Source organism: Caretta caretta, chromosome 2 (genome assembly GCF_965140235.1).
Source record: "Caretta caretta isolate rCarCar2 chromosome 2, rCarCar1.hap1, whole genome shotgun sequence".
Classification (NCBI taxonomy): Eukaryota; Metazoa; Chordata; order Testudines; family Cheloniidae; genus Caretta; species Caretta caretta.
Window position 1 is genome coordinate 42,253,778 of NC_134207.1, and position 144,179 is coordinate 42,397,956.

At 42.7% G+C, this 144,179-nt stretch overlaps 3 protein-coding genes and 1 pseudogene across 6 annotated transcripts; 3 read left to right on the forward strand and 1 right to left on the reverse strand.

Annotated features, from left to right (window-relative positions):
- Positions 1-983: 983 nt before the first annotated feature.
- Positions 984-52,144, reverse strand: PTDSS1 (phosphatidylserine synthase 1). Of its 2 annotated transcripts, none has more exons than XM_048841285.2 (13): positions 51,728-52,144; positions 46,410-46,501; positions 41,931-41,975; positions 32,193-32,317; positions 28,728-28,886; positions 24,581-24,732; positions 22,724-22,865; positions 20,576-20,688; positions 18,378-18,443; positions 4,285-4,384; positions 3,765-3,833; positions 3,132-3,201; positions 984-1,590 (listed from the first exon to the last, which is right to left on the reverse strand). In XM_048841285.2, exons 1-13 carry the CDS (start codon positions 51,904-51,906, stop codon positions 1,481-1,483), a joined length of 1,422 nt encoding a protein of 473 aa, XP_048697242.1. In that variant the 5' UTR covers positions 51,907-52,144; the 3' UTR covers positions 984-1,480. The 2 variants fall into 2 exon arrangements, with proteins under 2 accessions (XP_048697242.1, XP_048697243.1); XM_048841286.2 differs by having other exon boundaries at positions 51,823-52,133.
- A 67-nt stretch (positions 52,145-52,211) lies between these two features.
- Positions 52,212-91,903, forward strand: MTERF3 (mitochondrial transcription termination factor 3). Of its 2 annotated transcripts, none has more exons than XM_048841288.2 (8): positions 52,212-52,311; positions 56,649-57,003; positions 59,904-60,056; positions 61,479-61,668; positions 70,763-70,910; positions 72,186-72,257; positions 82,093-82,254; positions 91,652-91,903. In XM_048841288.2, the coding sequence occupies exons 2-8, from the start codon at positions 56,673-56,675 to the stop codon at positions 91,844-91,846; spliced, it is 1,251 nt and encodes a 416-aa protein (XP_048697245.1). In that variant the 5' UTR covers positions 52,212-52,311; positions 56,649-56,672; the 3' UTR covers positions 91,847-91,903. The 2 variants fall into 2 exon arrangements, with proteins under 2 accessions (XP_048697245.1, XP_048697246.1); XM_048841289.2 differs by having other exon boundaries at positions 52,221-52,311; positions 56,652-57,003.
- A 6,351-nt stretch (positions 91,904-98,254) lies between these two features.
- Positions 98,255-112,007, forward strand: UQCRB (ubiquinol-cytochrome c reductase binding protein). 2 transcript variants are annotated; one of them, XM_048841297.2, is made up of 5 exons: positions 98,341-98,401; positions 98,928-99,029; positions 104,529-104,600; positions 104,809-104,975; positions 111,773-112,007. In XM_048841297.2, exons 4-5 carry the CDS (start codon positions 104,814-104,816, stop codon positions 111,848-111,850), a joined length of 240 nt encoding a protein of 79 aa, XP_048697254.1. In that variant the 5' UTR covers positions 98,341-98,401; positions 98,928-99,029; positions 104,529-104,600; positions 104,809-104,813; the 3' UTR covers positions 111,851-112,007. The 2 variants fall into 2 exon arrangements, with proteins under 2 accessions (XP_048697253.1, XP_048697254.1); XM_048841296.2 differs by lacking the exon at positions 98,928-99,029 and having other exon boundaries at positions 98,255-98,401.
- Positions 112,008-114,465: 2,458 nt separating this feature from the next.
- Positions 114,466-120,873, forward strand: LOC125632692 (elongation factor 1-beta pseudogene; annotated as a pseudogene).
- Positions 120,874-144,179: the final 23,306 nt, after the last annotated feature.

Below are 144,179 nucleotides of genomic sequence, written 5' to 3' on the forward strand. Positions count from 1 at the left end.
TTTACAGCATTTTACTTTACTAGTACATAACGTGTGGCAAATCATAGTAACATTTCTCAGAAATTAAATCTTAGTTATTACAAGGACTAGTGACTCATGGATGTTATTTATTTGTCTTAACCTGTCTGCTTTGCTGAGCTCTCTAGGGTTATAGGCTCCACAACCCAGTTGGCACCAAAAAAAAAAAAAAACAAATCAAAAATCTGATAACTTAGTTCAGGAACTAACTGATTTCGCAGGTTTACTTAAAGAACAATCGTTATGCTAGCTGCAGTTTGAGGGAATCACCCACTTTGAGACCATAATTAGTATGGATGTTTCAAATATGTGGTTTATTTGCTGTTTGCTAGCATGTTAGGAAATAGGAAAACACTGTATAAACACAATAATATTGTGTGACCCCTTCTACTCTCAGCAACACGAGTCTTTACGAATGATTGTAAACTTACAAAAAAGTGAGCTGCAGTACTTTGTGAAGAAGCTGCCCATCATCAGACTGGGCAGTACCAAAAGCCCTCAAGCTGCCTTTAACATGAATCTTATTTAAAACTTGAGGCAAAGCAAGGGACAAGTATTTTACAAAGTATGACGCAACTGAAAGAGTAATGGCTACTAGTACCGTACACAACACTACGTGCAGCTAATGGCAGCAAATACATAGCAGTAAATGTGGGGGAGGTGTGTGTAAACTGAACAATACAACATCTGCCCCTGGGGTCAACAGGTACAGCCCTCACTACTGTGTAACAGGTTTCATATATGCATTGGTATTAGGCTTTAACAAATGGGATACGGAACAGAATCAGAAACAAGGAAACATTTGAAATTAACTCTGCAATCTTTCTAAGAAACCTGGACACATACCCCAGTTGGTAAAATCCTGCCACCGAGTGGAGATTTTTTAAATAAAAATGAGCAATTGGATAGAAATATGGAATTTTTTGAAAATACTTAAAATAAAAAGAACCATTAGTATGGAAAAGTTTAGTTGTCTGATTTTAATCAAAGATTGTGTATGTTTCAAAACAAAGAAACTAATCAAAACAAAGACACAAAAACAACCAATCAATCCCCTGGCATTCCCCCCCCCCCAAACATCTGGTTATCATCCATTAACCTTTGGGTTAATGTTCTCAACTAACAAAGATATTAAAAATGCAAATCGGGATACCTGAACATACACCTTTACATACCTGCCAAGAGCAAACTATTTTTCCTTTCAACATACTACTACTTGTTTCTGAATGCCAAGTGCTGAAGAAATTAGATTTAAGTCAGTGAATGGCACGTGGCAACAGGTAATGATCTGCAATACACTGATGGCTACATCTTAAAAGGTACTAGGACCCTTCGGTTGCTGCAAACATTTCCCCCCATCTTCCACCTGTTTCTTATTAACCTTCTAATAGGTAATTCAGAACCAGGTCCAGTTTTCCTTCTCATGTCTAGGCACACTCTGGAACATCTTTAGAGACTGATCTTATTTCTTGCCAATTCCATTGGTTACTTTTGTTTTGGAATGACGATTTCTTCTTCTAGATGAATGGCTCTCAATGTTGCCTGAATGTTTTGGTGGACTATCTTCAGTACCTACAAAGAAATCAAAATTAATTTAAGATTTGGAGCTGACTGTTGAAAGCAATTCTTTACTGTTTTAGTTTTTAAGGTTTCCTAGATATGTAACGTTTAAACTAATTATTTCAGGCTGAAACTATTTGTTTGATACTAGCACTCCATCTAGTGGCCAAATTAAAACATTTATTCTGTCAGCGTCTGCAAGGCAACTTAAAAAATTTAACAAATTAAAATGTGATGCAGAAGTGTCCCTCATTTACACTGATGTCACTCATTTTAATTTGCCATCTCCCTCATACTGTTGATAATTTTTTACATTAGAAATTAAGAACCATGAACCTGAGGTTGAAGAGAATTATGGAACGAATTCTCACATCACCAAGTTTCCTGCATGAATAATTGTTTAGTATCTCTCATTTTGGATCTTTGTCACACACATTGGGCCTGTGCAGGTGGAGAGGTCTGATGATGATTAATATACACTGGCATTAACCTCATGCACACTTTAGCAGAAAATTTGCTATTGAGCAGATAACTCTGATGAAGTCAGGGGATACGGTCAAAGTTTTTAGACCAACAATTAGAGTTTTTTCTTTTTCTATGCTTGAAAAATCTATTTTAATGTATGTATTTTTTTGAAGAAATCAATACGCTTCTTTAAATAACAAACCAAAAAGAAATCAATACAGGCAACTTAGGAAATCTGTGTATGCAACTGAAGAAAAACACATTTAAGTGCTTCAAGTGTCAGGATTCCAGGAAGTTGAAATGAAAAGAAAATATTGTTTTAATGTTGTAAATACACCTGGAGTGTAACCTCTAAATGGTAGTTTCCAGATGCTAATTTTGCCCTTTTTCCACAGGAAAGTCCTCACTAAAGTGTAAGAAGGAGAAAACAGGCTGCCTACTTGACTTTCATTGCAATAAAAAGTGGCTGACTAAATGTCCGTGTGGACCCTGCTGAACTGCATTAAGTTCTTTAACTAACGAATATACTTTGATCTAGTTCTCTTTGAAACAAAACGCACATCAGTAGGGTCCACACAGACAGCTAGTCTGTGGCAGGCTAGTGCAGGTAGACTGGCACCCCAACTTGCCATGAACTAAATGTTCATGTAGTCAAGCCCTTAGTAAATGTCAGTAGGAACATAAGCTCCTGGGCACATACCTGCCTGCTCACTAATAAGCAGGCATAAAAGCACATTTCACATTGTTCACTTGAAGCCATACAGGGGATGTTCAGTGAGAAAACCTGCCCAACGAGGTTGTGAAATTCTCTAATCTCAAACATTCGCTGTCAGGAAGGAATGGAACAGCAACAGGTGGAGGAGCCATTTGTTCCATTAAAAATTGAATCACATTCTAACGAAAGGAAAGAAAATCAGTGGGGAAAAATAAAAGTGGCTTTGCAGCCTATTTCTATATGCACTTGAATTGCGAGGGTCAGAAAGTAAATCAAAGAACCTATACTGCAGGTTTCTCAAGCTACATTTATTAGGACTGAGCTGTATTCCCAGTGATATGACACTGAAAATGTGCATGCAAAGCAGCAGTACCTTTAGTGAATTTAGAATGAAGCCATGAGGCATCTGGGCTGTATGGACTGTCCTCGCTTTCCGACAAGGTCTGTAAAGACAAGGAGGACACACGTCATGGGGAGGCTGAGTCAATCTCTACTTCTCCTCTCCACTACATTTTCGGTTAGGACTTGTAGCATTAAAGCTGCAGCAAGAATTCTGACGAAAATGCTAATGGAAGTAAAGGCCTTTCCCCATCTTGTTATCAAGCACAAATAGCTGATACAACAATGGGACCGTAAAATGGCAATAAAGCAACAGCTCCAAGGTGGTCTGTCCTTTAACAAAGCTTTTCTCAATATTTTTCATATTCTTCTGATCTTTTCACGTAGACAGTGGAGACATTAGTTATTTATTATTCCAGTCTTTGATAAAGTTCCAGCCCTATTTTGTATAGCTAGGATTACAGTGCTCCTTGGAGACAACACCACACTTCGGGCTCACTCCAAAGCCAACTGACTTCAATGGAAGTGTTTCCAACTCACTTCAAAGGACTCTGGATCACAACCTTGATTCCTGTGTCAGAATTCTCTTTACAAGAACTTATAACAATATGGCTTTGTTGCAGTTTAATTTTGGCTTAAAATAAAAACTGAGTCCCCACCAAAGTACCTTTTCTCGGTGGCCATAGTACTCCGCATACCAAACCATTCCATATAAACACAGGAAAGTCGTAACAGCCTACAAGAGGGTGGAAAAAACAACATAAAAATGTTTATAGAATCATAGAATATCAGGGTTGGAAGGGACCTCAGGAGTTGGAAGGGACCCCCCTGCTCAAAGCAAGACCAGAACTTTACAGAACTTTGGGCCAAGATCTCTACTGGTTTAATTGCATTGAGTCAATGCAATTACTCCATTTGAGAGAGTTTGGCCCTTTGTTTCTGAGAATATTAGTAAATTCAATTTGTTTATTAAAGAAAGAGTATTTACAAATTCATAGTAGCATCAATAATTTTCAAAGTATTAGGGCTTATATCTGCAACTCTTACTGGGTTAAGAAGTCCTTACTTACTGAATTCAGCAGGAGTTCTTGTATATGTACACACTACCCAGGTACATAAGGTTTGCAGGATCGAGGCCTCAAGGCATTGCTGGGCACGGTGTTTCATGAACGAGAAGTCTCACTTACCACACAAAGAAGCCAAAACACAACATACAATATTTGTGTTTTGGAGAAGAGCTCTTGACCAAACTTTATGCACACAAAAGCTTCAAGGAAACCAATGACTCTGTGGGCAGAGAAAGAAAAAGGGTGAGGTTATAAACACTGGTGAGGTAAAGAGTCTGGACTCTGTCCACGCTAAATAAGCAGTAGCTTTAGCCAGATTTCTGATGAGCACGCCATTCTTTTGCAGCAGCGTTAGTGTAGAGAACATGGAGAATTCTGGGCTGACAGCCCTCAGAGCTGAAATTCTCTGCTTATCCATGGTATGGGCACAAAGGGTTCAATGACAGTGAAAGCTTCCCCACACTCTCTGCTAATACGCCTCCATCTTTACCTGCAGGGATAATATGATCATTCCATTTCTATGTCCACTCAACCCACAGGTTCTCTGTTGAGAGAGTCAACTGTACTGTTGACACTTGTCTACTCCATGCTGGACTGACACCACCAACTCATTTCATGCAGGCCAAACAGCCATTAGATGGTAGATAGTAGCTACTTTACCATCCTAGAATCGTTTCAGCTGGGGAGCCAGAGGTGAAAAGCCATTCCAAATCCCCTGAGCCACCATTCACTCTGGGTGAATCCCCAGGCTGCTGGCTCCAGTAGTTAGGTTTGATAGACATGTGAAGGTTCTCCCTCAAATTCTCCACCCAGCGGTAAGATTGGAAGAGTAGAAGGAGGGTAGCAAGAAGAAAGGGTAGACCTGCCTATTATCAGAGAGCCAGTTCCCTCTCCTAGCTAATATGCATTGGGACATGAGTAGTGGCCACACAAAGCTGAGACTATGCCTTCCTGGCAGAAGGAGGGATTCCAGAATTTTGGCCCCAAGTACACACATGAAAGACATTAAAAATGAAGGTCCCAATCCTCAGTAAATCAGTGCAGTTCCACTGCCATCAAGAGAACTGTACTCATTTACACCACATGATCTGGTCCTGTAAGTTTGAAAACACAGAGAAACAACCTTAATTTTATAAACTTGAAGAGATTAGCGCTTACATTTATGGTACAACTGACATATCTGACAACATCCCAGGAAACAAAGCTTCCACACTTGCTAAGTAGCAGGTGACACAATATCACTGACATACATGACTAATTCATGGATCAGGCCATAGGCGAGAGAAGATAGGGCAGCTCAGATAGCAGCAAGCAAAGTAAATTTGCAGACAGAAAACACAGCTTCCAAAAGGCTAGGTTTTTCTGGTTTGCTCTTTACAGGAAGATACCATGTAGGTCAATATGAAAATTGTAGAACAACAATGCAACATTTAATTTTGCACCTTGGAGTGCAATTATTCTTTCGATGACTCCTATAAAAATTTGCATATATAATCTGCAGCTGCTTACACATGTAAAATATTGTTTGATCCAAGTGATACTGAACATTGTACATTCATAAACACAAATCCAATTTAGGCACAGCAATAAACCCAAATACTTTACTATAAGACAAAGGGTCAAGTACTGACTGCATTAGTCATTATTAAACATCCTTTTAAAAGGCTGCAGAAAGAAGGGCTTTTTCAGATGCCATTCTTATACCAAAAAATATTCTTCACAAAGGCTGTCAATTTAAAATAGGTCACCAGTTATCAAAAACATCTATTTTAGTCAGTTTATAATTAAATCTTCAAAAGCTCATGGGAACTTGGTGAGAAACTACCATAAGGGGTATATACAATCTATAGCTCATGAGGCAGCTGGATAGGCACTGGTAGCTTAGAATTTCTTATTAATTTGTTGAAACTGAGGTTCTCTAAGAACAATAAAAATAAGTTTTCTCCTCAGAAGTGTGTCCAGAAAGAACTATGAAAAATTAAATGAGACTGATTGGCTTACAATAAAAGTATGCTCACTAAGGACTGGAAAGACTACAAAGAGACGTTATCAGAATATCTGTGAGGGTGTTGGTGGGGGGTGAGGGGAGATTTTGTATGATGTCACAACAGTAAGAGTGTGTGCATGAGGGGAGGAGGGAGGGAGGACAGTTAACAGATGCCTAAGCAAACTACTGGTTTACTGGTCTTCCTAAAGAAACCAACAGAGATGAGAAGGAGTCTAATGGAGTCTCAGGTTCTCATACAGTGGAGATTTCTAAAGCAGAGGATATGAAAAAAGAAGGACTTTCAGTTCTGGTCATCTACCTCAATCTCCATTTGTTGCAGCTGTTTGCTCAGCAGAAAAAGCACATCTATCCCCTCCTCAAACCTCCTTGAAGAGGATATCAAACACCCCGCTTAATGCAAATCTTTCTGGAATCATGACCTTGAATCACCCTCACTCATCTAAAACTGATACTTTAGAAAAGAGGGTAGATGATGTTGAAGATTTCACAAGAGACTGGATGCAAGACCAGAGTGAAGTTTGAAGTCCGTTAGTGGAGTCCTTATCAATTCATTGTTAAATAGAACTCTACGAAGAATAATTGTGAGAACATCAGAGCTACCAGAAAAAGTTGAAGGACTTATAGATTCATAGATACTAAGGTCAGAAGGGACTATTATGATCATCTAGTCTGACCTCCTGCACAACGCAGGCCACAGAATTTCACCCACCCACTCCTGTGAAAAACCTCTCACCTATGTCTGAGCTATTGAAGTCCTCAAATCGTGGTTTAAAGACTTCAAGGAGCAGAGAATCCTCCAGCAAGTGACTCGTGCCCCATGCTACAGAGGAAGGCGAAAAACCTCCAGGGCCTCTTCCAATCTGCCCTGGAGGAAAATTCTTTCCCGACCCCAAATATGGCGATCAGCTAAACCTTGAGCATATGGGCAAGACTCACGAGCCAGATACTACAGAAAATTCTTTCCTGGGTAACTCAGATCCCACCCCATCTAACATTCCATCACAGGCCATTAGGCATTGTCATAAATATAAAGGGAAGGGTAAACCCCTTTGAAATCCCTCCTGGCCAGGGGAAAGCTCCTCTCACCTGTAAAGGGTTAAGAAGCTAAAGGTAACCTCGCTGGCACCTGACCAAAATGACCAATGAGGAGACAAGATACTTTCAAAAGCTGGGAGGAGGGAGACAAACAAAGGGTTTGTGTCTGTCTGTGTGCTGCTCTTGCCAGAGACAGAACAGGAATGGAGTCTTAGAACTTTTAGTAAGTAATCTAGCTAGGTATGTGTTAGATTATGATTTCTTTAAATGGCTGAGAAAAGAATTGTGCTGAATAGAATAACTATTTCTGTCTGTATATCTTTTTTGTAACTTAAGGTTTTGCCTAGAGGGGTTCTCTATGTTTTGAATCTAATTACCCTGTAAGATATCTACCATCCTGATTTTACAGGGGGGATTTCTTTATTTCTATTTACTTCTATTTTTTATTAAAAGTCTTCTTGTAAAAACTGAATGCTTTTTCATTGTTCTCAGATCCAAGGGTTTGGGTCTGTGGTCACCTATGCAAATTGGTGAGGCTTTTTATCCAACATTTCCCAGGAAAGGGGGGGTGCAAGTGTTGGGAGGATTGTTCATTGTTCTTAATATCCAAGGGTCTGGGTCTGTAGTCACCTAGGCAAATTGGTGAGGCTTTTTACCAAACCTTGTCCAGGAAGTGGGGTGCAAGGTTTTGGGAAGTATTTTGGGGGGACAGACGCGTCCAAACAGCTCTTCCCCAGTAACCAGTAATTGTTTGGTGGTGGTAGCGGCCATTCCAAGGATAACGGGTGTAATATTTTGTACCTTGGGGAAGTTTTGACCTAAGCTGGTAAAGATAAGCTTAGGAGGTTTTTCATGCAGGTCCCCACATCTGTACCCTAGAGTTCAGAGTGGGGGAGGAACCTTGACAGGCATATTTACCATGAATATTTAAAGATCAATTAATTACCAAAATCATGTTATCCCATCATACCATCTCCTCCATAAACTTATCGAGTTTAATCTTAAAGCCAGATAGATCTTTTGCCCACACTGCTTCCCTTGGAAGGCTATTCCAAAACTTCACTCTTCTGATGGTTAGAAACCCTTCGTCTAATTTCAAGTCTAATCTTCCTGGTGGCCAGTTTATATCCACTTGGTGCACATGCTCTCACATTCCATAGTGATAGGCATCTTCAGATACTTTTTAGCATTAGAAAGCATTGGGTCAGAAGTTTGAAATGCTATTCTGTGTTCTAAAGTTTTTCAGAACGCATTTTAAATGATGTCTGGGCCCCTCCATCTGACTCATCCCATCTTTCTAAAACTTGTATTAAGCACAAATTGGAAGGCAACAAATAAGAAAAGGAGCATGAAGGTAATCTGGAGTCATAAAGACACCTTAAAATTATGACAAAATATACAATATTTGTGATCTTGCAAAGTCTATTCAGATGCACAGAAGTAAATCTTTGACTTGTCAATCAGGATATTTTCTCTTCAGGCAGAAGGGCATAGTTCTTTTTCTTGTCAAAACTTTCTGTAGTTGATCAGGGAGAGAAACGCACATTTTTGATTTTTATGACAAACAGCCACTTTTAAGCAATTCAATTGAGAAAAATAATTTGACTGGGCTAAGTAGGGTGATGAATGTGATAAAAAACTATACAGAACAAAAATAGAACTTCTGAAGAATCCCTTTCAGATTCTGTTCTTCCTGAACTTCATTCAGGTTTTGTTTAAATATGTTATCTGCATTATCCCCCTTATTTTAGTGAAACTTCTATATTCTTTCAAATGATCATTTACATTTTTTTCCTATTTTAAGGATGATTTTTTTCTGACTGCTCAAGGAAGTTTTTTTTTTTGTTTTTTTTTTTAATTTGTGATGAAACTTTTTCAAGGAGAGATGAGGCTGTTAAATTCAGCTAGTGGTAAAGTTTCTGCTCCTCCTAATTCTGAATGTTCAATTTATAAGCACAAAAGCACAAACTTATGTCCCTTTTTGGCAATAATTTTTTTTAATGATTTGATATTATCTGACTACAGTCTAAACACTTCCATAGTAATCTATTTATTAGACAGCTCTCTTCTTACCAGGGAAACTTCTATTTAAATTTTCTTTAAAATGCATTTTCTTGCTGATTGTCAGTCACCCTATGATCTTTTTACAAATCAGATATCAATGACTGAGACTATTAAATCCCCTTCCATGCACAGAGCTTCTTTATACATTTTGATTTATAGAACACACCTAACCTGACGCTCCAGATGTACACACAATGCAATCTTTAAAAACCCTATATAAAACAAAAATCAAGTTTAACCTACTGAATCTACTCATCCTTACTCAGCCCTGAAAAAAATACTACAATAAAGAAACAGGGTTTGCAACATGCTGTGAAGGTCAAAACCTGTGTCAGACCAAAAGAGTCTGCGGAATTTCCACTGTGAACTTCATCTTCCCAGCCCCCAAAATAATTATTTCCAGAGCTTGTCATCTTGAGTGTGTCATCACAACCTCTGGGTTAAAAACTAAGAGGAGAGGATCTTTCCGAGATACACAGAATACAAACAGTAAAGAGAGTGTTATAGATCAATGCCAACACCCTGACTTGCATGAAACGGAAGCCAGTAGAGTCTCTGCAGTGCAGGTGTAATGTGTTTCCTGCGGGAAGTACTGGTAAGTAGGTGGGGAGCTGCATTCAATACCAGCTGAAATTACCCAACTTGTCTTCATAATTCTGTCAAGGCAACATTACCCTCTTGTAATTTCATAATCTGCCCTAAAAAGGTAACGAAAGAACTAGACTTTCCATGCTGAGCTAGATAACACAACTGTACAGAAGTATGTTAACACGGGTTTTGAGGCAATAATGAACAGTCTAGCAAACTATGAACTGTAGGGTGCGTTTTTGGATTCATGTACAAAGGTGCATGTTTCTAATCTATTATTGACATTAATGAGGGTTCCTGTGCTTAAATCTCCATAGATGGACATTAAAATACAGCCCTGACTGTGAATACGCGAAGGATACCTTACACTTGTTGAAGGACCCCAGACTGTAACAGGTTTCAGAGTAGCAGCCGTTAGTCAGTCTATATTCGCAAAAAGGAAAGGAGGACTTCTGGCACCTTAGAAACTAACAAATTTATTTGAGCATAAGCTTATGCTGTAGCTCACGAAAGCTTATGCTCAAATAAATTTGTTAGTCTCTAAGATGCCAGAAGTCCTCCTTTTCTTTTTGCGAACTGTAACAGACAGTGTGTCCACTCTTCTCCCAAGAAAGAGCAATGAAAGGAATCCACCAATACCACTTGTCAGTTGGTGAGAAGGGCCGCTACTGAGCATGTTTGGTTTTCTCTCTCTGACAGGGGAATGTCTGCACTGATCCCATGAAGCTTCAAATCTCCAACAGTCCATGGAGATTGAGAGGTTTTACATCAACAATGTAAACAGACCTTTACTTAACTGAAATGATACAGGTTTCAGAGGAACAGCCGTGTTAGTCTGTATTCGCAAAAAGAAAAGGAGTACTTGTGGCACCTTAGAGACTAACCAATACGAAAGCTCATGCTCAAATAAATTGGTTAGTCTCTAAGGTGCCACAAATACTCCTTTTCTTTTTGAAATGATACAGTAAAACTACATAGAGAAAGGATAGCAAAAAGGATACTGTACTTCTTACATTTTTCATCTTTTGTCAGGAGTACATAAAAACACTAGACATTTTCCTATAAGAAGCATGCAGAAGCTGTTCTAGCAGTGGTTGAAAATAAATTTTAAAGGCAACTGCCCTTCAAAATAAATTTAAAGAAAAATCAAATGATCACAGAGAACAAAAAACAGACCCCCGTCTGCATCAGGTAAATCAATTTTGTGGACAAAAGAAACGATTAGACATTTAAGAAGGACCAGGTGTTAAATTGTGGCTCTCTTGAAGTCACTGGCAAACTCTCCTCCACTTCAGTGGGACCAGAATTTCACCCTGGTCTCTACTTAAAAGCAATTATTCAAGTCCTTACTGGTCCAAATACTTTGATTCTTTTAAAAAAAAATTTGCTCTAAGGGACTATATCCTGCTAAATTCTTCCACTTCTCTAAATGATATAGTGATGCCAAGCAAACTAGTGTTCACATTCAATCTCCAAGAGGCACAACATTACCAAAACAGTAAGGAGTTTCTTGGCACATTTCCCTTTGGTCTGAAATGTACAAGTATACTGATGATCCATTAGTGTGTGCATATTCATGCCACTTCTTGATCCATTCTTTAAGAAAAGAAACCTAATCCATTTTGTGAAAGATTAAACAGCTTTCTCTGCCCAGAATAAAGTCAGTCCATCTTAAAAGAATCAATGACATATAGCTAAAAGCTGCCTTTTATCTTCCTATATTGTTTGGCCACATTTGTTCACATATAGGACCCACTCAAGAAAAAGAAAACTGGAATTTGTACATTTAGCATCAAGAAGCTCTATCCCTCAAACCTGCAGCCAAAACCTCAGAACCTAAATTAAAGCCTGCACTACTCTTAAGCACCCTTAAGAGGATATATGAATATAATAAAAAGGTTCCTTCATTGAACACATAATAGCTCTTCAGTGAAGACTTTTGCTTAATGTTCTCACCAACTTTGTGTGGGTATTTCAGGTGCTAGAAATTCATTGCTTAAAAGGGATGTCCATTTGTTCAGATTCTTGTTTAACATTTTTATTTTACTAGTGCTTGTTATATAAAATATCCACATGCAGTTCAAAGTCTGAACCACCCCCTATGACCTAGCTATATTAGGATTTTATATAATTTACAGGATTGCCAACCACAAGCATACCAATTTTTGTATATAAATGAGATTAAAAGAAACCAAACAGCTTTTAGGTTTTTTATTTACTTTCTTATGATTGAGCCTTTAGGGTTCACATTTTCCAGCTTTGTTCCACATTTGTGAGGGTTATAAACTTCCTTTTAAATTAAAACTAAGATTCTTACTTAGTCAGATGATTCTAGGAGCTGGGGCTATCAGAGAAACACCAAATACCATATGACTTCTGATAAAATCACAAGAGTTGGCAGCAATATTAAATGTATATATTTGTGGTACCTAAGCACTGTACAAAATTAAAGAACATAAAAGCCTAGAACAAAATGGTGTTTTAGTAAGCAAAAGTACCCAAGTTCAAACGACTGACATGTGAGTGTGTGACTTATTCAGCTCTCTAGAACAATGGCTCTTGACCAGAGGTCTGGAGCCCCCCTGGGGGGGCCAGGAGACGTTTCAGAGGATCCACCAAAATAAACCAGAGAGGGGCCAGCATTAGACTTGCGGGGTGCCCAGGGCAGAAAGCCAAAGCCTGAGCCCCACCACCCTGGGCTGAAGCCGAAGCCTGACCAACTTAGCTTTCCGGGGCCCCGGGCAACTGCCCTGTGTGCTACCCCCTAACACTGGTGGCTTTTAATCTACTGGATATACAGAAAAATAGTTGTGGCACAGGTGGGCCGTGGATTTTTTATAGCATGTTAGGAAGGCCTCAGAAAGAAAAAGGTTGGGGACCTCTGCTCTAGAACATCTTAAATTGCAGTGAGAAAAATGCCATATACTGTATTTTGATTTTCTTTTATCATCTCTTCCAATGTTTTTTACTGTGCTAAACAATATAGTGCTCAGATAAATAGGAAGTGACACTCATTTGGGGCATCTTCTGATGTTTCAGAGTTTAATTAACCGCAATTAAAAAAATTAATCACGATTAATCACACTGTTAAACAATAGAATACCAATTGAAATTTATTAAATATTTTTGGATGTTTTTCTACATTTTCAAATATTTTGATTTCTATTACAACACAGAATACAAAGTGTAAAGTGCTCACTTTATATTATTATTTTTATTACAAATACTTGCATTGTAAAAATGATTAACGAAAGAAATAGTATTTTTCAATTCACCCCAGACAAGTACCGTAGTGCAACCTTTTTATCATGAAAGCGTACCTTACAAACGTAGATTTTTTGTGTTACATAACAGCACTCAAAAACAAAACAATGTAAAACTTTAGAGCCTACAAGCCCACTCAGTCCTACTTCTTGTTCAGCCAATTGCTAAGACAAACAAGTTTTTTTACATTTATGGGAGATACTGCTGACTGCTTCCTATTTACATCGCCTGAAAGTGAGAACAGGCGTTCGCACGGCACTTTTGTAGCCAGCATTGCAAGGTATTTATGTGCCAGATATACTAAACATTCATATGCCCCTTCATGATTCAATCACCATTCCAGAGGACATGCTTCCATGCTGATGATGCTCGTTAAAAAAATAATGCATTAATTAAATTTGTGACTGAGCTCCTTGGGGGAGAACTGTATGCGCCTCCTGTTCTGTTTTACCTGCATTCTGCCATATATTTCATGTTATAGCAGTCTTGGATGATGACCCAGCACAAGGTCATGTTAAGAACACTTTCACAGCAGATTTGACAAAACGCAAAGAAGGTACCAATGTGAGATTTCTAAGGACAGATACAGCACTCGACCCAAGGTTTAAGAATCTGAAGTGCCTTCCAAAATCTGAGAGGGACGAGGTGTGGAGAATGCTTTCAGGGGTCTTAAAAGTGCAACACTCCAATGTGGAAACTACAGAACCTGAGCCACCAAAAAAGAAAATCAACCTTCTGCTAGTGGCATCTGACTCAGATGATTAAATGAATATGCGTTGGTCTGCTCTGCTTTGGATCGTTATCGAGCAGAACCTGTCATCAGCATGGACACATGTATTCTGGAATGGTGGTTGAAGCATGAAGGGACATATGAATCTTTAGCGCATCTGGCACGTAAATATCTTGCGATGCCGGCTACAACAGTGCCATGCGAACGCCTGTTCTCACTTTCAGGTGACATTGTAAACAAGATGTGGGCAGCGTTATCTCCTGCAAATTGTAAGCAAAATTTTTTGTCTAAGCGATTGGCTGAAGTGGGACTAAGTGGACTTCTAAGTTCTAAAGTTTTACACTGTTATTTTGAATGAATTTTTTCTTTACATAATTCTAAATTTGTAAGTTCAACTTTCATTATAAAGTACTTGTATTAGGTGAATTGAAATATACGATTTCTTTTGTTTTTTACAGTGTAAATATTTGTAATAAAAATAAATATAAGGTGAGCACTGTATTCTGTGTTGCAATTGAAATCAATATATTTAAAAATGTAGAAAACATCCAAAATATTTAAATAAATGATATTCTATTATTGTTTAACAGTGTGATTAATCGCAATTAGTTTTTTTAATCGCTTGACAGCCCTAAAAAATATCATTAATCTTGCTAACTGCCAACTCCATAAATGACTTGGCTATACAGCACATCAGTCCGTATGCCATTCCAAAAGCAGAATCTGAATGTTCACTGGTTGTTATAATAGAATCTCTAGAGATTCAGCAAATGGGCGCGAAATGGACGTCCCTTAAAACCTCAGTGCTAACTCATTCACCTAGGTTGGTTGTATTTGCCAAAAGCAAGAAGCAGGAGTAAAAGCATACCTCAGCATGGATCAGCCCTGATGGGACAATATCTACATAAGCAAGCCTTACTGACATAAACAGCACTGATGTCTGTAACTTCAAGAGGACAGAATGTTCCTTTCAAAAAAAGCACAGCTGTCTTAAGACAGATTTGTTCCCGTCACCTTTTATAATGTTTCTGTGAGAAAACAGCAAGTCCTTAAAGGCTTTCTGCAGACTGTAATCCTCTCCTAGCTTTAGAGGACAGGTTTCTATGATTTTTGCCAGCTGTGCTGCTACACTGTCAGGGCCAGACTCCTGCAATATGGATCTTACCCAGGCAGTTACAGACATTTTGCTTTCCAGAACTGTCCATTTTAAAATGATCCTTTCCATATTTCAAAAAGAAAAAAAGAAAGGAAAGGAAAAAAAAAAGAAAGAAAAAAAAAAGCAGAATAAGACTCTAAAGAGAGATGACTTTTTAAAAATGTGTTTTTTCTGCTTAACGTCTTTCATTGCTATCACTTGCATTACTTTTAACATGTTAAACTTCACTATTGTAGAAAAGAATATTTGGGATAACCGCATTGTTTAAAAGAACCTGTGTATACAAGTGAGGGAACAGTAAATCAAAAAATAAGGAAATTTTAGTACTAAAAGTGTTGCCCTACACTACTCCCAGATTGATGGGAATCAAACAGTTACCTTCCTGAATAGTAACTGTTGTTCTGCAAAACGTGGGTGCAGACATATATTTCACTTGGCGTGCATGTGCCCACGGCACTGAAATGGAAGAATTTTGCTTTACATTGCCCGTTGGGGAGATGCTTGTGCCCCCGGCCCCATAGCCCCTCCCATAGCTATTTAAAGGCAGCGCTGCCTCGACCCCTCTCTGTCGTACTGAATGTCAATAGTTGAGACTTCAGTGCAGAAGGGACAGAAGTTGGGTTGTGGAATACACATCTGCACCCACATCTGGAAGAACAACAATTGCAGTACAGGTAGGTGACTTTTTTTCTCTTCAACTGGTTGAAAAGGTGTATTCTACTCAGATGACTCTTAAGCAGTAAACGACGGAGGTGGGGCTCGGAATCTACTTAAATAATGACAGCAGAAATGCTCTTCCAAAGTTTGGTTCTGATCTAGATGCCCCACTTAAGACAAGAACTTAGGGTGTGGCCTCATGGACACCTGGTTTTTGAAGAACTGAGTATAGGGAGAGTCCACCATTAAGGCCTACAAGCTCACTAAATCTCACAGAAGATATGACGATAAAAAAAAAAGCTGTTTTTTGGCAAAGAAGAGACAGAGAGCAAGTGGCTAGGAGCTCAAATAGAGGACCCTAATGGCAGTGTGCTGAGATTGCACCAGGTGGACCCTCAATGAGCTGACTGGATACAGTTAACTTAGGCTTGAATAGAGACTGGGAATGGATGTGTCATTACACAAAGTAAAACTATTTCCCCAGGTTTATTCCCCCCCACTGCTCCTCGGACGTTCCTGTTAACTGCTGGAAATGGCCCACCTTGATTATCACTACAAAAGGTTCTCCCCCACCCCCCGCTCTCCTGCTGGTAATAGCTCATCTTAAGTGATCACTCTCCTTACAGTGTGTATGATAACACCCATTTTTTCATGTTCTGTGTGTATATAAATCTCCTCACTGTATTTTCCACTGAACGCATCCGATGAAGTGAGTGGTAGCTTACGAAAGCTTATGCTCAAATAAATTGGTTAGTCTCTAAGGTGCCACTAGTACTCCTTTTCTTTTTGCGAATACAAACTAACACAGCTGCTACTCTGAAACCAGTCATTGTGATTCCAGCCACAGGAAGGAGGAACAGATAGAATTTGGATGGTATAACCCAATTGCACAGTGCTTAGGACCCACTTGTCTGAGGTTATTGAATCCCAAGCCCTGTGGAAGTGGGACAGCATGTCCCCAAATGGAGGGGAAATAGCCTTGACTGGTGACTAGTTTGTTGCCCTTGAAGGTAGGGTCAAATTGGCTGCTTGCCATTAGTTGATGGACTATGGGCTGGCCGACTGAAGATGGAAAAAAGAGGGCCTTCTCCTGTGCAACTTGTGTCTCCTCTTGGAGAAGTCCTGTTGTGTTGCAGAATAAGCAGTCTGCCTGAAATACTGCTGGGAGTATCAGTGGAATTGTTGTTGTTGCTGATCCCCATAATGATGTCTTAACTGTTGAGGTATAAACCCCAAAGGATCATAATTTGGCCCTGGAGTCCTTAAAAGAATGTAATGTCTCATCAGTCTTTTCAGAAAACAAAGACATAGCCAAGTCTGTAGCCAAGAAGCTCTCCTCATTGTTACAGTTGAAGCCATAATCCTAGATGAGGTGTCCGCCATATCGACTGCTGATTGCAGTGATGTCTTAGACACTAGTGGGCTCTCTGCCAGAAAAGCCTTAAACTCTTCCACAGCATCCTCAGGCAACTCATCAATAAATCTGGACATTCTGTCCCAATTCACAAAGTCGTATTTAGATAAAAGCACCTGCTGATTAGCAATGTGCATATGTAAGGAAGACATAGAATAAATTTCTCCCCCATTTAATCCAATCTTTTGGCCTCTTTTAGACATTCACTTACATCTGCCCTGTCACATTCTCTCATTAGTGGCAGTCACTGTAAACGAATTAGGAAGTGGATGCAAGTAGAAACACTCAAATCCTTGCACAGGGCCTGCACTAATGTGACCCTTGGTGTTGAAAACAGGATCAGTTCTGTTCTATTTAAGCATCTGTTGAAGCACTTTACTAGAGAGTTCCCTTGTGATCCAAAAGAAGGCTTCCTGCAGTGTCAAAGAACCTTTTTACTGGATAGTGCTATAATCTGGCGGGGGGAGCCCACTAGTTCAGATTGGAAGTTCTTGTTAGCAAAAAGGTCTGTTCCATCTCTAATTTCTATGATATGAAGAGGACTTTGTTGTTTAACATTTTATTAAGCCACCGTTCCAGAAGCCAAGTAACTAATAAATGAAGACTAATACAAATTAGCTTGATGGATTTTTATATTGATCTAAAAATAAAATCTGCTAAATGCCATCTATCTGCGGACAATGGTGAAATAATTTACAAAGTGCGCTTAATAAAAATTTGTATAGTGCCCAGCACTATGAGATCCTGATCCATGACCTGGGCTCCTAGGTGCTACTACAATGAAAAGTTATTATTTATTAAGAGCCTAAAATTCAGCTCTCATAAAGCCAATAATCACTGAAAACAGAAGGAACTGTGCCCTCATATCTGAAGGCAGAATTTAGCCCTACTTAATTATGCTTCACAATATCCCTGCTAGGCAGGCACTTTGCACAGTTTAAATGGATGCATCAGAGGTTAAGCTATTTGCTAAAGCCACCAAATGCACCACCAACTAAGTGGGGAACAGAATGCAGATGCCCTGACTAACATTTCTTTCTTTAACCAGCAGCACCTATAAACTCTCCCTTCCCTTCTCTATCCTTTCCACCCCACAAATCTAAGATATTCTTCCCCTGTAGGCTTCTCCCCAGGAACCTTTTCTGTGCCTGTCTTTTAGATTGGAAGCAATTTGGGGCAAGGACTGGCTTCACAGCATACCTGGCACCGCACTGAGCACACTGCCAACACTTAAAAAAAAACAAGAACAGAACACAGCCTCACGTTTGTAAAATTTCCAACAGTCGAGAACACTTACCCAAACACCCAGCACTGAGTTCCTACCCTTTTGCACTGTGTGTCTGTGAGGTAGGCGTAATATTGCCTGGAAACAGAAACAACAAATGAAAATTCTTTAACAAAGCACAAAGCTTCTGAAATACATTTACACTTTTAAAAAATGATGAACATTAATATTCCCTGTATCAAAAGTGGAGCACTTAGGGCTTGTATAATGCGTTACACTAAAACATGATGAAAGCCTACTGGATAGCTTCAGTTTTAGTAGGACTAATTATCAGATGGGGAAAAAACTCAACCAGAGGCGAACAAGTCTTGGAAGAGCAAATTTGATTTAAAAAATGATCTATGCTCTAAACTTGGAAGTTATTTTTCATTTTAAGTTATTCTAGTTCCTGAGTGCGCATGTACGTCTTGGGAGGTACAGTGTGTCAGTAGAGGGTTAGTCTTGGGGAAAAACATAGTCTAAGGAAACCAAGGATCCGTTTAAAAATTAGATTCATCATTTTAAAATACGCCTCTTTCCGGTTTTGACATTACTCTGAAAGGCTCCCATTCTGACACTGCGTCTCCATGGGAATGGAACACAGTTTACAGGACTATCCTGACAGCCCTGGTGACTGTTATCCTCCATTCACAGAACACACACAGCACAGGGAGCAGCACAATGCAAGGTTTTTCATAATCTGCCAACCTGTATCAGCACTGACCTGGAGAGATCACTGCTAGGGGTGGGGGATAATTCAGTTTCAAGCCAGGCAGTTCATTGGTTTTCTACAGAGACTGCCAATAAAGGATACCACTTGTGACAGTGATTGTATTTTGAGGGTAGCAGATAACAGCTAATTAATGTGAATGGAAGGTAGAGCAATATTTGTGATATGATTATTAGGAAAAATGCCATTTGCCAGCACAATGGGACACACAATATCAGCACTGTCTTCTTTTTATCCTTTCACAAATACAGAGGCAATTAAATTCAAAAGTCTTATGCTGCTGTAACATCAGGGTTAAGAATTTAAACAGAGGAAGTATAATGGGGAAGAATGGTCCAGTGGTTCGGGGTGTTAAGCTGCAACTCTGGAGACCTAGATTCAATTCCCTGCTTTGCCATAGACTTCCTGTGTAACTTTGGGCAAGTCACTTATAGTATGCTCCAGTCCGAGCAGGAACGTCTACACTGCTGTTTTTAACCCACTAGCACGAGCCCTGCAAGACCAAGTCAGTTGACCCGGGCTCTGAGACTCGCTGCCATGGGCTTTTTTTTTTTTTTTTTGGGCAGTGTAGACATACCCTTTGTTTCTCTGTGCTTCTGTTCCCCATCAGTAAAAGGAGGATAATAGCACTTCCCTACTCACAAGAGTGTTATGAGGATAAATACACTAAAGACCGTTAGGCGCTCAGATACTATGGTAATGGGGTCCATATAAGTACCTAAGAAAGACAGAACACACAATATTGAAAAGTTACGGTTCCTACACAAATAATTTGCACATACATATTAAAATATATATTTACCAGAACCCCACCCCAAAACAACCTCAAATACAATATATGCTTCAATAGCTGTAATCTTCACTTTTCAATTTGGATGTAAACAGAAGCTGGTACAAGACATTTTGGTTGCTACACAAAATTACTTCATGAAATAATTTTGTAAGGTGACTATGGATTGATTAGTTCTCAAGTCCCAGTCATGGTTCATATTTTGTAGCTTCACTAATTATTCAAAACAAGGAACTACCACCTTTCCTTATAAATACATTGTGGTATATTCCATACTCAAGCACAAATAGGTAGCTAGAGACAGGGATCATGGAAAGACGCACAGGTGTAAATTCCCTAACGTGCATGCTATAATGATCATATGGCTCTTGTCAACAAAAGAATCTAATATGAAATTATGGATGGCTGCATATGGAGTTAATCCACCCAACACAGGCAACTGCTGCGCAATCAGAAGAGAGAATGATGGATTCTTTTCAAATGCAGATTTTCACACAAGTCTCACCATTAGTAGCATACACCCAGACTGCTGAATTTTATCCTTAGTCTTATACCTAATACTGCAAAAATAAGGATAATTTTGCCCTTTTTGGAGACTTAAATGCATTATTTCTTTTCACATACTGTACTTATTTATAAAGCCTGCACACCTTTTCTTGTGTTCCTAAGGGTCACAACTACTGTACAATTAGAAAAAATAAAATAAGTTACCTTACAGTGGGTGCTGTGATAATTCCAATGAAGAGAATTCTACCCCAGCTTAAAGGGTGACTTGCTTGGAACACAAAGATATGTTTCAAAAAGAATGTGTTCAACTCAGTCAGCTGGAAATAAAAAAGTCAGTTAATAAGGTTCTGTTTTACAGGACTGACCCATGCACATGTAACCCCTTCTCAGAGACTGATACATAAAATGTTAGAATTAATACAATAATTAAAATACACAAGAGGGAATGATTTATGGTTTATTGCAGCTCAGTAACTAGCTCTGCTGGTTGGATTAAGAATTAAAAGCTCTTAAAATATCATCTTCAGAACAGGCAAAGTTGTATACCAAGTCAACAAAACAAAAAAATAAAATTAAAAAAACCCACCACCACAAAAAAGAAAAAACCCAGTGCTGAACTACTTCGTATACTTCAGATAACCCATCAAGGTTTCAGTTAATAGTTTATAGAGTTCCATTTTGGAATAACAGCATAATTCTTGAAGCAGGGCTAGGATGCAAATTTAGAAAGAAGTGTTCAAGTCTGTAAAATTCAGAGCTCACTGGACTCTTCACAAACCAAATCCAGCTTTTTTCTTTCTAAAAGAGATGCCCATTTATACCTGTTTAGTTTAAAAAGTTGTTTTTTTAAATTAAATCCCTTAAAAAGATCTAAAGTTAGTATAAATTATGGGCAAGTGGCTGAAATATGCACAAACATGTTCATAATTTAGTACCAGCATATTTATGCTCTCACCCCAACAAAACCAGAAATTATCAAACTAGTCCATCACTTTAAAAAAAAAATAGCTAAAATGGAATATGAAAATGTGGAATTGGAGGTGGTAACTCCAAACAGCTGTAATAAACCACCTGTTCCCTTGAAACAGGTACTCCTGTTTAATTTTATTGAAGTTTTTAACCCCTTAAGAATTCTCACAGTAGAAAATGAAGTGAGGATGTGACTACTCAGTATGATCATTTGTTATTTTAGGTAGCGTGTCCTACACTGTATTGTACTGAAGTATTTTTGGAATAAGAATTGTAGGAACGGCGCCCCAGTGGGCCTCATCTCAAAACAAGATACATCTCTCACAAAGGAAGTCTGTTCCAATCAGCAAAATTGTAAGTTAAGTAAATTGCATGCTATCTTGGGGGTGAATTTTCTAAGATGCTAGAATGATTATATTCAAACATCCCTGTGGACATTGTAGAAATTATTCTTTCCCCATTAAAATTAGGCTCTCTTCTACTCCCTCCACCCTTTACATTCAATGCATTAGTTCCTTTCTCTTTTTGCATTAAAGTAAAAGCCTTTGGTGGCAGCAATATAACTGGGGCCAGACACCAATGACTGTAAAGGGTTTGTAGTCCCTTGGTAATGCAGTGCTCTCTTGCTGTATCTCCTGATCAAGAATGGTTTACATTAAACCAGTAGCTCCTGAGCTTTTAGGGCAAACGGACCAGTTTAACAGAGTTGTATGAGGTAGTGCCTGCCGACTCAGACTGCACAACTGAATGAGAGGCAGGTAGCAGTAGCCCAGAAGTGCCCAGGAAACAGGATCACCACTAAAGGCTATGTCATTAAGGGCTATTATGGGCTTCACTTAAGCAAAACTTGTATTAAATGTTGTCTGACTGAACACAGATTAAGGGCAATGGGATTAAAGTCCTAAAAAACAGAACACATCCCTGGGTACCATCACAAATGCTGTAAGGTATTTCAGCAAGTGCCAAATTTTAAGCACATGAGTAATTCCATTAAAGTCATATGCACTTAAAGTTAGGCACATGTTGAAGAACCTGGGTGCACTGGTGACTGAATTCTGAATATCATATTGGTACATGCACCATCAGCTGGGAAAAACCTACCCATCTATTTCTTCAGTTTTCATAACTATCCATTGCATACAGTAATCCCACAGCCAGTACATCAATCTGCAGCCATTTGTTTCTTTCACAGATATTGTAATTTCACTTGCAACTGTAGTCCAGATGCGTTGGATAGTGTCCAGAATAGTTTGTGGTATCAGTTCATTTAACTGTACATTTCAATGATGGACTAAGATAAGAATATAATATCTTCTAAACAAACTCAGCCAGTAAGTAAACTGAGCTGATACTAGTTTTGATTTCACAAAAGTTATTTCTTACCTGCCAGATGATCATGAAAAGGTATATTCCAGCCACTCTTTGAAATGAAGACTTGGGGTCAAACCAGCGAACATAGGTCCAGCTAGCTGGAGTGAACTGCAATACAGCTCTTTTGATTTTCCCTGTGGTGGTATGAATGTCCCTGAAAGAAAAGAATGGCTGCAGTAAAGACAAGGAAAAGATAAGGCGAGGGGGAGAGGGAGGGAGAAGACAAGTGATACTGCATTTTAGTATTTCTATTACAAATCATGATGCAGTGCTCTTTCCCATAAATCTATACTTAAGTACAATGTGTTGCATGTTACAGCAAAGGTTGCATTAAGAGGCAGAATTTATTGAGTGTTTCAGTGAAGAGGCAAACAGCTATTATGAGAAATAGCATTCTTATAGCAGAGCTATATACAGACTTCAGTCAGTAGTAAAAAAGCAAAAACTAGAAAACATTGAAGTCAAACTCCCAGTACTATCTAAAGTACAGTTATTCAGTTTGGGTTTCAAAGCATTTTTTTCTTTCCCTGAAGGAAAAAGGACCAAGAAGAATGGTGCTCTGCAAATCTGCCACAGATTCCTGAAGAGAGGTTCCCTCATTATCTCCCTATTTTACAGCTTCACTGTCCTCACCAACGAGGTCTAGATGGTGATTCCCTTCTATAGATCATCAACACCACTCTTATTCCACAGGTCTGAGTGTGTTGCTATTGCAGGATTCCCAGCCCATGCTAAGCTTGGTATTGGACCCAACTTGGGTGTCCCACATCGCCATGTACAGCACTGGATGTAAGCCATAAGCTTACCCCTGCTTCATATATTTTTTCCCCCACGTCCCACATTGGGGGAAAAGAAGGGAGGAAGGGAAGTCTCTATCAGATGGGCTGCATTTTGTTTTTGTTAACATCTTTGTTACTTGAATGGTTAACAAAACAAATGAAAGGAAAGCTTTTGGTGAAACCTTCCAACTCTCCTCTCCTCCAGCTGAGGGTTGGGAAAGCGACAAATTAGATTTCAGCCTGTTGCAATGTCACTATCCCACCCTGTGCTCCTTCAGGGGAAACAGGGAAATCTAAATCTTTGATTTAGGCTGGATTCTGCCACTCTTATTCACGCTGCCTACTATCTCATACTGCAAGTGCTCCCACTGATATTAATAAAAAGAAAAGGAGTACTTGTGGCACCTTAGAGACTAACCAATTTATTTTAATATATAAATATATAATATATATATTAATGCTCAAATAAATGTTAGTTTCTAAGGTGCCACAAGTACTCCTTTTCTTTTTGCAAATACAGACTAACACGGCTGCTACTCTGAAACACTGATATTAATGGAACCACCTGTGGAGTAAGGTACTACACAACATAGGTTTATCATAATGTGATCTTATGTATGTTAGGTACTGATAGTATTATTGCTGGGTCACTACACTAGAGCATAACAGCCTGATCCCAAACCTACTATTAAAAGGACGAGTCAAACAGTTCAGATGTATGTGTGTATTTAGTTCCTTTTTCTTCAAATAATGCTTTGCTGCCATAAATTAAGAGATTAAAAATGCAAATATTTCCTTCTACCATTTTGTACTCTATTTGGCCTCAACTTTCACCTTTAAGACTAAGCAAAAAATTCTTAAAAATTCAATTATAATCAGGTACACAATTCACACAAAAGGATTGACACAAGATGGTGCCTCAATGTTATTAATCTCATATATAGCACTGTAAATATACACTGATAATACTCCATTTCTATAGCACATGCATTTTACATACATAAAGACATTTAACTAGGAGCTAATAATTCAAAATTTTACACTGCAATATTTTAAACATGAAACTTATTGGCTTTTACTTTAGACCTACTTGAAACTTGCCCAGTGATAGGTCCTCATCTCCAAGAAACGACAAACTATCATGCCCAACCAGATGCCACCCCCGTTACATAGCAGGATGTCCAAAATGACTTGATCCCACCAGCATTCAGCAAAATTAGGCAGAAGATGCATGAAGAACAGCTACAGAATACAGCAAAAAAATTCTGGATGAGGAACAACACAGAATTCTTTCAAAGATTTTCAACTTTTTTTTTTTTAAAGCAACTGTTGAACAAACAAAAAGTGTCATATTTTATGAGCCTGCTTAAAAGTCTATTGAAGTCAATGGGAATCTTTCCACTGATTCTAGTGGACTTTGGATCAGGGTCCTAAGAAGGCTTCAGACGTTTCCCTCCTCTCACCTTTTCCCTCTGGTGCTGTACTATCTATAGGAATCAAATGCAGAGTTTTGAGCCCCACAGACATAAAATGTTATAACACAGAACCCTTGCAGAACAACTGCATTTCTTTCAGAGAAAGGAAGGTGATTTTGTGCTTGTCTAAAATCAAAAGGCTACATTTTAAAGAGAATCTTCTTTGTTATTTAGTGTTAAACTGTCTGTTCTCATGAGCATCAATACTGAAGCATGTTGGAATGCAAGATTTTTAAGACTTCTAATTGAACACATTTCAGGAACTTAAGTCTTTTTTGTTAATGACGTTTTGGGGAATTTCCTGCTTGTAAAAGGTTATAGGGCTGGTAACCCGTATGATGCAGTTTTTCTGTTCATAGATAGATACAGCATAGACAGCGGCAGTGCAAGCTTTGCCATGCTGACCTACCAAACTGTCTCATTCTTGACCTGGAGGGACCTAGGAGCGAGAGGGTATTTCACTCTCTGTGTGCTTTCAATGCCTTGCATTTCTGCTAACTACCGATTGAGATAGTGCTGTGATGGTGCTATTAAAAAAGACGACCACGGGTCGGTCTACCCTGCTGCTTAAGTTGATGCAACTTACATCACTCAGGGGTGTGAAAACGACAACTCCCTGAGCGATGTAAGTTACACTGACTAAAGGCATTGTCCACATCATGCTATACTGGTGGGACAGCAGCTCCTGCTGACATTACTTCTGCCTCTTGCGGAGGTAGAGTAATTATGCCGACGGGAGAGCACTCTCCTGTCGGCATAGTTTGTCTTCACGAGACATGCTACGGCAGCGCAGCTACATCAGTGCAGTTGTGCTGATGTGGTGCAGTAGTGTAGACATGTCCCTGGACCAACTACTCATTTCACATAGGGCAGAACAGACAGTAATGACTTTCAGTCCTCAATAGCTAGATTCAAACTAGCAATACAGGGGTAAAAGAGCTGATACAATCTCCCAGTATTTCCAGTTTCCTACAAACTTCCTTTGGAGAGCGTAACAGCATTCATTTCTAAAGGTCACTGTCTTGCTCCTGTATGACTCAGGTTCATGTCATGAGCAGCGTATGGATTCAGTCCAGCAAGAATATATACCCTCTGCCCCTCAAGAAGAAGTAACTTTATAATCTTCATTCATAGAGTGAGTGAGGCAGAATGGTGGGACTGAGACATTTTAAGTAAAACAGAAACCTGATTCATTCAGGGCTAGAAACGGATTGCTCATCTTAAGTGAAAACAAGTTTTGATCTCTATTACAGATTATCTCCCCAAACCCCAAAGGCTTGAAATTGGATAACATTTAGCAATTCATCAGAAAAGGGGATACGTTCATGTTGAACAGTCCCTGTGGTACGTTCAAAGAGGTGCCAAGCAAAACAGATATTCCTCATGGTGTTCTAGATTTTCTTTCATTAAACGCCAACAAAAGTGAATGGAATTGGCTTGCGTAGTCTCTTGCGTGCTACCAGAATTTCACATTAAAACATCTTTTCATTGCCAGAAGCATGCAGAAAAAATGTTATGTCAGATCTGTGAGGGAGGGGAAAGGAGTGCCTCATGCACAGAGCAAGAAAGGATGCTGGTCACTGTAAAACGAGATACAGTGATCTATCCTGACAGTGATACCTTTCCTCCAGGGTAACTGCAGAAACAGAACTGTTTAAACATCTTTATTTTCCCTGCACTAAAGGTGTGGGCCAGTTTTAACATGACAAGGAAGAACTTTAAATTATTCTCCAGAATCAAAGATGTACATGACTTATACTCTCACAGTGGTTTCAAATCAATCATCTTACTTCATAAAGTTTTTGGATAAATCTGGTGTGAAATGGGCATTATATCCATTTCTCATATTATGTTTTAACTCTCTTACAGTATTTAATGATCACATATACTGCACTATTTTTGCCCAAAGACACTACAGATTATAGCTGAGGAGGCTGAGTTTAAACAGAGTAACGCTATTTGCATAATACCAATTTGTAGTGTGGTGGTGCTGAGCACAGAGCATCAAAGGTATGTTTGAATTCCAACTTTAAGAAGATAGTATTCAGCATGTGTGAGTGTCCAGTGTCAGTATGGGGATTTAGCCAGCTGACAGCTAGCAATGTTAACAGGAGATGCACAACAACTAAACCCCTATGCAACTCCCCTGATAACGACTGTAGGTTTCTAATGACTCTTCTGAAATAGTTAAAGGACTAAAAATCCATTTGAGTGGCAGCATCCTATGTATATGGTAAACTTTCCCCTAAACACATTGTCTGTTCCAATACTCTGTCCTTCACTAGCAGGGAATACCAATCGTATGGGGTCAAGTTGTGGGTGGTGGCTTTGTGATGATCCATAGGGGATGATACGAGTCACTTTAATTTGTGAGCTGAGTCAGGATTTCAACCTGAGTCAGGATTTCAACCTGTTCTCCAAAGGCGACGGCTAGTGCCTTAGCTCACTGTGCCACCTAGTGCCTTCATGAATTGGAATTCTCTTTTAATTTTAAACAATACTGTTGTAAGGGGGCCTGGAAGAGACAGAATCCATGAATACCTAAGAATAACAGTACACATTAGTAGGAGGAGATGTTAGGGACAATATTTTCAAACTGAGTGGGACTCATATTAGGTTCCTAAATCCGTATTTAGTTTCTAAAACATAAGTCAGTTGATTTTCAGAAGGCCCAAGCACCATCAAACTCCAATGAAGTCAGTGAGATCTGCTGCTTTAAAAATTAGGCCTACTAAGTTGGGTGCCCTAAAAATGGATTTAAGAACTTAAATTTAGGCATCAAAGTCTCAAAATTTTGTCCAAAGTCGTTTTGGCTTGTAAGAACTAGAGCCTTCCTGGTCTGAATTGCTTAATAACTGAAAGCAAGTTTCAGAGAGTCTCTCTCATTGCCAGTTCTAGAACATCAGCTTCCCCAAAACTGGCATCCTCCATACCCTGATCATTCAGGTGTTACAAAACAGAATTCAATTTTGCAGAAATGTGGCCTCAGGAGTTTAGGGAGGAACATTCTACTGATTAAAATTATAGGTTAGATAAGATAAAAGTTAGATAAAATTGAGTTATTTAGGATAACGAGTATTCAACCTAATTATCACAACACATCTAACAACAAGAGGCTAGTGCACAGCCTGCTGTCCCTATTGGCCAATTCAACATAGATGTCAGCAATTTTCAAGCACAAAGAGGGCTTGAGAATGAGAGACAGCTGCAGAAGTGAGCTAATGTGTGCATGCGCCCACATCTAGAGAGAACTGCTTTAACGTGATAGCACAGAAATCAGTCAGTAACCCTTGAAGTTATACGACAGTGTTTTAAGATAACAGTTCAAAACACTACTACTGTAGGCTGGGGTCACATTATGTAGGATACTGTTACATATGGGGGAAAAGTAGGGCTGAGCACTGCAGGACTAGTCTAACCAAAGGCTTTGTCTACACTGGGGAATAGCTCCCACTTGGCAATGGGTGCCCAGCAATTCATGCCGATCCCTTAGCGTGGACAGGGGCAAGCTAGGGTTTGCACTGATTGAATTTGTCATAGTTTAGTACTAACTATTCTCACTTTCTAATTTTTTTTTAGTGTAACCTATTTGGTCTTAACATTTCTTCCTGAAATGATTATAGCATATGTTTTTTATAATTTACTTTGTACATATACTGGTATTTAGCTAGTGCTGAAGTAAAATTGCCAGTCCTCTTTCCTGTATGCTATGAGTAATATATAGTACCATCAGCCTGCTCATGATTTAACATGTCAACCTACCTCAGTGAGCTCCCAGGTGATGCTAATAGTCCAACATAGCCCATAGCTGCGGATCAGCAAGGCCTTCATTGCCCAGCCCCAGAAATGCCCAAAAGCAAATATGTCAAAATGGCTGAGGATTCTCTCCCAGGTGATTACATGGCAGTTCACAGCATATTCCTGTTAACAAAACAACAACAGATCCTCAGCTAGGATTTACATCTGGAAGCACCAGAACAGGAGGACATTTTTAACTCAGTGTAAACTGAAAGGCTGAAACTAAAGATATTCTGGATTTTGAAATCCATGTTACTATTCCCACCAACATTAGAAATGCCCTCTTCCGCCTCCTCCTAGCCCTGGCAATTAGGTTAGAAAAAGGGTCACTGGGAAACTGAATGGTAAACATTTGAAAACAGAAAGAATTTTTCTCCTTCTGCTGTCCATCTCTATCATTTTTGACTTGTTTAAGCAGATGCTGATTGTTATCATTGCTGGTAATTATGGGGCAAATTCTGTCCTCAGTGCATAGCCTCAAGTATGTACACTGTAGGCTGGTTTTTATACACGGTGTGGACTGGGGGCAGAATGTCCCGCTTCGGCCTCAGAGCTATAAGAATGGATTCTCTGTACCCTCCTCCCTGCCTGGATAGAACTGCACCAATACTGCTGCGATCAGGACCTCGGATGCCTGTCTCATATGGAGACAGGACTTAACACTATGTACAAGTTTATATTTTGCCACCTCCTTTTTAAAAAAAAATTAACCAAACAGCTGGAAGCAAAAATCATGCTGCACTCTTCTATGAGCCATAAATCTGAGATGAGGTAGAACAGGGACAGATAGAAGAAATCGAAAGAAATAGCTATGTGGAATAATGTTGCTCCCCATCCCTCAGTGCTCTTCCTCAATTTTTAGCCAATAAAGCTGCAGGAAACAAGAATAGGATAAGACTGATGTCATCATGGTACAAAATGAATCTGAAAGGGATAGTGATAGTCTTTGCAGCCTTTGGGGTGAATGCTGCACGTGTGACTGAAGGATAGAAGCAACAGTTAGGAGAAAGAAATATGGAAAATACACATATAAAACCTCAGGCAAGCAGGTCATGGGAAAAAAAAAGTTATACACAAGTGATCATGGTTCTCTTGCTTTAACACTGTCTTTGAAGGTCTGGTTTTCAAAAAACTCAACAGTGGTACATCCTCAGTACAATGCCTGAAGCAGTTCCACAGACAAGTTGCAGATCCAACTTCCACTGACTTCAATGGAGCCAGAATTTCACCCCAGCCCTCCCAGCACAGGGATTGTAAGCGCTGCTCACTGCAAGTGACCTCACATGGGCACCGGGTATAATAGGCTAGGGGAGGCTAACCCTCTGCCAACCCCGGCTGTTGCATGACCACACTCCGCCCCAATGCCCTACACTCGCTCCCCCTCCTCTCTGAAGCTGGTGGGGGTTCAGCTCCAGCCAGCGGACGGAGGGATCAGGCTGGGGCTCAGGGACTCTTCTGGCTGCAGGGGCGGGGCGGGGGAGGTGCTCAGGGCTCCAACAGGTGAGGTCTTATGTGTAGGGCCATACCAAATTCACAGTCCACTCTGGTCAATTTCACAGCTAGAGGAGTTAAAAATTGGTCAATTTCAGGTGTTTACATCTGAAATTTAATGGTGTTGTAAACATAGGGGTCCTGACCCAAAATGGGATCGGGGCAGGGGAGGGGGAGTGTGTGTTGCAAAGTTGTTGTAGGGGAGTCTGCAGATTGCCACCCTCACTTCTGTGCTCCCTTCAGAGCTGGGGGCTCCAGTGGATGTGGGGTGGGATGGGGCGGAAGCCCTGAGCCACAGTGGCTGGGGGTGGGGTGCGGGAGGCGTGGAAGCAGGGGAGATCAGATTTCACAGTCGGTGACATATTTTTCACAGCTATGAAATTGGTAAGACCCTACTTATCTTGAAGGAAGGGGGCAAGCCTCCCCAAAAGGGGGGGGGGTTCATGCGCCAACCATGCTTATAGATAAGCCCCACCCTAACAGGGTGGCTGAAAGGGGGGTTATTGCCCTATCTCCTCCTCCTGCAGGCTAGTGGAGTTGATTGGGCACAGAGAGACGTGAAAGCATCATCCACTGTAAGGGTGGCAAAGCTGCAGTTGCAGTCACGGGCCCAGGGAGATCCCTCCAGAGGAGTTAGGCTTCTTTCAAAGGCTCCTATTGCAATGCAGTCCCCTCTGCACCCTGTCCAGTGCAGACTACACTTTAAAAGCCACAATCTGGCCCTACACTTTAAAAACCATTACACCATGATTAAAAAAAATTCTGTTCCTAGCAAGTCTCCTAGCTGTAAGGTTTACATTTACTACTACTGGAGAAACCAGTGTAAAATACCAAAGATAGGATAGCATGAGAAAGCTCAGGCCAAGAGGATGCTTTTTGTGGGGTGGGGGGCAAAATGTAAAAGTCATCTTATTGACAGGCACAGCATTTTGAGCACCAGAAGGCTCTCATTTTGCCACCAATGTGTTCTTTAATTTTTGACCAAAGATGGGCATACATCCCACAGCATGCCCTAGACTCTTCCCAGTTCTGGCCAAGAAGACCTGCGCAGTATGAACTTTATGGGTTTTGGGGAGAAGGCCAAGGAGGGAGAATACAGTTGCTTTATGCTTTGTTACTTCTTTTCCTGCATACACATATGCAGAAAACAAGGTCCAAATTCAAGCCATAAAGCTATAAAGTTAAAGTAAGTTCATCTCCCAATTTGTATAATAACCCACATGCATATGCAATTTTTTAACTATGTACTCTGTTTTATTTCTTGAACAAAAACAAAGTGTATTTTTGTCTGAAGGAGATTGTAAGTTCCTAAATAGGGCAGGGTGCTGCAAGTTGTATGTCGTAGACACAATGATAATACTCAAATAAAAAGCGTAAGACTTGCAGCAAGATTCCCCAGAAAGAAGTCTAATTGCACCTGGTGCTGCAACTGCAGCTCCGACACCCTAGCAGTGGGGTGCCGCTTTCACTTTCCTTTGTGTCAAAAGGCGACAGGGCCATAACTCTGGATTTAGTTTATCCACAGATAAGTCATCTATTATAGCTATTTGTAAGTGATATGAGAGAAATTAAGTTTGTGCAAAAGCACAAAAGGAACAAAGTTCCATTGCTTAGTACTGTCAGGAAAAACCCCATATTCACCATTAAATTTGGTCTGATAGCAATTGTAGATCTCCTATTCTGACTTGACTCCAAGCTGCTCAGGTACGATCCAGATACTACAATGATGGATATCTTCAGATATCTAGCATCGCTTCCATGATTAATATAACCCAATACCTCAACACAAATATTTCTAATACGTCCAGTAGATCAGTTTTTACTAACTTGAATCAGAAAGAATAAAAAAAAACATTTTTATTGGTTAATTGAAATGTAGAGATCTGACAGTTAATATAAAATAGCTGTAACTTGCACAAGGATGCTAAGTATACATACCATGATGTCTGCTTCCCTGGTGGCATAACGAAGATTAGGATCTAGCCAATACATCACTGCTTTGACCTGCTCCAAGTTAAGGAAGAGCACAAACACCAGAAACAGGAAATAGAGAACGCTGAGACCTGTCGGAGGTAGAATCATATTAACATGGAATGTTTATTGAGGAAATTCCACGGGCCAAATAGTCAAAAGTTGGTTTCAAAGTGGTGCCCCAAAGCCTGCTTACAGTGGTTAACTGCACACAGAAATGCCAATTTGTACAAATGCAGGTTTTGTTCAGACAATAGCTGCATACAAACATTTGCAAACACACACCACGTGGCAATCTTTGAAAAAAAACCCAGCCTTTAATACCATTTACCTATCGCATATTCGATTACATAGCCATGACTGAAAAAACAGAACCAAAACAAGTCACATCCAAAGAGCAATTTAAACACAGAATTTAAGCAGGAGCACAGGCGAAGCTCTTAAAAAAAGAGACATTGGGATTCAGGGACTGGGCTTTTCCTGTCCCACTTTCATGCTCTCCTGGCCTCACTAACATAGCTATCTAAACCAATACTTACATGTTAAGGGACAGACACACCTGCTTTGAGCTGCTCTGGAAATGCAAATTTAGCTGCAATTCTAGCTTTCCTGGTTAATGCACTATAGCTGCTTTGATGTGCAGAGATTGTCATTAGAAGTTTAATTCTAAAAAAAGGCAAACTACGGAAATTCAAAAACTCAAAACTACATTAAGATGGTGTTAAGACTGAGCATACATATCAGTAATTTAAGGGTGTTAGGGTTACTTCCCCACTCTGAACTTTAGGGTACAGATATGGGGACCCGCATGAAAGACCCCCTAAGCTTATTTTTACCAGCTTAGGTTAAAAACTTTTCCAAGGTACAAACTTTGCCTTGTCGTTGAACGATATGCTGCCACCACCAAGCGTTTTAAACAAAGAACAGGGAAAGAGACCACTTGGAGACATCTTCCCCCAAAATATTCCCCCAAGCCCTACACATCCCCTTTTCTGGGGAGGCTTGAGAAGAATATCCTAACCAATTTGTTACAAAATTATTAAAGACCCAAACCCCTGGATTTTGGAACAATGGAAAAATTAGTCAGGTTTTTAAAAGAAAGATTTATTAAAAAAAAAAAGAAAGGTAAAAATCATCTTTGTAAAATCAGGATGGAAAATACTTTACAGGGTATTTAGATTTAAAACACAAAGGATCCCCCTCTGGGCAAAATCTTAAAGTTACAGAAAACAGGAATAAACCTCCCTCTTAACTCAGGGAAAATTCACATAAAACAAAAGATAAACTAATCCGCCTTGCCTGGCTTACCTATACTGGTTGCAATATTGGAGACTTGGATTAGGATGGGTTGGAGAAGATGGATTTCTGTCTGGCCTCTCTCAGTCCCAAGAGAAATTAACCACATAATCAAAGAGCACAAACATAACCCTTCTCCCCCTCCCCCAAGATTTGAAAGTATCTTGTGTCCTTTGGGTCAGGTGCCAGCCAGGTTAGCTGAGCTTCTTAACCCTTTACAGGTAACAGGATGTTGCTTCTGGCCAGGAGGGATTTTATAGCACTGTATACAAAAGGTGGTTACCCTTTCCTTTATATTTATGACCAAGGGTAAAAAAAACATTATAGGGATGTTTTAATGCTTGATTTTGGGCATAATTACAATTCCAGGAAATTCAATTTACCGTATATACTTGTTCATAAGCCAAATATTTTTGGTAAAAAAGTGACGCATCAAAGAACGGGGTCAGCTTATAAACAGGTCTACACCAAAATCTGATGATTTTAAACTGTATGGAATCATTGAATTGAATATCTAATACACTGTCGTTTTGTTTACCTGGCACATCTGTAGGCATGGAGCCCCCTAGCTCCCAGTGGCTACGGTTTGCATTTCCCAGACAATGGGAGCGGCGGGAAGTGGCGCCACTGAGGGGCTCCGTGCCTGTGAACGCTCCAGATAAACAAAACGTCCAGGCCCGCTAGCAGCTTTCCCTAACGGGCCAGGAGCCAAAGTTTGCCAACCCCTGAAATATAAGGTCAGCTTATGAAAGGGTCATACAGTTTTTGCTATTTTTACCTAACCATCTTGGGGGTCGGTTTATGAACGAAAGGGCTAATGAACGAGTATATACAGTAAGTTACACTTAAGAGAAATCTAAACGTGTCAACGCAAGAAATGCACAGTTTAGACGCTCAAACAACCTTAGTTCTGTCCTCTAGCAATACCATGAGGGGGAAAAATATGGAAAAAAACCCATATTTGTCTTTAAAATCAGTTTAATTAGGACAAACACTAATGAGTCTTAATAATAATGAGGTTACTGCATGATGTCACTATATATTAAGAGCCAAATCCTGTCCAGAGGTATGCAGACACAATATGAGGACGAGAGGACTGTGCAGAGGGCTTCCCTCCCTCAGGGGATCTGTACAACATCAAGGCAGGATGGATACCTAGCTAGCTACTAGACAAGGTGTGGCCTGCTGATTAGGAGTTGTGGTGAAATATATGCTTCCCAACTGTGCGTGAGACTATTTTGGAGTTGCAGTTAGGTGCACCCCTCAGAGCCATCCTGCTCTGCATCTACTGAATGGCTGTGGCTGACTAGTCATGCCAAGGGAAGCAGAATCACACTAGAGCAGGATTTTGCCCTAATTACGCAGGCACACTCTCTCTCCAATAGTACAACAGAAGTTCTGGGAGCGTCAACCTTGAGAGCATCCTTTTAATTTACAGTTATTGTCACCCAAGACTGTACAGCAGAAGCCAGGTTATTCAAGCGTCTCAAGCTGAATTCTCAAAGTTGTTACAGCTAATCAGCAGTGACCCTTTAATGTCAACAGATGAGTCATTAGCTATTTTAAGAGGCTAGATATTTTTAGCTACATAAAAAATCCCAACAGAGGCATCTTCAATATCTTTTTGAACAGATCTGTTCTTCATATCAGACTCAATTCTATAAAAATATTTTCAAAATCTGCTTTATGCTCCATGAACCTCCAAGTATTTTGAGGGGAATTTTGCATGTTTTTGCCATGTATTTAAGATAGTTTTAAGAAATAGAATTTCACTGAGTAATTCCTGCAGTGGAGGGAATTTTTCTGCCCTGCTGTATAAGTGAACACTATGCTGAGCAATTTATGTACCCTGGTTAAAAGTTTTGCAATTAGACACCACATTTAGATACCAAACTGATGGTCAAAAATGCCTAGATAGATAAATTATGCTGGCACACGTGGTTTAATGGGACCCAAGTTGCTCCCCAATAATGTAAGTGTGAAACATGAGTGACTGTAGCATGGGTTCAACTGCACTCCCAGAAATGATAAAACCCAGGAAGCAAACATAGGCAAACATACCCATCTCCTAGTCTAGTGCACAGGGGAGGCCTGCTGGGTTTGAGAACAAGACTGCCCTGCATCTACCTCACAGTGGCATGTCTTGTCCCATGGGTTGGGCCCGACTGCCTGCTACAGGCATTGCAGCTGGTGCCCAGGGTTGCAGCATCACTCACTTCTGTCCTGACTGCAGATGCTGCAACACCCATGCACCATGTCACAACGCCACTCGATTGAATTGGTCCAGCAGCCTCTCTGTCACGATGGAGGGGCAGCCAGGCCAACCCCAAGTGATGCTGTGACCCATGCACAGGTTGCAATGACTCGAACAGAGAGCGGGGCCCAGCCCCATGGGACAGGAGCCACCACTGCTGGTGAGCCCAGGGCAGGCTTGCTCTCTAGCCACTTCCCAGCACCCCCCAGGACGGGATTAGGGTTGCCAGGGTGGTCAGTGCTCCTTTGGCAGTTCAGTATAGTGCACCCACTGAATCGGGAGGCTACCACCACCCCTGATGTGAAAACAGCAGGAAATTCGTAGCCCACCACAACGGATTGTGAACTTCACATTCTACATACATAAATGTGACATATTAATTAATGGAAATCACAGTTTTAAATATTATGATGAGGCAGCAGTTCACTTCCAACATCGTATTATCCGGTTGTCTCATTTTTGTAATCTTGTAACTAAATTGGCAACTTTCAAAATACATGTAACACTTTTGCTACATGTATTACAAAGAGGATTCCCTGTTCTGATTTTTTGTGTTTATTTCTCAGCAAATTAAGATACTTTTTAGGAGTAAAATGTTTAATAAAACCACAACATTTGAAAACTGCTTTTCTTGAAACATGAAAACATTTCTCTCTCTCTAAGCCCCCATGCTTCCAGAATGAAGGTGCAGTGCCTGGGAGACATCTTAAATGCATCAGCCCCAACAGCAAACGATTCACAAATCTGCAAAGATTTTCAATTTGGGGCTCCTTTCAGTGTATATTTCATAAAAACCTATTCTCAATTTTTCTTCTTCGCTGGAGTTGATCATTTTAAGCACAACTTGAAGCTCTAATTGTAAGACATTTTGGAATACCACAGGTTATCCCTCTAGCTGTAGAAGCAGAGCAGCATCCCTCCACAGACAAGTTAGAGTACAGGAGCAGTGTCTAATTAAAATACTTATCAATAAATTAATGAAAAAAATATATACAAAACAGCTTATACCAGGAATAAAACAATTACAGAGATGGCAATTTTCTTAGGGAGGTTATTTAATAGCTTGAAAATGTAATCTAACTGGATCTCCCAGGCTCCTGGCTCCACAGCAGGGAGCACGGGAGTCCCCGAGAGCCTCCATTGGTTTCAGGCTCCCAGATCCATGACAGGGAGATCTATGAAAAGAGGCAGGGAAGTTTTGGAGTGAGTTGAGAGAAGCAATGTAAAAGGCTTCTAGGTTCAGCACATGTGATATCAAGATGGCCATCAATGGGACAGTGGTGGTGACTTGCAATGGATGTACCATGTTTTCTTTCCTGCTTGAAATCCCTTCTGTCTTAAAGATTCTTGCATTGGAGAAGCAAGTAGAGACATTACTGAGAGTCAGAAAAGCTGAGGAGATCCTAGAGAGCCAGGTTCAGGAAACACTGGTACCCCAGGTTCAAAGAAGAATGGAGCTGGCCACAAAGGAATCAGAGAGAGAGGAAGCCAGAGAGGAAGACTGGCAATTTGTAACCACCATAGGCAAGAGGTCACAGTGGCATTCTACACGGCTGGAGAAAGATGAGGATGGGCAGGCTGTGGCCACCAAAGAGAAGAGGACTGGGAAGGATTCCATACAGCTAGAAATTTCAAATCAATACCAGGTCCTAAATGTGGAAACTTTGGAAGACACCTCTCAAGATCCAGCAGGTCCAAGGGAAGGGAGACATGTAAGGGAATCACATGTGGATAGCAGCTTGGCCTAACATGTAAGAAAATCAAGCTTGCCCGTGAAGAGTTCTCCAATCATTCAAGGAAGACAGACTATCCTTGTTGGAGATTTAATCCTCAGAAGAATTGAAAGAACATTCTGCAAGGGACAAGCAGACAACAGGATGGTGTGCTGCCTTCCCAGAGCCAAGACAAGAGACGTCACTAAGACTGAATAGGTTTCTGAAGTTGACAAGCAAGGAGACATTGGTGATGGTTCACATCGGCACTAATGGAACTGCACTGAAGGATATTTTGCAGATATTAGATGACTTCAGGGAAGTCAGAAATGTGCTGAAGAAGAATGTCCAAGCAATCTTCTCTGAGATTCTTCTTGTTCCACGAGCTACATAATCCTGTGGCACTTCAATTTGAGTGATATATGTGGGAGATCTCATGCTGCCAATACGAAAACATCTTGGAATTTCTAAACATTATGGATGACAATTTTCTATAAAAAAATTGTTGCGGCCAACATGGGGGAATTCTCTATTAAACCTTGTCCTAACAGATAACGGGAAACTGACTACAGAAGTAGAAAATAACAGTAGCTTAGGTACGAGTGATCATGACTTGATCACATTTATAATGTTCAAACAGAATAAAGTCCAGACCAGTAATAATGGTGCTTTAATAGGGCCAGTTTCACAAAGCTAAAAACAATTATGAGCCAAATCAGCTGGGAGGAAGAATTTAATCAGAAAAGAGTGAATCATAATTGGGATTCATTTAAGAACACCTTAATAGATGCCCAAAAAGCTGTTGACCCACAGTTGAGGAATAAGGCCGTACTGGTAAAAAAAAATGACCTGGTTTAGAGGGGAAGTGTAGGCAGCTATAAACATATAATAAATGGAAGAAGGGGAAGCTGATAGTAATGAATATAAATCAGAAGTTAGGAACTGTAGAAACTTGATAAGGGAAGCAAAGGGGCACAAGGAGAAATATATGGCCAGTACACTTAAGGACAATAATGATTTTTTTAAATATATCAGGAATAAAAATAATCTTGACAATAATATTCATTCACTACTAGATGGAAATGGTAGACTTATCAATAGTAATGCAAAAAGGCAGAAGTGTTCAATAAATATTTCTGTTGTGTATTTGGGGAAAACAGATGATACAGTCTCATCATATGGTGATAACACTCTTTCCATTCCACTAGTACCTCTAGAGCAGGGGTCGGCAACCTTTCAGAAGTCGTGTGGCGAGTCTTCATTTATTCACTTTAATTTAAGGTTTTGCGTGCCAGTACATTTTAACTTTTTTAGAAGGTTTCTCTCTATAAGTTTATATATAATATAACTAAACTATTGTTGTATGTAAACAAGGTTTTCAAAATGTTTAAGAAGCTTCATTTAAAATTAAATTAAAATGCTGATCTTACACCGCCAGCCCGCTCAGCCCGCTGCCAGCCTGGGGTTCCGTTCACCTAGGCCGGCAGCAGGCTGAGCGGGGCCTGTGGCCGGGACCCCGGCTGGCAAGGAGCTGGCAGCCAGAACCCCAGACCAGCAGTGGGCTGAGCGGGGCCAGCGGCCAGGACCCCAGACCAGCAGTGGGCTGAGCAGCTCAGCCTGCTGCCGGTCTGGGGTTCCATCCGCTGGCTCCTGCCAGCCAGGGTCCTGGCTGCCGGCCCTGCTCAGTCCGCTGCCGGTCTGGGGTCCCGGCCCTGTCCACATAGAGTAGGTACGTACTTTCTCCCTGGTTCTGGCCCATTCTCTTCCTCTCTCTGCACTGAGATGAGTGTGGGAGTGAACTGAGAACAGGGCTGGGGATGAAGGAGCAGGCTGGGGGTTGGGATGCAGGGTCTGGCCAGGAGCTAGAATGAGGGAGGGGGCTCAGGGTTTGAGCAGGAGGTTTGGGTGTGGAGAGCTTACCTGGGCAGCTCCCATTTGGTATGAGGGGTGCAGGTGGGAATGTGGGTGTGTGTTTGCAGGAGCTCCTGTTTGGTGCTCAGGGTGAGGGTGGGGATGTGGATGGGGGGGGGGTGCAAGAGTCACTGCATCGGGTGTTGGGGGGGCTGGGTATGTGTGGGGGGTGCAGGAGTCAGGGCAGGGGGTTGGGGGTGTGAGAGGAGGGTGGAGGAGTCAGGGCAGGGGGGTCTAGGTATGTGTGGGGGGTGCTGGAGTCAGGGCTAGGGTTGTGGGGGCTGCAGGGGTGAGGGCAGAGGGCTGGTGGGAGTGGGGAGGGTTCAGGGTCAGGGCAGAGGGCTGGAGGGGCATGAGGGGGGTGCAGGGGTCAGGGCAGAGGGCTGGGGGTGTGGGCTGGGGTCGTGCGGGGGCTCCCAGCCCCCTGTCCTGAGCAGCTCATGGCAGGGGGCTGGAGGGGATATGCTGATTCCACCCCCTTCCCCAAGGTCCCCGGAGCAGAGAGCGCTCTGCGGCTCCACTTTTTCCTCTCCCCCTCCGTAGCAAGGGCCGTCAGCTAATCGGCCGCAGGGAGGGAGAGAAGGAGGGGCAGGAACCCTGCACGCTAGGGGAAGAGGCGGGGGGAGGGGGAAGCTTGCCTGCCCTGCAAGGAGAGAGTGGCGGGCAGAGAAGAGTGGGCCGGGCCGGGCAGGATTTTTAATTGCATGCTGCTGTCCCCGGCAGACAGCAGCGTGCCATTAAAAATTGGCTTGCATGCAGTCTTTGGCACGCATACCATAGGTTGCTGACCCCTGCTCTAGAGGATGTTAAAAAGAAGCAACAAAAGTTAGACATTTTAAAATCAACAGGTTCAGATAACTGGCATCCAAGAGTCTTAAAAGAGCTGCTGAGTTGTTCGCTGAACCATTAATGTTGATTTTCAATAAGTCTTGAAGCATGGGAGAAGTTACAAAAGACTGGAAGAAAGCTACGGTTGTGCCAATTTTTTAAAAGGGTAAACGGGATGACCCATGTAATTATAGGCCTGTCAGCCTGACTTCAATCCCTTTCAAGATAATGGAGCAGCTGATATGGGACTCGATTAATAAAGAATTAAAGGAGGATAATATAATTAATGTTTATGGAAAACAGATCCTATCAAACAAACTTGGTATTTTTTTTTTAATGAGATTACAAGTTTGGTTGATAAAGGTAATAGTGTTGACATAATATACTTAGACTTCTCTAAGGCGTTTGATTTGGTACCACGCAACATTTTGATTAAGAAACTAGAAAGATATAATTAACATGGCACACATTACATGGATTAAAAACCTGCTAACTGATAGATCTCAGAGCATAACTGTAAACACGGAACTGTCATTGAGCAGGTCTGTTTCCAGCATGGTGTTGCAGGGACTGGTTCTTCACCCTAAGGTATTTATCACTTTTATAAATCACTGGAAGAAAACTTAAAATCATCACTGACAAAGGTGGCAGATGACACAAAAATAGGGGAAGTGATAAACAATGAAGAGGACAGGTCACTGATTCAGAGTGATCTGGATTGCTTGATAAACTGGGCGCAAGCAAACAATATGCATTTTAATACAGCCAAATGTAATTGTGTAAATTCGGAACAAAGAACGTAGGCCATACTTACAGAATGGGGGACTCTATCTAGAAAAGCAGTGACTAAAGAAAAGATTTGAGGGTGAAAGTAGACAATGAACTGAACATAAGCTCCCAGTGTGATGCTGTGGCCAAGACAACTAATGTGATCCTGGGATGCATAAAAAGAATAACCTTAAATCGGAGCAGAGAGGTTATTTTACCTCTGTATTTGGCATTGGTGCAACCACTGCTGGAATACTGTGTCCAGTTCTGGTGCCCAAAATTCCAGAAGGATGTTGATCAATTGGAGAGGATTCAGAGAAGAGCCATGAGTATTAGTAAAGAATTAGAAAACATGCCTTATAATGAGAGACTCAAGGAGCTCAATCTATTTAGCTTATGGCTAAGGGATAACTCGATTACAGTGTGTACATACCTATGTGGGGAACAAATATTTAATAATGGGCCCTTCAGTCTAGCAAAGAAAGGCATAACATGATCCAGCATCTGGAAGTTGAAGTTAGACAAATTCAGACTGGAAACAAGGGGTAAATTTCTAACAGTGAGGGTAATTAACCATTGCAACAATTTACCCAGGGTCATGGTGGATTCGCCATCACTGACAACTTGGATATTGGATGTTTTTCTAAAAGATATGTTCTAGGAATTATCCTGGGAAAATTCTATAGCTTGTGTTATACAGGAATCTCAGACTAGATGATCACAATGGTCCCTTCAGGACTTAGAATATATGAACCCTGGATTGGCAGGGCTCTCCGGGAGCTGCGGATCATGCAAGCATTGGATCTACGGGCCCAAGCATGTGATTTGGTGCAAGTTAATTGAACCCAATTCACTTTCTTGAAAAAATCTCAGGTTCAACCAACCAGCATTTTCTGATGAAACTAAATAAGATAAACATAAACATTTAAAACTTACCAAAAACCATCCGCCATATCGCTGGATGTGGGCGAGTAAAAGGCCCTGTGGAGAGAAATATTTGCTAGATGACAGTGAATTGATTACAAAGATTAAAACTACAGCATATTATTTCTAAGACTTGGTTCAGGGGGATATCAGCAAAAGTTAACAAGCAAAGATCGGTTTTTCTTCAAGCTTTACAATATACTTGAAAGTTTGGCTTAGAGCCTTAAATAAAACAAGTTCATTAGTAATTGATTCTAGGATTTGATCATTACTTGGACATGGAAGAAATACGCAATTACTTTTCATTTGCATTCTTTCCATGGTGGTAAGAAGATGGCATATATTTTGGATGTATGTGTGCTGAGGTGTCAGCTGCTAGTATTTTTAACAGGCTGATCTCTTGATCTGTTTTTTAGATTACATCTGTTTTGTGGCTTTTTACAGTTGTGGGCATGTTTCATTTTGGGAATGAAAAAGTAATCAAGTACAAGTTTCTGCAGGTTAGCAATGAAACTGGGGGCACTGACTCCCAAAAACATTACCAGGCAGGCCACCTAAAACTTCTAACAGACTTAATATCAGATATCACAAAGAATATCAGGCATCTTACACACAGAGGTTGGATGTGTGTGAAAAAACAAGCTCTTCTGGCTACAAAATTGAAATTGATACCTTTAGAGACACCATTAAGATCAAACACAAATCCTGATTAAATACCTAGCTCAAAAGGGCTTAACTTCAAGATATATCAAGATTTCTTTAAAGGTCTCAAGAGCCTGGATTCCTGAGGACGAATGTCCTCTGATTACAGCTTCTGTTTTAGATTTATTTATTTTGCCGGAGATTAGATTGACTTCCTTTATTAAATTAAAACGCCAAACTAGAGCAAAAAGAGAAGTGGAGATAAGGGCCACCTTTATCTGGTGGCACTGAAAAGTTTCTAAATATAATCCATTCTTCTAGACTGCAGGAAGAGGCTGAAAATATAGGTCTTCAACACACATTATGATTTGATCTTTGAATCCCATCTGCAAATAGCTATCCCTATTTCACCCCGCAAGGGCTTTTTCTAAACCCATAAGTGAACGACAGTCACATGCAGATCTTGTGGTTTGGGCAATTACATTATGTAACCTTCTTCGCATATCCAAATTTGTTCTTCCCTATAGGAAATCAGTTTGGTCTGCATGTGACACATAATTCATTTATGGGGATAGAGACATGAGTGATTACCTTGATGAGATTTTATAGAATGTAGCTATGGGACAGGCACACTGGGTTAAACCCTTACCTTCTTTTGTCAACAGCATGATAATGGTTGATGTTCATTTGGAGGAAGTTATTTTGAAATTATGATTTGTCTGAGTAATCCCTGAATTTGTAAGGAGTTATTTATTTGCTCCACAAAGATTTTCGAAAAATCTATCCAAAACCAATTATGGCCCATGAATCCGAGTTTTCTAAGAGATTTAATAAAGTTAACAGTCATTTCATCTCCACCTTCTTAGCACCCTAATCTTTCTGTTATCTAAGCATACTTAAAAATACTTAGTTCCATCCATAATATTTCAATAAATACATTAAGTCTATAACTCCCACCAGGAAACTCACATCAACAACTTAAAATATATATGTGCTAGTTCAAAAGGAATTATTATGGGGAAGTTCTATGGGATGTATTATACAGGAAGTCAGACCAGATGTTCACAGTGGTCTCTTTTTGCCTTGAAATTTATGAAACTGGATTTTGGCAGGCATTTACATCTGATGAGAGGCGGCATGATCTCTAATTTATCCCCTCTGCCCCCTCAGATACTCTCCTGTGATCCTTCAAGATTGAAGAATCATTTGCTGCTGAAGACAGAGCTGATCACCAGGAGTTTACACAAGCTCTCTTTCGTGCCAGAACAGCCTAATCTTGAATGCACTAATTCATATTGCGCCAATGTGCACTCCAAAATAAAACTTTCATGGCAATTTTGATATGGTAATATAAACAGGAATTCAGTTTCTTGCACATAAAACTCTTAATTGTTAAGTGTGTATGTCAACAGAAAAACTACACACTATGAAAAACTAAAAATTTTATCCCATAGGTGCTGGGAAGTATATGAATATAGTGTCATGCCAGAAACCACAATGGGAGGTTTAGGAGTCTATTGAAAATATGAAAGCTAAAAGGTGCTGGCACAAAATTCCTGCATTTTCCTTCTCTCTATCCAATTCATCATTTTGGTGAGCACATTATGAAAACTACTCATTAATGAAGTTCTAGGAGGAGCTAGATAGCATCGTAAGACAAAGCTCTAGAGAGTCCTTTCAAAATGTTCCCCTTTAAAGCTGCAAATCTGTCCTGATAGAAACTATTGTTCATCTACTGTTGAACAGAGGCAATATCTGAAATGGGGGGAAGCAAAACTGACCATCAAATGTATGGTCATAACCAGTCTACAGTAGGAAACAAAGATCACAATATATGTAACTCAAAACAGGATAACTCTTCTCTTGAAGGGTCTCCAGTGTAACCAAAGCGTTATTCTTTTCAACTCGCATCATTAGTAGAACATGGCAATAAAACTATTTTGATTTACTTCACACCCCGCTCACAATCATTGAAAAATTCTTTCAAGTTTCATTTTCTTAGGGGGTGGAGATGAAGTACAGCAACTTTACTGTTGTACATCCATAACAATAAAGGTCAGATTTTGGTTCTAGTCCTGGCTCTGCCACTAGCCTCTTATATGACCTTCAGCAAGCCACTTCCCCTCTTGGAGCCTCAGTTTTCCCATCTATAAAGTGTGGATAATGATACTGACCTCCTGCTTTGAGATTTACTGATGTAGAACACTGTAGAAGAACCAGATATTATTATTATTAAGAGATTTAATCCCCAAATATGCTGAAAAAGCTGACATTTCCATTTTCAAGGGACTATGGCTCTCTAGCGAGACCATGCAAAAGATAAATAGCCTGTATTTTGTTGGTATTTCAGCTCAATGCTATTACAGTTCATTTATACGGTTGCTTAATTTAATGCCATGTAAAGACAGTGAATAAAATCTATCTTAATTTAAAAAAAAAAAGTTACTAACCTTTTGTTACTGTTGGTCTTCGAGATGTGTTGATCATGTCCATTCCATGTTCGATGAGTATGCTCACCACATGCATTGGTGTAGGAAGTTTTTCCTCAGTGGTATCGGTAGGGGACCAAATCTGGCACCCTCTGGCACATATGCGCCGGGATAAGGGGCCACCTTCCATCCTCCCTCAGTTCCTTCTTGCTGGAACTCCGACAGTGGGGAAGGAGAGTGGGTCATGGAATGGACATGAGCAATGCATCTTGAAGAACAACAGTTACAAAAGGTTAGTAACAGTTTTTTCTTCTTCAAGTGATTGCCCATGTCCATTCCATGTTAGGTGACTCCCAAGCAGTACCATCAGAGGCGGGGAAGAGTTCATGGACGTGTTGATTGCAACACAGCTCTGCCAAATCCAGCATCATCTCTGGCTTGCTGGGTGATGGGGTAATGAGTGGTGAAAATGTGTACTGAAGACCGCGTTGCAGCCCTGCAGATATCCTGGATAGGGACATGCGCCAGGAAGGCAGCCAAAGATGCCTGAGCCCTAGTGGAGGCACTGCCCGCGCTAACTCGTAACAGATGTGAAAGCAGTGGTGATCCAGTTTGAAATCCTTTGAGAGGACACTGGAAGGCTCTTCCTTCTGTCGGCAGTCACAACAAAGGGTTGAGTCAATCTGCGGAAGAGATTGTTGCGCTCCAAATAGAAAGCTATGGTGCACCTTACATCGCATCTCTCCTCATTGGTCTTGTGAAGTTTCAGATAGAACACTGGAAGGAAGATATTCTGGTTGATATGAGGAGCGCGCAAAGTCTAATGTCTCTTTCCCTCTTGGTCCAGGGCTTGAATCCCTTACAAATGCAGCACTTTTCATGGATATGGGACTCACCCAGACACTTCAAACAGCTTAGGTATGGATTGCTGATTGGCATGGGCTCCTTAAAACGATCGCAAGGCTTAAAGCCCGGGGAATGGGGCATGCCCCGTTCCTGGGCTAAGTCCCTCAGGGGACTATTCGCTAAAGTCTACTAGCTATTAAGAACTGTAAACTGATTACTAACTAACAACAATTTACATAAAAGTTCAAAGAACCACTGAATAGAAACTGCTTGCTAGAACAAGGGGAGTGTTCCAGCACAGACACTGGCAGTAAGAAGGAACTGAGAGCGGTGGGGGGCTTATACTAGTGCAAATAAGCACCACTCCAGAGGGCACCAGGGTACCCCAATGGATACCACCGAGGAAAAACTTCTGGCACCGGTGCATGTGGTGGGCACACTCACCTAACATGGCATGGACATGAGTAATCACTTGAAGAAGTAAGCAAGCAATTCTTTCCATCTCAGAAAGTAAATGGCAACAAGTGAAAAGAAATATGCATGTGAAATAAAGGTAAAGCATCAATATACTTACCATTTGGAAAAGCTAGAACACTAACGATTAGAAAGAAGAAAACCACAGAGAGGATACCCTTCCAAATATTATCTTCTGGGATAGAATCATTCCTGAAAAGACAGACATCATCAACTTAGTAACATGACTTTTTTGAGGACAATGAGAAAAGGCACTCTAGATGCCAGGTTAATGAAATACATTTGGAAATAAGCACTGAAAATCAATTATGGTTCACAATCAATAAGAGAAGCTAACTTAGTAACTGCACTGAATGGTTTCACTTGACACCCTTGCACATCCATTTATACAAGAACAAAGCTAAACATAAAATCAATATACCCAGGCCAGGAGTACAGCTTCTAGCCATTGTCAGAACTGACTGCAAAGTAAAAATAACAAGGCTTAAATTATTCCTCTTTTTTTGGAGAAAGGTTGTTGTTATATTATAGCCAAAGGATAGACCTAAGCATCGAGTGTGAATATCTTGACAGGAAATCCTGGCAAGCCTGATTTAGCTGTTTTTCCTTCTCAGATAGCTAAGAGTACCACCTAGTTTACATGGGAGATCCACCCATTTCAGAATAGATCTGGCTTTTGCAAATAAGTTCTCTCTTCTTCAGTCAGTTCTCGGAGCCTTAAATAACAAAATCAGTAAGTGTAACCATCAATTATTAATAACTCAAATACAAGCATAGTTGATATAGCACATCTTAATTATTACTATGAAGATTAAAATCTTATTGCTTATAACTAAATATTTTTAGGTACTCATCATGAACGTATCTAGGTACCAATATACAATGCACAGTAATATATTCCATTATTTCTTCCTTTCCTTTTAGCGTCAAATTTTCTTTCTAGTTTTACAATGGATTAAGCTGTGCATGGTGAAACAAGGGTATCTTATTTCAGGATGGTTCAAAAATGAATCTGCAGCAGTATAATTTGCCCCACAATAATTGCCAGGATGGGATCAGTGAGGAAATAGTACTGTATTTTAGAGTTTGCAATAACATTTAGCCTCAGATGCATGATTATAAATGTGGGCAGGGCCATCCCTAGGGGGTGGGTGGGGCCTGGGGCGGAAGTGACAGATTCGTCTCTTCTGGGACTGACTGCACCAGCCAATCGTACTGGCCTGCGGGGCCCTCTAAAGCGTGGGGCCCGGAGCAGTTGCCCCGATTCGCCCTACCCAAGGGGCGGCTCTGAATGTGGGACATATAATTTTCCCCTCTTCCAAAGTGCTGCATAATCTCCTACTTAGATTGTAAGCTCTCTGGGACAGGAACAGGTTTTTTTGTTTTGTGTTTGTACAGCTCTTAGCATGTTAGGGTCCTGGTCTATGACAATGGCTCCTAAGTACTATGGTAATACAAATAAAGAAGAAGAATACATTACACTACAGTGGAGTACCACAGCAGCCTTTTCTACCCGGGAAGCTTCTGAGCCCTGGCTAGGTCAGGTCTGCCATGGGAAGGCTGCTGCCATGTGAAGGGACCTACCAAATTAATGGCCGTGAAAAACACGTCACAGACTGTGAAATCAGATCTCCCCCATGAAATCTAGCTATTGGAGGGGCAGGGCTGGGGCGCCCCAGCTCGGGGCTCCTACTGTTCACCAGGCTCCAGCTGCTGGGGTGGGGTGGGACAGAACTTCCTCTTCCCCTGAACAGCTGCTCTCAGCGTGAGATCAGACCCATGTCTGGGTACCTCCCCTGGCTGCAGGAAGCTCATGGCTGTACCAGCTCTGAAGACTCCCAGCAGCCCAGGGGAGATCAGACCCACCTCCACCTCCGGGAATCTCCCCCCGGCTGCAGGAAGCTCCACAGCTGCTGCCTTCAGAGAAGGCAGCACAGAACTGAGGGTGGCAATCCCGCGACCCCCCACACCAGCTTTGTGACCCCCCCACCAACCCGTTCTGGCTCAGGAACCATATGGTTACAACACCCTGAAATTTCAGATGTAAACATCTGAAAATGTGAAATTGACCAATTTTAAAACCATCTGGCCCTGAAATTGATCAAAATGGACCATGAATTTGGCAGGGTCCTACATATGAGTAAAGCTCTCACCAACAGAAGTTGGTTCAATAAAAGATATTACCTCATTCACCTTGTCTCTCTAAAGTGCATCATGCCAGTGACCTTTCTCTAATCTTCCCCCTGTTCTATCGAGATTGACTAGTGTCAGTTTCCTGGTTATAGTGCCACCCATGCATGCCTTAGAGTCATTCCATGACTAGCTAAAAAACAGGAATTCTGCCTTAGCACTGGGCTCCCTGTGCTCCTCCAGGAGTTCCGCCTTGATCAGAGCTGCTGCCCTGTCTTCGTACAGCCGACCCACAGATTCACAATGGCCCAGCATACAGAGGAGGTAGTCCTCTGCTACAAATTCACATAACAGTGTACATTCATTATTTTCACTTAGTAATGTCTGGTAGAACGTTTTCCATAAAAATGAAAGCTACTGAATGATTTAATAATCAAGTAAAATTGCTGCATAATTCAGTGCAACCTAGCCACATATAATAGAGAAGGGTGGACTAAATCACTTAAGTTAAGCCTAATGTAACAGCAAATACATTTGGCTTTGTACAGATCAAGATTTCTGAGCCTTATAAAGCATTTTGATTTCTTTTTTGGTCACTACATGAACAGATCAGACTCTACCTCCCTATCCCACGTTTCTAAGATCCTGAGTATTGTGATTAATCTTTAACATCTTTCTCTCTGTAAATCCTCTTTACTTACTGCATACTAGATAGTCAAAGCCTTGATTAAGAAAGCCAGAAGTTACTGCTTTAGTTAGTTCATTTTGGGATTAATACAGTTACACTTTTAAAAAGAATGTTTATCCTGTCCCCCTGCCAGAGGCAGGAAAGAAAAAACTACAGCTTGGTTACTGCTTCTGAGCTAGAAGAGAGACTATGGTGTTTGTTTGGAAGAGGTGTTGCTGGGAATCCTGAGAGGAAGGTGCAGGCACAGGGAAACAAAATGACTGTCACAACAAACAATAATAAGAAAATGTACTCTTGAGGGAATTCTGTGCCAAAAAAATAAAAATTCTGCAAACAACATTTTAAAATTCTGCAAATTTTATTTGTCGATAAATAAATGTGGAGGCTCCAGCATGGCAGTGGGGAACACAGGCCACTGGCTGCATGGAGGTGGGAAATCACCCTAAAGCCCCGCACATCCCAGCACATGGACTCAGCGGAGAGGCTGCACTATGTCAGGGTCAGGTGCAAGGGCTGGGCCTGCCCAGAAACACCCTGTGGCCCTGCCCCTCCATACCAGGCACACCAGGTTGGGTCAAGCAGGCTCAGCCCAGCAGGATCCAAGAGTGAAGGGCCTTAGTGTGTGGGGATAGGATTCTGTGTGGGGCAATCTGGGTGTGGGGAGATCTGGATGAACAGGGGCTTATTGGGGGGTTCTGGGTACAGGGGCAATGGGACTCTGCAGGGGGTCCAGGTGAAGGTGGTTGGGGCTCAGCAGGGGAAGGGGGGCTGGATGCAAGTGGCTTGGGCAGGGGTGTCCAGGTGCTGAGGGAGTGGGGCTTGGAGAATACTGTCCTGCATTTTATTCTTGCTTTACTAAAACACAGCCTGTCACCTCCATTAAGTGCTGCTGTGTGTGCTTCACAAAGGAGTGCCCCCAGCAGCCGTCCCTCAGTTGCCATTTGCCTCTTTGTTGGTTGCCTCTCAGTTAAATGAAAGCCATATCCTCCTCCACAGAGGAGGAAAGGGAAACAGTGGAGCATAGTCAATAGGAATCCCAGCGATAGCAACAGATTTGGAGGTGGGAAGCCAGAGACCAGCTTATCCAAAAGGAAAAACAAGGCAGGTGCAGCAGCAGCCCTGAATATTTAGGTGACAGATACATTACAAAAGCCTAAAATAGGCAAATTAGGCAATTAAACACCCATTCAAATTTACTTTGTTGGCTTTCCCACATTGAAGCAACCCCTCTCTGAAGTCTAGCTCCACCCTGGTCTGCCAACTTCAGGACTGTGACCTCTGTCTCCTGAGATCCTAATGAAGAACCACTACCAGGTTCCCAAAACTAAGGATGGATCTGGCTGCTGTATCCAACAGAAGATCTTTTCCCAGGTTCATCTGAGATCTGCATAAAACAATAGCGTTCAATAAGCAAAAGATGTGATGCTACACAAGAAATGGTGTAGTCCCAGATGACTGCTTGAGAACTATGTTTGACTTCAATGAAGACTTCAACTGACGGTTTACAAAATCATGGTAGGAAACTAAAAAACACTGAAAAAATCAGAGTTAGACTTTATGGTACTGAGAGCAAGCTTTTTTGATTGTTTGTTTTTAAAAAAAGGATATGAATCATTTCTAGTACCTGATACTCTATATATTGATAGAGACATAATACTTTATAAGACACATTGTAATTAAGCTTATTGAAAAAGGCCAAAACAAAATCTTACCTGATACTACTACTAGACCAAATTTTGAAGACACAGCTATGGTTTGATAAGATCTGTTCCAGCTCACTCTCACTAATCCTGAATAAATTTACCAGTGAGTATGGTAACAAAACACACACCACCCCCTCTCCCCGGCACACTACCTTCTTCATCAAGAAATAGGAAAAAGAAACGTACAACAGACTTAACAGCACTGTCTTATGTCATGATAAAAGGGACTGGTATCACTATCACAAGAGATGCCTTGTCTTTATCTACGGTATCAGCACTTTAATTAATCTGAATTTGAGAGATTGACACAAAATATGTATTCAGTAATGAAGATCTCAGGTACATAACCAAACATACAGCAAACCCAGATGATTGTACTTCAGATTTACATTGTGCATAAAAAACACCAGGCAAAGTGAATGAATGCCAGTTTGAATAAAGCCCTAGTATGATGGTCTAGGATGCATTGTCCTGCTGCAGTCAGGTGCTTTCCAAAGGCAAAAAAACAAAACAAAACAAAACAAAAAAAAACCCCTTCTCTTTATGGTATTTATGGACAGAAGTAATACTTGGTAGGGATGCCATGACAGCATCCGGGGGCGGGGGGGAGGGGCACTCCAGTCCTTCTGTGGCCATGTTCAAAATAACAGCTCAATTTTTTTAAAAAAAGGAAAACCTGGCGCATGGTGGGGACCAACCCGCCCCGGTGTGGCTGTCCCCCAGCTGGGCGGCGCCTCCCCAAGTCACTGAGCTACTGGCCTGTCGCCGAGCCCGGCAACCTTCACGCCTGGCTCAGTAACCTGCCCCGGCGCTCCCCAGTCCCTCCCTGTCCCCCGTTCGTTCGGGGCCTCTCCCGCCCAGCCCCCGCCTCTCCCGCCTCCTTTCCGCCCCGCGCACCGCGTGAAGGCGAAGGCCATGAGGCTGAGGATGGTGAAGCTCAGCAGGGTGATGGTGTGGGGCCGGTAGAAGAACTCCAGGGTGATGTCCTCCACCTGCTGCTCGTTGATCATGCGGAAGTGCAGCCGGTAGTTCACATCGTCCTTGCTCAGGGTCCGGCTCCCCACGCAGGACGCCATCTCCCCGCGCGCCGCCGCCCCGCCCGGCCCGGCCCGGCCCGGCCGCCTGCTCCGCTCGGCGGCTGCTTGGGAGGCCGGCTGCGGGAGGGAGCAGCGCTCTCCCGGCCCGGGGGCCTGGGCGCGCGGCACCAAACGGGCGCTGGGACCAGGCCCCGGCGAGGCGGGGGGGTTGGGGCGGGGAATTACTGCACGGAGGAGGGAGCGGCCGGGCCGCGCGGGGAGAGGGAAGAGAGTATCAACCCCCCGCCGCCGGCAGATGGTCTCGGCCGGGCAGGAAGCGCCTCTGCAGTATGTGAGGGAAGGGGGCGGGCGAGGCAGGGTAGCTGCGCGCAGACCGGCCGGGAGGGGGCGGGGCGACGGGAGGAGGAGCCAGCGGCGCGGCACGAGGCCTAGCCGCCGCCTCAGGTGAGACCCTCCCCGGCGTGGTCACCCGGCTGGGGCCCGCGGCTGGAGCTGGGCTAGGGGGCGCTGGGAACGGGGCAGGCTGCGGGCTTCAGGCTTCAGTCCGCCCGCCCGCCCCTGAGCGGCCTAGGGCCTGTGTCTGGGGGCGAGGCTAGCCGCGCTGGAAGCCGCAGGGGCACGGACCGTGCCGGGGCTCCCGCCAGCCCAGCCCCGCGGAGGGTCAGGCTCGGAGCCGGGCTCCGGACACGGACGCGCCAGGGAGGGCAGAGGCAGCACCCTAGGCACGGTCTGAGCGTCCCCTGCGCCCCCAGCCAGCCACCCGCTAGTCCTAGAATGTCTGGGGTTTTAATTACTTGTCCGCGGCCTGTTGTCTCGCTTAGAAACAGTGACAATAAGTATTTGTAAGGAGCTTTATGAGCTAACGGTTGCATGTGATTCTGTAATACAAGAAATTGTGCATTGTTTGATTCCTGTGCATGACCCCTTACTTTGACTGGGGCTATGTTAGGCCCTCCTGCTTTTTTTCAGACCACTTTAAGCGCTGCCTTATCTCTAGGTTTGCTGGGTGCTCCTACTTCATGTGTCCCTGGGAGCCCTTGGCACGGTCCTAGCTCTGGGATCTGCCTGAGAGCAGGAACACGTAGTAGTGTGTCTGCCCCGCCACTTACTTTGGTATAACTTAGGTCGCTCAGGCATGTGAATGAGCCACCCCTCTTCAGTGACATAAGTCACACTGACCTAAGCACTGGTGTGGACTGCGCTACATTGACGGGAGAGCTTCTCCCCTTGATGTAGCTGCGTTGGGGGTGCACTGCTGTAAGCTCTCTACCGTAGCCATAGCCTAAGAGAGCAATGTACCTGTTGGGCTAGGGGGAGCTGCCTTGTCTTTCAAGATACAATATTAATTGCATGCTCGTAACCAGACTAAATGTCAGGTTTCAGAGTAACAGCCGTGTTATTCTGTATTTGCAAAAAGAAAAGGAGTACTTGTGGCACCTTAGAGACTAACCAATTTATTTGAGCATAAGCTTTCGTGAGTTACAGCTCACTTCATCGGATGCATACTGTGGAAAGTGTAGAAGATCTTTTTATATACACACAAAGCATGAAAAAATACCTCCTGCCACCCCACTCTCCTGCTGGTAACAGCTTATCTAAAGTGATCACTCTCCTTACAGTGTATATGATAATCAAGTTGGGCCATTTCCAGCACAAATCCATAGAATCATAGAATCATAGAATATAAGGGTTGGAAGGGACCCCAGAAGGTCATCTAGTCCAACCCCCTGCTCAAAGCAGGACCAATTCCCAGTTAAATCATCAAAGGGTTTAACAAGAATGTTGTGGGGGGGGGTAGGAAAAAACAAGGGGAAATAGGTTACCTTGCATAATGGCTTAGCCACTCCCAGTCTCTATTCAAGCCTAAATTAATTGTATCAAATTTGCAAATGAATTCCAATTCAACAGTTTCTCGCTGGAGTCTGGATTTGAAGTTTTTTTGTTGTAATATCACAACTTTCATGTCTGTAATCGCGTGACCAGAGAGATTGAAGTGTTCTCCGACTGGTTTATGGATGTTATAATTCTTGACATCTGATTTGTGTCCATTTATTCTTTTATGTAGAGACTGTCCAGTTTGACCAATGTACATGGCAGAGGGGCATTGCTGGCACATGATGGCATATATCACATTGGTGGATGTGCAGATGAACGAGCCTCTGATAGTGTGGCTGATGTTATTAGGCCCTGTGATGGTGTCCCCTGAATAGATATGTGGGCACAGTTGGCAACGGGCTTTGTTGCAAGGATAGATTCCTGGGTTAGTGGTTCTGTTGTGTAGTATGTGGTTGCTGGTGAGTATTGCTGCATGTTGGGGGGCTGTCTGTAGGCAAGGACTGGCCTGTCTCCGAAGATTTGTGAGAGTGTTGGGTCATCCTTCAAGATAGGTTGTAGATCCTTAATAATGCGTTGGAGGGGTTTTAGTTGGGGGCTGAAGGTGATGGCTAGGGGCCTTCTGTTATTTTCTTTGTTAGACCTGTCCTGTAGTAGGTGACTTCTGGGAACTCTTCTGGCTCTATCAATCTGTTTCTTCACTTCCGCAGGTGGGTATTGTAGTTGTAAGAATGCTTGATAGAGATCTTGTAGGTGTTTGTCTCTGTCTGAGGGGTTGGAGCAAATGCGATTGTATCGCAGAGCTTGGCTGTAGACGATGGATCGTGTGGTGTGGTCAGGGTGAAAGCTGGAGGCATGTAGGTAGGAATAGCGGTCAGTAGGTTTCCGGTATAGGGTGGTGTTTATGTGACCATCGTTTATTAGCACTGTAGTGTCCAGGAAGTGGATCTCTTGTGTGGACTGGACCAGGCTGAGGTTGATGGTGGGATGGAAATTGTTGAAATCATGGTGGAATTCCTCAAGGGCTTCTTTTCCATGGGTCCAGATGATGAAGATGTCATCAATGTAGCGCAAGTAGAGTAGGGGCGTTAGGGGACGAGAGCTGAGGAAGCGTTGTTCTAAGTCAGCCCTAAAAATGTTGGCATACTGTGGGGCCATAATGTAAAATAGTTATGGGTAAGGACAATTGGGGACAATGTATACCTTCAGATCAGCGGCACTGCTATGGGTGCCCGCATGGCCCCACAGTATGCCAACATTTTTATGGCTGACTTAGAACACCGCTTCCTCAGCTCTCGTCCCCTAAGTCAGCCATAAAAATGTTGGCATACTGTGGGGCCATGCGGGCATTTGCTCCAACCCCTCAGACAGAGACAAACACCTACAAGATCTCTATCAAGCATTCTTACAACTACAATACCCACCTGCGGAAGTGAAGAAACAGATTGATAGAGCCAGAAGAGTTCCCAGAAGTCACCTACTACAGGACAGGTCTAACAAAGAAAATAACAGAAGGCCCCTAGCCATCACCTTCAGCCCCCAACTAAAACCCCTCCAACGCATTATTAAGGATCTACAACCTATCTTGAAGGATGACCCAACACTCTCACAAATCTTCGGAGACAGGCCAGTCCTTGCCTACAGACAGCCCCCCAACATGCAGCAAATACTCACCAGCAACCACATACTACACAACAGAACCACTAACCCAGGAACCTATCCTTGCAACAAAGCCCGTTGCCAACTGTGCCCACATATCTATTCAGGGGACACCATCACAGGGCCTAATAACATCAGCCATACTATCAGAGGCTCGTTCACCTGCACATCCACCAATGTGATATACGCCATCATGTGCTAGCAATGCCCCTCTGCCATGTACATTGGTCAAACTGGACAGTCTCTACATAAAAGAATAAATGGACACAAATCAGATGTCAAGAATTATAACATTCATAAACCAGTCGGAGAACACTTCAATCTCTCTGGTCACGCGATTACAGACATGAAAGTTGTGATATTACAACAAAAAAACTTCAAATCCAGACTCCAGCGAGAAACTGTTGAATTGGAATTCATTTGCAAATTTGATACAATTAACTTAGGTTACCTTGCATAATGACTTAGCCACTTCCAGTCTCTATTCAAGCCTGTTTCCCCTTGTTTTTTCCTACCCCCCCACCCCCCGACGTTCTTGTTAAACCCTGGATTTGTGCTGGAAATGGTCCACCTTGATTATTATACACATTGTAAGGAGAGTGGCCACTTTAGATAAGCTATTACCAGCAGGAGAGTGGGGTAGGAGGAGGTATTTTTTCATGCTTTGTGTGTATATAAAAAGATCTTCTACACTTTCCACAGTATGCATCCGATGAAGTGAGCTGTAACTCACGAAAGCTTATGCGCAAATAAATTGGTTAGTCTCTAAGGTGCCACAAGTACTCCTTTTCTTTTTTCAGACTAAATGTGTTACTGTTGTAATCAATTTATGTGTATTAGCATAACACCTAGGAGCTTCAGTTGTGGCCAGGACCTCCCTGTGCTATGTGCTTATGCTCAAATAAATTTGTTAGTCGCTAACGTGCCACAAGTACTCCTTTTCTTTTTACAGAACCAAAGGACAGTCTGGCAGTGCCCCATGAAGAGACTTGACATTGTGGTGCCCTGATTCTTTTTTCATAAACAGATTGTTGAGAATTAACACACTTAATGCAAACAATGTCTGTTCAAGATTTTTAAATTTTTATTGTTCAGTTATGTATTTTCTAGGATATCACATTTGTAAATTCACAAGGCAGCTGAATGACATTAGATAGCACAGACCTACTTCTGCTTTAATTTTGACAAAGCTGCTTCCTAAACTTTGGACCGAGTTTGTGTGAACAGTGAGATGCATTACTTTATTCTTGACCATTTTCTCCTTATAATTAAGTGCTCCTTTTTCTTAGCAGGGAACCATATTTATGTAGAAGATGGCTTTTTGGGCTCGGCAGATAAGCATATGGCACTTCTCAGTGAAAACAAGTAGTGTTGCTAATTCTGTTCAGCAACTGAGAAAAACTCACAGAATGTGGATGCAGTTGCGTAAGCTTTCAGTTCTATCTTTCCTGTGCACTGATAATCACTTTCTTCAGCGTGGATTGAAGACCTACAGATCTGTATCTTTGGGGAACCGCTTACAGTCCACCAACTTAAGTAATGGACAAATTGTTTCTTCAGAAAGTAACTTACTTTCTCCAGTAAACCACGACCAGCAGCAAGCAGAAGTAATACCCAGCTCAGATACAAAAACATTATATGAAGGTAAGAAACTTTAAGAACTTGAATTTAACTTAAAGTCCACAATGTCCCATCAGTTCGGTGTCGTTGGCTCTTAGTCTCCAAGCATTCTTGTCCAGTGCATCTAACAAGCGGACACCAACTTTCACGTCCTCCTTCAGCATCTCAAACCACCTTTTTCTAGGTATTCCTCATGTCCCACAGCTACTAGTTCATATACTCTCTAGCCAGCATATCCCACGTTTTGTCTCACTTGACTCGTTCATCTCAGTCAATACTTCCTCTGCTTTTCTGTGATGAGGGCTCGTGCCGTTTTATTGTGTAGCCTATCTTACCAGTGTCCACCTAAGCATTCTCATTTTGGCAGCATGATGTCAGAACTTCTATTTTTCTGTACTGAAAATCCTGCTTTAAACTTGACATTTGGCTGTTAACTCATTGGACAGTCTTTACAAGTTTCACTCAGTTTGAACCTCAGTATTAATATAGGATTTCTGTCATATAAGACAAGTATTTGATCCAAAACCGTATTGATTGCTTTTAAATCTAGTCAGAAGTTTAGTCGTCTTATCAGAATATCAGACTGGTGGTAAGGAGACCTGAATTCTCTTCTCCATTGTGCCACAAACTCATTGTGTGACCTTAGGCAAGCCACTGAACCACTCTGTGCCCTGACCCCTAAATAAGGATAATAAAAAACAACCGCTGAAAAGGGCTTTTAATATGTATGGAGAAAAATTGCTATGGAAGTACTAAGTGTGAGAATACTTCATTCTTCTTATAGCATTTACCTGCAACTGCGAAATAAGGTATTGGAGATTGTTTTAACCCTTTTATATCACTCATAACATATGTTAAACGATTAGTGTGTTAAAACAGTCGTTTAAACACACTAATCCATTTAAACTGTTTTAGATACTGCTTACAGGCCTCTCTTCCACACAGCCGAGAGGTGGGCTATGAGCATAGTGCCAGGAAACTGAGTTTTAGTCTGGTTCTGTCAAAGACTCCTTTTGTGTCCTTTGACAAACCATTTTCTCCTTCTGCAAATGGGGAATGCTAGAAAAAGTGAGTTTCCTACACTGTGTTGACTTGTCTGGCCTACACTTGCAGCTAACCCCATGTACAACTGAGAAGGATTGGGTCCTCTGTGACTGTAGTGCAAAGTGTGTGTAAATCTGGTTTAGATGAGTCAGCTTTCATCCAGAGTGTATCAAAACTGATATTCTGCAGTCAGAGGTGCAAATAGGTGGAAGTGTAGCAAGCTGTTTAGTGACCCATATAATGTGCAACTCACATATGTATTCTTGAGCAACAGGTACCTTTTCTAGCATAGACCAGGACTTTGTGTTTTGTAGACATTAATTAAAGCCCTACAACCAGTCTGTGAGGTACTCCAACTTCCATGGAGTTTTGTCTGTTTATGCCAGGGCTGAATTGGTCCCAGAAATGCAGACCAGTATATTAGGATGAAGTGGAGAAAAAAGAAACTTTTGCTGGAAAATCATCTAAAACTCTATAACAGCGAGAGCTCTGTTTAGACTGTGGAATAGAGTTACTAGAGGCCATATCTCAACTTTTAGGGCATTTAAAAATAGACTCTACAAAGTATGAGAAAATATGAGGAACAATTCTACAGTGACAGTGGCAGATGGATGATATAATTTATAACTCTACCTTTTATTCTGTCTAGCCACACTGGCTATGCATGCTAGCTGGATGTTTCTACTAAAACTATCAGTACTGAAAAATTGAAGTGTTGACATATAAAGCCTTGTTAGAGGGACACCATCCATTTCACATCTACTAAATGGATTTTTTTTTTTTAAAAGATACAGTTTCAGGGATTCTACTGGCCCCGAATGTCCCTGCCAGTTTTGTAGTCTTTCCGTTTTATTTTCTTTAAAAAATAACAAGAAAGAAGTTTCTCCTTATTGCTGTGTGAAAGATCCACACAACTGGAGAAACTTTGAAACCAAGTATGTGAAATACGCTGTCAAGTGTACAAAATGGAAAAAAGAGAGAAGTGTTTTTCTAAGCTGTTTCAAGACAGACCTCAAATTACTGTAACGAGTAGGTTTTAAAAATCAGCCAGAAGTGAGGAGGATTGTCTTGTGGTTAAGGCATTAGACTGGGAATCAGGATGTATAGTTTCAGTTCTGAGCTCTGCTATAGACTTTGTGTTCAGTCTTGGGTAAGTCATTATTTCTGTATCTAAATTCCTAATCTGTTAAACAGTGATAGCAGTAGTTCTCTACCTTACAGGGCTGTTCCAAAGAGATGTGCTAATATTCTCCAGGACTTCATAAATTTAAATGTCTCAATTGGCTTTTACCGCGATGTGGCTTTTACCGCTTCCCTTGAGTGACTACTACATAATTCAATAGATCTCACTATTAGGAAGCTTTTTGGTGATATTGCTACAGCAGCATCAATCCAAGGACCTTAACATACATTCCAGCTATTAATTGTGCTTCACCAGCTAGGGATCTGATATTATCTATATTTGATGGGGAAACTGAAGCAAAGATTGAGGGACTTGCCCAAGTTGCACTGTAAAGTCCCAGTCCTGCTAACACTTACACACATGCTTCGTTTTAAGCACATGATATTACCACTTGGATGCTTAAAGTTAAGCATTCAAAAAAGCTTTTGCAGGATTAGCAGGAATCCAGGAAGTCCTGGCTGAGCTAGGGAAGGAATCGGTCCTTTGATTTTGTCACATTACAGCTAATTATGTTTCCTGGTAATCATAGTTGCCTCACAGAAGAAATGCCATAAACAAGTGAAAGCAACAACATAAGTAAAATCATATTCTGAAAATACTTTAATTTCTAGTTCTTGAGACAGATTGGGAAGGTACTGGAAATTGTAACAGTTTGTCAAGAAAATCTATTAACACTTCTCTTATTAATGGCTTCTAGTTTGGGAAGATACACCACCTTCATCTGCTTTGGAGGAGATCTCTGAAGAAGAAGCTGTGCAGATTGTAGCTGAGCCACCCCTTCCCCTTGGTTCTTTCACACTTCGAGATTATGTTGATCGTTCAGAAACTCTGAGCAAATTAGTGCTTTTGGGTAAGTGTAATGATGTTTAGGCAGTATATTTGTGCTTGGTGTGTTGAGTATTCCTTAGTTTATATTTTGATCTTACTGATTTAGCAGTAAACTTGCAAATCATAATTTTATAAGTGTAGCAATGCACAATCCAAGATAGAGGGGAGAGATTCAGGACAAGTGAACACAAGTAGAGTCTGTTTATGTGGTTTATCAGCAATGTATGTATATTTGGGACAGACTCTGTGTTTCTCAGCTGTTGATCTAGCTAGGAGCACTGAGAGGGCATCACCTGCAGCTCCTGGAGGTAAGGAACACCTTGCTGTATTCTAGTAGCCTCCATCCCTCTGGGCTCACTGAAGAAATGTTAACTGGCTGTGGAGAAGCTGCAACTTTTTCTCCTGGGTAGGAAGGAAAGTTACCATCATGCAGGGCCCTAGAAGTGAGAAAAATTAAAAGAGGCAGGGCGGGAGAAATGGGGAATATCCTGGCTCTCTCAAAAAATACCTTAAATTGAAAAAGGATGCCTGAAGTCAAGGTGATCTTTTCCCTCCCTTTCCCTCCAACCGTCTTCAAGTGCAAGAAATGCATGGAATACAAAAATGACTTGTGGGAGGGGAGATGTCTACACTGTACCAGACAGTTGTAGATTTTAGTCCTCACTAATGTGCCATGTGCTAATGGTCTGTGTAGGCCCTGCTGCCACGAACTAAAATTTCTCTAGTGTGTATTCACGTAGTACTGTTTGAAATGGGACTACATCAGAGCACGCTAGGGAACTTTGTGTGTGGCAGCAGGGTCCATACAGGCCACTTAGTGCATGACACAGTAGCGCAGACAAAAAGTTATACACTCTAGTGTGGAATAAAGCCCAGAGAAAAGTAAATTGCTGGATTGTTGGGGCAAGTGGGTTTTGTATTAGAATTGCCTTTGGCTAACAGTCTAATAATGAGAGCTATTTGTGTTGGTAACCAAAGACACTTCGCAATAAAATTTTCCTCTCATTACTGTGCCCATATAAGAAAGAGTTGGGAGGTAACCACCTCCACGTACCTCTGAGCAAACAAAATGAGATCCCTGCACATTGCACAGTTCAGAATATGGTGTGAAATGCATCTTACTGTGCTTAACTTCTCTGATTGCAATACTGAAACCTGCTGTCCTTTTTCTTCAAAGAATAAACTAAACTGTCTGAATTTTGCTACTAAAATTTGGGTTAGAAAGAATTTAGAGCTTGTTTTATCTCAGTTCTCTCCTGAATATACAAGCTATTGTGACCACAATATCTTGAGCAATCAAAATATTTTGGCTATATGCACAAAAGTTGTATTCAAGACTTCATACATGCAGTGCAGCATGTACTTATGTTTCTTATGAATCTCTTCCTCATAATTCATTTAACTAAGTATTCAACTAAAGTAGTGTCTGATTTATTTGCTGTAGGAGTTGATTTGTCCAAAGTGGAAAAACGTCCAAATGCAGGCCAACTCCTACTGAGGCTGGATTTTGAAAAAGATATAAGAAAAAGACTTTTGTTTCTTAAGGATGTGGGTGTAGAAGATAATCAGCTGGGTCCATTCCTGACCCAAAATCCATACATTCTTGCTGTAGACATGGAGGCGCTAGAGACAAGGTAGGTCTTTCATGAAACATGCCCATGACCCAAATCCTATGCCTGCTAACTATAATCACATAAATCCAATCCCTTCTACCTCGATTTACCCATCTATAAAATAGGTAAATATTACAGTGGGATTTTGTTAGGTCTAACACGTAAATGCTTTAAAATCACAAATGTGGGGCTGGTGCTTGGTGTGCAGGGCTCTAAGTGAAAATCCACAGAAAATGCCTCCCTCCTCATCTATAGCTACCCAATTTCTTTTCACCTGTGCTACAAACCTGTTGGTTGTCCCATGCCTTTCTGTGCCCCCACCATTCCCGTCTCAGATTTCCTTCTGCCGCCCCACCTGGTTGTGGGATCGACACCTGCTGATGTCTGCCACCTCTACATGAACCAGGAAATAAGGCAGCGAGGAAGTGCAGCTTTCTAAACAGGTTGCAGAGAGATGCAGTTATAACTGGGTTTGTGCAGCAGGCTGCTGTTGCCAGAGTCAGTCCAGACTAAGGAGGGGAATCAGGATTGTGGGGGGCTAGGTGTGCGGGCCCCTGGGAGTTGGAATCCTACAGTCACATAGATCTAAGTCTGCCACTGCTCAGAAAGGTAGAATAAAAATTCAAAAAAATTTATTAGACTGGAAACCCTACAACTGTGACAGTTAGGTAGGTGGGAACATGTGCTTGAAATTATTCTGAGAATGAAAAACTGCAGTTAAGTCGCAACAAAATTCTTCTACCTGGCTATTTTGTGGGAGCGAGTCTGACTAGCAGAGGACAGAAAACAAATGAAGAAGCTGGAAAGGTTTGGGCTACTCGCACCTTTTCCAGGAGCCTGATTTGTATGTCATGCCCACCTGCTAAGATGGCTTACTCAATTCTCTAGACTGATATAGCTAAACCTAGCAGAATTGCAGTTTACGAGCTGCCTCTGGCCAGAGCTGCGTTGGGGAAAGCTGTGCTGGCAGCTCTGGGGAGCCTGGATCCCTCCACCCTCCCTGGGTGGAGGGCTCAGGCAGCACCCAGCCCGTGTCTCTGCCCCCAGGTGCCCTGCGCAGGGCAGGTGGAGACACCCAGGCTCCCCGCAGTGCAACTCTCCCTGACCTGGCTCCGTCCGGGGTGGGGGTGGCTTGGAGCTGCAGCCTGGCCACAGTAAGAGCTGGGCTGGCTGCTGTGTGGAGCTGCGGTGGACCCTCCACCTTCCCGTAGTTGGTGGGAGGGCTTAGAGCAGCCCCGGGTTGTGTACCTGCCCGGCTGAGGGCAGGTGGAGGGTCTGTGACTCCCACACCCTCTGTTGACTGGGCTCCAGCGTGGGGGTGCCTTGGAGCCTCAGCCCAGCCTTGGTAAGTAGAGCTCTGCAAATCTGCGGATGCAGATATCCATGGACAATTTTTGCAGATCGCAGATCAGATGCGGATACACATTTTTGTATCCATGCAGGGCTCTATTAATAGCCTTGCATGTTTTGCATGACAATGGCCCCGGTGGTAGATTTCTCAACTCCAAATTGATTACCAACTGATTGGTAGCAATCTGGTGTTGCAAGTTTCCACAGTGCAATCGCCACTCATTTCTCCACTGTCAATGCACCTCCCATTTTGGTCTCCCTGTGCTGGAAGGCTGGGGCAAGGTCTGCACACAGATCCAGGAATGTGGCCTTGTGCATTTGAAAGTTCTGCAGCCACTGCTTATTATCCCATGCCTTCATTATGACGTGATCCAACCAGACAGTGCTCGTTTCTCAGGGTATGTCTACACTACGAAATTAGGTCAAATTTATAGAAGTTGTTTTTTAGAAATCTTTTTTATATAGTCGATTGTGTGTGTCCCCACGCAAAATGCTCTAATTCCATTAAGTGCATTAACTCGGCAGAGTGCTTCCACAGTACCGAGGCTAGCGTCGACTTCTGGAGCGCTGCACTGTGGGTAGCTATCCCACAGTTCCCGCAGTCTCCGTTGCCCATTGGAATTCTGGGTTGAGATCCCAATGCCTGATGGGGCAAAAAACATTGTTGCGGGTGGTTCTGGGTACATGTCATCAGGCCCTCCCTCCCTCTGTGAAAGCAATGGCAGACAATCGTTTCGTGCCTTTTTTCCTGAGTTACCTGTGCAGATGCCATACCACGGCAAGCATGGAGCCCGCTCAGCTCACTGTCACCGTATGTCTCCTGGGTGCTGGCAGATGTGGTACTGCATTGCTACACAGCAGTAGCAACCCATTGCCTTGTGGCAGCAGACGGTGCAATAGGCCTGAAAACCATCCTCATTGTGTCCGAGATGCTCCTGGCTGCCTCGGTAAGGTCGGTCAGGAGCGCATGGGCAGACATGGGCGCAGGGAATAAATTAGGAGTGACTCAACAATGTCATTCTCTTTAGTCCTGCAGGCAGTCCTATTGCACCATCTTCTGCCAGGCAGGCAGGAAATAAGGATGGCTAGCAGTCCTGTTGCACCATCTTCTGCCGAGCAGCCAGGAGATGTGGATGGCTTGGCGTCCTACTGCACCGTCTGCTGCCAGCCAAAGATGTAAAAGATAGATGGAGTGGATCAAAACAAGAAATAGACCAGATTTGTTTTGTATTCATTTGCTCCTCCCTCCCTCCTTCCCTCCGTGAAATCAACGGCCAACAATCGTTTTGGTGAGGTCTGTCGGGCACCTTGAAAACTATAATGGAGATTCAGTCCTGCCTGAAATACCAGAGGAAGAGAGAGCTTAGTGGGTTGAGTATTGGCCTGCTAAACCCAGGGTTTTGAGTTCAATCCTTGAGGGGGCCATTCTGTGTGACAGTTGTTTTTGTTTCTCCTTGATGTAAAGCCACCCCCTTTGTTAACCAGAGGTCCCTTCTCTGGCTTGGTTGGGTTGGGAGGGTATTTTAGTCAGGGTGATAAAAAGATCCTGGCTGTCGGGGAGAACGGGATGCTGTAAGCCATGTAGTCAGTCACCCCTCACTCCGTCAGAGCAACGGCAGACAATCGTTCCGCGTCTTTTTTCTGTGCAGATGCCATACCATGGCAAGCATGGAGCCCGCTCAGATCACTTTGGCCATTAGGAGCACATTTAACACCACGTGCATTATCCAGCAGTATATGCAGCACCAGAACCTGCCAAAGCAAAACCGGGCGAGTAGGTGCAGTCAGCGCGGTGATGAGTGATGAGGACATGGACACAGACTTCTCTCAAAGGACGGGCCCTGGCAATGCAGGGATCATGGTGCTAATGGGGCAGGTTCATGCAGTGGAACGCCGATTCTGGGCCTGGGAAACAAGCACAGACTAGTGGGACGGCATAGTGTTGCAGGTCTGGGACGATTCTCAGTGGCTCCAAAACTTTTGCATGTGTAAGGGCACTTTCATGGAACTTTGTGACTTGCTTTCCCCTGCCCTGAAGCGCATGAATACCAAGATGAGAGCAGCCCGCACAGTTGAGAAGCGAGTGGCAATAGTCCTGTGGAAGCTTGCAACGCCAGACAGCTACCGGTCAGTTGGTAATCAATTTGGAGTGGGTAAATCTACTGTGGGGGTTGCTGTGATGCAAGTAGCCAACGCAGTTATTGAGCTGCTGCTGTCAAAGCTAGTGAGTCAGGGAAATGTGCAGGTCATACTACATGGCTTTGCTGCAATGGGATTCCCTAACTGTGGTGGGGTTACAGACGGAACCCGTATCCCTATCTTGGCCTCGGACCACCAGGGCAGCCAGTACATAAACCGCAAGGGGTACTTTTCAATGGTGCTGCAAGCACTGGTGGATCACAAGGGACGCTTCACCAACATCAACGTGGGATGGCCGGGAAAGGTTCATGACGCTTGCGTCTTCAGGAACTCTGGTCTGTTTAGATGGCTGCAGGAAGGGATTTACTTCCCAGACCAGAAAAATAACTGTTGGGGATGTTGAAATGCCTATAGTTATCCTTGGGGACCCAGCCTACCCCTTAATGCCCTGGCTCATGAAGCCGTACACAGGCAGCCTGGACAGTAGTCAGGAGCTGTTCAACTATAGGCCGAGCAAGTGCAGAATGGTGGTAGAGTGTGCATTTGGATGTTTAAAGGGTCGCTGGCGCAGTGTACTGACTTGCTCAGACCTCAGCAAAACCAGTATTCCCATTGTTATTGCTGCTTGCTGTGTGCTCCACAATCTGTGTGAGAGTAAGGGGGAGACATTTATGGTGGGGTGGGAGGTTGAGGCAAATCCCCTGGCCACTGAATACGCGCAGCCAGACACCGGGGTGATTAGAAGAGCACAGCAGGAAGCGCTGCACATCAGAGAAGCTTTGAAAACCAGTTTCATGACTGGCCAGCCTACAGTGTAAAAGTTGTTTTTCTCCTTGATGAAAACCCTCTCCCTTGGTTGCCTCTAAATTCCCTGTAAGCCACCCGCCCTCCCCCCTTCGATCACAGCTTGCTTGCAAAGGAAATAAAATCACTATAGTTTAAAAACCATGTATTCTTTATTAATTGATTATAAAAATAGGGAGATAACTCACAAGGTAGCCTGGGTGGGGTGTGGGAGGAGGGGAGGAGAAGGCCACTTCAAAACTTCTGTTGCTTGGAATGTCTACTGGGGTGGAGTGGTGGGGTGCCCAGAGCCTCCCCCCTCCCCCCCCCCCAACCCCCCATGTTCTTGGGCATCTGGGTGAGGAGGCTCTGGAACCTGGGGAGGAGGGAGGACGGTTAAACAGGGGCTGCAGTGGCAGTCTGTGATCCTGTTGCCGTTCCTGAACCTCCACCAGACTCCGGAGCATGTCTGTTTGATACCACAGTAGCCCCAGTGTTGCATCCTGCCTCCTCTGATCTTTCTGCCGCCACCTCTCATCTCAATCATCCCTCCTGTCCTCACGTTCATTGGCCGTTTTCCTGTATTGTGTTACTGTGTCCCTCCACACATTCTGCTGAGCTCTGTCAGTGCCGGACGACTGCATGAGCTCAGAGAACATTTCATCGCACGTGCGTTTTTTTTTGCCGCCTTATCTGAGATAGCCTTTGGGATGGAGGAGGGAGGCTTGAAACATTTGCAGCTGTGGGAGGAAAAAAAGGGAGTGAAGTATTTAAAAAGATACATTTTACAGAACAATGGCTATACTCTTTCACAGTGAACAACACTATTCACATTACATAACACGTGTGATTTCGGTACAAGGTTGCATTTTGCATCTTATATTGAGTGCCTGCGGCTTTGGTGTTAGAGGTCATACACGCAGTACCGGGCAAGAGAATTCGGCTTGTAGGCGGCTATGGTAAGCCTTAGTCTTTTGACTTCTGCAACCTTCATAACAGCAGTGCCCCTCCTTTCCCATACCAAGCAAAGCCCATTGAGTTGGCCATTTAGTGCTATAGTTTTCGTGTTAACGTGCAGCAGCAGAAACCAAACTAATCCCCCCCCGCCATCCAATTCTCTGGGATGATCGCTTTACCCCTCCCCCCCACCGTGTGGCTGGTATCAGGAAAGATCCTGCTAGCCAAACGCGAACAGCTCAGTGCCAGTGCCCCCCCCCACCCCCCCACACCCCTTGGCTAACTGTGGGGGGGATTTCTTTTTAGGCACAGGCAAACAGCCCAGTAGGAATGGACACCTCTGAATGTCCCCTGAATTAATTAAATTCCCCTTGCAACCAGGTTACCATGAACGATATCACTCTCCTGAGGATAACATAGAGAGATAAAGAACGGATGTTGCTTGAATGCCAGCAAACACCATACGCTGCCAGGCTTTGTCATGCAATGATACCAGACTACTTGCTACTAGCATGGCGCGGTAAAGTGTCCTACCATGGAGGATGGAATAAGGTTGCTCTCCCCAGAAACCTTCTGCAAAGGCTTTTAGAGTACCTCCAGGAGAGCTTCATGGAGATGTCCCTGGAGGACTTCCACTCCATCCCCAGACACGTTCACAGACTTTTCCAGTAGCTGTACTGGCCACAAATGCATCCCAAGTCCTCAGGGCAAATTAATCATTAAAAACCACTTGCTTTTAAAACATGTATTATATTTAAAAAGGTACACTCACCAGAGGTCCCTTCTCTGGCTTGGTTGGGTTGGGAGGGTATTTCAGTCAGGGTGATAAAAAGATCCTGGCTGTCGGGGAGAACGGGGTGCTGTGTGCTCTCCTCAAGCTCGTCCTCCTCCTCCTCATCTTCCCCGTCTGCAAAATCCTCAGGCATGGTGGAGAGTACCCCATCATCGGAGTCCACGGACAGGGGTGGGGTAGTAGGGGCGGCCCCCCTTAGAATTGCATGCAGCTCAGTGTAGAAGCAGCATGTCTGGGGCTCTGTCCCAGAGCATCCATTTGATTCTTTGGTTTTCTGGTACGCTTGTCTGAGCTCCTTAAGTTTCACGCGGCACTGTTGCGTCCCTGCTGTAGCCTCTGTCCATGGTGGCTTTGGGGATTTTTTTTTAAATGTTTTGGCATTTCGTCTTTTGGAATGTAGTTCTGATAGCACAGATTCATCTCCCCATACAGTGATCAGATCCAGTACCTCCCGTTTGGTCCATGCTGGAGCTCTTTTTCGATTCTGGGATTGCAAGGTTACCTGTGCTGATGAGCTCGCCTGGCCAAACAGGAAATGAGATTCAAAAGTTCCCGGGGCTTTTCCTGTATACCTGGCCAGTGCATCCGAGTTCAGAGTGCTGTCCAGAGTGGTCACAATGGTACACTGTGGGATAGTTCCTGGAGGCCAATACCGTCGAATTGCGTCCACACTAACCTTAATTTGAAACAGCGATGTCGATTTCTGCACTAATCCCTTTATGTCGACAAAAATGGTTTCGTTGTGTGGACGGGTGCAGGGTTAATTTGATTTAACGCTGCTAAATTCGACATAAACTCGTAGTGTAGACCAGGCCCTAAATACAGATGGACACAATATTGTTACATCACTCTCTGGAATGTTTTATTGTTATGGATCCCATGTTGCCAGGAAACAAAACAAAAGTTTCAATGGATTTGGCATTTATGACTTGAGATAAACACTGTAAAAGTAAAAACATTCCATAATTCATAACAATTCTGACAGTTGCAAATCAGTGTCTGTAGTGCAGCTGCACCATATATGTTTATTTTGAAATACTGTTAATGGTGACTTGAATCTTTAACATGCTTTATACAACTGCTGATCTGACAGGGTTGCCAATTCTCACAGGATTATCGTGAGTCTTGTTCGTGTCTGCCTTAAAAGTCCCAGCTCTTAGTGTCAGGTGACCACATGAAAATGTCAGCTGTACTTTTTTAATTTTTTTTTTTTTTTGTTTAAAGTAAGTTTCTGGCTCTCATGGTTTTGTAGTAAAGCTTGAAACCATAAAACCTAATGACTCACCAAAGAGACAGCAAAGAAAAAGTACTCCACAATCCTTTGACTTACATTGTGAAATTTTAAAAACCATTGTGTGTGTTTTTTTAGAATGTTTGAGATTGGCAATTCTGAGTATATGATATATTTAAACGGGTCTTGAACAATCCATTCATTAGGGGTAAATAGGAGACTTCCTCTGAAAATGAAGACCTCTGCCATCAGTTTCTGCAGAATTCTAGGTTTCATTGCAAGGAACAGAGTACAGTATCTAGCAAATTTGAGTGGAAGAAGTGCAGCAGAGCAAAATTGTGAGAGGAAAATTGTTTCTTTTTAGAACCATATTGGAAACAAACTGACAAGAATTAGGTCAATTTCACTTTGTTACTTTGGGACCCCCAGGGTTACACCACCCTGAAATTTCAGATGTAAACATCTAAAACTGTGAAATTGACTAATTTTAAAATTGACCGAAATGGACTGTGAATTTTGTAGGGCCCTACATATAGTATTTTAAATAGAACTCCATTTTCACTAATTTCAGGAGACGGAGAGGAAATAAACCTCTCTTTAAACATAAAAATGTTACTCATAGACTTTAAGGTCAAAAGGGACCATCATGATGATGATCTAGTCTGACCTCCTGCACATTGCAGGCCACAGAACCTCAACTACTCACTCCTATAATAGACCCCCTAACCTCTGGCTGAGTTACTGAAGTTTTCAAATAATGATTTAAAAACTTCAAGTTACAGAGACTCCACCATTTAAACTAGTTTAAACCTGCAAGTGACCCGTGTCCCATGCTTCAGAAGAAGGTGACACCACTCAAGTCAGATTGGCAATGCTGCAAAAGAAGGTGAAAGCCCCCCTCCGCCCCAGGGTCTTTGCCAATCTGGTCATAGGGAAAATTCCTTCCCTACCCCAAATATGGCGATCAGTTCGACCTTTTTGAGCATATGGGCAAGACCCCCCAGCAAGACAGCTGGCAAAGAATTATCTGTAGTAACGCAGAGCCCTCCCCATCTAGTGTCCCATCACCAGATGATGGAGATATTTGCTACTAGCAGTTGCAGGTCAGCTACATGCCATTGTAGGCAGTCTCATCATACCATCCCCCCCATAAATATATCAAGCTCAGTCTTGAAGCCAGTTAGGTTTTTTGCCCCCATTGCTCCACTTTGAAGGCTGTAGATAAACTCTTTCTGTGTCCTGGCAACCAGATGTTTTATAACTAAATCTTGGGGGCAGTAACCAAAAGTAGAGATCTGTTATAACAAAAATAACTTCTACAGATCTAAAAGTGTTTAATTTACTTTTTTGTGGAAGGTTTCACCATACATGGCAATGTATGGTATTTCTACTTCTGTGATATTGGCATAATAGGACTGTGCAAGGGAGAATGGTATTGAGGTCCTTCTTAAGTTTGACCAAAGCAATGAAAATGTATTTCATTAAAATAAGCAGAAGGCAATGTATATTGTCATAGCCACGTGCCCTGATGTGCATTAGTGCGTTCTTAATCGGTGAGACAGGCTGCTACTTAAGCAGATAACTATTTTAACCTGTATTTTAAGTACAGCTGGAAAGAATTAAAATCTGTCTTCAGTATTGACATTTTGCTCTCTCATATTTTCCTTGTAGTTAATTGGAAGGGATGGTATTTTGTTTTTATGATAACTGCAGACTTCCCCCCCCTAATTATTTCTGGCAGGGTTGTATGTTAATATTAAAACATCTGTAAAACATGTAAGATATCACTGAGGAATTTGAGCAACTAGATGAATAAATTGAGGCAATAAATGTTCATCACTGATTTTCTTGCTCTTTCCTAGAGTGGCTTACCTAAAATCAAAAAAATTTGGTAAGGAAGCAGTTGCACGGATGGTCTCGAGAGCTCCGTTTTTACTGTCTTTTTCAGTGGAAAGATTGGATAATAGATTGGGTTTCTTCCAAAAAGAACTTGGACTAAGTGTGCAAAAGGTAAATAATATACCCCTACATACTTATGTATTTTGTTAGTGAAAGTAGGCTAGACTTGAAATATAGGTGCCCACAGATAACCTCAAAATACTTAGTGTACGTGCAAGGTTATTGATTGTCACTCTCATGCTGTTGCCGAAAGACATGACTTTAACTCCCCCAGGTAGGTAGCATGAATCTTTAACACTAAGGATCCCAAAATACTGCCTCTGAAGGCAGTACATCTGTGAACAGTGTCAAATGTGTATACAGCTTTATCATCTGAAGCAGCATCTGAGGATCGATCCTACTGCTAAAATAATAAATAAAACAAGAAAGACAACTGACTTCATCATTTTCTAAACGCTGCAATATAATGAGGGCCTTAAGTACATCATATAGTATACAAATACCATACTAGCATAAACTCGTAACACTGTACTTAGCCCAGAAACCTATTGGATGTACTCTGCATGGTTGCACAGGAGATCAGATTAGATGCATGGTTCCTTGTTTTATGGTCTTTAAGGCATTAGCAGTCCATTCAGTCTTCTGAAGCGTGTAGGAGTTGAGTTAATTACTTCATTCAACAGCTACTCCTTAATTATCAGCCTCCAAAGGGTGTCCTCTGCTCTTTGGCTAGAAAGATAACTGGAATAGAGCCTTGAGAGTGGTGGGAAGGGGAAGAAAATCCAAATAGTACAAAACCATGATGATATGTGTCACACGTGTCTCTGATTGGTGGTTAAATTCTTATTTCAGTCTCATGATGATAGCATAGAAAGAGGATATGCTGCTAAAAGTCTTTAGGAGACCATGGTGGAGAAATAAAAAGTGTACCAGGAGATAAAGTCCATACAGCTACCAGCACCTTAATGTCTCAAAACTGATTGGCTATCTTAACAAAAGAACAACTCTTAAGAACTGTCAAAGGTTATGGAGTTCAAAATGCCTTTGTCTGTAGGCCTATTTTAATCCCATCTTCCTGCTGTTTTGCCATACCTTTCAATCCCATCTTTTTCAGAATGGTGAAATTTGACTCCAGCTATTTATTGGTACCTTTTCCTCTTATTTTTTCCTTTCTCTTCAGACTCTCTAATCCTGGTGCTGGAGATATCATAATGAATTTTCAAATGAAAGAATTAGTTTCCTCAGACTAGAACTGAAATTCAGGAGCATGTGTGTAAAAGTCCAACAAAACATTTGTGAATGTAAAATATGTATCTGATTTACATGGATGGATTTCTAACAGTTGTGGTTTCAATAACCGTAATCTTTCCCATTTTTAAATTACAGACCCGGGATTTAGTAGTTCGTCTTCCAAGGCTACTGACTGGCAGTCTTGAGCCTATAAAAGAAAATTGGCAGGTAAGCTTAAAAACCATCTAAGAAGTCAATATACTGTATAACTATGCTAATTAAAAATACAGATTTAAAATTCCTTAGACGTAAATTCCACGCAGGAGGTAATGTATTTATATGTACATATAAAACAACTTTAAGGATCTTTCTGGTAAACCTGTTTTGGTGTTTAACATTCAGGTTTCAGAGCACACATGCTCCAGAGCACTTTGTTTTTTTTTTTTTTTAATTTTGGATTTAGAGGATTTTTTGGGCGTAATTTACTCAGTTAAAAGTCCTGTTGACATCAGCGGGTATCGTTTTCTGAGTAAACAGTGAAAGATTGGGCTGCTATCTTTTCTTAACCCAAGCTGGCAAAAAATATAGTAATTATCCCTGAGGATTTAGGAGCAAGAAATATGCAGCTGATTATCTTCTCTTGGTAGGAAGTTGAGCTGCCAAAAAGTGGATTTGACACCTATTGTCTGATAGCAGATGGTCATTATTAACAATTGTTGGATAAATAACTTGCAATTCCATAAGGACTTCTTTCCCCTTTGAAAATGTAAATTGTGTATTGCTTTAATTATTGTGCTGTCACACCAGCTAGGCCAACAGCATGATGTGTCGTAACTCAATTTGAGAAATCCTATTACCATATAATCCATAAATGAATAAAAATCTATTGTTTTCAGATGGAATAGCTGCTCTGGCAGATTTCCAGTGGTCAGGAGTGTCAATCTGGAAGGGTGTGGTGAGGGAGGAGGTTTGGAAAGGAGCAGATTGTTTCAATTAATAGCACTTTCTTTTTAATGAACTTTGAATCCCCTATCTGTGCAAGTAAAGTGTCGCAATGAATGTTTTTGAAAAGCCCAAGTTTGTCTGTCTAATGAAGTACACAGTGTTGCTGTCCTTACCTTTGTGGATGGGAAGAAACAGTTCTCATTAGTCACTAATTAAATCTAGTAATACTGTGGAAATAAGTCCCCTGAAGGCTAGATAATTCAGGGACTGCAAGTGAGATAGTCTTTAATCTTGCAGACTTGATTACAGTCTATAAGTACCTAAATGTGGAGCAAATATTTAATAATGGGCTCTTCAGTCTAACAGAGAGAGGTATTGTGATGGGTTGGATCACAGAAAGCCCCTGGGGGCTGCCAACTGATGTGCCAAGACTACTTCTGTCCTTGCTTTCTTGCCCTGGCAGCTTGGGACTTCTGTGCCCTGCCTGGTTTGAGCCAGACCCGCTAGCCTGCTGCAATCCCAGACCAGGTCTGAACCACGTCCCCCTAACAGCTGTAGGCTTAAACTGAAAGCATCTTAAGAAGCGTTCCTGTCTTTAACACTCAGATGCCCAACTCCCAATGGGGTCCAAACCCCAAATAAATCCATTTTACTCTGTATAAAGCTTATACAGGGTAAACTCATAAATTGTTCACCCTCTGTAACACTGACAGAAAGATACACACAGCTGTTCCCCTTCACACACACCCCCCACCCCCGGTATTAATGCATAATAATAATTTGTAAGAAAAAAGTGATTCCATTAAATACAGAAAGTAGGATTTAAGTGGTTCCAAGTCATAACGGACAGAACAAAGTGAGTTACCAAGCAAAATAAAACAGAACACGTAAGTCTATATCTAATACAGTAAGAAAACTGAATACAGATAAAACCTCACCCTCAGTGGAGTTCCAGTAAGCTTCCTTTTACAGACTAATCTCCTTCTACTCTGGGTCCAGCAATCACTCACACCCTCTGTAGTTACTGTCCTTTGTTCCAGTTTCTTTCAGGTATCCCTGGGGATGGAGAGGCGATCTCTTGAGCCAGCTGAAAACCAAGTGGAGGGGTCTCCCATGGGCTTAAATAGACTTTCTCTTGTGGGTGGAGACGCCTCTCCCCCTCCCCGTAGAATTCCAGCTACAAGATGGAGTTTTGGAGTCACATGGGCAAGTCACATGTCCACGTATGACTCAGAATTTACAGATAGCAGCCATGGTTCACATGCTACTTTGAACGTCCTCATGTGAATCCCTTCTGATGTGAATTGGAGCCTTCCAAGATCCATTGTCTGTTAAGTGCTTCTTGATTGGGCACTTAACTTGCAAATTCCTTTCTAAAGAAGCTGACCAAATGCCTTACTAAGGCTATTTAAAATCAAACAAGTACACAGCCAATATTCATAACTTCGAATACAACAATGACACATGCATACAAGTAGGATGAATATATTCAGTAGATCATATCCTTTACATACATGTTACATGGCATATGTAGCATAAAACATATTCCAATTATGTCATATATACGTTCATAAGCATATTTCCATAAAGTCTTACGGGGTGCAACGTCACAGGTAGAACACAATCCAGTGGCTGGAAGCTGAAGCTAGACAAATTCAGACTGGATATAAGGTATACCTTTTTAATGGTGATAGTAATTAACCATTGGAACAATTTAGCAAGAGTTGTGCAAAAAGAAAAGGAGTACTTGTAGCACCTTAGAGACTAACCAGTTTATTTGAGCATGAGCTTTCGTGAGCTACAGCTCACTTGCTGTAGCTCACGAAAGCTCATGCTCAAATAAATTGGTTAGTCTCTAAGGTGCCACAAGTACTCCTTTTCTTTTTGCGAATACAGACTAACACGGCTGTTACTCTGAAACCTGTCGTCATGCAAGAGTTGTGGTGGATTTTCCATCACTGACCATTTTTAAATCAAGATGGGATGTTTTTCTAAGAGAGAGATTCTGGGAATTATTTTGGGGAAGTTCTGTGTTATACAGAAGTTCAAACTAGAGGATCACAGAGGTCTCTTCTGGCTTTAGAATCTATGAAACTTTAGATCAGTAGTTCAATTCCAGCCTAGGTTGGTAGTGGACAAGAGTTGTTACTATCAGACAGTTGTTAGATGGACTGATGGTTCTCTGGGCACCCGGGACTGAGAGTCACCCTTCATCTGCAATGAGGGTATCTTGTCTGTGACTAGCTGGGTATCAGCTCCTTAACGCTACCAGTCTTTCAGCAACTCAGGTACTCTCTTCTGGGCTATACTAGCCTTGTCTTTGCCTTGCAGGTTTGGTGCATCTGAGTCCCACGGTCTAAAGTGTTCCCCTGTGGTTTCCAGCCCATGACACTAGTTAATCACAGAAATGCCAGGTCCTCTGCCCCAAAAGAAGCAGTGTATCCCAATTTACTAGTTTTACCTTAAATCTCCACTCCCGTATAACCCACAATACAAGACAAAATCATAAAAGCAACTCTTGGTCTGTGCTTAGTAGTAGTTACCTTTCCTGTTTAATAAAGTAGTTTTTCCCCCAAAAAAAGTTCTGTTGCAGAGCTGGCTGGCTTCACAGGAATGAGGCGCATCCAGTTTTTCATGAGAACAACCCCACTTCTTAAGATGCTTCCTCAGTAAGGGCTTGGCTACAGTGTTACAACGGCTCAGCTGCACCGCTATAGCACTTTAGTGAAGATGCTACTGTGTTGACTGGAAAGTTTCTCCCATCGGTATAATTTTCTCCCATCGGTATAAGTTTCTCCCATCGGTATGGGGAAGAGATGGCCAGCCCTCTGTGGAGATAGAGGTGGTTAGGGACTATTTAGAAAAGCTGGACGTGCACAAGTCCATGGGGCCGGACGAGTTGCATCCGAGAGTGCTGAAGGAACTGGCGGCTGTGATTGCAGAGCCATTGGCCATTATCTTTGAAAACTCGTGGCGAACCGGGGAAGTCCCAGATGACTGGAAAAAGGCTAATGTAGTGCCAATCTTTAAAAAAGGGAAGAAGGAGGATCCTGGGAACTACAGGCCAGTCAGCCTCACTTCAGTCCCTGGAAAAATCATGGAGCAGGTCCTCAAAGAATCAATCCTGAAGCACTTGCATGAGAGGAAAGTGATCAGGAACAGCCAGCATGGATTCACCAAGGGAAGGTCATGCCTGACTAATCTAATCGCCTTTTATGATGAGATTACTGGTTCTGTGGATGAAGGGAAAGCAGTGGATGTATTGTTTCTTGACTTTAGCAAAGCTTTTGACACGGTCTCCCACAGTATTCTTGTCAGCAAGTTAAGGAAGTATGGGCTGGATGAATGCACTACAAGGTGGGTAGAAAGCTGGCTAGATTGTCGGGCTCAACCGGTAGTGATCAATGGCTCCATATCTACTTGGCAGCCGGTATCAAGTGGAGTACCCCAAGGGTCGGTCCTGGGGCCGGTTTTGTTCAATATCTTCATAAATGATCTGGAGGATGGTGTGGATTGCACTCTCAGCAAATTTGCGGATGATACTAAACTGGGAGGAGTGGTAGATACGCTGGAGGGGAGGGATAGGATACAGAGGGACCTAGACAAATTGGAGGATTGGGCCAAAAGAAATCTGATGAGGTTCAATAAGGATAAGTGCAGGGTCCTGCACTTAGGACGGAAGAACCCAATGCACAGCTACAGACTAGGGACCGAATGGCTAGGCAGCAGTTCTGCGGAAAAGGACCTAGGGGTGACAGTGGACGAGAAGCTGGATATGAGTCAGCAGTGTGCCCTTGTTGCCAAGAAGGCCAATGGCATTTTGGGATGTATAAGTAGGGGCATAGCGAGCAGATCGAGGGACGTGATCGTTCCCCTATTCGACATTGGTGAGGCCTCATCTGGAGTACTGTGTCCAGTTTTGGGCCCCACACTTCAAGAAGGATGTGGATAAATTGGAGAGAGTCCAGCGAAGGGCAACAAAAATGATTAGGGGTCTGGAACATATGAGTTATGAGGAGAGGCTGAGGGAGCTGGGATTGTTTAGCCTGCAGAAGAGAAGAATGAGGGGGGATTTGATAGCTGTTTTCAACTACCTGAAAGGGGGTTCCAAAGAGGATGGCTCTAGACTGTTCTCAATGGTATCAGATGACAGAACGAGGAGTAATGGTCTCAAGTTACAGTGGGGGAGGTTTAGATTGGATATTAGGAAAAACTTTTTCACTATGAGGGTGGTGAAACACTGGAATGCGTTACCTAGGGAGGTGGTAGAATCTCCTTCCTTAGAGGTTTTTAAGGTCAGGCTTGACAAAGCCCTGGCTGGGATGATTTAACTGGGAATTGGTCCTGCTTTGAGCAGGGGGTTGGACTAGATGACCTTCTGGGGTCCCTTCCAACCCTGATATTCTATGATTCTATAATTAATCCACGTCCCTGAGAGATAGTAGCTTCTCCCGTCGATATAGTGATGCCCACATGGTCGGGGGGTGGGGGGTAATCCTAGACTTTAAGGTCAGAAGGGACCATCATGATAATCTAGTCTGACCTGCACGTTGCAGGCCACAGAACCTCACCCGCCCATTTCTCTAATAGACCCCTAACCTCTGGCTGAATTACTTAAATTCTCAAATTATTATTTAAAGACTTCAAGTTACAGAGAAGCCACCATTTACACTAGTTTAAACTTGCAAGTGACCTGTTTCCCATGCTGCAGAGGAAGGTGACACCACTCCCTCCCCCTTTCCCCCCAGTCAGATTGGCAGGATATTAGGTGGGAAGGCTGTGACAGATACAGAGGCAGCAGTGGTAGTCACCGAAGCAATGGAAGAGGCAATGAAGACGACTGGATGTGGAAGCTGCAGGATGAACGCGATCCTGGAGCGGATACCTGAAAAGAACTTTCTTTGTATGAAGTGCCGCCTGATAGAGCTGATGGTAGAGAAGATCTGAAGTTTGGAGATGCAGGTGGAAACTATGGTTGAGTTTTGAAGGGGATTCGAGCAGATGATGGAGGGAAGGCAAGAGGAGGCTGAAGGGAAATGTCAAGACTTGCAGATGCAAGCTGGACTGAAGAACTGTGAGGAGAGATTGCTGGGTGAGAAAAGTGGCCAGAGGAAGCATTGCCTACAAGAACCAGGTAAAGGAAAAGACCAGCTAATGAAGAAGAAACAGAGCTCAGAAACAGATTTGCTGAGTTGGTGAATGAAAAAGGGGCATGGCAGGCAGTAACTGAAAGTGGGAGGTCAAGGAAGAAGAGAAGAGTGGCTAGTCCTATAAGAAGAGGGGAAGAGTCAATGGAGATACCCAGAGTTCAGAGCCCCAGGAGGATACAAGATGACTTGCAGAAGATTGTAAGGGAGAATAAAAGACGAGGACTTGCAACAAAAAGAACAGGAGGAAGGCTGGTGAATCACTCCATCACCAGGAAAATGCAGGTCTACGTGATCGTTTTCTTACTAGGGAGTCCCAAGACCCAGGCCTGTCACCAGAGCTGATCCAGAGAACAGAAAGGTGTGCTGTCTGCCGGGAGATAAGATATGGGATGTGGATCTAAGGCTGAAGAGGATCCTAATGGGAGCAGGAAAGGATCCACTGATTGTCCTTCATGTGGGAACAAATGATACTGCTAGATTCTTGCTGGAACGTATCAAGGGAGATTATGCCAGGCTGGGGAAGATGCTTAAGAAATAGAGGCTCAGGTGATCTTCAGTGAGATTCTACTTCTCCCTAGAGGAGAATGAAGATGAGACAAAATTATAATGATCAACAGATGGCTCAGGCAGTGGTAATATAAGGAGGGCTTTGGGATGTTTGACCGTTGGGAGGCAGTCATGGACAGAGGACAGTTCTCATGGGGTGGACTCCACCTGAGTAGTGAGGGAAATAGACTTCTGGGATGGATGTGGCAAAACTGATTTAAAACCTAGAAACTCAGGGGAGATGGTTGGGGTATGCTCATGTAATTTCCACAGCTGATTTTAACATTGAAAAGGAGGAAAATCAAGAAAGGATAAAACAATGGATAAAGGAACAGCAGTGGGTAGGAGAATGGACATTAAAAGGAAAAATAGTGCCAATACCAATGAAGCTACCAGTCAGGTAGGCAATACTGGCAATAGATTGAATGTACCCAATTGGATAAGGAATGTCAGTGAAGCTAAGCAGCAACAATTAAGATGTTTATACAGCAATGCCAGGAGCCCGGGTAACAAAATGGAGGAACTAGAACTATTAGAGCAGGAAGTGAAACCAGATATATAGGGATAACATAAACATGTGGAATAGCTGTTATGACTGGAGTACTGGTATTGAAGGGTATGTGCTGTTCAGGAAAGAGAAATAAAGACAAAGATGGTGGAGTAGCATTGTATGTTAATGAGATTTACTGTAAAGAAATTAGAAGTGAGGGAATGGATAAGACAGAGGGCATGTCTACCCTTGCCATTTAAAGCGGGGAAAAAGTCCCTTTTTTGCGTAAAACCCATGGGAGCATCGACACTTGCTAATGACTTTTTGCAGTGAAACTCCAAAGTTTCACCACAAAAAGAAAACCACCTCCACGAGAGGCGTACAGTTCTTACCAGTGATGCTTCTGCGGTGATGTGCAAGTGAAGACAAGTTCGTCCCTGGAGGAGATCTCTCAGTGCCTAGGTGACCACTCTGGCCAGCAGCTCTGCTGCTCTGATGCCAGGTAAACAGACATCCATCCCTCCCCCAGTAAAGCCCTGGGAACTTTGAAACTCCCCTTCCCTGTTTTCTTGGCAAGTGCACGCTTATCTGGCCAGGTGACAATGCCTGCTCCACAGAGCAAGTGATCCCCTGCTTGGAGCAATGCTGAGCTACTGGAGCTTATCCGTGTTTGGGGAGAGGAGGCTGTGCAGGGACTCAGGATGCCCCGCGATTATCCCCCCCCTTTCCAACAAGACCCATGTCAAACTGGAGAGAGCTGCACTGTGGGATAGCTGCCCTAGAGCGCTGCTGTCCTCCGTGATGGAAGTGCTGCTAATGTAAACACACTTTGACACCTGAAGAATTAAATGAGTACTCAAACCAGTACTTTACTTTCACTGGTTCCCTATCACCGGTGAAACTTACAGCGCAAAAACTCTGCAAGTATAGACATACCCAGAGTCTGTTAGTGCAAAAATCACTTTTGGGGAAAAAAGCTACTAGAGGATCCCCTGGGCTTGTGCTTGGGGTATGCTACTGAGCCCCAGGATCCAATTTGGATATGGTAGAGACCTCTTGAATGTTTTTAATGAAATAAATAATACTGGGAATTGTGTGATTATGGGAGACTTTAACTTTCCAAATATAGATTGGAGGACAAGTCCTACTAACAATAGTAGGATCCAGATTTTCCTGAATGTGATAGCTGACAGATTTCTTCACAAAATAGTCTCTGAACCACCAAGAGGTGATGCCATTTTAGATTTGGTATTGGTGAGTAGTGAGGACCTCCTAGAAGATCTGATTGTAGGAGACAACCTTGGTTCTAGTGATCATGAGTTAATTCAGTTGAAACTAAATAGAAGGATAAATAAACATATGCTGTAACTAGGGTCCTTTATTTCAGAAGGGCTAACATTAAAAAATTAAGGGAATTAGTTCGGGAAGTGGACTGCACCAAAGGTCTCCAGGATCTGAATGTGGAGGAGGCTTGGAATTACTTTACGTCAAAGTTGCAGAAACTATGTGAAGCCTGCATCTCAAGCAAGGGGCAAATATTCATAGGGAAGGGTTGCAGACCAACTTGCATGAGCAAGCATCTCAAACAGGTGATTAAAAGAAAGCAGAAAGCCTACAAGGAATGGAAGATGGGATGGATCAGCAAGGAAAGCTACCTCTTGGAGGCCAGAAAGTGTAGGGATAAAGTGAGAACTGCCAAAAAGCAAGCAGAGTTGGACCTTCCAAAGGGCATTCTAACCAATAATAAAAGGTTTTATAGCCATATAAATAAAATTAAAAGGAAAAAAGTGGGACTGCTAAACACTGGGGTGGGGAGGGGGGATTAAAAATAATCTAGGCATGGCCCAACACCAAATCAAATACTTTGCCTTTGTTTTTAATAAGGCAGTGGCAGGGTGGCTAATGGAAGCGAGGATATGGATGTAGAAATTACTGCATCTGAGGTGGAAGTCAAACACAAACAGTTTATTGGGACTAAATCAGGGGACCCAGATAATCTCCATCCAAGAATATGAAAGAGAGGTTGGTATAACTATGTTGCTCAGAGTGTGGATAAACAAAAAAATCCATTCATCTGAGCAATGTAGTTATACCAATATAAGTCTGTAGGGTAGACCCGGCCTTGTGAATTCTGCTTCTGGGCAAGTGGAGGTAGTTATATTGTGCAGGGATAGTATTTCTGGAGGTAAGTCTGACCATTTCCCTCTATTTTCATTCACCTCTTATCACCCAACCAATAACCTTCTCAGGCTATCAGAAGAAATATTGTTTCTTGCGTTTACTTTGGTTTGTTGTCCCTTGTGTCATCAACCACTAATCCGGATGGAAGTGGAGGCATAAAAGGATGCCTGTTAATGAAATTGTGGGTCATAGGCCTGGGATGGCAGACATAGTTAATACAATTTAAAAACCCCTGAGAATGTAAGTATGAATACAGTTAAATCACTTGGGATGTTCACTTGGCTCTACAACAGACTTACTGTGTGACCTTGGGCAAATCTTTTGATCTCTGTGCTTAGTTTCCTCATCTGTGAAATGGGGATAATAACTCTCCTACCTGACATGAGTTAAGATTGAATTTATTTATGTTTGTAAAGTGCTTTGAGATCCTCAGTTTGATTGTGCTGTAGTATGAAAGTGCAAAAGTTTTCTTATTCAGCAACCTACCAGATCACGTGTGTTTTATATCCTTGTTTGTTGAACACCATCAGTGTTCATGGTGGTCTATAACATAAAGCAACTCAGTTTCTGTCCCAAAGCAGTTTACAGTCTGAACATGGTGGAAGCTATCGTTTAGAGACCCACAGCTAGATGATCAGTGACTGGAATATCTTAGTAGTATGGATAACTTATTTTAAAAAAAATAATCAGTTTCAGTGATGTGTTGTTAAAAATCAAATTATCATAGCTGATTTATTATTTCTTTTTTCAGGTGTGCCAGGTTGAACTTGGTTTTCGGCGTAATGAAATTCAGCATATTGTATCTAAAATCCCCAAGATTTTAACTGCAAACAAAAAGAAGCTTACAGAGACTTTTGACTACCTGCACAATGTAATGGGCATTCCCCACCACATCCTCACTAACTTCCCTCAAGTAAGAGATTTAAGAATTGTGGGTTAAAGTGTAATTGCCGTCAAAACAAGGAGTTTGATTTCCTTCACTGGGCCAGCTCTGAGGGCAAAATTATACAATCGCCAAAATCCACATGGATTCTTCAAGTGATCTCTGGCAGCAAAAAGTAGTTTGGGGCTTGGCTTAAATTAGAACAATTTTTATCAGTAATTCACTCATGACTGGTTCAGTGGAGCAACAGGTAGCTGTGCTAAAGATTTAAATTTGGAAGCTCATTTAGCTCTTTTTTTTCTTCCTTGGTCCAGTGAACATAATAATCTTGTTTTCTATGGTTATGGCAGTGGTGATCTCTACTGGCTGATTTACAATATAGATAAGTGCCTGCTACATCGAACACTGTTGTTGGAGCCTTCATCATCTGCACCTCAGATACTCACACTGACGCTCGGGAGCTGAAAGTGGTTCTTTAATGTCTCCCCTGCGGCTCTTTGCAGCACATGATACTAAAACACTGATTTAATTATTAACCAATCAGGATGCTTTTACTATATTATTAACCAATTGTAGAATACTTGGTAATTTGCTGTGAGAATAATATATACCTATAAAAATAGTAAATGAAACAATGAATTCACACTACTGTGGCTCTTTTGGGTAATGTTGATTGCTAATTTGACTCCTGAACCACTGAGGGCTGAGTACCACTGGACCTAAGGTTTTCATGTCAGTTGAGGGTGGAAATAGGAAGGACACTGGAGAAAGTTCATTCTAAATTATTGGAAAATCTAATCCAAAAAATCCAAACTTTCTTCATCAGGTATTTAACTAGTTCTAAAAATGCAGTTCTCGCAATGACTTCTTTCAGATTTACGCTGTTTCTAAGTTAAGTATTTTAGCTGGCAGAAGTTTAATATCATTAAATAGCTTGAATGTAATTTTGTGTATTGCCTTTTAGAATATATATGGCAAGCAATAAAATGTCTTTACACATCAGTGTACTTAGTACATTCACATAAAAAAGTATCTGACACTTCATAAAAGGGCAGACAAATACACAGTGACAAGTTTTTAAAGTGCTTGTACACAAATGCTAGAAGTCTAAATAATAAGAAGGGTGAACTAGAGTGCCTCGTGTTAAAGGAGGATATTGATATAATAGGCATCACAAACCTGGTGGAGTGAGGACAATCAATGGGACACAATCATTCTGGGGTACAAAATATATCAGAAGGACAGAACAGGTTGTGCCGGGGGAGGAGTGGCACTATATGTGAAAGAAAATGTAGAATCAAATGAAATAAAAATCTTAAATGAATCCACATGATCCACAGAAACTCTGTGGATAGTAATTCCATGCTCTAATAAGAATATAACAGTAGGGATCTATTATCGACCACCTGACCAGGACAGTGATAGTGACGATGAAATGCTAAGGGAGGTTAGAGAGGCTATCAAAATAAAGAACTCAATAATAGTGGGGGATTTCAATTATCCCATATTGACTGGGTACATGTCACCTCAGGACGAAATGTAGACAAAATTTCTCAATACTTTAAATGACTGCTTCTTGGAGCAGCTGATACAGGAACCCACAAGGGGAGAGGCAACTCTTGATTTAGTCCTGAGTGGAGCGCAAGATCTGGTCAAAGAGGTAACTATAACAGGACCGCTTGGAAATAGTGACCCTAATATAATAACATATAACATTCCTGTGGTTGGAAGAACACCTCAACAGCCCAACACTCTGGCATTTAATTTCAGAAAGGGGAACTATGCAAAAATGAGGAGGTTAGTTAAACAGAAATTAAAAGGTACAGTGACTAGAGTGAAATCCCTGCAAGCTGCATGGACACTTTTTAGAGGCTCAACTTAAAACTCCAAATTAAAAAACACAGTAAAAGAACTAAAAAAGAGCCACCATGGCTTAACCATGTAAAAGAAGCAGTGAGAGATAAAAAGGCATCTTTTAAAAAGTGGAAGTCAAACCCTAGTGAGATAAATAGAAAGGAGCATAAACACTGCCAACTTAAGTGTAAAAATGTAATAAGAAAAGCCAAAAAGGAGTTTGAAGAACAGCTAGCCAAAAACTCAAAAGGTAATAACAAAATGTTTAAGTACATCAGAAGCAGGAAGTCTGTTAAACAACCTGTGGGGCCCCTGGACGATCAAGATACAAAAGGAGCACTTAAAGATGATAAAGTGATTGCAGAGAAACTAAATGAATTCTTTGACTGAGGATGTTAGGGAGATTCTCAAACCTTTTGTAGGTGACAAATCTGAGGAATTGTCACAGTTTGAAGCTGCACTAGGGGAGGGTTTAGAATTAATTGAGAAACTTAACAGTAATAAGTCACTGAGACCAGATGGCATTCACCCAAGAGTTCTGAAAGAACTCAAATGTGAAATTGCGGAACTATTAAGTATGGTTTGTAACCTGTTCTTTAAATCTGTTTCTGAGGGATAGCTCAGTGGTTTGAGCATTGGCCTGCTAAACCCGGGGTTGTGAGTTCAATCCTTGAGGGGGCCATTGAGGGATCTGGGGCAAAAATTGGGGATTGGTCCTGCTTTGAGCAGGGGGTTGGACTAGATGACCTCCTGAGGTCCCTTCCAACCCAAATATTCTATGATTCTATGAACCCAATGACTGGAAGATAGCTAATGTAACGCCAATATTTAAGGCTCTAGAGGTGATCCTGGCAATTACAGACCAGTAAGTCTAATGTCAGTGCTGAGCAAATTAGTTGAAACAATAGTAAAGAATAAAATTGTCAGACACATAGAAGAACTTAAATTGTTAGGCAAAAGTCAACATGTTTTCTGTAAAGGGAAATCATGTCTTACTAATCAAGAGTTCTTTGAAGCGGTCAAGAAACATGTGGACAAGGGGGATTCAGTGGACAGAGCATACTTAGATTTCCAAAAAGCCTTTGACAAGGTCCCTCACCAAAGGCTCTTACGTAAATTAAGTTGTCATAGGATAAGAGGGAAGATCCTTTCATGGACTGAGAACTGGTTAAAAGACAGGAAACAAAGGGTAGGAATAAATGGTAAATTTTCAGAATGGAGATTCGTAACTAGTGGTGTTCCCCAACGGTCAGTCCTAGGACCAATCCTATTCAACTTATTCATAAATGATCTGGAGAAAGGAGTAAACAGTGAGTTGGCAAAGTTTGCAGATGATACAAACTGCTCAAGATACTTAAGACTAAAGCAGACTGTGAAAAACTTCAAAAAGAGCTCACAAAACTAAGTGATCGGGCAACAAAATGGCAAATGAAATTGAATGGGGATAAATATAAAGTAATGCACATTGGAAAAAATAACCCCAACTATACATACAATAAGATGGGGGCTAATTTAGCTACAACAAATCAGGAGAAAGATCTTGGAGTCATCATGGATAGTTCTCTGAAGACGTCTACGCAGTGTGCAGCAGCAGTCAAAAAAGCAAACGGGATGTTAAGAATCATTCAAAAAGGGATAGAGAATAAGATGGAGAATATCTTATTGCCCTTATATAAATCCATGGTACGCCCACATCTTGAATACTGCATACAGATATGGTCCCCTCATCTCAAAAAAGATATACTGGCATTAGAAAAGGTTCAGAAAAGGGCAACTAAAATGATTAGGGGTTTGGAACGGGTCCCATATGAGGAGAGATTAAAGAGGCTAGGACTTTTCAGCTTGGAAAAGAGGAGACTAAGGGGTGGATATGATAGAGGTATAGAAAATCATGAGTGGTGTGGAGAAAGTGAATAAGGAAAAGTTATTTACTTGTTCCCATAATATAAGAACTAGGGGCCACCAAATGAAATTAATGGGCAGCAGGTTTAAAACAAATAAAAGGAAATTCTTCTTCACACAGCGCACAGTCAACCTGTGGAACTCCTTGCCTGAGGAGGTTGTGAAGGCTAGGACTATAACAGGGTTTAAAAGAGAACAGGATAAATTAATGGTGGCTAAGTCCATTAATGGCTATTAGCCAGGATGGGTAAGGAATGGTGTCCCTAGCCTCTGTTTGTCAGTGGGTGGAGATGGATGGCAGGAGAGAGATCACTGATCTTTACCTGTTAGGTTTGCTCCCTCTGGGGCACCTGGCATTAGCCACTGTCGGTAGACAGGATACTGGGCTGGATGGGCCTTTGGTCTGACCCAGTATGGCCCTTCTTATGTTCTTACACTTCTTAAAATCTTCACTGAGGTGTATTGCACAAATAGGTGAGTTCCTGATAATTAACTTTTTTTCTACTGCCTTGTTTAAATGATTTTAGACCTTACATTTACTATCATCCTAAAAAATAAACAGTATATTTTGGGTTTACTTTACCCACTGCTGAAATGAAGTCACCTCTGAGTGGAACATGGCAACTTTTTACAAGAAAACCGTGTGCAATTTAAAACTGCAAGGGGCAGTTTCAGAAGGAATGAAATGATTGTAGCCATGCCACTGAGTCTAACATTCTAAATCTTGAAGTTAAAAGCCATGGGATGGCTAATCTTAAGAAGTCAAGACCAAACAAAAAGGTCAGCTAACAGATTGTTGGGGAGGACTCTTAGAATCTTAGAATATCAGGGTTGGAAGGGACCTCAGGAGGTCTAGTCCAACCCCCTGCTCAAAAGCAGGACCCATCTCCAATTAAATCATCCCAGCCAGGGCTTTGTCAAGCCTGACCTTAAAAACTTCTAAGGAAGGAGATTCCACCACCTCCCTAGGCAACGCATTCCAGTGTTTCACCGCCCTCCTAGTGAAAAAGTTTTTCCTAATATCCAACCTAAACCTCCCCCACTGCAACTTGAGACCATTACTCCTTGTCCTGTCCTCTTCCACCACTGAGAATAGTCTAGAACCATCCTCTCTGGAACCCCCTTTCAGGTAGTTGAAAGCAGCTATCAAATCCCCCCTCATTCTTCTCTTCTGCAGACTAAACAATCCCAGTTCCCTCAGCCTCTCCTCATAACTCATGTGTTCCAGACCCCTAATCATTTTTGTTGCCCTTCGCTGGACTCTCTCCAATTTATCCACATCCTTCTTGTAGTGTGGGGCCCAAAACTGGACACAGTACTCCAGATGAGGCCTCACCAATGTCGAATAGAGGGGGACGATCACGTCCCTCGATCTGCTGGCTGTGCCCCTACTTATACATCCCAAAATGCCATTGGCCTTCTTGGCAACAAGGGCACACTGCTGGCTCATATCCAGCTTCTCGTCCACTGTCACCCCTAGGTCCTTTTCCGCAGAACTGCTGCCTAGCCATTCGGCCCCTAGTCTGTAGCTGTGCATTGGGTTCTTCCGTCCTAAGTGCAGGACCCTGCACTTATCCTTATTGAACCTCATCAGATTTCTTTTGGTCCAATCCTCCAATTTGTCTAGGTCCCTCTGTATCCTATCCCTGCCCTCCAGCATATCTACCACTCCTCCCAGTTTAGTATCATCCGCAAATTTGCTGAGAGTGCAATCCACACCATCCTCCAGATCATTTATGAAGATATTGAACAAAACCGGCTCCAGGACCGACCCCTGGGGCACTCCACTTGACACCGGCTGCCAACTAGACATGGAGCCATTGATAACTACCCGTTGAGCCCGACAATCTAGCCAACTTTCTACCCACCTTATAGTGCATTCATCCAGCCCATACTTCCTTAACTTGCTGACAAGAATACTGTGGGAGACCGTGTCAAAAGCTTTGCTAAAGTCAAGATACAATACATCCACTGCTTTCCCTTCATCCACAGAACCAGTAATCTCATCATAGAAGGCGATTAGATTAGTCAGGCATGACCTTCCCTTGGTGAATCCATGTTGACGTTCCTGATAACTTTCCTCTCATGTAAGTGCTTCAGGATTGATTCTTTGAGGACCTGCTCCATGATTTTTCCGGGGACTGAAGTGAGGCTTACTGGCCTGTAGTTCCCAGGATCCTCCTTCTTCCCTTTTTTAAAGATTGGCACTACATTAGCCTTTTTCCAGTCATCCGGGACTTCCTCCGTTCGCCACGAGTTTTCAAAGATAATGGCCAATGGCTCTGCAATCACAGCCGCCAGTTCCTTTAGCACTCTCGGATGCAACTCGTCCGGCCCCATGGACTTGTGCACGTCCAGTTTTTCTAAATAGTCCCTAATCACCTCTTTCTCCACAGAGGGCTGGCCATCTTGTGATGTTGTGATGCCCAGCACAGCAGTCTGGGAGCTGACCTTGAGAGTCTTCTCTCTCTCCATCCAGGATCTTGATAGTTTTTTCCCCAAGGAAAAATGAAAAAATCTCATGTGATCTCCCATTACTGCTTGTATCTCCACCCTTCCCTCTCAGCATTCTCTCAAACTGGGGGTCGTGACCCCTCAGGGGGTCGTGAGATTATTACATGGGGGTCACGAGCTGTCAGCCTCGACTCCCAAACCATGCTTCATCTCCAGCATTTATAATAGTGTTAAATGTAAAAAAGTGTTTTTAATTTATAAGGGGGGGTCACACTCAGAGGCTTGCTGTGTGGAAGGGGTCGCCAGTATAAAAGCTTGAGAACCACTGCTCTAACACTAAGTCCAATGGCCTTGGTGTCTATCTCCATATTCATCTTCCTGCCTTTAGTACTATTCACGTCATCCCTTAGGTTCATGACTCCGTCCCTCTTGGTTCTCCTCCTAACTACATGTTTAGCCATTCTTTCTGTATACATTTAGAAGGCTTTTTGTCTGTTGTGGGTCCCTGAAAGCTCAGTTCTTTGACCCATCAGCTTTTCTGCCTGTGCTCTATCCTTGGTGGGGCCCATGCACTCACTATTAACTATTGCCTTTATCCACATTCACAAATATAAGCTGTCTCCAGCAGCTGAGTCTAATCTTTGTCTCTCTAACATCTCATTTTAGATAATGGATCATCACCATTTCAAGCCTCATGCAAAACCGAACACACAAACTTCCTTACCAAGCCCTCTCACCTACCTCTTTTCCACAACAATAGATGCCACCATCCTCTCTGCTACTTAGGATTATAACTAAGGCTAAGTTTTTGTCATGGATATTTTTAGTAAAAGTCACAGACAATAATGAAAAATTCATGGAAGCCTGTGACCTGTCCTTGACTTTTACTAAAAATACCCATGACAAAATGGGTAACTGGGGGTGGGGGGTCCTGGGAGCTCCAGGGTGCGCCCTGCTGCAGTTGGGAGCTGCCGGAGTCCCCCCTGCCGCCCGCAGCAGCCACGAGCTCCGGGGGTCCCTCTTGCCACCCGCAGCGGCCTTGTTCAGTGGATCCCCTCTGCCAGCAGCAGTGTGTGGGCCTCTTCGGCAAAATGTGATTACCTGACCAAGCTACTATGCAAACAGAAGACTGATGTCCTCACTTATCCAATAATAAAAAAGCATTGCAATGCCATATGAAAGAAGAAGATACATCTCTGACCTGGTTTCTGTGTGTCTTCTCTGCCCTCTTAACTCTGCCAATATCATCAGCTTTGATGCATCGTGTTCTCCTCTGAGACACATCATCTTTCCTTCTTTCATGCTACCCCTTAAGCTGAGAACAACCTCCCCAAATCTTTCACCAAGCCACCTCCCTTGCCTCATTCAAATTTCTCCTAAAAAAAATTCTGCCCTCTATTCTGCCATCGTTTACAAGAAGTGAGGGGAGAAAAGATGACAATTTTATTAACATAACCATTAAAATAGTCTTAATTGTCACACTCTTCCATCTTATTCCCTTATTGTCTGTTTCTGATCCTCACTTATTGCCATGTCGTATTTACATGTTAAGATTTTGGGGGCAGGAACATAGGCACTGCCATACTAGAACAGACTAGTGGTCCGTCTAGTCCAGTATCCTGTCTCCAAGAGTGGCCAGAGTCAGAATACCATACCAATACCAGCCTCTTCAGAGGAAAGTGGAGGAAGCCCTACAGTCAGCAGTTCTGGATAATCTGCCCCCAGGTAAAGATTCTTCTTAACTCCCCTTAAAGAAGTTGAGTGATGCTCTGAAGCATGAGAAATTATATTCCTCTCAAAACTCTTGAGTTTGTTTTAATCCATACTGCTATATCTCTGGATACCTTATCCATATAAATGCCCAATCCCTATTTGAATCCTATCGACCGCTTGGCCTCAGTGTTATTTTGTGAAAATGAGTTCCACAAGCTAATTGTGCACTGTATGATATAAACTTCCTTTTATCAGTTTCATCACATATTCTGTTGGTTCTGCATTATGAACGGTGAATATACCACAACTCTACCATTCATTATTTTGTACTGTATCATGTCCTCATCCCCTCTTATTTCTCTGTTTTCTAAAATACAATCCTAGTCTGAATCTCTTTTCATATGGAAGCTTCTGTTTGCCTCCAATCATTCTTGTTGCTTATCTCTGAACCCCCATTTGTGCTATATTCTTTTTTGAAATAAGGTGACTGACTAGAACTGAACACAGTATTTCAGGTTAGAGAGTACCATTGATTTATGGGTTAGCATATAAAGGGGATGCTGCTTAACAGCAAACCGATGTTAATAATTTTCGGTTAATGGGAGCTGATTCCATCCCATTACCTTTAATATTAATGGGATTTGGATATTGGTAATAGGCATGCTGCTTACTTTTTTTTATTGATTGGAGTAAGGGCCCCATCCACAGGCAGGTTTGCAGGGCTGCAGCCAGGGAAGGAAATCCTAGGGCAGTGCGGTACCTTTCCCTGCACTCTCCAGGGTGCGTCCTGACCTGGCACTGGAGTCCCAGGCTTAGCACATCAGAGAGCTTTCTTCCCTGGCGGCAGCCTCACTGCCTTCACAGGAGTTAGCAGTCTGGGATGCTCGCATAGTTAGCCGTCTGGGGTGCTCACATCCCTGCCCACTGGGGAAGCCCTGCAGGAGTCCTGGCACTGCGGACGGGGAAGGGTGGTTGTGGGTAGGGCAGGGAAGGCTGCAGTCCAAATGCCGGGGTTTTCCATGAGGAGTGAAGGCACTGGGGGTCCATGGGGAGGCATGGTACCTCTCCAAGCGCTCTCTGGGCTGCATCCTGCATGCACCAGCTGCAGACAGGCAAGACACGTCCCAATGCTTTCTTCCCTGGCTGCAGCTCTGCAAACTTACCTTCTGCTTATTGGCAACTTCCAGATAATGACAACTTTTTGCTGGGAACCAAGCAGTTGCTAATAAATGGAATCCACCGTGTGAAGTTACTTTCTAGAGATTTATCATCACTTATTGATTCTTTGTTTAATTCCAACAGTGTTATTTTAAAAAAAAAAAAAAGTGTAGTATAGGATCTGGTTCATATGCTTAATGAGGAATGGTTCAGAAAAATGGAGGGGGGGAGGTGCAAAATTTTCATTTTTATTCAGAACTTTTACTTTAGTGGCAAAACTTTTAGTTTTAGATGTACTTATAGAGCCTGAAGCTTATAAAACTCAGCCTTTTCTTTTGTTTCCTAGGTTTTCAATTCAAAGCTATTACGAGTCAAAGAAAGACATATGTTTCTTACATTTTTGGGAAGAGCACAGTATGACCCAGCACAGCCCAGCTACATCTCTCTGGACAAGCTAGTATCCATGCCCGATGAGGTGTTTTGTACAGAGGTTGCCAAGGCCTCAGTAAAGGACTTTGAAAAATTCTTAAAAACACTTTAATTAGTAACACATGTAAAAAGAGAGAGAATGTTATGAAATAAATGTATTTTACAAAAACTGCTCTCTCTTCTGTCTCTTAACTGCTTATTTACTGGTTTAAAAAGTATTGCTTATGAAATTAGTGCAATGTGTAAGGATAAAGGCATATATATTTTAAATTTTTTAAATATATTTTAAAATATGTATTTCTTAATGGAAAAGGGTTAAGCAAATGTATGTATAATTATTGACGTAACTCTTGAAATGAAATCCTAATTTTCATTCATGATTGGCAATGCAGCCAACCAGGAACATAAACTTATAAAGCATGTTAAAATTGATTTTTTTGCTACTTTTTCACCTACAATTTGTTTCAATATATTGTAAGATGAAAAACTGATCCTCTGTTTAGTTTGCTTGGATGGACACAGTTGCACTTTCTGAATGAGACAGATAATGCTGGAGCAGCAAGATTATTATTCTTTACTACTAGGGTTAGTGGTTGATTCAGTTCTATTGCACCACCTATACATGCTCTTACATGGTGGCTCTCACACCAAAGGGACTTCTTAACACCTTCCAGTGAGCATACATCTTTCTTAAGGTGGACACTGAGGTTACTCTAACAGTAGCTAGATAGCTAAGCAAATCTGTTCTTTAAAGATATCAAAGTACCATAATCATTAAAGGATAGCAAGTTATAATTTAGTCCACTTACAAAATAGATAGAAATACTTTTATACTTCACTTGTCAATCTGTGTAGTTTTACAATCCATTTTGTCTCTTCCCTTTTGCTGTCTGAAAGAGAGAAAGTGCTGTTCTGTATACAGAGTTAACTGAAAAACAACTATGTTCCCCACAACTTTCAGTTATAGTAATGTTAGAAAATGTAATAATAGATAAATATATTCAGATGGAAGTGATCTAAACTGACTGCATTCATTAATACAGAATTATAAGGAACACACACCTTCATGGTCCATGCTACTTGCCAAGCTGAATAAAATGCATAAAGTAAATTAAACTAGAGTAGATACTTTCTGATTTTGTTTACAGTCAGTCTGATTCTTCATGCTAGCACAGGGGTGTAGTGTTTGTCTTATAAATATTTTAAGAAGTTTAAAAACTAGATATTTTAATTCAAATGTATTAAATACAATGAAAATATTTCCACTGATATTTTTGTTTTTAAAAAGCTAAAATTTGGAGCCTATGTTCCCTAATAGTTGTCTCCCTTTAAAGCAGTGATACTCAGACTGAGGCTCGGGAGCTGCCAGTGGCTCTTTCCAGCACTATAGTATTTCTAATAATTAGATCAACCAATCCAGCAACAAAACAGCTTCTACAACACCTTACTGGTTACCCAGAAGCCAAGAACACAATTCCCTTAAAACGATCCAGCCTTGGGCTCCCACCCAGGCAGCCAAGTCAAATACGATAAGGATTACTGAAAATCTTATTCATCATATAAAAAATTCTATCAATCCCAAAGGATCAGACACATTACCCGCCAGGTCAATGAATATTTCAGTTCTTACCCAAATACATGCTTACAGCCAATTCTTATTAACTAAACTAAAATTTATTTTAAAAAAGGAGAGTGAGTATAGGTTAAAAATCATTATACATACAGATATTAATAAAGTTCTTAGTTTAGTTTCATAGGAAAGACGGTGAGCTTTAGAGTTGCAAAAAGTTCTTTCAGAATAAATTCCACTGGACTATAACCTATGACCAATATCAGGATGACCCAGACTGTAGCTGGGGACCTCAGTCTTGTGACTCAAACTTTCCTTGATGGAGCTGAAGCAGATCTGAGATAACAGGATCAGGGCTCAAGAGTTCTCTTTATAGTTCTCTGGCAGCTTCTTGACAGCAGTTGAATAATAAGTGAAGCATTGTGGCTTTGAAGTAGGCCTATTTCCTAAGCATCACCAGTAATTAGCTGTATGGATTAGCATAAGGCAACTGCCCATCTTCCACCATTTACAGGTAAAAAGAAAAGGAGGACTTGTGGCACCTTAGAGACTAACAAATTTGTTTGAGCATAAGCTTTCGTGAGCTACAGCTCACTTCATCGGATGCATTCAGTGGAATCTACTTTTTCCACTGAATGCATCCGATGAAGTGAGCTGTAGCTCACGAAAGCTTATGCTCAAACAAATTTGTTAGTCTCTAAGGTGCCACAAGTCCTCCTTTTCTTTTTGCGAACACAGACTAACACGGCTGCTACTCTGAAACCTGTCATTTACAGGTAGTTTATTACATATTTCAAAGAGAAATAGACTGATATTACCACATTCACCATTCATTTAAATGTTAATATTTTCCTTTGATCTTTGAGTCAATAGAACATAGTGACAGACTGAAACCATCTAGTGACACTTTTAATCTCTAACAAGATATAGGTAATCATCGACTATTACAATCACTATCTTCTTCCAATTCCTTAACAATACAAGTCTACATTTCAAAGCTCCAGTCTATCTAACATGGCTTTGCTAGCTATTTATAAGGAATAGCCTTAGTTATCATTTCTTTCCTAATATGTCTTTAGAGGTAGAATTTGGGTCATTTTGCCTGCAAGTTGTTTAACCCTTTCTGGCTCAGCGTCACAATTACAGTCATGAGAGCAATTGCCATTGATTTAAAATAAAACCAACAAAATGGATTCTGGAGCACAATTCTGCAGGATGGAGTGGATTCTGCTGTGGAATTGCAGAATAGACTGATCCTGGGGTCTAGCAAGTACCTATCCTTTTAAATGGAGCATGCATAAGAGGGTGGGTTTAATAAAAGGATGGTTATAGTTACTGAGGTTGCCTTAAGTCTACTTTTCTATACCTTCCATGGATGCCAATGTGAGGAGGAAGGCCCTCAGCCCTGGAACCCTGTCTGCAGTGCCTGAGACGATGTTGGGAAAGGGAAGACCCCAATTCTGATTACTTATGGGAGATGGGGAGGAAGAATTAGGGCAGGGAGCTGGAGTCCTGAGCTGGGTGGGCCTCTTCAGGCTCTGGAAACAATGTGGTGTCTGTGTCTTTGGTCAAGAGGGGAAAGAATAAATATTTTGCTAGGCTGGTAAAGCTAGTATGTATTCCCTAGGGCTTCCCGACACTTAAAATGCTACAAGGGCACAGTTGTGCCACTGCAGCTCTTCAGTGTAGACACTACATATGCCAACAGGAGGGATTCTCCTACCTGTTGTAGGTAAGCCACCTCTTCAAGAGGCAGTAGTTAGGTTGACAGAATTGCCCTACTGCTGTCTACTTGGGGACTTAGGCCTGGTCTACACTACCAACTTAGGTCGACATAAGCCGCATTAAGTCAATCTAATAATATATGTGTCTACACTACCGGGTCCCTTCCGCTGACCTAAGTGGCCTGTAAAGTTGCCTTCTGTACTTCACCTCCACGAGAGGCGTAGCGCTTGATTCAACATCCATGGGTCGACATGAGGATAGTGTAGACACTGCACTGTGTAATTCAAATGAATTGGCCTCCAGGTCTCTGCTGTGACCACTATGAAGAGCACTTTCAACTCCACAGTATGTCAGCCAGGTACACAGGAAACAGCCGCTCCCCTATTAAAGCCCCAGGAGCTTTTGAATTTTCTTTTCCTGTTTGATCAGTGTGGAGAACTTGCCAACACAGATGATCATGGAGATTCAAGGCCACAAATGCGCTCCAGTACAGAGGTGGTGGATCTTATTGCTGTGTGGAGAAGAGTCTGTGCTGGCAGAGCTCCAATCCAGCAGAAGAAACGCTGACATCTATGCCAAGATTGCGTGGAGGAGAAGGGCTACACCAGGGACACACAGCACTGCCCCATGAAAATAAAGGCACTTCGGCAAGCATACCAAAAGACAAGCGAAGCAAACAGTCGTTCTGGTTCTGCCCCACAAATAAGCCGCTTTTATGAGGAGCTGCATGCGATTCTTGACAGCGACCCCACAACTACCCCACATGCTCCGTGGATACCTCCCAGAAGCCCCGGGTGACCCTGAGCAACAACAAGGAGGACATTGTTGAGAAAGAGGAGAAGAACGTGAGGCAGGCAAGTGGAAGATTCATTCTCCCTGACAGCCAAAAACTGTTTTTAACCCTGGACCCCACCCCTTCACAGGACCAGTTGGCAGCACAGCATGAGGCCAGGGAAGGCACCTCTGGTGAGTACACATTTCCAATCAAACTGTAAGGGTTACATGGTATTTTTTATGTTTAATCTGAACAAAAAAGTAGGTGTAGTGGGTATCGGTGGCTACTCCAGCTATGCAGAGGGTGCTCTCCAAAAAAAGACTGTTTATGTGCATGGGGATGGCCCGGAAATTCACCATGGATATCTCTAGGAAGCTTTCATGGAGGTACTCTACAATCCTTTGCAGGTTTCTGGGAAGGGCTGCCTTATTTTGTTCACCACGGTAGGACACTTTCCTACACCACTCCAGTATTAAGAACATAAGAACGGCCATACCAGGTCAGACCAAAGGTCCATCTAGCCCAGTATCCTGTCTTCCAACAGTGGCCAATGCCAGGTGCCCCAGAGGGAATGAACAGAACAGGTAATCATCAAGTGATCCATCCCCTGTTGCCCATTCCCAGCTTCTGGCAAACAGAGGCTAGGGACACCATCCCTGCCCATCCTGGCTAATAGCCATTGATGGACCTATCCTCCATTAATTTATCTAGTTCTTTTTTGAACCCTGTTATAGTCTTGGCCTTCACAACATCCTTTGGCAAGGAGTTCCACAGGCTGACTGTGTGTTGTGTGAAAAAATACTTCCTTTTGTTTTAAACCTGCTGCCCATTAATTTCATTTGGTGGCCCCTAGTTCTTGTGTTATAGGAAGGAGTAAATAAGACTTCCTTATTTACTTTCTCCACACCAGTCATGCTTTTATAGACCTCTATCATATCTCCTGATTTAACTTTGTAGCATAGACACGGCTTTAGTTCTGCTTAACTATGCCCCTAAGCCATGTTATTAAATTGAGCTAATTTTCTGCTGTAGACCAGGCTTTAGGATCAGTACTGAAGTAGGGAGTCTCCATAGAGCTAGGAAAATGTTTTAATTTAGCATGCTTTTCTTTTAAAACTTGTTCCATAGTGGCTTTCTCAAGTTCTTCCTATTCCTAGACAGTGAATTAAACTGCTTAAGTAAATTGGTCAGCCATTAGTAATGCTTGTGACTTTTTCCACTTCAGAAGAAATTCTCAATAACTCTGATATGTGCAATGTTTCAAAATAAAGTTGTAATTAAAAAAAAAGCTAATAATTCATAGTAGTGGTATCCTAATACTTTTATGTGTCAATAGGTATCATGTTGGGGGCTGGTATAAGAAGAACCAGTGGTGGAATTATCTATACTTGGAGTAGTCTCTTGTATAATTTAGAAAGATACATTATTTTTTTCATATCTTTTTAAGGGCAGAAGAGACCATTATGATAATCTTGACAAACCGCACAACACCAGCCCTAGAATTTCACCAGTTCTTGCATAAGGGATAAATCTATCACAGGATTAAGAACCTAGAACATCTGCCACTGAATGCCAGGGGCTATACTTCTTGGGCTATCAGACTGGCTTCCTACAGTGTTTCAGTTGTTTGAACTGTCATGTATTTGCTAAGCAAGTAAAGTGTTCAAATTAGTCCAAAATACAGGAGCCCTACTCTTGTGTAGCCAGCATGCTGCTATCACCTGGCTCGATTAAATATTTCATCACTCTCTATTTTGGGGGAGACTTTAACCCATCAATAATACTCACAACATGGGGGGGGGGGGCGCAGATTTTAAGCCCAGTAAAAGGTCAGCTGGCATGAGAGAGGCAAGACACAAACCTAACAAGGTTTGTCCGTACTGCACCGTGCTTCACTCTGTGGGTTTCTGGCAGTCGATCAAATTCAGTCGGTTTGGCCTAGAGCGTCAGCTCTTTGGGGCAGGGGCCGGCTCTCGCTAGGCTGGTGTGGTGCCTAGTCCTGACCGCGGCTGGTCGTCTAAGTGCTGCTGCAATATCCGGCAGCCGGAGGAGAATATGTACATTTACAGCGCCCTGCCCTGGCAAAGGACCCACCAGAGACCCCGGGCGCGCGTGGGTGTAGCCTGCCCTCCTTGCGGGGGCGGGCCCAAGGAACGAGCCAAGGAAGCGGCTCCTGCGCGCGGATGGCCGAGGCGCCCCGGGCCGGGTCACCCTCCCCAGCGCGGCCTCCTCCAGCGCCTCTGCTTTGCCCAGGGCGGAGCCTTCCAGGCAGCACGGGGCACTGCCGAGCCGCCGGGACAGCCAGCGGGACGCGCTTACGCCAGCAGCGCCATCGCGTGGGGGAGCCAGTGGGGTCGCAGTACCCTGGGGAACCCCCCCGCCCGCTCTGCGCTCTTCCACAGGACCCGGCGCCGCCCCGCCGCTCTGCTGACACAGGTTACGTTACGTGCCTCCCGGAGCGCATGCGCATTGCGCAAACGCAAAGAGCCCCGCGCGGGTCACGTGAGCGTGCCCGCTCCTCACGTGACGCTGGGCTCGGTAATTTACCCAGAAGCCTGCACGCCTCTCGGAGGTCAAGATGGCGGTGAGGGCACCAGGTGAGGAGTCGGCGGTGGCCTCTGCGAGTCGCGTGTCCTTCCCGGCTTCTGGCCGCGGATGAGCCTGGGGACACGGCAGTGCCGGGCTCCGTGCGCGGAGCGGGTGATTTCTGTCCCCCCGGCCGCTGTTGGGCCGTTGTGCCCGAGGGTGGGGGGAGAGGCCCCTGACCCTTTCTCTCTGCGCCCGGCCACATCCGCAGCCCTGGAGGCAGCCCTGCCTCATTAGCCCCAGCAGACCGCTCTGTGGGGGCGAGGGGAGCCAGAAGGATGGGTTGGTTGGGGACAAGGGGTCCCACCTGCGAATTCGGTGTGCGCGGGAGGGGAGTTAGATTGGGGAATTGGGACTCGGAGTAAATTCAGTTCTACAGTGTTCTGCTTCTTTGTGAAGTCTGGGTAGGTTTGCTTTTTCAAAGGTATTTGTGAGGTGGCTTAACGTTCTCACTTGTTGTCAGGGGGCTGACCTAATGTGCCTAGTTTCTCCCCTCCTCATAGAAGTTTCTGTTTCCTATTGTGTTTTCATATACAGTCAGAAATTTAGGGCTGGAAGGGACCTGGAGAGCTCATCTAGTTCATCCCCTGTACTGAGGCTGGACCAAGTATACCTAGAGTCCTAAGCCATCCTAGAGAGGTATTTGTCAACTCTAACCTGTTCTTAAAACTTCCGGTGATAGTAGTTTCACAATTTGTTTTGGAAGTCTATTCCAGAATTTAATTATCCTTATAGTTGGAAAGATTTTCCTAATATGTAACCTAAATCTCCCTTGCTGCAGATTAAGCCCATTACTACATCTCCTACCTTCAATGGACATGAAGAACAATTGATTGCTGTCTCGTTTTAACAGACTTTAACATATTTGAAGACTGTTATCAGGTCCCTTTATTCCGCCTCCCGTTGTCTTTCTATCAAGACTAACCATGCTCAGCCATTTAAACTTTTCCTTATAGATCAAATTTTCTGTATCTTTTATCATTTTAGGTGCTGTCTTCTGGACTGTGTCTAATTTGTACACATCTACTTTGATGCATGGTGCCCATGCAGTACTCCTGCTGAGGCCTCACTAGTGTCAAGTAGATCAGGACAATTGCCTCCCTTGTCTTACATATGACACTCCTGTTAATACACCCCAGAATGTTAACCTTTTTTCCAGGTGAATCACATTGTTGACTTGTATTCAGTTTGTGATCCATTATAATCCCTGGTCCTTTTCAGCAGTACTACTGACAAGCCAGATATTCCCTATTTTGTAGTTGTGTATTTGATTCCTCTTCCCTCCCCTGCCCCCCGCCCCATTGAGTGTAGAATTTTGCACTTGTCTGGAATTTCATTTGTTTGATTTCAGACCAATTCTCTTATTTGTCAAAGTCACTTTGAATTCTAATCCTGTCATCTAGAGAGCTACCAATTCCTCCGAGCTTGCTGTCATCTACGTACTTTATAAGCATACTGTCCACTCTGTTATCCGAGACATTAATGAAAATGTTGAATAGTGTCAGACCCTGGAGTGACCCGTGAAAAAGACCACTAGATATGTTCTCCCAGTTTGACAATGAACCATTCTGAGTACAGTCTTTGAACCAGTTGTGCACCCGTCTTATAGTAATAGTATCAAATAACATTTCCCTAGTTTGCTTATGAAAAATCGTGTGGCAATATGTCAGAAAAGCCTTACTAAAATCAGCGTGTATCACAACCACCGCTTCTCCCTCATCATCCAGGCCAGTAATCCTATCAAAGGAGAAAATTAGTTTGGCATGATTTGATCATGACTATTACTAATAACCTTATTATCTTGAAGATGCTTACAAATTGATTGTTTAACTTTTCAGGCACTGTATCAAATTTAAGATGACTGGTCTATACTTCCTTGGGTCCTCTTTGTTCTTCTTTTAAAGATAGATACTGTGTTTGCCATTCTCCAGTCCTCTGGAACCTCATCTGTTCTCCAGGGTTCTTGAATCTTCTGAGATTGCTTCAGCTACTTCCTGAAGTACTTTGGGTGAATTTTGTCAGGTGCTGCTGACTTGACTATATCTAACTTATTTAAATAAAAAACAGAACAGGTTAAAGAATAATCTGGTCTATGTTCCTTCCTCCTTGTCAGTACTAATTGTGTTAAGCATCTGGTCATGATTTTCTAGTGAGGTTTGAAGCAAAATAGGCATTCAACACCTCAGCCTTCTGGATGTCATCTGTTATTAGCCTCCTTCCCTGCAAAGTAGTGGACCCACTCTTTCCTGTCTCTCTTGTTCTGTAAATATATTAGCAGCCGCCTCCTGTTGCCTTTTATGTCCCTTGCTAGGTGTAACTCACTTTGTGCCTTAGCCTTTGTCATTTTGTTGTGCTGTTCTTTTGTACTCATTCTTAAAAATTTGTCTGTTTCCACTTCTGGTAGGATTAATTTTTGTACCCACCTGTGGGCTTCTGTCATGGGTCCCCTTTGAACCTAGTTTAAACCCCTCCTCGTTAGGTTGGCAAGTCTGGGCACAAAAATGCCCTTCCCCTTCTTGGTTGGGTGAACCCTATCTCTTCCTAGCAGTCCTCCTTTCCTGAACAGTATCCCATGGTTGAGGAAGCCAAAGCCCTCCTGTCAACACTACACAGCTATGCATTCATCTCCAACATACACATGTCCCTGACTGGGCCCTTTACTCTCAGCCTGCAACTCTGACTCCTTCACCTTTGCTCCCAGAGCCCAGTAGTCGGTGCTGATCTTAGTGAATGAGAAGCATGGGGTAGTGGTCAGAAGGATGGATAAACCTTGCAAAAAGAAAAGGAGTACTTGTGGCACCTTAGAGACTAACCAATTTATTGAACATAAGCTTTTGTGAGCTACAGCTCACTTCATCGGATGCATACTGTGGAAAATACAGAAGATGTTTGTTTTTATACACACAAATCATGAAAAAATGGGTGATTATCACTACAAAAGGTTCTCTCTCCCCCCACCCCACTCTCCTGCTGGTAATAGCTTATGTAAAGTGATCACTCTCCTTACAATGTGTATGATAATCAAGGTGGGCCATTTCCAGCACAAATCCAGGGTTTAACAAGAACGTCTGAGGGGGGGCAGAGCAGTTGTTTTTCTAACTGCTCTGCGCCCCCCCCCCCCCAGACATTCTTGTTAAACCCTGGATTTGTGCTGGAAATGGCCCACCTTGATTATCATACACATTGTAAGGAGAGTGATCACTTTACATAAGCTATTACCAGCAGGAGAGTGGGGTGGGGGGAGAGAGAACCTTTTGTAGTGATTTGTGTGTAAAAACAAACATCTTCTGTATTTTCCACAGTATGCATCCGATGAAGTGAGCTGTAGCTCATGAAAACTTATGCTCAAATAAATTGGTTAGTCTCTAAGGTGCCACAAGTACTCCTTTTCTTTTTGCAAATACAGACGAACACGGCTGTTACTCTGAAACCGGATAAACCTTGGCAACCTTTCCATAATGTCTAAGATGTGGGATTCAGACAGGCAGTGCTCCTTCTGGGATGTTGAATCAGGTCAGTAGATGGATGCCTCCGTCCCCCTCTGAAATAAGTTACCAATCACCGCCACCTTTTGTCTCCTCCTTTTGGGTGTGGTGGCTGTGAGCGTTCCAGCCTTGGGGACAGGTGGTTCCTTTCCCTCTGCCATTGGTGTCTGCTCCTCTTGTCATGTTGCCACTACAGCATACTGGTTCTTGACTTTGATGGACAGGGGACCCAAGTTGGAAGTGGAGCACTGTCTACTGCATGAGGTGGCCAGCAGCCAGTTCCCCTTCCCCCCTCTGGTAGGGCTGTAATGTTCTCCAGTCAGCTAGCATGCTCCATTCTTGATGTTTTCATGAGCATCCTGTTGATGATGTCCTTGTGCTCCCAGATGCTACACAGACAAACCATCTCCTTCTGGGTGTGTCTTTCACTTTGTGTGAGTCCACCAACAGACACCTCTCACACTGGATAGTTTCCCCTGCCTGGCTTTTGTTAGCGGGGATATGCATGCTGCATTCTTAGCAAGTCAAGACCAGGACCTGGGTAGGAGCCTCCAGGGTCCGGATGCCTGTCGGCCAGGGCGCAGAGAAACAGTTAGCAGTGGAGTTGGTGACACATTGGTTTTTGTTCTATCGTGGGCTCTTCCTTGTAGAGTACCTGGAAGTTAAACTTGGGAGAGGTGTGATGGTGGGGGGGGAGGAGGGGGAGAGAGAATCACCTTATCACTCTGTCTTCCTCTGCTGGGGAACTCCATCTGGTTAATTGCCATAGTAAACCTGCTACCTTTCTGTTATTCATGGGTTTCAGAGTAACAGCCGTGTTAGTCTGTATTCGCAAAACGAAAAGGAGTACTTGTGGCACCTTAGAGACTAACCAATTTATTTGAGCATAAACTTTTGTGAGCTCATCATGAAGTGAGCTATAGCTCACGAAAGCTTATGCTCAAATAAATTGGTTAGTCTAAGGTGCCACAAGTACTCCTTTTCTTTCTGTTGTTCATGGTTTCTTTAAAACTGCTCATTCATACTCTGCAATATGTTTCATGTATTTTTAAGGCACTCATCAGCATTCTCTCTCTCCTTCTTTGCCTATCCCACACAAACTTAGCTTCCTTGGAAGCCTCTCTATTGCCATGCGTGTTATTCCTAGAAGAATCCTAAATATAGCAAGTGTGATTGTAAAATCACAAAAATTTGTGGGGAGTGCCTGAAACTCTCTTTTTAATTCCTTTTGTGTAACGGACTAAATTTCAAATTGATAGTGTCCCTTTTAAGCACTAAAATCTTTCCACAGAGCAAGACCAGAGAGACGGAGTAATGTATGAAAATGAGATACAAGTATAATATGTAAAACTATTCTATAATATCACTTATTGTGATCCATCTTAGTGTTGATTACTGGCTCAGGAACAAAAAGGAAAACAAGCATACCAAAATAAGGCTGCACCGTACACGCCTCTTGGAAGAGGATGAGAACAAACGTGACAGATGTTAGTAAATGCTTAATGCACTACTGGAAAGTGCTTCGTGATTAGGGTGGTATAAAAAGCTATAACCAATAGAATAGAAATAGAGTTCTAAAAAGATCTTGCTGTTGGATCAGTACAAGTATTTTTCCACCTGTGCCTCACTTAATCATTTTCTTCATGTATTGTGCAATGTTAACTTTGTGCAAAAATCCTCCCCTTCCCCAAACTCTGTTTAAGCAAAATTTAAGTTAATATTTACTTTCGCTGTTGTTCTCTTTCCCAGTGAAAACTGAGGCTGTCAATATCCATTCTGCAGTTTGATATACTTCTGTGTTCAAGGGGAGCAATGGTTGCCCAATTTTATTAAACACTGAAAATTTCTTTTGTTCTCTACTAAACATCACTTAAACTGGTCTAGGTTCTCTTTAACATAGAAATCTTAGTTTGTGATCTTGGAGTGGTTTGTAAAAACTCAACTAAAATTTCTTGATAATATCAGTGCTCTGAAATGTCTAATTGTCTGTTTTTTGAGTTATGCTATAATGTTCACCAGCTTGTCTCAGTAATAGCTAGACAAATGTTGTAAGTTGTAAGCTGGTGTTTGTCTTTAGAGAGATTTTAACTAGTTCTGCTTGTGGAAGCAGACACTAAAATAATACTGTACTTAAGTGTGGGGGGAGGAAAAAGGATAACAACCAAAGTGACATGACTTCAGGGTAAAATACCTCATAGCTCAAGGGCTAGGGGAAATACACAAATATAAACAAGTAATATTGGAAAACAATGCATCTTTGCTTTTTAATGGTATAGAGTGTATTTTTATTCCTGGTGTGTTGTGAGGTGATGTACCTTAAAATTGTCATTAGTTCCTGGTATTAGTCTGAGGGGTTTTTTTGGTACTGGTCCAGGACTTGGTCCAATATAACTTTCAGACCCTGTTTAATAAGGCAGATAACAAAATGAGTATTGTAGGAGTACTATAATCTTATGTGCACAGTATCATTTTAAAAACAGTGAAGAGCAGATGAAAACAAAACTGGCTTTGGTGTAGCCTAGATTAAATGGCATAATTAACATATATGCATAGCAAAGTAGATATTAAAATATTTGCATGTTAATCCACTGCTAGTTATCTACCAATGTTAAGTTTTTTGTCTTACTTCTGAACTAACAGAGATCACTTTCAGTTTCAGCAAGTGGTCGACTGTTAGAAGGCCTTCGCAAATGGTATTACAACGCAGCTGGATTCAACCAACTTGGTAGGTGTCTTAATTTTTTTAAGAGATGAAAACAGCAAACATTTGTGTGCATCCATTGCCTGTGTAAAGAAACTTTCCAGATTTTTAAAGTCGAATATAAATACATTAGTTTTGAAATTGATACGCAAGATAGGTTTTAAATTAGCCACACCCTTCTATTGCAATCGTGAAAATGTTTGTAGTAGCTTGAAAAATGCTACTGTTACAGGATTAATGCGAGATGATACCATATATGAAGATGATGATGTAAAAGTAGCACTGAAGAGGCTTCCAGAAAATCTTTATAATGAACGACTATTTCGCATCAAGAGAGCCCTTGATTTGAGTATGAGACAACAAATTCTTCCTGAAGAACAATGGGTGAAATATGAAGAGGTATTTGTAAATTCACTTTTTTAATATAGGCAATTTATCTGTTTTCATTTTTAAATGTTTGTTTCTTCTATACAAGTTTGGCTATGTCCTGTTAAATGAAAACAATGAATCCTTATTGGACAGGAGACAGCCTACTAAGCCTTGATCCTGAAAAGACTTCCATGTGCTTAATTTCACACGTGCACAGTCCCAGTGAAATCTATAGCCAACTCACATGAGTAAAGATGAGCAAGTATATAAGTGTTTTTCTGAGATACTTAGAATTTGCTCTTGTATCTTACAGGATGCATTTAATAGTATTGTACTTTGGTCAGTGTATTATTTTGTATCTTTTATAAATGGCAGTTCCATTTACAGCACACTACTTAAAAGCTTGAGTATTCTTACTGCAATTATAAATATGAAATTTTTACTGCTGTGCAGTTAAAAATGCCATCTTCCAAACAAAACTGAATGTTGTATATTGTAAAAGTCTCCCAGTAACACTAGTATATCTTGATCTTTTGATAAGCTCCTTTAATTTTGCAGAAAACTATTCTGACCCAAAGATTTTATTCTTAAAATGGGCTGGGGACATTGGGAGGGGGGAAATTGTTTAAAGGAGAACTCCAATGTAATGTGAGAGATTCCAGTTGTAAAGTAAATAACTTTATACCTAGATATGACTAAAATACCTGATTACCATGGAACTTTCTTTCCTTTTTAAGTGCCTTAAATGTGTCACACTTAAAGTCCAGCAATGCTATGACACTTTCCTATATGCAGTTGCCACTCATTCATGTAACGGGAAGGTTATACTAAGTTACTCCTGGGGGAATTCTGCACCACTGCGTGTGCTCAGAATTCATGTCCCCTGCAGATTTCTTTGCTTCCCTGCAGAAAACACAAAAATGATTTTCTGACAAGGAAGCCAAAGGGAAGGTGCAAGAGCAGTCACACACCACTCCCTAGCTGCACAGGTATGTTTCAGGCACTCGGAACAGCTAGCAGAGAGGTAAATCACTACAGGGCTGGGGACACCCCTGCCAGTGACTCCTACCCTGAGCTGGGATCAGCTGCTAGTCCCAGCTGGGCTGGAAGCAGGAGAGGATGGGACTTCCTCTTCCCTTGCAATACATGTCTGGGGCTGTGTCAGACCTACCCCCAGAAACCTCCCCCCAGCTGCAGGAAGCTCAGCATCCTCCCCTGCTTCTTGCCCCCATTGCTCCTCAGCTGCTGGGGGAGGGGTACCATATGGGGAGCTGCTCCCCCATTCCCCCCAACCCCAGGCATCTGGACCTCCCAGGTGTCCCCACCAAGCCTTATCCTGTACATCCAGAACCCCCTTTGCCCTCCATACCCAGACCCCAACCCCTGCACCCAAACACCAATCTATGCACCAAGACCACCCCTGATGAGCTCCCTGCACTCAAGGCCCCCCCTGCACCACCCTGAGCCCCCACATCCAGACCCCCAATCCACTGACCCCCCCCCTTAGCTGTACTCAGACCCCCACCCCACTCCCACTGACTTCCCCACACCCAGACCTCTCCGCTGAGCCCCAACCACTTTTTCACCTGGAAGCCCCTGCAGAGTCCTATTGCCCTTGGAATCCCTCCAACAAGCCTCTGTGCTTCCAGATCTCTCTTCCCCCCTCCCCCCCCTAATCTTCTCCCTTCCGCCCCCCACCCCCACTGAACTGCCTACACCCAGATTGTCCCACACCAAATCCTCTCACTCTACACTTGGATCCACCCACACTGACCCTCTCCACACTTGGATCCTGTGTGCCAAGGCCTTGTGCTGTGTTAGGGTCAGGTGCAGCATCACCACTGAGTCTGTATCGTTGTGTGCATCTGTATTGATGCGCACAATCGTCTGAGTTGTGAAGTCAAGCACTTGAAAGTTTGGAAATGTCATATTTACATTTGCTGTGCAACCTTAATTCTGCTCTCTTGTGTGTGTATGCATTCTGATAGTCAATCATTAGATCACATACTGTTTTTTCCACAGGACTCCTTCCTCATGCACTGAATGAATTTGTGTGATTGTTCTTTAATGTATTTTTGGTATAATTTTTTAGCCTTTTAGAAAAGGAAAGATTAAACCCAAATTCTGGTTACACAATGGTGATAGATGTTACAGTTTCATTGGGGTTTGAATCCTGAGCTTTCAGCACTGCTGCATGCTTGACCTATTGGACCAACTACATTAGCAAACAGCAGGAGAAGGCTGTTCTCATAGACTTTAAGGTCATAAGAGACCATCATGATGATCTAGTCCAAGGGTGGGCAAACTATGGGCCACCGGCCTTCAAGCTCCCACTGGGGAGCGGGGTCTGGGGCTTGTCCCTCTTCGGCGCTCCAGGTGGGGAGCAGGGTTGGGGGCTGCTCCACCCGGCTCCCAGAAGCCGTGGCATAGCCCCCTCTAGCACTCCAATGGGAGCTGCAGGGGTGGTGCCTGCAGATGGGGCAGCATGCAGCAGAGCTGCCTGGCCACGCCTCCGTGTAAGAGACGGAGAAGGGACATGCTGCTGCTTCTGGAAACAGCTTGAGGTAAGTGCGTCTGGAGCCTGCACCCCTGAGCCTCTCCCCACGCCCCTGCCCCAGCCCTGACCCCCTCCAAACCCCTCATCTCAGCCTGGAGCACCCTCCTGCACCCCCAAACTCTTCATCCCTAGCCCCACCCCAGAGCCCGCACCCCCAGATGGAGCCCCCTCCCGCACCCTGAACTCCTCATTTCTGGCCCCACCCTGCAGCCCGCTCCCCAACCCCAATTTTCTGAGCATTCATGGCCTGCCATACAATTTCTATTCCCAGATGTGGCCCTCGGGCCAAAAAGTTTGCCCACCCCTGATCTAGTGTGACCTCCTGCACATTTCAAGCCACAGAACCTCACCCACCTGTAATAGATTGCTCACCTCTGACAAAAAGAAAAGGAGTACCTGTGGCACCTTGGAGATTAACCAATTTATTTGAGCATAAGCTTTCGTGAGCTACAGCAGTGAGCTGTTAACACGGCTGTTACTCTGAAACCTGTCGCCTCTGACAGTTACTGTAGTCTTCAAATCCTGTTTTAAGGATGATTTATTCCAAAGGGTGGTGAGGAATGGGCTGCTGGCACCATATGGTAGATCTGGGGGAACCTGGCCAGGCTGTCTACCTCTCTTCCCCCCCCCAAGAGATGGGATTTCCTACACGCGTGCGCACACACACCAGTTTGGTGCCCCATGGGTGAGGGATGAGCTGCTGAGACCATATGCTGCTTCTGGAGTTATAGTGGTGGCCAGAGTGAATATAGGGTGGTTCTACTCTTTCCCCTGGTGCTACATCTGCTCTGACAGCTCTTATATATCCACATGGTGGTTGGCCTTCAGAATGGTCATGTTTACTATTGGCATTCTGCCTAAATTTTCTGGGAAATGTAAATAAGTGTGTTAAGTTAGCTAAACTTGAATGGAATTTCATGGGAAAAGGCACTTCTCTAGATGGAGGGCTTTCTTGTTACTGAGTTTCAAAGGCCTGTTACAGTGGAGATGTTATAGCTTCTCAAAGTCGCAGGAATCTTATACTGTAAAGTTGCAACCTGCTCCCCCTCCTCCCCCCAGTTTTCAGGTTTTTAAAAAAAATTGCTTTAATCACTTTTCAATGTAGTTGCTCGACCCATTTTTTAAATGCAGAATTTACCTTGCTGAAAACGCTAGCTTAGCCAAGTTTCACTGTTTTGCACACCAAATTTTCATGCATCCCTAGCCACATCAGATGGCATAGGTGAGACTAAATTTACAGTGTAGGGTCATATCCTTCAATAGCACCCCATTAGGCATGATGACTGGCCATTGAATTCAGTTGAGGTGGAACAAAATATCCCAGCTTGGCACGGAGTTAACATTCCACCTCTGTAGGATTCTGTCAGCTGGAGCATGGAGGGAAATGCAGTTGTGGGCTTAATTTTTCAAGAGTCATAATTGCGCAATGAATTTGAAGGCAATGACGGGTATTTCAGGAAACCTGTTATAAAAGAATTTTCAGATGTATGTACTTAGCACAACAAATATAACTGCATTTTGGAATTTTCCAAAGATCCCCAAACCCTTAACAAAAGTTAAGGAAAGCCTGCAGAGCTCTGAATTTAATATTTTTGTCTTCCAACAAGGGCAAATTATTTGAAACGCGATTGTTTGCTGTAGAAGAAAAGTCCTTGCACAAAGCTGCTTGCAGTCTAAATGCGGAAACAAAATGTATACATAGGTTGAGGTTAAAATTATGCATGTGATCTTTGAATCTATAGCTTGTGCTTGGTATTGGTAATTGAACGGTCACATTGCCAAGTTCTTCATTTAACAATATAGTCTCTGATTATACCACTATGCCAGCTGCATTTATAGCACCTTGTGCTGTAATCCTGTTTAATTCACTTGCTAATATGGGTCAGTATTTGAATGACAGTGATTTAGAGGTGACTTGCTGCTTGCATTTGTTTAAATTTCAACTTAAGTCTGTATTCTGCCTACCAAAATTTCCCTTCCAGTTTCAACTGGATATGTATTTATTCCTGGGGAATTCTGCACCACTGAGCAAAGCAGAATTGTGCAGAAATTAACATGCGCACAGAATTTCCTTTCCTGCACAGAAATGGGCTGCAGTGCTGTAGGTCACCACTAGGGGCCGCTGGACCCGGCAGAGCCTAGCTTGAACATAGAGACACTATCTGTGGGAAGTTTCAGAGTAGCAGCGGTGTTAGTCTGTATTCGCAAAAAGAAAAGGAGGACTTGTGGCACCTTAGAGAGTAACGAATTTATTTGGGCATAAGCTTTCGTGAGTTGCAGCCGATGAGTGAGCTGTAGCTCACGAAAGCTTATGCTCAAATTTGTTAGTCTCTAAGGTGCCACAAGTCCTCCTTTTCTTTTTACCTGGGGGAGGGAGCTGGAGGGTTCCTGGCAGCTGCAATTTCCAGCATACCCTGAGGGAAGAGACAGCAGTGCACAGGAAACCATGCAAGCCTGGGTCCAAGCATCAGGCTGTTTCTCCCTCTGGATCCCTGGGCTCGGGGGGAAGGGGAGTGTCTGGGCTGGGGGAGGCACCATAGCTGGGCTCTGGGGGCAGGGGTTGTGGTTGGCCTGAGAGGGAAGGGGGCAGAGAAACAGGAACTGGGTTGTCATAGGGGTTTCTTTAATTCTCTACTCCTGGGGGAATTTCTGTGTGCATCTGTATTGTTAGACAAATTTGCTGACATACTTTGAAATAAATTACCAAAATAATTGAAATGGTGTGATTTATATAGTGTTATTTTGATAAATAAAATTTGCAGAATTTTAAAATTGTGCGCAGAATTTTTATTTTTTGGGCACAGAATGCCCCCAGGAGTAATAGTTCTGTATTATTGCTGTGTTTTAACAGAAGTCTACACTCCTCTTTAGTGGAAAACAGTGTCTTGTCTAATAATTCTTAGCACTTAAATAGCTGTACAACTGCAAACGAAAATGTTCTATAAAACATCTTGTATGAATTTGGGTTGCAAGGTGTTATATTTTGCATGGTTATTATTTTATGTATAAAAGAATAACCATCTCGTGAAACATGGTACTATCTCCTAAACTGTACTGGATGAGATATATGTTGGCTAAAAGAATAAAAACCTTGATTGTTGAAGCCAAATCACCTGGCATATTTGCAAAATACAAAAAGGAGTTGTTCATTGTACAACATTGTGTTGCATGGCCTAGTTCGGATAATTCATTCCAAAACAAGACGTTGGCCAGGAAGCCAGAGTTAGTTGTTATCCTAAAGCTGGTGTGACTTTAAAAGGTAAACCAAAAAAATGCTCCCCAAATGTCTGCAGCAGGATATTGATCACAACGGTCCCTTCTAGCTTTGGAATCTAACATTAAGTGTTGAAGATTCTGGATCTTATCTTAGATGGGCAGGTCTTTCATGACCTGCTTTTAAGTGTTTGGAAGCTCCTTTCAGGAACAAAAGGGATTCAAACTATCAGTATTGGAAAGGTGGTGTGCAAGACTTCTCCAGTCAGTGCAACTGTGGTCAATAGCTATCCAAAGGGAAAATAACTTGGGGTATAGGAGAAAGGAAGACTAGAATTGCTTGTGGGCAAGATTAATACATTTTTAAATCCATAGGATCCTACAGATAATGGATTACTCAAGTGACTAAACATAGCTGGACAGATTCACAATAGTTGCATGTAGGTGTGAAACTATTTCTTGGACACTACTTCTGCAGCTCAAGGAGTGGATTGGAAGAAACTGAAGGGCATTAAATGCTTAAAATACAAAGAAATTTTATTCTACGGATAAAATAGCAAGAGCTTAGTTCAACCATTTTAATTGGCCTTCGAATTGTTGATCATGTGGAACTCAAGTTCCACCCAGAAAATAGCTAAAACTATGTGAATAAGAAGGTCTCTAAAATGTAGGATGATCAAAGCTTGGTTATTCACTAGAGCACTTAGGTATTGAACAATGAGTTGGGAAAACTCCTGTTCTTTTGCCATGGAAGACCTGCAGGAGGGCATAACTTGGAGATGGGGTTGCACATGAAAGCATGATTTGGCCTGCTCATGGTGATGAGGCGTGAAAAGGTAGAACACAGCTTGACTATCAGATGACAGGCTGAATTTGCAGAAATTGGAGCTAGAAAATTCATCCTTGGCCCCTTAAAGTAGGCACGGTTTGATACGAATTTGAGAAACACAGAACCCCTGTGTGCCATTTTCAGTTGCACTTCCAGAGTTAGAGCTGCACTTAGTGTGACATTTCTTGTATGTGTGTTGTTTTTTTTTAAAAATCTGTTCTGTTTCAGGATAAAAAGTATCTCGAACCATACCTGAAAGAGGTAATCCGTGAACGACTTGAAAGAGAAGAGTGGGACAGGAAGTAACTGCTGGGAAGATACTTCATGCAAGCTGCTGCATTTCTTTCTAACAAATATTTTAAAGTTATGGTAAAAATCTGTTGGGAGGAAAATCTGAGGCTGAAGAAACTTTGTTCACTGAATTTGTCAGTCCAAATAAAATAAACACGTCAAAAGTACAAAATCTAGTTGGAGACTTCTTTTGTAAATTGTAACAAAGCAGTGTTCAGACCTTTCCTACAATCAGATACATTGCATATCCTCACATAAATGTGGTCTTCATTCCAGCCTCTTGATTCATACTCTTGTCATAGTACAGCTGCTTCCTGCAGCTGGGAGGGTAGGTAAGCAAAAGTCTTTGGGTGTTTATGCCAACTCCTCTAGTTAATTTATAAAAGGGATACTTATACATGGAGTGATAGGCTTATATCCTTCATCGCCTCTCTTCCCTGGAGACAGGAATACTATGATGCGTGCTTGAGTACTTATTCAACAGCATTATGTAACTGTGTACCCAAGCACATGGAATACTACAGGAATGGAATGGAATTTGAGTGATTTGTTAACCACAGAATAAAGATTGCCTCAGTTTTATTAATGTCCTAGTCACTCCCTTCATATACTAAATGCTGAACACCACTTTAGAATAGCCGTCTTCTTTGGTAACAATGGATAGTTCTAATTCTAAATTCTTGACATTTTACAATGTTACTGGGTTATAGTGACTTACTCTGATACCCTTTCTAGAAACTAATTTAAAAAGGCATATGTCCTTCCTCCCTTTGTCCAAAGTAAGTCTTTGTGCAAGCTGCTGATCTCAAGTACAAATGTCTACATGTTTAATATATGGACAGTTTAAGCACAGAGAAAGTAACAGCTTTCTTGTGAGGCCACAGAATCTTCAAAAAGGAGATGGAGCTCAAATGTGGGTTGTTTTAAAATTAAAACCTGATGGTGGACCATATGCTTTCCTGCATTTTTTTCCAAAGCCTGTCTCAAAACTCTGGGCATGTGCAATCCTGTTGAAATGCACAAGTCTTGCTCAGATAGTAGCAAGATGTGCAGACTTTAAGAAATAGCACATGTTTGTGATCTGCAGAAAGATAAAAGGAGGCAGGGCAAAGCTAAGAGGATTACATATTACGCTGTAAAAACAAATTAACTATGAAAACATGGAGCAAGCCAAGTCTTCGGGTGGTAGGATTAGTTTGGCCGACTGACTAGAGCACTGGGATGGGACATGGGAGTCTTTTCCTAGCTCTGCATCTGGCCTGTTGTGTGACCTCCAGCAAGTCACGTTACCTTGGTGCCTCAGTTTCCCCATCTGTAAAATAGGGATATGCTCTTTTTGTAAAGTACTTTGAGCTCTATGGATGAAAAGCATTATGTAAGAGCTAGGTATTACACATCTATTTTTGAAATAAGTGGTCCACACAGTTTGCAGATGGATGGTGACCATCTCAGACTAGCAGTTTGAAAAAGTTGCTTTCACAATTCCATCTGCCACAGCCCCTTACAAATTCTTTCAACAAAGGATCCAGTTATTTTCTTGCTTCCCTGAAGTCCTAGTAAAATGTATTGACTAAAACATTTTTGCTGTTACAGACCTGCAAATGAAAGATGGATGTGCCTTTTTATAAACTATAAAAAGGCCTCAAAGCTTATCAGACTTTTTTAAACCGTTGAAGTATCAGCAATGTGTAGTCTGCTTTTCCTGGGAGTTTCAGAAGTGGGATTGGTGCTCTGACAGTCTAATCTAATTTTTAAAAATTCTTAAGTGTTTGTAGGCAGAAGTTTAAATAGGTGTCTAAACAAGTAGTCTAAATCTAAATTAAAAAAACTTTTCAATTAAATGATTAGACTTTGGTAGTACAATATCTTAATCCTAACACTAGTTCATAAAGTATTGGAGGCTAAGGTTTTCATAAGTGAATGGTGACTGAGTGCTCAAAGTGAGATACCTTAAAGTGGCCTGACTCTTTAGAAAGAGCTGAGCCACCCATGCTCTGAAAACTGGATCCTAAAAATGGACACTTGAAATCACTGACTTTTTAAATAAATGTCTGCAGCATTCACAAAATCTACACTTGTATTTTAAAAAACTTAAGAAGCCTTTTGAACTGCCTTAAAACAATGAAGCAAAGTATAAATTCAATTTTCTTTGCCAAATAGCATTTAAAGTTCTGTGCTGGGGGAGTGGCAGGGAGGAAACCAAATTAAGCATAGGTGGTTGTACTATTTATTGCTAGGTTGACTTTCCATTATAAACCTGTTTTCAGTTGCTTATTACTTTGTTAAACTAATCCATTGGGCTGAAATTTTCCATTGTGTATGTCTGCCTCAGCTGAAATTTTCAAATACTTCAGCCTAAAATGGTTCAGCTGTTTGTGACGTTTGAGGGAAAAAATGCATTCTGCCCATGTTTAAAATTCTTCTAGTCATTTAGTTGAGAACCTCTACTACCTTCATGTTGTGGAAGAATGATTTGAAATTTGGCAAAGGTATTGCAGTGCTATGAGGGTTGTGCCTTTGTGCTGTGTCCATAAAAATTTGTGTAAATTTGGCCAAGTTATGAGCTGCTGGGAGCATGGGGGTGGAGGCAGGATACAGAACAGGTGCTGAAGGGGGGTGGGGAACTGACAGTGGGAGCCTAGAAGCAGAAGGGTCTTTAGCCATTAAAGACACTCTTCTCCAAAACCTGGAATTGAACCCAGGATTCTTGTCTGTTCCTCTGCACTTAATAAACAACTGAGAAACCCAATAGTAATCTGTTTCTTGCCATCTAATGTGTAGTCCACACAGAGGAAAACAGCGTACTAATGCTGCCAGTTACTCTGTTAGCTCAAGTGTAGAGGTCTGTGCTGCTGATGATCCAAGATAGGGATCAATATGGCTCTACAGGAGGACATTTGGGGTTTTTCAGTTTTTGTTTTAAAATTAGGAAATTACATTTAAAAAAAATTAAAGAATACTAAGGTTGCAAAGTCAAGCATTCAAAAGTTAGTCAGTTTTATGGTTGCCCTGAAACCTTAGTCCAGCCCCCTTGTGTGTATTACACAATCTTCAATCGCATGATCAAATACCATTTTTCCACAAGATCCTAGTGCTCAGGCTCGGAGTTCTGGAGATGAATCATGGTTGTGTAATGATGAGGCTGCTGTCTGCAGGACCCTTGCCTCATTCATTGTAGAAGTTGGAAGGTGTGTAGAGAATGAGGTAGGGGATTACAGGAAGAGAGAGGCTGATCCTGAGGTTAAGCCAGTTGAATGGCCTGGCAAATTGGATTCTATCCCTACCTGTGCTACAGAGTTGCTATGAAATCCTGGGCAAGTAACTTAAAGTGTTCACAGGTGGTTGGTTTTGTTTCTCATTTTCTTGCAATTAAATTGTTTGTGTCGATTTAAGATGGTCTAAGTTAATGCTGTTCTGCAGTTTAATGGTATTTGAATTCAATTTTCACGCTCCTCTTAAGTCATCTTGCCCATCACTTGAAGTCCTCGTATTAATTTCTTTAACTAAATTTTGAAACAGCAAAGCCAGAAACAATGGATTATTTTAAACTGCTCTGTAACTAGAAACAAATGTTTGTTTTAAATCCAACTTCCACCCTAATGAAAACTAAAACAGAGATAAACCCCCAAGGAATTTTTGATAAAATATCCATGGTTGTCCTAATGGAGCTGCTGAATGTTGGGATTCCCCTTTGAGGCCTTTTCTGTGTGGTTTATACAGAATACCTTGTCAAGTTCTGGGAAAACAGTTCGGCTAATTCTCTGGGATCCAAAAACTGCATCTGATGCCCACTCATCATTCATGTTACTTTGTTATGTATGTAACAGCTCTAGGCCCACAGGGCCCAGGCCCAGACATGGGGCAATAGGTACTGGGTAATACCACCGTAATTCCACATCATGTCTCACACTACATAGTTTATATACATCTTTCCTAGCTACTAATATCTATACTTGAATATAATTGGTTTGGACATTGTATGGCGAGTGTAAGGACCAATCACTTACATCCTTCCCCTATCTGTACTTCAAGCTTATCAGTTCAGGGTGTTTCTGCTTTTCTCAACTAGCCCAAAAATACCATCCAGCACACAGCCTGTTACACCTTGTTTACAGTTTAACCTCACGCTCAAATCAAGCTATATGCAGGTTTACTTATGCCCAACAAGATCTAAGCCTGCGCTAAATATTAATGTGATAAATATATTCCTACTTAAAGTATTTTCTCTCTAGATAGGTATTGGTTTCTGTTGTCCTACAGGTTCCATCACTCAAGCTTCAGGCACTCTAGAGAGAGATCATGGGCTGAATCCTTTGCCTTGCAAGGGTCGGTTTGTCTGTGTGCCGCACTGCCGCCATCATCATGGGCTTTGGGGACCTCGGGTCCGCTGCCGGCCTCCAACTCCTCAACAACTTCCTGGCCAACAAGAGCTACATTGAGGGGTATGTGCCCTCTCAGGCTGACATTGCTGTTTTTGAAGCAGTGTCTACGCCGCCTCCTGCTGACTTGTTCCACGCTCTCCACTGGGACAACCACATGAAGTCATATGAAAAGCAAAAGGCAAGTTTGCCAGGAGTAAAGAAGGCTTTGGGGAAATATGGTCCTGCTGATGTGGAAGACTCCACAGGTGCAACCACAGATAGCAAAGATGATGATGACATGGATCTCTTTAGATCTGATGATGAGGAGGAAAGTGAAGAATCCAAGAGACTGAGAGAAGAGCGTCTTGCTCAATATGAATCTGAAGTCCAAAAACCCAACTCTTATTGCCAAATCATCCACCTTACTGGATGTAAAACCCTGGGATGATGAGACAGACGTGGCCAAATTGGAGGAGTCCAAAGCATTCAGGCAGATGGCTTAGTCTGGGGATCTTCCAAGCTGGTTCCAGTTGGCTGTGGTATCAAGAAGCTTCAAATTCAGTATGTAGTTGAAGATGATAAAGTTGGTACAGATATGTTGGAAGAGAGAATAACAACCTTTGAAGATTATGTACAATCAATGGGTGTAGCTGCTTTCAACAAGATCTAAACCCTGCTACATCTGGACTAAAAGTACTTGAAAGCTTAAAAAAAAAGAATAGCAGCCGAGGCAATCCTTGAGTAATGCAAAGCTAGAGCAAACTCTGCATAGCTGAGCCTTGGGCCCAATATCATAATGGTAGACAGAATTCTTCACCTCCTTTCCTCCCCCAATCTCAAATAGCACACAGCCCTCCTAAAGCCTCTCAAATGAGGCCCTTAATTAACATTTTTTTCACTGAGAGTGGGCCCAGTCCTGGGAAGTAGTAAAAACTCTCCACTCCTGTTGCAAACTACAAGCTCGGTGCTTGCAGTCCAGAAACAAGGCAAAAGCCCTTTGCTGTTCAGCATCCCAAACTCAGCTCTCTTCAGGGCACTTTCGAGTTCTTCTGTTGGCAGAACCTCCAGTTTTGGTGGCAGCATTTTTTAAAACAAGTTCCATAATGGAACTCAATCCTCAGACAGATGTGAAGCTTCTATGCTGAATGTGGCTGGTTTTCTTCAGTTAATGAAAAGCCTGAAGATCCTGGAAAGTTACTGAACTTGGGCTTGAGTTAGCAGCAAGCATCCCTCTTGGGAGCCAGATGTAGGGAGAAAATTCCTTGATTTCATTGGTAAACAACCAGGCCCTAATTTTGTGACTATTACTCAGGCAAGGCCAGGCTCAGAAGCCAGACTACCTGTCTGAACTGAGAATGTGTAGTGTGCAGTGTGCTTGCCTCAAAATGTGTCACATTCATCATGGCTAGACAGGCTCGTACAAAACTGGTCTGGTCCCTGAAAAAGCTGAGCAGCTACGGGGGGAGAGGCAGGGATTATATTTTAGAGATTTATTGATGCTGTCACCTCTATCCAGGGATGCTGATTTATAACAACAGACACATCAGAGCATGAGGCTGCATCCAGAACCATAGATGTTGGGAGGGTTCCCCCTCCCCACATGCATCTCACTCGCTTTTGTGATTTTAGGATAAAATAGTGTTTAATTCAGAAGACCAATGATCTTATACAGCAGCTACTGTTCCCTTTGTTATTGTTTGTGCACGTATTTTGGCATTTATACACACAGTGGCCCACATTCACCTCACCTAGCACAAGGTGGTGTCTGTTTTTTTCCCCCATTCTTTTCTCTGCATTCTGCCCAACAGAGGTCAGGTGCTGCCATCCTTCCTCTGGATTTTTAAGAGTGGAGAGCAGTGTTGGATTAGGCAGGCCTCGTTAGAGCCCTCCTGTCAGTGATTGCAAAGTCCTTGCATGGCCCCACGCTACTGCACAGCCGAATTTTGTAGTGGTTCTAGACTCCAGCATGTTTCCTAGAAGGAGGGGAGGTTGTGGCTGTTTTCTGCCTACAGGAGTTTGGATCAGTGTGTCTCATGGGTTGTTTAATTGGCTGCTCCCCTCTCCATGGACCTTCTGCTGCTGGACATCTCCCATAGACTCAGCAACTATGGCCTTTTTCTATTTTAAAATGTCCTGTTATGTCAAAATCTCTCTCACAAGAGGTTAGTTGAAAAGGAAAAGTGTGTTACAGTGTCCTCTATCCAACAGCTTAAAAGCTTGCAGGGTAGTAGTAACAAAGCCTGTCTCAGAGTGCTAGCCCCTAATAATAAATGAAGCAGGTTCTGTGCCAGAGCAGGTGTTCCCACTTTGGCCAATTAAGAGGGTGGGGCAGCACCTGAGGGCTATAAAAGGTCAGGGAGAGACCCAGGCAGGGAGGAGTTCTGGTGAGAATTAGTCAGGAAACGTGAGGAGAACTCTGGGGAATGTATCAGAGGACAGAAAATGCTCTGTAGCTCTCCCTGGAAAGTGAGAGATGTTATCAGGAAGCCAGCAGAGGGGCTGGTTGGCCTGCTGACCTTTCTGAGTCCAAGTGAGAGCTGGGAGGCTGCAAAGGGCTGAGAGCTAGGAAGCCAAGGGAGGGGCTAGTCTGGTGATCTTCCTGAGCTAGAGAGCCAAGACTCGAGAGGGCTGAAGGCTGAGAGCAGCAGAGGGAGATGCCTGGTCGCGCTCTCAGCTGGGAGCTAGAGAATTGTCCTTGTAGGAGGACAGTGCTGGAGGGCTGGGCTCTATGTTGCATGCTCTGTTTGGACTATGCTGGTGGAATTCTGGACTGTGGCTGTGGGACTTTTGTTATGACATATGTGCACAGGACTCTTGTAATAAGTGAACCCCCCAGGGCTATAATTATACTTGGGAAGATACTTTGGACTATTTCTGGGGCGTCTGAGGCAGCTGCATCTGTCCTGCAGTGGCCTGCAGCAGGAGGGTGCTCCAGGGAAAGGCCCTATCACATTGCCATCAATAAATTATCCAATGGGGTTTTTGTTGAACATTACTTCTAAAGCACTACAAATGCATATAAGAAATTTGATGGATAATCCCCCAAGCAGCAAAAAAAATAAAATTACACACAGGTAATTGAGATCAGAATCTGCCTTAGAATCTCCATACCCTTAGACATGTAACAGCTGTCACTTGGTACCGCAGCATAATGATATGCTGTTAAATGGGAGAAGGGAATCACACTTTCAGGGAAATTAATGTATAAAGTCTTTGGGGAAAATCAAAGAAGATTCACCAGTTAAACCTACAAAATGATTAATGCCCTGGGGTATAGATCCAGTCAGTGAAGGACTAAATAGGCTATCTCGTTACCTCTCACTGGATTTACTGTAATGACTCGGCAGCAATCAACACCTCAGCACTGGTTCTCTGATAGAGATTGTTCTTATCCAGTTCCCCATCCTTGAAATGGTGTCCCTGTTTCTGTTCAGTCCTGTACAACAGGTGTCTTCACCTCCCATGAATGCCCCAGAAGCTTTTCCACTCTCTGGGGTGACGACTTGTTAGAGGTTGCTGCAAAGGACTGTTATGTATATGTTGAACATGAAGACCCCTGCTGTGTATGACCGAGCACTGAAAGAGGGGCCATGCTGGAAGAAAAAATTAGATGGTTTGGATTGCTGTGTTGGATGGGTTAGTAGGGGAAAGGGAGTAATCAGTCTTGCATAGGGCACCCATAAAGAAACAAACCTCAAAGAGTAAATGAAAACATTGAATGAGAAAGCAGATATGTAGTGAAACATAAATAGCGTGCTACAGCTTTAATGAGCAGACTTCAGAAAGGTGAGGTCAATAAAGCATTGAAGTTCATTAGTTCCTTAATTAGACATCAAAACTTAATACTCAGCATTAAACACTATACACGTTCAAAACAATGTCCTGAGATCAACCAATTAAGTGGTAGGTGGGTAAGATGCTCATTTCACAGCAGGGGAAACTGAGACAAGAAAGATGAAGTGACTTGCTTAAGTCCAAGCAGCAAGTTAATGGCTGAAGTAGGATTGGAACTGAGGACCTGCTGACGCCAGTCTGTGCTTATCATGGCATTCCAAGGTCTCTTTAAACTTCAGAATGTACGAGCTGAACAAAAGTTCAAGCTGCAGCAGATATTTTAAAATGCAGAAATCACGAAGAATAGATTAATTATCAGGAATACACCAATTAATAATTTATAGCTCTGGATGTTATCAGCCTACTATCATCATCTTTAATTTGTAGAACTATTTAATCCTAATATTAAACATGAACATCCAAAAAAACAAAACAAAAACCCAACTATACAAATGTGCTGTTATGCCTAACATTGCTGTGTCCTGTTACATACCAGTTCTTCACCCTGACACTAGATGGGTCTATAACATAACCTTACAAGGCACTGCTAGAAATATCCTGGCTTTGTCTTTTTTTTTTGTTATTATTATTTATTTCATTTTTCAGATGACAACACCTGAGAGGTTTATGACCATCAGGAGAATTTACTACTAAGTCATATACTGATGTAATGAAATCTAATATATGCTGTGTAATGAATTATGAGATGTTACTTAGTTTCAGGATTTTATTACTTCAATCAGTTATGACCATATTTCCTTTTATATGGTTGCTCACTCTTTAAACATACCAGATGACTGTATAGAGAACACCTAATAAAATCTGGAGATGTTAGAATGTAAATGTTTTAATTTTTTTGCCATAAATTTGTTTTCATTCTAGCAATGAGAGCTGTCATATTGAAAACAGTACATACCTTGTTGGTATTTTCTCAGATCTTTGATAGAAAATAATTGGATAGCACTACTTAATTATGTCTACTGAGAAACATTATTAATTGGTAGTGATGGTGCTTGGGGAAAGAAGGAAGAAGAGGAAAATAGTATTCATTTTTAATAGAAAATTGGAAAGACTATAAACATGCCATTCATGATAGAAACTATTCTCCTGATTCTCATCTCATTTATACCCAGGCACCTCCAGTGACTCACTGAACTCACTCCAGATTTATACCACTGTCAATTAAAGGAGAATCAGGCTTTGTGTTCTATAAGCTACAGCAAAATCAGAGGTATGAAAACTGTCACCATAGCCTCCTGGAATTTCCTCCTAAGTTTTGCCCCAGACCAATTCTTGCATTACATTTACAAGGCTATCATCATTTGACATGTAGGGCTGATGTGGTCTCACACAAATGCACTCCTTTGAAGTAAGTGGAGTTACATAGCTATAAAACAGACATAAGATCAGTGTCTGCATAACTCAATTATAAAACTGTCATTAACTGTCTTAAACTATATTATAATAAATAGTAGCTGAAATTTCCCTATTGACATTGTTAGGATGTTTATAACAGTGTTGAATTCTCATGGAATATTTTAAAATTGGTTTAATGAGGGTTAGTATAATATACTCCATGGAATAAAAATATCAAAGGGTGAGACCTTTGTGCACTTTAATGTAGGTACTGCCCTGATATTTGAGCATAGATACCTTGTATTTTATAAGGACTGCAGCTAATGATATGGCTATACATGGCTACCGCTGTACAAAAATAGGCCCCCATTGAAATAAAAGGGGCGTTCTAGCTGTATACCAATGGAACAACAGGACGCAAAGAAGCTCTCATTAAAAGATTCTAATAATATCTACAGTACTGGCCTACATCTAAGGGTACATCGACCCAGCTGCTGGGATGGGAGATGTGATTCCCAGCTCAGGCAGAGATACGTGTGCTAACTCTGCCCAGGCTGGCGCACTAAAAATAGTAGTGTGACCATAGCACAGGTGGCAGCTTGGGCTAGTCACCCGAGTACATAGGTAGGGGGTGGGCGTCCTGCTGGAGAGCACATCAGTCAGGGCTGCCCTATGAGATCATCCCTGCAGCGCCATTGTTTGACTTAGAAAAATGTCAATAGACTAATATGACAAAAAACCCTCTCACTTTGGCCCTCCAAAGACTTTGAGCTTTGCCCAGTTTCCATTATCCCATGACCTGATGACCCCATTTTTCATTTTATATTTGTTTGTTATTGTTGCTGTTGATAAACAAGACCAGCTTTCCGTGTGTGGAGATTGGATTGTCTGCCTTAAAATAGTTCCAATACAAAATTATTTAATCATCTAAACAGTATTATTAAGGGGAAGTTCTACAGCTTATGGTATACAAGAGGTCATGCTAGATGATCACAGTGGTTCCCTTCTGGCTTTGGAATCTAGGAATAAAAAAATTCTGTCAATAAGAGTGTATGCTAAGATGTTTCTCAAAAGGCCCATCTTGTTTCTCGCTCCCATTAATGTCTCTATCAGTAATTTTATAAAATGTTAAAGAACTTCAAAGTGGTATGGAATAAAGAGCTTTATATTACCTTTGAAGAAAGCCCAGAGCTGGTCCCAGGATCTAATTCAGCTAGAGGGAGATGGCACTTGAAATGACTGGCCAGCATACTTGAAATATGTCTTTTATACAGTTACAAGGCACAGTTTAACTCCATTAAAAGCATTTTGGCAGTTTATCAATATTTGGGAACAAGCCATTGGACTGGCCTGCCATAACCCTGTATGTAGGAAAAGTTGACAAAGCAGTGTAACTGAAATTGACGTCTCTCTACTCTTTAGGTCCTTAATAAATTACGAATACACTTACTATTACATAGCTCTTAAAACTGTTTTCAGCTGTGTATTGTTAACAGATGCCATCCAAAAACATGTTTTGGCAAATATGTTGTATATTTATTTTGTGTATTTCTTTTACATCCCCCATAACATTGTAGACTTTGAGACATCTCATAGAATAAGTCCAAGCATTACTTGTAACTTGCAAATAGCAGGAGGAAACAAACTGTGCTTTCCACAAGTTCCATAGAGGATGTAAGAATTCATATTTGCTGGGTTTTTTTTTTTAACTTTGTAGTCAATGAAAGATCCTCTCTCTCCCAGGCTTTATTCTCCTCCTCAAATTACATCTGATATAAGTTTGCTTTTGTTTCTCACCTAACCTTCTCAGTAGAAGCCCAGAATAGCTTTTCCCAGGAGGGTCACTTAATAAGATATCCTAGTATGTGCTGTTGTTGTAGCTGTGTCAATTCCAGGATATTAGAGAGACAAGGTGGGTGAGGTAATATCTTTTCTGGACCAACGTCTGTTGGTGAGAGAGAGAAGCTTTCAAGCTACGCAGAGCTCCGAGCTGAAGAAGAGATCTCTGTGAGCTTGAAAGCTTGCCTCTCTCACCAACAGAAGCTGGTCCAAAAAAGATATTACCTCACTCAGCTTGTCTCGCTAAGATATCCTGCTGGCACTCAGTTGCTGAAAAATTTGATTTCTCTTGCTCCATTTGCTGACTCAGAAGAAACTAGTATATACCGTAGAAACTAAATAATGTGACTGGCTGCCCGTGTCATGGCCAGCCAATAAATCAGCTGTGGTCCTGGTAACAATACTGTGTGGCATGTTTAACGTGTTAATTTTCCAAGTGAAGTAATGATTGATTGGATATATAATTTAAGAAAATGTTTGTTGGCCCATCACATTATCGTAGATTGACTGGGAGTTGTACCCATTCTTATGTAAATGACGACTGCAATTTAAGCAGTTGCTTAAAGAATTTTGGTCCTGATTCTCATCTCACATATGCCAGCTTCATTACTGCAGACTTCTGTGAAGCTGCTTCTGATTTACCCCAGAATATGCCCTTTCATTCCTTTGATTGGCAAGCTTAACAGTCAAAGGTGACCCCAGAAACTGTAAATGTGCTGCATGGAGGGTGGAGTGGAATTGTCCTGAAAATATTCGATCTTCTGTTCTGGATTTGCTCCAATACCATTAGCAATATTACTTTGTTCTGCTGAGTGAACCCAATTGGAGGAATCCCATGTCTCTTTCTGCTGGCTGGACCAACCGCTCCTATTCAGCATCACAATGACCGTTCCAGTGGAAAGGTACACACATTTAGAAAAGGCTGTTTCTTGACCCCCTTGTGATCGCAAAGTGAGTCTTCTCTGCACTGTTGAAGGTTGGAATATTGGCATAAAAAACAGAATATCCTGCAGTGCTGAGATGGGTGAAAATTTGAGTCACTGAGTCAAGGAGTTGGCATAGATGTGTTCATTTGGGATGATGAGCCCATGTTCGTTGGCAGTAACTATCAAAATAGTTTACTGCACTTGTGCCCCACTTCCTGTGGGGTTCTGTCCAGGAGCAGACACTCGAGATGGTTCTGGGAAATATATAGAAAAAATGGCTCCGTAGATAACTAAATGTGTATGTGATTGAAAACCATCCTTCTTATTCTTGACTCTGTCTGGACTTGCTCCTCCATATCACCCAGGCTTTCTCTCTCTCTCTCTCGCCTCTCTTGTAACATCAGTCAGCTCATTGTCCTGTTTCACAACTCTTGGTATGGGAGCCTTCTCTTCTGCAGCTCCTGCCATCTGCAACAGCCTGGCTGTATCCCTCTAGGCAATTTACAACTCAAATCCCTTTCCTATCGCTCTCATTTATTGATGAATGCTGAGACTTGATTATTTAACTCTGTAAATCATTTGGGAATATGGTTTGTAGATGAGATACTATACAAAACAAAGACCTTCCATTCTCATTGAAATCAAAAGGGAGGGATGGGTTGCCACTGACTTTAATGGGAGTGGAAGCAGGGCCTAAAGTTGTACTGTACAACTGTATGGTGAACACACATTAAACAGTCTGAAATCAAAACCCATGTTCTAATAGTGATCTACAAAACAGTCAGTGTAGACAACCTTGCTCTGATGTTATGGGAGCAGCATGTTGACAGCAGAAGCAATATGATAAAATCACACACCACTTGCATAGGCAAGAGGGAGTAAAATGAATGTGCAAGTATATAAAACTTGTTCGAGTCAATTACATACGTTAGTAACCCCTGCAGTATTTGAAGTTTAAATTGCTTGGAAATTATTCCAATTCTTATATCAGGGGAGAGCTCCTTCCTGGAAATAGGCTGAGCAGGCAAAGACAAATCTCCCATATGCCGTGCAAGTGACTCAAGGGAGCTGAAGAGAGAATACTGTGTTACTGCCTTGTGTTACGAAAAAATATTTAGTCCTAGATGGTGATAACAAGTGGGCTTAATAAGGAGCAATTATTTCTCACTGGGTAAACAATTTTTACAGTTTCCTTCTCTGTCTATATAATGCAATCCTATCTGCTTAAATAACCTAGGATTGTTCATAATAAATTGCCATAGAAAACTCACAGCTCAGTCCAGACTGTGTAATACTAAAGAAATGGCACTATTTGGGTATCCACATTTTTTAACCCAAAATATATCCTATAGAAAAAAGGAGGAATGAGAAAGACATTGCTTGCTAGTGTGCAACTGTTTTAAATTATTATGTGGTTGGTTAGCTTTAAATTTGCTTTTTTGGTGGTTTATTTTTTAATGCTTTAATTTGGCGCTGTTCCTTGGGGATTGACTGAATTTATAACCTCAATCCCATGGTTAAATTGTTCCTATGAGAAAAGGCTCCATGGATTGAACTTGCTTAAACTTCAGTATAGAAGGGGGGGGGTGCGGGGGCGGACCTCATGTCAGTGTTTAAATATCCTAGGGGATCACTCAAGGATTAATGCCGAGGTCTCCTCAGGCTCCCGGGAGCTGGCTTTACAACTAGGAGGGGACCTGAATGGAAACGGGAGGAAAGATTGGGCTACAAATCAAGACAAGCTTTTTCTTTCAGATGCTCAGTAGAATTTGGGATTAGCTACTAAAAGAAATAGTAGAAATAGGCAGGGGAAATGTGTTTATAAAAAAGAGGGGTCTTTACTTAGGAGTGCTGGGTGGCTGAAGTGCAGCATGTGGCTAAATGGTGCTCTGTCTCCACTAGAGAATGGAAGCAGTGGTAACCGAGCTGTGGGATGACACCTGGGTAAGTGCCAACCATGCAGTGTGCCTTCACTAGCCATGCTGTTTTGGTTGCAGTTTTGCCTTGTGAATACATTTGCCCTTTAATGCTCAGAGGCAGGTGCCCTGCCCCCGCAGAACCCACTCCACAGTTCCTGACACAGATCCCCTAAGCAGTGGCTTCTGGGAAATATTAAAAGGCCCCCTGGGAACCTCCAAGAAATGACTTCAGAAAGAGGAAAGAAACTTTTCTGTAGCTCTGTGATGAGCGCACCTTGCCAACGCAGCAGTCGACCGTGAGGATGAGAGCTCTCCTGGCTGTGAAGAGAGCAGTGATCGTGTTGTGAACAATAGCTGCCTAAATAGTTAAAGGGCACAAGTCTGGGGTAGGCAGGCCATTGGTGACTGCTGCTGTGGTGAAGATTTACAGGGCAGTACACAGTGTGTTACAGGGACCTCTGATCAAGGTGACTTGTACCGAGACCACTGAGGAATGTAAACACCTGGGATTCCCTAACTGGGCCGTGAACTTGCTCTCACCCCTGCACCACACCAGGATCTGGGCTTATCCATAGTACTAGTATAAAGCACAAACCCCAAAGTCATTCATAACCAGAGCACTCGCCCATCCATACGTTGAAATACCAAGAAATGTGAGAAAAGTAACAGTCACAGTTCAGATTCAAGGCAAAAGGCTGCTTCTTGGATCAGCGATGGTACAGACATACTAACGTTCACACACAGCACTTATAATATAAGGAGGAAGGTAGGTAGGGATGCTAGATTAATTTGACACTGGAGAGGCATGTCTTTATCACGCTAACTGGACTAACAGAGGTTGTGTAATGCAGGCAAACAGGACCTTCAAAACCATCTCTTGGCGGAAAATCGCAGGCAGAGAGAGAATTCAGAGGGCAAGGGGAACGCAGATAACAGTGCAGCCAAGCTGTTCCCATAGTTGATATGGAGGGACCAGGCCTGTGAATGGTGAGGTTGTGCAAGTTTCGGTGGGGAAAGACGGAAACGTGCAGTGACCCAAAACCTGATTGCAAGCCTGGAGCACTTGCTTTAAGAGAACTTTTTTATATGACTCCTGAGCCTGGGGAAAATGAAGGGCTAACTTTAGTGTCTGCTAGATTTCTAGGAATGTGTTTGATGTCCCACAGCAGCTAGCCGACAGTGCAATTCTCCCCCTAAATCTCACAGTGCAGCCCTATTGTTATTGTCCAGGCTTGTTATATAGGACTGCCAGTTTCTCTGCCTTCTTGCAGCACTGAGTGATGTCCATCTCAGCCAGTCGCTCACAGCCATACACCAAAGTATTGCGGTAAAAGTAGTGTGCTATGGGGCATTACAGTGTGTTCAGTGTTACTTGGACAGGGAGGTGACTTTTGGCAAACATTATCCCTGGACAGTGGTGTGCAGAAAGTAAACCAGACAGGCCACCTAGCTAGTGACTAGTGGTGAATTACAGGACAATAGAAGGAGGGCTTTTCATCATTATTATGCCAGCAGTTTGCATGCATGCTGGCTCTACACCACTGGAAGTTGGCTTGGGGAAGACCACACAGCGGTTAGCCTTGTTCCAAGCAAGTCTAATGCAAATGTTGGTTTGAACACCTATGCACTGTTGGGAACGCTTTTGTGTGTGGATATGAGGGGTGTTACAATAATCCTAGTGAGATCAAATGGTTAAACTCACAGCATACAATGCACCAGCTTGAGCTGATTAGCTGCTCAGTAGAGATGGAACATTTCATGCTGGTAGTTCTGACCTGTGTATGCTGCACCTTTGTATTAAATTTGATACTGCCCTTGGATTCCTGGCAAATTGCAATGTAGTTGGGGAAAGTTAATCAGCCAGATTATGGCAATTCCTGTGGAAAGCAAGTTTCACCTACTATAGAGATAGGGTGACCATACATCCCGTTTTGGCTGCGACAGTCCCTTTTTTAAGCCCTGTCCTGACCTTTTTGACTTTTGTGGCAAAACTGGGCATTTGTCCCATTTGCTCTTGCCAACTCGATCAGTTGCAAGAGCAAATGGGACAAATGCCCACTTTTGTCAGACAAATGGGGTGCAGAGGAACGTGCAGTGGGGGTGTGTGTGAGCGGAGATGCCAGCCCCACACGGGAGGGGAGGGCAGAGGTAGGGTTTGGGGGAAGGCAGTGTTCCAGTATGCATGGGGACGGCAACAGCCTCGTGCACGGGGGCCGGCAGGGTTCCAGTTACCGAGCAACAGCCTCGCGGGGGGGGGCAGCTTGAGCAAGTGGTTGGGGGTGTCCCATTTTCCCTTTGGGAAATATGGTCTTCCCACACAGAGAAGGAGGATACGTGTAATGGCTCTATCATTATTTTCATCCTATGGTGCCCATCTCTTTGTTTAAAATGAAAAGTGTGATAGTATTTAAAGTTTAAAAAAATTCATATTTGCAAAATACAGTATATAGAACAACGCTACTGAATACGCTCATCTGGGAAACACCCTCTATTTATATCCGGTGTAACCTTCTGACAGGTGGAATCGGCAGCAAAAAGGGCCAGGTTCAATATCGAGAGGTTCCTTTTAACAAGACAAAACAGAACCGGCTTGAGCCTGCACCCAGTAATCTGAGAAAACTAAGCCCTACCCCCGAGCACCTCGAAGAGGCAACACTTCCCCATGAAAGTACAAAAAAATGTCCCCTTTACATGCCACTCCCCTTTCCCTCTGCCGCAACCCACTCACCGTTGGTTTTCCTTACTCAGCGAAGACGCAGAGTTCAGAGGTGCATTCACCTGGGTCCACCGGCCAGCCCTGGAAGCGGGGAGGGGACATTGGGCAATGCCTGCACTGCTGCCCTCACCTCACAACTGGCTCACTGCTGCTGTCGCTGTTATCTCTGCTGCCATTCATCTCTGCCACTGGTTTCACTGCTGCTTGCTGCTCTCTGCCACTTCTGCAATGCTGCGTGTCTTAGCCCAGCTCTTAGTGATTTCACTGGATAGTAAGGAAGCTCTGTATTGCTGCTTTTTTATTCTCTTGCAGTGCAATACTGTTCCCATATCAGGTCTAAAGCTTAGCCCCCAGATCTACTCATCACTGAACAGAAACAAGGACTCTGAGTTACGTCTAATCAGCTCTAGCATTAAACGTGTGGGAGAGGGATAGCTGGTGTTGAGCAGCCAACAAATCATCAAGTAGAAACACCTGCCCCCATCTTCTTTTTATCTGTAGTGGAATTTGGCATCCCTACCCCTGGCTTAGCAGGTGAGGTTCAGTTTAGCCCCTCAATCAGGGCAGGCTAAGTGCAGTTCTGCTGCTCTTTACTCATACAATAAGGATAACAATATTCCATTACCCCTGCATTCAACACTAGAGTGATTTGTAACCCCAAACCAGCCCAAATGGATCATTTTGGCAAAGCAGGTCTGTCTGCTGAACACCTAAGCAGAGTAGGTATGTCTATGCAAACACAGTCTGCTTCTGAAGCCTCCCCCGACCCTCCATGCATCACTGGATGTCAGGGGAGAGCTCAGTCAGACCCTGCTTACACCAGTATGAAATGGTGTGTTGTAAAACCACATTACAAGGTTTGCAATTGTATAGGAAGGGGGTTGGGTGGAGGAGTAAATCTCTTAACTCTAGAAGTCTCAGTTGCAATCCCATCTAGATTACTAACAACAATCCATCTGATGATTTCAACTGAGTTTCCAGTGGACATTTGCCCACTTCCGAAGAATGCAGCGCAGTCTGGCCTAGCTGACAGTCTGTTCTATGGAGTGAGCCAGGACGGAAGTATCAAGGCTGATGCGGGTCAGGACCGATAGGCACTGCCGGAAGGTTGTGAGGCAGTTTGCACAGCATTGCCTGCACTCCGCATGGCGGTAAGCCTGGCTTCCAGATGCGAAATATTAGTACAAAAATCGACTGTGTCACTGAGTGCCCAACATTGTTATATTATTGAACAGCAAGAGACTTCAAGCACAGAGGGAAAATGTCTGCTAAGGCATAAACAATTAAAGCAAGAGACACCCTGAACTTTATCTGGTCAATATTGTAAAAGTTAAACGATGTTTTTCATTTCTAAGAACATCCCATTTCAGCATTCTGCAGCAGCAAGGTGGTCACTGGATTTTGGACTGTATCCCATCCAAGCAGAATTGAACTTTCCATCCATTTAAATCCAAGAAGAAGGGAATAATGATCTCAGGATTTTGCATTTATCCTTGGATTTGGCCTATTGGCCTGCCTAAAGAAATGCAATGATCTGAAAAAGTCTTCACAAAGCCAAGACTTACATGGCTAAAGTGAAATTCAATTTTATCTTAATGTGTTCTTCAGAATTGTCTTCCCCCTTATTCCTTTACAGGTCAGATAACAGCTAAATTCTGCTCTGAGCTCCTCCAATCAGTGCAACCCTAATGAAGTTGCATCCCTTGAATGGAGAGCAGAATGTGACCCAAAGATTTCATTATCCTGAAAATGACTTGTACAGAGAATTGTGGGGGAGGTTGTATGATTCAGCAGCCACAGCAGGACCAGTGAGAGGGTTGATATTTCTGGCCGTCACAGTATTAATTGTTCTCTATATTGGTTTAAAAGAAAAAGAGCCTTTCTGAATATACCAGTTAGCATATGTAGTCACTATGGTATTTCTATAGTTCTTCTTATCTTTATTTTGTCCTGGAAGCAGGTTTTCAAATGTGCTAACCATACGAAAGAGTCCTTACCTGCCCTCTTAGAACCAGAATGTGCCAGCTGCTGAAGTAATACCTTAGGGGAACCTTTCCTAAGGCATAAAGAGGAGTTAGGTGCCCACTGAAAGCCTTTATACCCTTACTCCCATTATACTGAACGGAAGTACTGGAGGAATACGGTAATTTTTAACATGAGTAAGGGTGGCACAGTCTCGGCCATAGCTTTTTAACAATGCAGTAATTCTATTCCCCAAACAGTGCAAGAACTTTCAGGCTGGAAGAAGTCTTTTGCTTAGCGGAAGTGTTGAACTGTGGTGTTCAATCACTTGGTTTGCTGACGCATACAATCTGATTGGCACAGTGGCCAAAATCAAAGCACTTTAATGCTGAGACAGTTAATTACACTATCAGAGAACAAACACAGTCATGATGTATCTAGTCACAGCCCTCCACATTTGGATTTAGATCTGGAACCTTATCTGAGAAGGTTCAGATTTGATGTTCTTATTCTTACCCAGATGGTTCCAACCTGTGAATTTCAGATCCAGGTCCAGATCCAAAATTCCCCAGAGTTCCATGGGGTTTGGATTCAGTTTCCTCATTTTGGCCTGTCTAAATGCATCTAAAGACAACAACAATAATATACTGCACTGTCTTGTCTTTAGGCTCTTAGTATTAACCAGTAGCCAATATTGATATTTGTTCCCTCTTGTTATATGTTTCTATATTATTGATTAAACAATTGGACTACTGTCAGCCCACAGAGTTTAGAGAGAGATAGGAAAAGAAGCAATGTACTTTTCTGTCTCACACACCTCCAGTTAAGTACTGACCTCAGAATTTATTGCTGATGATGAATAATGATATGTGAAATGAAAACAATGTGACTTGATTTTCAGATGTCGGATTGAACTGACAAGGTTGGGAGGCAGAACAAACTGAGTTTTCTTTTTGAACTGAGTGCATTTGATACAAAAGTAATTGAGAGAATAAATATGGAACCATGATCTGTTATTTGTACAGAAGCCCTCCTTTGATCATAAGCACATTTGACAATGTAGGGATGCCTGTGTGTCTATTAGTACACGTATTATCACACCCACACCCTGCCTTTGGAATCTCAGTGCAGAATGCAGGGGCAGAAATTGCTGTTTAACGCCCCTATTGTGACTGACGAATGTAAGGAGAAGCCACTAGAGAGCGAGAGAGTGAGTCAGAAGAGAACCTAGGTGGAACAGGTACAGTAAAGAGGAAATGAACTCACAATGACCATCACACCTTAGAATTCCTTTCACATCTTTAAGAAGCCCCCTCTCCCCACGTTACCACCAAATAGCCTTGGCACTTGTATGCCCTTCCTTTGTTTCAGAATTCTCACCTGGCATGTGAAAATCCTACCCCAAGGTATGAGGCCATAGATTGTGTGGGCCTTGATGTTACAGGGACTGGAAATGGGCTATAGCGCCTTTAACTTACAGGTTGACCTAGGTCAGCCATGACAAATAGTTTTACCAGCTGATAACTCTTCTGTGGCTTATGTGAAATGAATTTGGGGTGTGTAATGAGGTTGTGTGGCCTCCCTTTGAGCCAGAGGGGGAGGAACCACCCTCTGTGCCCAAGTGGGCAGAGCCAGGCCTGCCTCACCCCTCCCACTGGAAGCGGGTAACAGGAAGTATAAAGAGCGGGGCCTCCAGCTCAGTTGGAGCTGAGACACCGAGGGAGGTAGACGGATCCTGCTTGCTCCTGGCCGCTGACTCTACTACTGAGCCCAGTGGTGCCCTGCTTGCCGGGGAACTTGCGTCTGCCACGGACCTGCCAGAAGAGACGGAGGATGCCCCGCAGATCCAGGTAAACCCCGAGGGGAGGGGCGGAAGTGTCCAGGGACAATCTGGCTGTAGCTCTGCCTGAGGCACGGTTGGCATGTTGCGGCTGGAATCCCCGCTGACCCAGTGGCGGACCACTTTGCCACTGTTAGGGCCCTGGGTTGGGGTCCGGTGGAGTAGGGTGGGCCTGGGCCCCACCTGCTGCCTCACCCCTGGGGTGGCAGCATCCCCTCGCCAGTTCCAGAGGCCTGTGTTTGTCGATTCCCCTGCTGGAGCTCGGACGCCCGACCCCTGGGGTTTTTGCTCTGTCCCTGCACCAAGGGCCCAGAGCTAATTGACTATTGGGTTTGCTTTTGCCCTGCATCAAGGAACCAGATCTAAGTGACTGCTGGGATTGCTCTGGCTCCTGCAGAAGGGACCTCAGGTCATAGCCTCTACGGTGTTTGCCCAGTCCCTGCTTAAAGAGCCCAGGGGCTATAGTAGCCTGTTGACTGTTCAGCCCCCGCCTAAGAGCCAGGGCATATGGACTCCTGGGAGAACCTGTTTCTGCCTACAGACTGGAAATAATTGCCTATCTGGGGGTTTGGCCCCATTAGGCCAGTCAGGATATTAAACCTAACTTGCAAATTCCCCTAAAACTAAACAGAGATCCCGATGGTGTAGTGAGGTGGTGTGGCCTCTCTCCAATCCAGAGGGGGAGGGATGACCACCACCTGACTACAGGGTTGCAATGCAGTTTCTAGTGGACAAGTATTCATAGATCAAAAAACCCCAACCCCAGTTGGCACTGATTAGCACCCATGTTGGTTGTCTCAGCAGAGAGGACAATGACTACCTAAGCACGAAGCCTGCCCTGCCCTCTAAAGGTGATCTCTCCAGGTCAGGCCTGAGGCATATTAGTGTGGAAAACTTGCCTCTCCACTGCCAACACTGTACTTGTTTGCCAACCCTGAGCATATCTAGAGCTGAATTCACACCTGCAAAGCTATTGGTCCTGTAAAGGAGATGGGAATTTTGAAGCAAAATTGGATGCCTGCTATGTAATTATTTGCATACCCAGTACATCCTTCCAGCTCACAGCTATTTCATAGAAACAAACCACATATTGTGTGTGTGTGTGTGTGCCAACACATGTCCTCTGTGCTTTGAAATGCACAGAATATATTTGATTTCATGTCATGATACATCACTATCTCCATGAAGTGAATGACCGCTAGCAATTCTCTCTATCCTGTGTGCAGCATTTTTCTGTTTACTTGTACCAATGCTGAGGTAACGGCTGTTTTTACCCATGGAGATCAGTCCACAGAGGCACTTCAGGACATAAAGCCCATCAGTGATAAGACAACTGATAAATCCCTTTGTTATGCATCCTTCCTGTAAAGGAATAGGGAGAAAGACCTGCTTTTGGATGATATATGAACCTTTGGGCACATCTGCCATAGATTCATAGAATCATAGAATCATAGAATATAAGGGTTGGAAGGGACCCCAGAAGGTCATCTAGTCCAACCCCCTGCTCAAAGCAGGACCAATTCCCAGTTAAATCATCCCAGCCAGGGCTTTGTCAAGCCTGACCTTAAAAACCTCTAAGGAAGGAGATTCTACCACCTCCCTAGGTAACGCATTCCAGTGTTTCACCACCCTCATAGTGAAAAAGTTTTTCCTAATATCCAATCTAAACCTCCCCCACTGTAACTTGAGACCATTACTCCTCGTTCTGTCATCTGATACCATTGAGAACAGTCTAGAGCCATCCTCTTTGGAACCCCCTTTCAGGTAGTTGAAAACAGCTATCAAATCCCCCCTCATTCTTCTCTTCTGCAGGCTAAACAATCCCAGCTCCCTCAGCCTCTCCTCATAACTCATATGTTCCAGACCCCTAATCATTTTTGTTGCCCTTCGCTGGACTCTCTCCAATTTATCCACATCCTTCTTGAAGTGTGGGGCCCAAAACTGGACACAGTACTCCAGATGAGGCCTCACCAATGTCGAATAGAGGGGAACGATCACGTCCCTCGATCTGCTCGCTATGCCCCTACTTATACATCCCAAAATGCCATTGGCCTTCTTGGCAACAAGGGCACACTGCTGACTCATATCCAGCTTCTCGTCCACTGTCACCCCTAGGTCCTTTTCCGCAGAACTGCTGCCTAGCCATTCGGTCCCTAGTCTGTAGCTGTGCATTGGGTTCTTCCGTCCTAAGTGCAGGACCCTGCACTTATCCTTATTGAACCTCATCAGATTTCTTTTGGCCCAATCCTCCAATTTGTCTAGGTCCCTCTGTATCCTATCCCTCCCCTCCAACGTATCTACCACTCCTCCCAGTTTAGTATCATCCGCAAATTTGCTGAGAGTGCAATCCACACCATCCTCCAGATCATTTATGAAGATATTGAACAAAACCGGCCCCAGGACCGACCCTTGGGGCACACCACTTGATACCGGCTGCCAACTAGACATGGAGCCATTGATCACTACCCGTTGAGCCCGACAATCTAGCCAGCTTTCTACCCACCTTGTAGTGCATTCATCCAGCCCATACTTCCTTAACTTGCTGACAAGAATACTGTGGGAGACCGTGTCAAAAGCTTTGCTAAAGTCAAGAAACAATACATCCACTGCTTTCCCTTCATCCACAGAACCAGTAATCTCATCATAGAAGGCGATTAGATTAGTCAGGCATGACCTTCCCTTGGTGAATCCATGCTGGCTGTTCCTGATCACTTTCCTCTCATGCAAGTGCTTCAGGATTGATTCTTTGAGGACCTGCTCCATGATTTTTCCAGGGACTGAAGTGAGGCTCACTGGCCTGTAGTTCCCAGGATCCTCCTTCTTCCCTTTTTTAAAGATTGGCACTACATTAGCCTTTTTCCAGTCATCCGGGACTTCCCCGGTTCGCCACGAGTTTTCAAAGATAATGGCCAATGGCTCTGCAATCACAGCCGCCAGTTCCTTCAGCACTCTCGGATGCAACTCGTCCGGCCCCATGGACTTGTGCACGTCCAGCTTTTCTAAAAAGTCCCTAACCACCTCTATCTCCACAGAGGGCTGGCCATCTCTTCCCCATTTTGTGATGCCCAGCGTAGCAGTCTGGGAGCTGACCTTGTTAGTGAAAACAGAGGCAAAAAAAGCATTGAGTACATTAGCTTTTTCCACATCCTCTGTCACTAGTTTGCCTCCCTCATTCAGTAAGGGGCCCACACATTCCTTGGCTTTCTTCTTGTTGCCAACATACCTGAAGAAACCCTTCTTGTTACTCTTGACATCTCTGGCTAGCTGCAGCTCCAGGTGCGTTTTGGCCCTCCTGATAACATTCCTACATGCCCTAGCAATATTTTTATACTCTTCCCTGGTCATATGTCCAACCTTCCACTTCTTGTAAGCTTCTTTTTTATGTTTAAGATCCGCTAAGATTTCACCATTAAGCCAAGCTGGTCGCCTGCCATATTTACTATTCTTTCGACTCATCGGGATGGTTTGTCCCTGTAACCTCAACAGGGATTCCTTGAAATACAGCCAGCTCTCCTGGACTCCTTTCCCCTTCAAGTTAGTCCCCCAGGGGATCCTGGCCATCCGTTCCCTGAGGGAGTCGAAGTCTGCTTTCCTGAAGTCCAGGGTCCGTATCGTGCTGCTTACCTTTCTTCCCTGATTAAATGACCATATAGAGGATTTAGATCTCAAATGTATTTCTTTTCAGTTTGGAAGAAGAAGTAAAGCTGTGTATCCCTCAGGTTTCTGGTCCACCTCAATACAGTATATTTTGGGAGTCTGTGAAAATTTGGGATAGTTCTCAATGATATGTTAGTAAGATTTAATGAAGCCGAATCTCTCAGGTGATGATGCTGGAACTATTTGAAAAATGAGCCTTTCTTGTATTCCTTGATTAAGTTTTAATTCGTAATAAATCTGGAGCAGTTAAGAGAGTCCCGCTAAAACCATGATGCAACTTCTGGACCTTTTGCAATTCCTCTGTAAAAAGGTGGTAGAAAGAAATCACACCCAGGTTTTGAAGTCTGAATAATTAGTGTTTGTCAAATATACCTTAATTTTCAAATATCGTGATTATTGCTGCTGCTGTATTATATCACAGTATAATATACATGGCTAAGGGAATTTATAGAGCAAAGGGCAAAAGCTATCTAAACAAGCAAGAAGTTCTTTAAAACCATCAGAAGCAGGAAGCCTGCAAAAGAATCAGTGTCTGCTGGACGACCAGGAAAATGAAGGGGAAAATGAAGGACGCTGCAGGAAAGCGAAACAATTTCTTTGCATCAATCTCCACCAGAGAGGAAGTTGGAACAATGCCTAGCCCAGGTACTAAAGATGAGGAGTGTCAAAAAGGGGAGTGTCAAAAGAGCAGGTGGAGAAGCCGACTGGTGAATGAAAAGTGGCAAGTAACCAGGCCCAGGCGCCATACGTAAAAGTGTTCCTCAAGAATTTAACAATAAAGTGACCAAACTGCTAACAAAAACTGGAGGGTAGCAAATGATGGTACCTATCTTTAAAAAAAGGTGTTTGGTGATCCTGGGAATAGCAGGGCAGCGAGCCTTACTTCATCACCAGGCCAGCTGGCTGAAATGATAACTGAAGATAAATTTGTTCACCTAGCTGTGCCCAATATTTAGTTTTCAGTTAGTAGAAGTATAACGAGGTGCCCATACCAAGTTCAGGGCTGACATAACATTCAGTTTCATAATAAAATCTCAAATACAATGAGTTGCCCTTCATTGCCCTGCAATGTAAAATAATGCAGATGAGATAACCCACACAGCAAACACTGAAACCTCTACAACCCTTCTCAAGCATGTGGGAGAAAAGAGGATCTGTAGTCTGCTCTGGATGTTAGCAAATTTGGACTCCAGCGGATTGAGGGGACAGTGAATTTGAAAGCTCACAAAAAATGCCTTGCAGGAAGACCCTATTTATAGCAAGGACATTCCTGCACAAGCACCTTCATAGATCTCCGCTGTAGCAGCATGGCATGTGGATAGAGGTGATCTCTCAGGTTCTCAACCATTTAGCACTCTACAGGTTAAAACCAATAACTGCAATTCCATCTGCAAACTTATTGGCATCCAGTACAGATCTCAGAGCAGTGTTATAATGTGCTCCTGACATGAGACTCTGCTTAATAAGTAGGCAGCCACAATCTGCGTTAGTTTCAGTTTCGGAGGGGACTCAACATGTAGCCCCATAAAAAAGCAAGCAGGTGACAACAGCTTGGCTAGCTGTGGCGAGGTCTAGCCTCAAAGAGAAAATGTTGCAAGCTTCTCACCAGGCACAGAAGGAAACAAGTGCTCTTGGCCTCTGGTGCTACCCAGGCAATTCAGGAGTCTGAGAGAGATTCTGATCTGGGTTACATCAGTGTAATTTTGGAGTAACTCCACTGAAGTCACTCGACCCAATCCTTGCTCACTGAAGCCAATGGCAGCAGGATTGGGTGCAAATGAGGAAACTCTATAGAAAATCTTACCCCTCCTGCACAAACCAACCAACCAACCAACCAAAGTAACATTTCATATGGAAAGAAGCCTTGTAGCCCATCTAGAAGCTATGGGCCAGATCCTCCACTGGTCTAAATCAGCATAGTCAATGGAGCTATGCTGATCTACACCAGCTGAGGATCTGGTCCTATATTTTCACCTGACGCATGGAGATTTATACATACTACTGGTATGAAAAAAAAATTCTGGGTCCATAAAGTCGTGTTATTGTAAGTTATCACAGTGTTGCTGGGCTACGCTTCAGTTTGAAGACAATACATTCTGTGCCAGTCATGTACATCATTTCCTTTTGAATGCTTAAGCCTAAGCGATTTCAGACCTTGTTTTGGACATCCTGTATGTTTCATGCGCCGAAGTAGTCTTTCGATGAAATTCTTGCTTCGTGGCCCCAAAATGCATCTGAATAAAATTGTCATGTCAGGAGTTCAGATAATTGCTTGGCCTTTCCTGTTAGTCATAAAACAGGGCAATCCAACTTTTTGGACACTTCCCCACACTTTAATGTGCTTTTCAAACACATGCCGAATAGCATAACAGAATATGAACAGGGTTTTATAAATGTGTGGTACTTTATATGCTAAAGAAATCAGAGACTCTCTTTGCTGGTGCCATATGTATTACTGTGTGATAAAAATTTACCAGCATGTAGCTCCGAAATTACTATAGTTACTGCTACATTAGTCTTAAATCTTATTTATTAAGCACAATATTTCTTTCTGCAATGGAAACCCCAGGCATGTGAGTTCATGCTCTCCGTTGTTTGTGTCTTGAGACACATGGACTGGGCCAGGCATGGTTTTCCAGTCTATCCCCTCACTTTAATTTGCAACTCCAGACCCAAGCACTTCCAACAGAGGCATTTTTTCTCTTGACAAGCAAGTGAATTGAAAAGTCATTCCTTCTAGATCAAGAGCAGCACAGCTCCTTCAGTCTAACAACCAAAGTGACTTGGGGAACGTAGACTGGCGATTCCATCCTCCAGGGAGCAAGCAAACGATTCACATTATATGCTGCCTGATCTGCAGCAGTGCAGAGACTGAGAGTCCTGGATGGATGGTTATAGATTAGAATAGAAAGAAGGCTGAGGCATACTTTGAGAGTGGTGATAGCAAGCTGCTCCAATCCTGTCCTCGTTGAAGTCAATGGCAAAGCTTTCATTGACTCATTGGGGCCAGGATTTCTCTGTAGTAATAACTATCTGTAGACTGATTGTGTGAGTCAGACCAGGCAGAGGCAGGACTGTCCCGTGGGTGTGAGGGTGGATTCAGAGAAAGAAACAAGGCAGGGAGATGCACATCCTGCTAGTGGATGGAAATCTGTCCGGAGTACATAAATACAGGGATGCTGGAACAATTCGTATAGTGGGGGTGCTGAGAGCCGTTGAACCAACTGTAAACCATGTATATAATGGAAACCACTTCAAGATATGGGGTGTGGCAGCACCCCTAGCACCCTTAGTTCCAGCACCTATGCATAAGTATTGTAAAGGCTTGAACACTGAGAAGCATTACAAACATTCGAACACCACAGAGGAGGGTTTACCGGGATCAGAGGCCCAAGCTGAGAGATGTGGAATTCCTCAAGGAAAAGTTGTGGTCTGGTATAGTACATGCGAGATATGAGCTTTCCAAGTGTTTCTGTGGTTGTGAAAATCTGATTGGAATATTAGATTCTCCAACTAAACACTCCGTTTTGATGGAGAGAAGGTTGAAATATTTATCTATAAGTTAAAAGAACAAATCTAACATGAAAGGGGGGGAAAAAAGTCATTGCAAAGTGAGGAAGTTCTATGTTAAAGAAAAACTCTTACAAGTGTTGGAGATTATGGAACTGCAGAATGCAGGTACCCCTAACAATCTTACCTCTGTATCTGTAGCCTCATCACACAGTGTAAGATAGATACATGGCTATGAAAATTATCACAGCTAGTTCTGATTTTAAAGCTTCTAAAACTTGGTGGTTTGCCTGCCAACCCTACCTGCTACGAACAACTTAATCCCCATATATATTGGCAGTTTACCTACAGAATTTAAGAAGTGCACAGCTATGGATATCCTTAAGCACATCTGTCAGGGTTTCCTCCCCACTCTGAACTCTAGGGTACAGAAGTGGGGACCTGCATGAAAGACTCCCTAAGCCTATTTCTACCAGCTTAGGTTAAAAACTTCCCCAAGGCACAAATTCTTCCTTGTCCTTGGATGGTATAACTGCCACCACCAAGTGAGTTAGACAAAGATTTAGGAAAAGGACCACTTGGAGTTCCTGTTTCCCCAAAATGTCCCTTCAAGCCCCTTCACCCCCTTTCCTGGGGAGGCTTGAGAGTAAACAAGGTGAGCACAGACTAGACCCTTGGGTTTTTAGGACACTAAAAACCCCAATCAGATTATTAAAAACAACTTTATTATAAAGAAAAAAAGTAAAAGAAGCACCTCTGTAAAATCAGGATGGAAGGTAATTTTACAGGGTAATAAGATTTAAAACACAGAGGATTCCCCTCTAGGCAAAGCTTTAAAGTTCCAAAAAAACAGGGAAAATTCACAAGCTAAAACAAAAGACACTCTAAAGCATTTCCTTGCCATTATTTACTACTTCTGTAATTTTAGATCTATCATTCAGTAGGAGCTGGATTACTTGCTTGATCTCTCTTTGTCTTGGAGAGAACAAGAAAGAGCACAAACAAAAACCTTCCTCCACCCACCAGATCTGAAAGTATCTTCTTTCCCCATTGGTCCTTCTGGTCATGTGCCAACTAGGTTAATGGAACTGATTAACCCTTCACATGTAAAGGAGGGATTTTATGCTACCCTTAGCTGTGTGTTTATGACAACATTCATTGTGGTCTTTGCAGCCAAACTATGAGTGTGTCCAGGATATAAAATGTCCAATCTCCATGGTTGGTTATAATGTTGTAAAATGCTGAATGCCTGGCATGAGGGAACAATAGTGAGAAGGTGGGCGGAATGCTGGATAAGTGTTTGGAAGGTGTATATGAAGTGTAAGAGGTAACATGCTGGTATTGCTGTCTTGTACATGGAACATGAATTGGAGGACAGTCTAGAACTGTATGGGTTGTGAATCTGTAAGCGGCGATTGATGCATACACTAGTTTTTGAGTCCAACACAGTCTAGTGAGGGTATTTGGCTCATAGCATCAATGGCAAAGATGTTGGGATTATTGTAACCTCTGCAGAAGCCCATATAGACTATAAACAGTGCATGAAACCTTTGGAATTTATGATCTCAGAAGGCCTTCTTGCAGGGTTTATAAACTTATAGCAGTGTATGGTGAGCTGATAAGAATAGTAGGAATCTTTGGAGAGTTTATGAACTCCACAAGAGTTCCTGAAGTATTTTGAATCTCTGTGAGAGTCCTTGTGATAGTTATCATTACCATCAATGTAACCATAGCCACTGCAGTCAATGCATCTTGACCTAACCTATGATAAGGACATTAATCTTTGCGTTAATTTAGGTCAGGTGATGAGCCCTAGGGAAATAAAGTTTTCATTTATTGCAAGTACTCCTGTGACTGAGGCCCCGTAGTACACAGTTCTCTTAGATTATGCATAGGTGCTGGAACTAAGGGTGCTGGGGGTGTTGCTGAACCCCCTGGCTTGATGTACAGGGTTTACAGTTTAGTTCAATGGCTTTCAGCACCCCTGAGACTATGGGGCAGCTTTTTGTAATGTCCGTGTTGGGCAGCTCACTGATTGCAATATCGCACCTCTTCCTTTCTGTAATCCAGGCCTCCTTGCTCCGGCACCATATCTATTTTGCCACCTCAGAGTCCTGTTTTGTCTCAGCATCACGGAAGTTGTGCAGCATATCTTAAAGAAATGATAACACTGTCCACAATCGATATTGACGAACACAGAAATATGTGCATTGCACTTCAAAGAGATTACAACCTTCTCATGAGACTTCATTGATCAAGCTGAAGACCCCTCCCCCACAAAAATGGAACAATTTACAAAATTAATTAGCCCAAACTTCCCAAATATAAATAAAGAGACAAATCCTTGCTGATGGTGTCCGAATTAACCAAACTTGGTATTTCTAGGCTGAACCATTCTTGAGATACGATGTTCCAAAGAAAGAAAATAATGTATGAGCAATGTAATGCCACTGATTTTCAAATTCAAATATATCTCATAAAAAACCTCGTGCAGTTACCCCCAAAATTCTTTCTAAAAATTCAGGAGTCCATCAGAGGCATTTCAGATGTGTTGATTCAGTGTTAGTGCATTTAGAATGTGCATGTGTCAAAACCGGGTTAACAAAAGAAAGCCAGCCCCAACGCGACCTATGAAGTACACCTGATCAAAAGACCAGAAAAAACATTTCCTCCCAAAAAATTCAAAGATTTGTTTTGCTAGATTCAGAATAGGCCTCTTTTTAATTTCATTCATTTTAAAATAATTTTGTGTGTCTCAAAAATGTTGTTGAAATAATTATCAAAATGGTTATCACACTTTTTGTTTATCAAAAGCCCAGATTTTGTAGAGAGAGTCTATTTGAATCTGTCAGACCAATGGAGCAAATGAATTCCAGTATTGAGAGCCCTCCACTGCAACTGCCTTGTCTCCAGTCTCCAAACACTGAGATCTAGGAGTATTAGCCAGAGCATATCAGCTGCTCCCAGGTGCTGGGCAGTCACAGGAAGAGAGAGGCAGTCTCTCAGGTAGCTGGGAGGCATCTCATATCAGGCATTCAAAAACACTGTACATTGCTAACAAGAAGCCAGTGTGGTCTGCAGAGCCCTTGTGTAATGGGGTCACTCTGGTCAATCCTGTTAACTGGTGGTTAATCCACGCTGGTCAATCCTGCTACAGGTTACAAAAGACAAGCAGCCCCATGCAGCCCTCATTTCAGCAATGCTGTTTGGAGGTCACGAAGGCATGCGGAACATTGCTGCCGTGAGACAAACAGTTGCAGTCATCATATCAGATGAAGCAAGGCACTTCCAGGCACTGCCTGGGACTCCAGGAGCAATCTAGGGTCCAGATAGTACTCTTAAACAGTGAACCTCATTGACAAAGAATGGACAAACTTTCTCAGTCACTGCGAGCACACACTCTAGATCAGGGGTCTCGCACTCCCGGCCTGCAGGCCATCTGCGGCCTGAGAACCTCCCCAATGTGGCCCGCAGGGCTCCAGCAATTTTGGGGCCGGGTCTCTCCCTTGGCTCCCCCCCCGCCTCCCCTGGGCCATTTAAAATGGCCCAGGGTCCCACCCACCATCAGCAGCACAGCGGAGCTGAGCGGCTTCCTGTGCGCTTGCTCCACGTGGCTGCCGGCCCCAGGGCGGGGCAGGGCGGGACTGTGCCTCCACACGCTGCCTCCACCCTGCGGCCAATAGGAAGCTGCAGGGGCAGTGCCTGGGGGCAGCAGTGTGCGGAGGCCTCCCCGGCCCGCCCTGCCTTGTAGCCCCAGGTAAGCGCCGCACCCCCAGACCCCCTCTCAGAGCCTGCACCCCCTCCCCACACACCCCTTCCTGCCCTCAAAATCCCTCCCAGAGCATGTACCCCTCCCCACTCCTCCCTCCCAGAGCCTGCAACCCCACCCCCTCCTCCTGCACCCCCACCTCCTGCCCCAGCCCAGAGCCTGCACCCAGCACCCAAACTCCGTCCCAGAGCCTGCACCCCAGACCCCGTCCCCCACCCAAACTCCCTCCCAGAGCCCGTCTCTCACCTCTTCTGCATCCAAACTCCCTCCCAGAGCCTGCACCCTGCACCCCAATCCCCTACCCCAGACTTCCTCCTCCACCCAAACTCCCTCCCAGAGTAGGGTGAACAAATAGCAACTGTGAAAAAAACAGGTCGGGGGTGGGGGTAATAGGTGCCTATATAAGAAAAAGTCCCCAAAAATGGGACTGTCCCTATAAAAATGGGACATCTGGTCACCCTATCCCAGAGCCTTAGGCAGGTGGGGGCGGAGTTTGTGGCGGAGTTTGTGGGGGTGGGTTCTGGGCAGCATGAGTGACATTATTGGCTCACTGGGAGAATTTGAGGACTGGCGCTGGCCCTAAGGTAAATTGAGTTTGAGACCCCTGTTCTAGATGCTTCTCCCAGTCAGCCTGCATCACCTCCCTCCTATTTGG

Coding starts and splice junctions, on each gene's coding strand:
- UQCRB (XM_048841296.2), top strand. Junction 104,601..104,808: donor AGCTGGATTCAACCAACTTG/GTAGGTGTCTTA, acceptor CTACTGTTACAG/GATTAATGCGAGATGATACC. Junction 104,976..111,772: donor AATGGGTGAAATATGAAGAG/GTATTTGTAAAT, acceptor GTTCTGTTTCAG/GATAAAAAGTATCTCGAACC.
- MTERF3 (XM_048841288.2), top strand. CDS start 56,673: ATGGCTTTTTGGGCTCGGCAGATAAGCATATGGCACTTCTCAGTGAAA. Junction 57,004..59,903: donor TACAAAAACATTATATGAAG/GTAAGAAACTTT, acceptor AATGGCTTCTAG/TTTGGGAAGATACACCACCT. Junction 60,057..61,478: donor GAGCAAATTAGTGCTTTTGG/GTAAGTGTAATG, acceptor TATTTGCTGTAG/GAGTTGATTTGTCCAAAGTG.
- PTDSS1 (XM_048841285.2), bottom strand. CDS start 51,906: ATGGCGTCCTGCGTGGGGAGCCGGACCCTGAGCAAGGACGATGTGAAC. Junction 41,976..46,409: donor TGTTCTAGCTTTTCCAAATG/GTAAGTATATTG, acceptor TTCTCTCCACAG/GGCCTTTTACTCGCCCACAT. Junction 20,689..22,723: donor TTTTCATGATCATCTGGCAG/GTAAGAAATAAC, acceptor TTTTATTTCCAG/CTGACTGAGTTGAACACATT.